A 142,087-nucleotide genomic window follows, 5' to 3' on the forward strand; every position below is an offset into this window, starting at 1 on the left:
ACTACCTGTTTTATAAATTGGCTTGATAACTGCTCTTTTCAGGCCGGATGGAAACATGCCTTGGCGTAAGCAAAGGTTAAAAAAGAAGACAAGCTGCCTTAATATTGCACGGAATGTCGATTTAAAAATACGAGCATTGATACCATCAATTCCATCGCCAACATTATTTGTGTTAGTAATAATGTTTTCCAGTTCAATCTCGTTTATGTCTTCAAAGTGTGAAAACGTATTTCCTATTTCATTAGGAATGTTAGCAATGGGGTCAATGTCGCTTGGGGGTATGTTATCTTTAAGTTTTATACCGACGTTAGCAAAATATGTGTTGAAAGATTCGGCAATGTTCTCAGCACCAGTCACCACATCCTCATTAGTTTTAAAAGTATGCGGAAGCCTGTGCTGTGGTACATTTCCTTTAGTCATTTCATTTAAAATTTGCCATGTTTCTCTCGGACCAGAATCTTTCAGAGCATTCTGGTAATACGTTTTCTTAGCGTTCCGAAGAACCTGTGTGAAAACATGAAAGTACTCATTCGCAAAATTACACGTCTTTCCTAAACCCAAATTGATAGCTACTTATAATTTCGTTACTATCGAAATAGTACTCTAATCTATTATATATTATTTTTTCTAGTATTTTAGACAAAAAAGGCAAGATACTGATAGGTCGGTAGTTTGAGAACCTGTCTTTACTACCTGTTTTATAAATTGGCTTGATAACTGCTCTTTTCAGGCCGGATGGAAACATGCCTTGGCGTAAGCAAAGGTTAAAAAAGAAGACAAGCTGCCTTAATATTGCACGGAATGTCGATTTAAAAATACGAGCATTGATACCATCAATTCCATCGCCAACATTATTTGTGTTAGTAATAATGTTTTCCAGTTCAATCTCGTTTATGTCTTCAAAGTGTGAAAACGTATTTCCTATTTCATTAGGAATGTTAGCAATGGGGTCAATGTCGCTTGGGGGTATGTTATCTTTAAGTTTTATACCGACGTTAGCAAAATATGTGTTGAAAGATTCGGCAATGTTCTCAGCACCAGTCACCACATCCTCATTAGTTTTAAAAGTATGCGGAAGCCTGTGCTGTGGTACATTTCCTTTAGTCATTTCATTTAAAATTTGCCATGTTTCTCTCGGACCAGAATCTTTCAGAGCATTCTGGTAATACGTTTTCTTAGCGTTCCGAAGAACCTGTGTGAAAACATGAAAGTACTCATTCGCAAAATTACACCCGTGACTCCTCTGTATACCCCTAAGATCATCTAAGGTCACGAAAATTCCCAGTACCTAGTTTTTCGATAATTTGTGATAGACATGGGTCACGGAATTTTCAGGGTACCTAAATGTATAATTCATCAACTCGAGGGTACTGAAAGTTTTGTGGCGATCTACCGCTTTTTGCGCGAGTTATTCGCGAAAACCGTTCGACCTTCTCCCCTCCCCCCTTTAACCCGCGCCCCACTGGGGTCTGCGTATAACACGCCCTACTGGGGGGGGGGGGCTATTCATAGCCCCCCCCCTCCTAACTCCGAAACTACTGGGCCGATCGTCAAAATTCAAACGGCGTCTGATAGCCCCGGAAAAACTGTCGAGCGAAACCTAATTTTATTGACCTCGAGGTCACTGATGACGTCACAGGTCAGGTCAAAGTAAAAATTATTAGCATTTTGGCTTCTTCACGTTTTGGGCTCTGGCCGCCGTCTTACAAGTCAGATCAGGCTCATTTTTGGTTCACACACTCGTGAACAGATGCTCTAGATACTCTGAGGGTACCAAACTTGTAATTTGATTTTCAGGTCAAGGTCAGGTCATCACAGGTCACGAAAATATTATATCATCCGTCGGTGACGTGACACATGTTTTATGGTCCATTTAGGCCAAACATTTCGAATTTGATGTCGTCTGTGTCATGCGAGGTCATTTTGAGTCAAATTTAGCTTAGGTCAGGTCACTTTCAGGTCAAAAAAGGTCAAATTTTGAAGTTAATGTATTTCAACAAAAAAGGTGTCTATTCGATGCAGTTTGAGCTCAGGAACACGATGGTGCTATTTATATTGGCGTACGATGTCAAATTCGTGCTGAAAAATTGATTTGAAAAATTAATAATTGTTAATTTTTTGCAATAATGTGTATAACTTGGCCATTTTTGAAGATATTTAGCTAAAACTTGCTAGAGGTAGTCATAATAATGCGTTCTATCACATATATTCCGGTTTTTTCGAAAAGTCAAAAACTTTTTGAAAAAAATGTAAAAATATAAATTTTAAATTTAATTATTTAAAATTTTCGAAATTTTCAAAATTTTGAAAATCCGAGATAGCAGTTTGATAGCGCAGTCTATTCTGAGTCCTCTCATGCAAAGAAATTGGATCTAGCTTAAAAACTGAGCTCTTGGGAGCGATTGCCGTGGTTCAATGTTTTGCGTCGAAATCGGCCGAACATGACGTCACTCTGACGTCATTTCCGGCCGACCTATGATAGGTACGAAGTTCAAATTTTGACACAATGTGTCAAATTGATGCAGCCGAAGGTACTGAAAGTTTGGCGTCGATACGTCAAGGGGTTTGGAAGTTATTGCAGAAAAACGGGAGGGGGGGCTATAAATAGCCCCCCCCCCCAGTGGGGCGCGGGTTAAGCGCGAGGGTTAAAAGGAAATAGGAATATCCAATGCGCTTTCCCCCGCGCTGTACCTAGCTTTATTCGTTCTCGAATTATGCACAGATTCGTCTAAAATTGTCGAAATAGGTCAAATTAGACTTTTGATGACGTTTTGTGACCTGACCTTTGACCTGAACTAAAAAATGACCAAGTACCTACTTTCCAAAAAAAAAATCTAACGGCATAGAAAAAAACGCTCTTTCGAACGCCGCTTGCCGCGTGCCGTTAAGTGGCACGCGAGCCGAGTAAGACGGGGGGGGGGGGAGGAGTCTGTTCGATCCGCCCCCCATCCCACCCGCCCGGCGAAGGTCGCACCCAGCACCCCGATAGCTGCGGGGTCCCCAGACCAGCTGAGCCCTATCGTGACAGCGAACCGGCGGACAATACCCGGGCGTGACGCAACAATTTCTAGAAAGGAGTAACGCCTGCCGGCGCCGTGATTCCCGCCACTCAACATGTATGTGACGAGGTGGCCGAGTGGTTAAGGCGTTGGACTGCTAATCCAATGGGGTCTCCCCGCGTGAGTTCGAATCTCATCCTCGTCGACCATTTTGATATTGCCCCACTTGCGGAGGTTCACAAAGTCCGACCAGGATGGTGCGTTGATAGGCCCATTTGAGAAGGGAGGGGAAACAAACTGACCGTGCCTGCCGCAAGTCGCTACGTGGCGAGGACCCGAATTAGAAGGGGATATTGTTCAACCCCAGCCCCCCCCCCCCCTCGCAAGGTGAGGAAATTCGGGAGCCCAGCGGGGCGCGGGTAAATGTAGAAATAGAGTGGGTAAATAACACGAGGTTGTTGCCCTTTAAAAGCGTAGAGGAGCATATTACTTCGTTTTACGCACATTTTATACATCCACTCAAATATCAGGAGTTATAAAGAAGTTCTAACCTGACTGAGCACCCTGCCAAGTGCCAACAAACTTTCAGGACAATTTACGAAGTCTTACGAAGGGCACCTCTGTCACCCACACTGTCCACAGACCACATTCACAGTTGGCCACTCAGATAGGGGTCTGGAAGCAGTAAAAAACAGAAGAAGTAAAAAATAAGATATCTGTGGCAACATTGTCAATGGGCTGGGTGTGGGTACCAGGAGTGCACTCAGCCCATTGACAATGTTGACTACTCTATCACTAAATGAAGTTATCAGCTAAGCATCACTTCCCATGCTGGAGATAAGCAAAAAGCATTATTTACTTCTCCAAATGAACCTGAAGGTGACAAGTGGCAATTGTGTCTTGCCTTATCTAGGAGAAGAGTGTACCTCAAACAGTGTAACAGGATTGCTTATGAGCCATGGTGTTGAGTGGATAATTCTAACATCAAACACTAGAATATTACCTAATCAAGCATGAAAAATGCATTTCTTAACATAAGATTAAGCTTAACTCATATTTTCATTCATTCATGTCAGAAGCAAGCAGCAGACCTAAAGGATTTCCTGAACAATTAGTTTGAACTCTAACTTCGCGAAAATTAACTTTCATTCCATAGGTAACAATACTTGGAAAATAAGTTTAAATGAATAAATACATGCATTTCTTAAATACATCTTAAGATATTTTAGCTCTACTTCCGGTAATTAGTAGTTTAGCAATAATAAATGATATTCTTCTAGTTTTATGAGTGGGAAATTATGGTAAAGTAGAGAAGAAAATGAGTGGAATAATTAAATATCCACAGCTGGATTTCATTCTTGATCCAAACATTTGACTGCCAGCACAATGCACATGAATGCAGTGCCAGGCTTGTCCCCAGCTCTGCACTTTAGCCTAGACTGCAGATCATGACACTTTTGACAAGATTTTGTCAGTGCAGAGCCCAGAGGCACTCAGCACGCAGCAGCTGTGCTGATGTCCTATACTGAAACTGTCGTCTCATGGTGTAGATTTTGAGTGGAGCAGTGCAGCCCCCAACAAGGATGAAGGAGCCATTGTGCACCACTGTGCAAGGGCAGCATTGATGAGGAAAATGATATATGAAAGACACAATGGGGTCAGCCAGGGAGCATTCATCTCTTTTGCCATGAGTACTCCAAATACATACATTTTGCAGACATAGGTGGAAGATTATGCCGAGCTGGGGATGCCCACTCATCCAATTCCAAGCCAGCTTGGCTTTATAGCCATAACAGATGGACATCAAAGTCACCACTGGGATTTGCTGAGCAAGGGCAGTTCATTGTTGGGCACCCCCAGCTCAGCAAAAGCTACCAAATATGTTTGCAGATTTTACCACAAGGTCTTGTTCAATGCATATTGCTGCAACTGTGTTGATATTGAATCCAGTTAGTGGGTGGAATTTGAAAACAGGGCACCTCGGGTGATTTGCTCAAGGCTCTTGAAATTCGCTTACACAAATCATGTGACAATTAGCCTGTGGAAGGCAGCAAAAGGGGGATTTTCTTGGCAGTCACATGACTAAATATACCCTCTGTTGCCCTGTTTTCACATTCCACTCAGTAGGTGCGGTCTGGAGCAGATGCATCGCCCAAATTGGTGTAGCTTGTTTATTCTGTTGCAATGTTAGTCTGGCATTCAGCTACATATTATCAAAGCATCTGGTGGTGCAGGTAAAGAGCAGGCAACAACTTTACCTTCCGTTAAAAACGAGTTATGAGTAGTTAAGCTATATCAAAAAAAAATCAATTTAACAACTTGAGTTTACCACCATCCATCATCAGTCGCTGGACCAGACATTTGCCAACACCTACCTGGCAGAAGTTGCAAAAGCAGCAGACTCCCTCCTTGGTTAGCTAGTTTCCTAGAATAGTAAGGTGTCCGTTTATGAATATCGCTAATGAAACCAAGACAAAAATGGACAATATAAGGCCAAATTACTCCCATAAGTCAAAATCACGCCGGCCTGCAGAGGCAGCGCTTCACACCAAGGTGGTTCTGTTCGAGATCCGTATCAGCATACATCGTACGCAGAACTCATGCAGGATAATTTTGCTTATTAGTATTTCCTGTGAACTGTGTGGATCAAATTGGAAGGTTTTTGTAAAGTCTAGTAACATACGAACATAAATCATATAATTATCCAATATTACTCCCTTTGACAAAAATATTACGTTCGGCCGGCTTGCATTCGGCAAGCATGGTTTGTTCTGTTGTCAAAGTAATAGAACAAATTTGGTGTAGTCACATGTGCGGCGAAAGTGGTGTGGGATTGCATGTCCGTCAAACTAGTAGCATCTATAGGATTCAAATTTAGGTAGGATAACGCAGGCACCCAAATTTTAACACGTTTTCATAACTTGGCTAATCTTGCAATGATATCACTTTGCAGTGTGATACCTATGAGTTTTACGGTCCGATAGCTTCGCTATCATAACCCTCGCCGGCACAGGGGGGTTGATACACCCGATACACCCCCTAAGGTTTTTACTTTTTCGCGAATAACTCGTGTAAAAAGCGGCTGATCGCGACGAAACTTTCAGCAACCTCGTATTGATTAATGTTACACCCGTTACACCTATACCCTCAAAATTCTATGGCCCTGACCAAAATGACCTTTGACAATTGACCTGTGACCTATACTTTCCGAGATCATGTTTGGCCGGAATCGCGATTCGGTGTAGGTATGTCGGCTCGCATTAGTCGCGCGTTTGCAAGCTTCGTGGTTTCAAACGTTCAAACATGTATTTATATATGTTACAGGGAGTTTGAGAAATCCGTGAGTTTGCAAACTCCCTAGGGAGTTTGCAAACTCCCTGACCCATCAGTGAGTTTGCAAACTCACTAGGGAGTTTACAAATTCACTAGGGAGTTTGCAAACTCACTGACCGGTTAGGGAGTTTGAGAAATTCCAGAGCGATGGGGCTAAATAAAATCAAGTGTGTAAGATGAGGGTGGCATACGTGCCGTCCGTGATGTTAACCCGCGCACTGACGGGGGTCTGCGCCAACTTCGCACCGACGGGGGGGGGGGGGGGCGGATGACCGTCCCCCCCCCCTGAGATCTCGAGAACGAAGCAAGATAGCGACAAGCGGTAAACGGCATCGGATACGCACGGACAAGGTCTACAATTTTTACTCAGGTCATTTTCAGGTCAGGTCAAAGATGACGTCACAGGGGTCGAAAAAGTCAAAATGGCGGCGCTAGATATGAAGAGAGTTTTTCTCGAATAGCTTTCGAATTAGTCAAGATAGGAACAAACTAAGGGCATCATCGTAATCCTCTCGTCAATCCGCATCGAATGATATATATGTTGACCTCGAAAGGTCAAGTTCAAAGGTTGACCTCAGGTCACGTGACCTAGAGGTCATCATGTATATCATTCGATGCGTCTTGACGAGCTGAACACAATGAGACCATCCGCGCGGCTGTATCTTGTTCCTGTACGGAGTTATTGGCAAAAAACCTTTGGTGACCTTTGATGACGTCACAGGACCTTACAGCTGCTCAACAGCAAAACAGACCTCAAGGTAGTGAAGGTTGATCGTATATGAAGTCATGTATGGTATATGAGGCCATTCCGACCCGTTTTAGTGGTAAAAACAGGGAGTTGATTTTTCCCCCATTGACTTATAATGGGGAGGTCGCGAAATTGACCTGACCTTAGGTCACCGATATCAAAATTCCGAGATAAGCAAATTATAGCTACTAACAATCTAATAACATCCTGCGACTTTCAAAGGCCTCCGACATCTACTGTAGCTCTGGCACGGTGACAAAGTTGCAAAAAAGTGACTTGAGGTTGGGTCATTCAAAGTGACCTGGTGACCTGACCTTAAAAGTTAGGAGGTTCAAACTTGCACGCACACCATGTGTAAAATTGATGAGAGAATAGTACCAAATTTCGTAGCGCCGCCGGTTTTCCCGCTATCCGCGAAAAACCTCACCCCCCCCCCCCCCGTCGGTGCGCGGGTTAAAACAAAGGCGACTACTGTTAACGCCAGACCCCTTGAGACCCTAATTTTTCGCGATTACTTTTAACCCGCGAGTTGCTGGGGGGGGGGCGTTAAACGCCCCCACTTTTTTCGCCGGGCCATAGCATAAAAACGGCGCGCCGCAGGCGCGCCAAATTTTGGGTACCTGTAGGGAGTCGATTGAAGTGTATTGTGACAAAGTTTCAAAAAAATCGGTCGGAAAATTTTTGAGATATCGAGGTTTTAGTGACGTCATGATTTCTGAGTTTTCGACCAAAAACGGCATATGTTCAAAAAATCATATAAAATCACAGAGTAGACATACAGACATGCCGTAAACGCCATTAGACTGCCAATACCATGATCAATCAAATGGTTATCTTCGATTATTGATTATCGTTCCGCATTTTCCATAATCTTGAACTGAATCTTGGCAATTTTTCGTGACTACTTCATGACCATGTTACATGAATTTCTTAAATTGAACTTTTTGAGCCAAACACGTACACATATGATAAAATGAATGTCACCATCGTGTTCTACGCCCCAAATTACCCGTTAAACATGTGTCACAGGCTGCGAATATCAGTTTTGATTTTCGGGGATATGTGCCTACCCGGTTGACCTGACCTTGACCCTGACCTATGCTTGACTGACCCCTACATGGAGCTGACACTCTCGTAGGCCTTATAAGATGGATTGTGCACCGTTTTGACAGAGTTTATGGCGAGAGGCGCCCATTGCGAAGTCCTGAAGTCCATGCTACTGAAAGCCCGATTTCAGGTGTTTGACCTGACCTTGACCCGACCTGTGACCTCAAAATTCAACTTTAAAGTACTCATCTGAAGCGTCTCGTCGCGCTCTTTCGTTTGCCGCCTCGTGCGTTTCGCTGCGCCTATTGGTTCTCGAGTTATCGGCTGGGGGCGTTTAACGCCCCCCCCCCCCCCAGCAAACGGTGGGTGGCGAAATACCCCAGCAACTGCCGGGTTAAATGCGTGAAGGAATTTCAACCAAGCTCAGGACATGGCCGTTTCAAGACAGGCCGAAACTTTTACAATTTAGATATTTTATCGCCATTTCAATATTTCAGGCACTTGTCATTGACTCGTAATGTTAAATTTCGAGCAAGATTTTCATCCGGTGTGTAGAGGCTATCACCAGTCAGTCTGTGATACGTTATGACGTCACAGCTAAGCCCCGCCTCTGTGGTCTTGGCCTGCGGCGGTTTCGGGCCGGCGCGCGGTCACTCTCGCTGTGGCGGGGAGCGGGGACGGGCGGCGGTCGAGCGGTACCGAAAGCCGGCGGAGTTGTGCGTAGCGTCTTGGCTGACAGTGCCCAGAGAGCGACATGATGACTAAGGAGTCATAAATGCTCAATGCGCATTGCTTCTACAATGCTGATATGTTCGCTGATATTTTTTTTTTTTTTATAAGCTGCAAATGACGGGCAGATGGCATATAACTGACATAAGGTTAGGAAATATTCACCTGTATTTAAAGCCTATGGCGTTGCAGATAATGCGATAATGGGATGTCGGATGTCACCAAGTAGCTGCCGATTTGTACATCGCTATGCAACCATCGAACAACGCAATAATAAGTTAATTGCCTGAGCTTCACATCATACGGCTCGCTCGTATTTCAAACAGATACCCTACATCGAAAATCGTATTTGTTAGGAATCGTTAACGTTTGTTCGAAGCACGACTGAGTAGTAGGTTGAGGAGTGATGGTCCTCTTGGTCCTATATACAAGAGTCAACAAGAGCCTAACATTTACTTGACCGTCTGCTGCAATTGACTCATAGCACGTGAAGCGTCAGCGAAATTCATAGTCCTTCACAGATGGCAGGGGTGTCGTTTGTATGTACAGAGGTCGCTGATGGGCACGAGTCAATGCCGCAGTTGTAGGCGGAGCCTAATGTCATATGACGTAGAAAGCCTCTATCCAGGATGGAAAAACAGTTAACATTACGAGTCAATGACAAGTGCCTGAAATATTGAAATGGCGATAAAATATCTAAATTGTAAAAGTTTCGGCCTGTCTTGAAACGGCCATGTCCTGAGCTTGGTTGAAATTCCTTCACGCATTTAAAAGTAATCGCGAAAAATTAGGGTCTCAAGGGGTCTGGCGTTAACAGTAGTGGTACGGCCTACATAACCGTCGCACGCTGACAAAAAGCTTACAGATCGTTAATTGTTTTACCGAAGAAAAAAAAACTACTCGCGGCTATGTAAAGGGGAGGTTCGGAGCAACGTGCTCCTCCGTTTCGTCGTTTCCATCCTCAGGAATCGGGCTACCTACTGAAATCCTTCTCCATCACGCCGAACCCCCCACTCCGGGCTGGACGGACAGGCACCTTTATCTCATGCGTGGGAGCGGCACCGCTGCTCCCGAGGGAGCGCACCCCGTAGCCGGGTGCAGAGAGTGCTTGGGGGGCTGGTCGGTCTGTCCATTCGGACGGGCTCAGCCCCGGCGACTCTGTAGGGTGTCTGCCCAGACCAATGTCTCCCCCTAATTCCTATCATTCGTCCGGCTCTGAAATGGTCTTGTCAGACCGAAAGGGCCTAACCCAACAAAACAAAAACAAACAAGCAGCGTGCGCCATTCGCAGCTGGGCTGGCTGCCAGCAGCGCCGGCTCTGGATGACATGTCTCAGTGAGCCGTTTCTACTTAGATATATTGAGCCTGACTCTGGAATAGCCACACTTGAGTGGAACGGATCATAGGCGTAGGAACAGGGGGGGGGGGCCAGGTGGGCAAGTGCCCACCCACTTTTCGAGGTGGGGGGGCCAACCATGTGTTTTGGCCCACCCACTTTTTACTCGAGGCCCCTCGTCTCGATTTGAGAGGACGTCGTCACCTTCCAGAATAAACAAACTCGGTAAAAATAAGTTCCACGAATCCCCACGCACGGACTCCAAGGGGCCGTGATGGATCCAAGGAGGCCCTCTGTTCATACTTGTCAGTCGAAGCCCCTGAGACTGATGGCCTGAGAGGCCCTAGTGGATCTGAGGAGGCCCCAATATCCACACTGGTCTGGGGAGGCCCCTGACACTGGCGGTCTGGGAGGCCCCTCCATCCACACTAGTCAGAATAGGCCCCTGACACTGGCGGTCTAGCCGAGGCCCCCTACCCTCACTAGTCAGAGGAGGCCCCTCTATCCTCAATAGTCAGAAGAGGCCACTGAGACTGATGGTCTGGGAGGCCTATCCATCTACACTGTAGTCAGAGGAGGCCCCTGAGACTGATACCTGAGAGGCCCTTATAATCACACCAGGCAGAAGAGGCCCATGAGACTGATGGACTGAGAGGCCCTTCTATTCATACTGGCCACAGGAGACCCCCAAAACTTTCGGTCTGGGAGGTCTCTCAATCCGGCACCAGTCAGAAGAGTCCCCTGAGACTGACGGCCTGGGAGGTCCTTATATTCACACTAGGAATAGGAGGCCCCTGAGACTGATGGTATGAGAGGCCCTCATATTCACACCAGTCAGAAGAGGCCCCCGAGGCTGATGGCTGTGAGGCCCTTCTGTTCATATAACTGGCCACTGGAGGCCCCTGAAACCGGTGGTCTGGGAGGGCCCTCTCTCTATCCACACTAGTCAGAAGAGGCCCCTGAGACCGATGGTCTGAGAGGCTCATTTATTCATACTGGCCACAAGAGGCCCCTGAGACTGATAGTCAGAGAGGTCCACTCCTAATGAATCTGAGGGGGCCCTCTATCCACATTTACACTTCTCTAGGGAGGCCCCCGAGACTGATGGTCTGAGAGGCCCTTTTATTTATACTTTCCACAGGAGCCCCCTGAGATTAATGGTCTGAGAGGCTCTTCTATTTATACTAACCAGAGGAGGTCCTAGGATTGATGGCCTAAAAGGCCCTTCTATTTATACTAGCCAGAGGAGGCCCATGAGACTGATGGTCTGAGAGGCCCTTTTATTCAAACTAGGCAGATGAGGCCCCTGAGAATGATAGTCCGAAGAGCCATGCGGCGGCAACTGGCCGTGGCCATATTTCGGCTCGGTAGGGCCCCACAGAGCTCATGAGAGCACCTCAAGGGCTCCTAAGTAGACACGCTTATCCTCATAAGGGTGCCACGCCGGCTTCTGAAGGCTCCTTGTAGCCATCTTTACGGCCTCTAACGGCTCCAACCGCCTGTGATGGCTCCACACCAGTGTTTATGAGCGCCACACAGCGGCGCCTTTGAGGGCCATACTATGTAGTGTCTCTTAGCGCCCTATATCGGTGGCTCTGGGGCCCCCACACCGGCGCCTCTGTGGGCCACCACACCTGTGCATCTCAAGGCTCTATAGGTATGTACTAGGGTGACCCGCGTGCTCCGCAACGCGAAAAGGGATATTTTCGATCGGCGGGTGTTCGGTTGTTCTTGTGTCGGTTGGGTTATCTATCCATTTCGGTCGATTGCTTTTTGACGGCTAAACGTTTTGGTTTGTGGAAGAAATATCCACCGCATCGAGGTGCCCGTGTCTGATAAGCATGCTTTCCACTTCAGAATCTGTCAAATGTGCTTTATAATTTAGGCGCGTAGTTTTATGACAAATTAAAGGCGTAGATAATTTTCACTAAAAATCGTTTTGCAGGTTAGAAACATTTATATTTTTAAGAATACTGTTGCTTGTCATGCAAACGTGATGATTGGATCTTAGAGAGAATTGAATGCTCTTTCCAATGATAGCATTTTCAATTGTCAAACGTATCAGGTTAAGCAGCAAAATCCGTGTAATTATTTAGTGGCACATTTTGGACAAATACCATTTAATTCAGCGATTTTTCCACATTGTTTTTGATCAATTAGCTTTTCACAATTTTTCCATGAGAGACGGTACATTTTTATTGCTAATAGGCGCTGTTTCAACTCATTCCGTCTGACGATCACCTGAAATTAATATAAATTCCAAAATCCGTCCAAAACGTCCATTTTTCAAATAAAAGTGCCCTCTCCGGTGCACGTGGCGCGTGCTATCCTCTGCATTGCACACCATTCAATAGCCCGTTCAATTCTGTACACGATGCTGTTTTCCCCGTGCCGGTCGGACCCCTGGTCACCAAGATATTGCACGGGGACCGGACCTGTGTCGGCCAAAATTTGCCGTTTTCGCCCGATTTCGCACGCCGATTTATACATGTAAAGTCTATGACGCGAATTTGCACTTTTTGGGCACGCGCCACGCGCTCCCTATCAATCCGATCGAGCTGAGACCCCTCAAAGGCACGTCGCGCATCCTTGATCTATAAGTTGTGCAAATTTCACCGGGCTAGGTGCAACGGTCTGGCCTGTAGTCCACGCAAAGCACCACCAAGTCGGGACCTCGGTAACGGACAGACGCACCCTCCTCAAATAGTAATATAGATAGTCCACAGCAGAAGTAATGTGCGGTTTCAGTCATGGGTATGTTCTGCTTCTGAAGCTTAGGAACGATTAGCCAGACTACAATGAAACTTTGAATGTAGCTTATATGTATCGTCACCCTTGCAGCTGCAATTTTAGCTATTGACATCTTCTTTTCGATCACTCCGCATTAAACAATCGCCGGTCAAAGCCAATCGTTGAGATTGGTGAAACCCTACATTACTTTATCGGTGGGCTGTACATCTGAAGGACCCACACAGACACCTCTGAGGGCCCCACACCAGTATCTCGGAGCTCTGAAGGCCCCACACCGGTGACTTTGAGGACTCACTGGCTCCTGAGAGCACCATGTTGATGTCTAACGGCTCCACAAGGCCACTGAAGGCACCACACAAGCTCTCACTGAGCTTAAATGTCCATGCACCAGCCTCTGAGGGATTTAAGCCAGCGCATTCATAGCTCCACACCAGCAATTGTAAGGATCTGAGGGTTCCACACCGGTGTCTCTAAGGGCCACATACCGGCACCTCTGAGGGCCCCATACCGGCGTCTCCGAGGGTCCACATCTGGCGGGCACCCATCAGCGACTGAAAGTCCCATACTGTCAGCTCCGAGAGCCCCATCTGCGTCTGGGAGCACCATGCCGTCTCTAAGAACCACAGCGGCTCCTCCGTACGAAAGATGGGCGTCTGCATGTCAAAGGGGAGCGGTGCTGAGACAGTAGGGCACCTACGTGCAATAGAGGGGCGCCTATGAAACCCATAGGGGCGCCTCAATGCGAAAGAGGGGCGCCTCTGAGGCCTACATATATGGGCGTCCACATGCAATAGAGGTCTGCAAATTGCAATTGATCAATGCCATGGGGGTGCATTCATAAGAAACAGGGGCGCCGGCATGGCAAAGAGAGGCGCCTTCAAGTGTCCATAAAAGAGAGACGCCTATGATAAGCGCACATTGTATGCGACAACTGTGGCATACAATGTGGCAATTGACTGTGGGACATATAGGGATGTCTCTGATGACTATACATAGGGCGCTTATATGCCAAAGAGGGCGCCTATGAACCTAATGGGGGCACCTGGGAAACGAGGAAGACATTTGTGTAAGGGTTTTCAGAGGTCATGCGCCGTTTGCGGCAAATGGATTCTAATAAAAATCGGAGGGGGAATAAGTTTAAAAATGGTGCGGACTTTTCGCACTGTTTGCTTAAGCGGTTACGCCCCTAGGTACATCTGCCCGATCTCAGAAGCTAGATTTGGAGGTCATACTTGAAAGCAGCCAGCAGGACGAGGCAAAAGTTGGAGGCCCCTGAAAATACGAGGCCCCTGGAAAAGGAGGCCCCTTGACAGCACCCACTTTTCATGACGTTCCTACGCCCGTGGAACGGATCTAATTGGGACGTGAACTAAATAAATGTATGACTAAATAAAGCGGCGGTACATGCATGGATGGATCACTGAGCACTTTAAAATAAAAAAGCATTTATGGTGTGCATATGATCTATAAACTTTTTGTCAGCATGCGAGGCCCTTCAACTAGCCGCCTTTGTTTTAACATCACGGACGGCACGTATGCCACCCACATGCTGCACACTTGGTTTTATTTGGCCCAATCGCTCTGGAATTTCTCAAACTCCCTGACCGGTCAGTGAGTTTGCAAACTCCCTAATGAATTTGTAAACTCCCTAGTGAGTTTGCAAACTCACTGATGGGTCAGGGAGTTTGCAAACTCCCTAGGGAGTTTGGAGTTTGCAAACTCACGGATTTCTCAAACTCCCTGTAACATATACACTGTGCAAACATGTGATTTGATGTTGCTCCCATGCATAAAGGTGGATGTTAAAGTCACTTGAAGGTCAGGTCAGGTCATTGACCTTTGGTGATCTCGGTTCACTTATTCGAGTTTTACATGTTTCCAGGCTAGTTTTGGGAGCTGAACTCGAATTTAGCAGCCATTTGAACATTTACGAAGTAGTTTTGGTACCATCGTAACATGTTACGAAGCTGTCAGAGATAGTTGACACTTGAGATGTCAATCGGATACCAACTTCTTGGTATACCGATACCAAACCGATACCAACTTGGTATTTGGTATTTCAATCCTAGTGTACCTAATCGGTATTTTGTTGGTATCACGAGCCCTCATTAATGTATAAGAGGCTAAAAAAAAATTGGTAAAAAGTTGTTATTTTCATTATGATTCCAAGTTGGTTTGGTTTCGGTATTTCCACACGGTTTTGGTTGGTATTTGGTTTGGTATCGGTATTCCGATTTCCCGTAATTGACATCACTAGTTGACACGTACTACGAATACCCGTCACGACCCCTACTGGTTGACCTGACCTGACCTGACCCGACCTGAGCTAAATGTTTAAAGACATCGTCATCATCTGTGATCAAAACTAGCTCGATATTCGCGATCATCACCCCGAAAACCCCATTGCAGCCACGCTTTACGACTTTCTAGTAGGTCCAGCTTGTCCCGACTTTTGGGTCATTCACCTGACCTGGAAGGTCAATCGATGACCTAGGACCTAAAATTGGGTATCATCGGCTTCCTCTCGTGACGAGCAATACCGCTCGTTTTTTTTCGCGAAGCTCTAGCTCGATCAGGGGTCAAACGCGGTCGTACCCCCTTGTGCCGCCGAAGGACGCAAAATTGCCTCTGCCGGCGAGGGATATTCAGAAGCCCGACGGCCGATATGACGCCGATAGGAGTTAGGACCGAGCGCAGCAAAGGACGCTATGGACCATAACAAGGACCTCTTATAGGATCCTTTAGGGCCGTTCAAAACTCGGCTCGACAAATGATATGTGACGTCGCAGGTATTCCCATTATTTTAATTTATCTCTTATGCAGCTCTTGAAAGGTGAAAAGTGAGAACGCTCCGAGACTTAAAAGTTAAATGGCTAAAATCAAGGTTCTGACAGCTATCGACTGACTATAATGAGTAATGACCATATGACTAACCATAAGCAATCGCTCTCAGGCCAGCACAGTGCCGGCCGCAGCCCAAAATGACGCAGAGACGCTCCCCGCCCCGGAAGGGGCTGGGAGTGTCTTACGACTTACGACTTACGAGCGTCCTACGGCTACGAGTATTTCATATAACAAATGATTACATGACCTGTTATAATTTTGTGTGTCACATGTTAACCATAAATAACAACTCTATGTATAACAATTCCCAAACCGCCTCCAATCAAACCGGTGTCAAGCGTTTATAAACACCGCCTACCGGGAGAATAATGCGACTCCACCCGAGCTTATATGACCATTGTCCATTATTGCCTGGCAGAGACGAGGGAATCAGGAAAGCTGCATGGGCTCGAGATCCCCAACTTGGAACCAATCATTTGCCACCAACCTAACGGCAAATTAATTGCAATTTGACTTCAAAAGGTTAGTCTAAAATCTAACTTAGGACGAGTTTATAAAGTGCCCTCATTATACCACATAATATTGAATATTTTTCCGGGATACATAATGCATTTTAACCTCAGTTACGCGTCCGAATCTTAGAGGCAAAAATAGAGGCCTGCAAAATGTCAGGCTGCCTCTTCCTCCATCAGACTTTTTATTGGAGGTGAGCGGAAACATGAATTTGCAACAAGGTTGCCGTTTTCTAAACTGCAAACATCTTCTACCTAAATTTCATAGATGCTTTGTCCCTTCCGAATCCGGAGTCTCATCAAACCCTGATCACCTGGCATGTCTACCTCGTAATTAAATCGGCTAAAATGGCCCGCCATTATGTTGCAATTCCGTGCTGCGGCTGACGGTGAGCTCCCAGTCCCGGATGACGGAGAATGTGCGGCTGGGTCACGTTCGGTGACCGCGGCACGCCACTGCACCCGGGCGGCGCTGTTCCGTGCCGCCGGTCACGACCTGCGGCCGCGGCGCAGCGATAGTGCACGGCGCTGTGGAGCCTTCGACTGAGAGTCGAGCCGAGTCGCATCTGCCCGACTTTTGAATTCCGTGTCGATGCATGAGTTGTTTTATAATTGCATGTCATTTGTGGGCTCGTGTCACGCAAGAAAAATGTGTTAGTTATGTTACAATTGTTGAGTGAATGATTTGGAAAACAGAGAAAACAATAAATATAGTTCTTCTTCTCGGGATATGTGTCCTCGTAGTGTGTCTACTCTCGTTAGTAACAGCAATCAGTTGGAGAAGACGGAACATAATTTTACTCTGGACATGGGCTTGGAGGTACAGAACAGGAAGCATAATCATTCACCAGGTTCTGAGATATTTCAAAGAATGCACGGCAATTTTGGACTATTTTGATGAAGGCTTTCTCCCGGAACCGACGTAAAACAAGGCTCAGCACATCATATTGATCGGTCGCAAGCTTATTCTATTCCTTGAAATTTTTGCACATATGTGCTAGGTTTGCGTTAATTTTCGCCGGTGCCTTATGAAGCAGGCTGCTCAATGCCTTTTATGTGATCTGTGCACCTCAGCTATCCTCTCCCGTGTATATTTGACCTCCACTCGGCAACCCGAACACGACAGCCCGTTTTAACTGTGCCTGCCTTTAATAGTGCAGTCACGAAGCAAGCACCTTTCTATAAGCCAGACGCTAATCACCGTGGCCAGACAGAGCACGTCTTGGCCCGCTCTGGCCGCGGTGTGACACTCCCTCTCTGCATAATCCCCTACATATCATCAGATGTCGTGACACGTAAGATAGTCAAATGGACCGCGTCCCGGCATCCGGGTAACAATCATCTTAAATAGCTGATCAGCACGATTAATGGCAACGAGCTCTGACCGCGGTCCAGTAAAGATCTCATGAGTGGCACGAGGATTAGCCGCGGCAGCCCGTGAGATATCAGATGGTCGGCAGATCCAGATCATTGCTCGCCAAAGGGAGCGTCAGCGAGGTGAAGACGTCAGTGGTCGCCTTTTTGTACACAGGCTCGCACGGCCCGGATTGAAAGGAAGGCGCCGCTCTCAAAGCCTGAGTGACACCGGCTTAGAGTGGCACTGGCCGCCCGCCAGCGAGCCAGCACGTTCAAGGTCGGCAGACGAGCCCGCGCCGACACGCTAATGGCATTACAGCTGTTGGTTGGCCCGAGCGACGGGGCCAAAACTGCTCACCCAGAGATTCGCGAATCTCTGGGCGCTGTGGGCGCGCCCGCGCGGTGGTTCGCAAAGTGGTCCGATCTTGCACGTCCAAGCAATATAGACGAAATTGTCAGTTAGCTACGTCTGAAAGCCTATAGCCCAAAATTTCGGGTAATAGGCACGCACGTTTGCTTGCGTTCACGTAAAAATCTGTCCGCGGATTCAATAAACAATATTTCTTAACGCATAAACTTTTCAAATCATTCCTAAATAAAACTTAGGTACTTATTTTCGATAATCATATTTTTATTTTCAATAGAAAATGGAAAGCGAGAACACAAATAAAATCGTAAGCGTCGCCAAAATTCAACATTACAGAACGTCATTCATTTTGCAATTTTAAATCGTTTAGATACCAGTAAAACGCCTTTTGGGCGAAGAACGAGCGAGCGAGATAGTGCGCCCTGCACGTGCGGAAGGGCGAGAGGGTGCTTCCAACGGGCTTGCGCAAAGCACCCTTCTAACCGGTCGCTAGCGGTGTGCCAAATTTGAACGCAATCGGCCCAGCCGTTCCTGAGATCTGGAAGCGGCATTCTGCACGTGCGCACGTGCAAACGGGGTCCAAAATGACTTTTGCACGGCACCCTACTAACTGGTCCCCAACCTTGTACCAAATTTGAGCGCAATCGGCCCAGCCGTTCTCGAGATCTGGAAACGCCCCCTGCACGTGCGCACGTGCAGTAGCACCTTAACCGCAACACATGGGAATGCATTGTCTGGTGGGTGCCTACCTGTATGCCAAGTTTCAGCGAAATCGCCCCAGTAATTACCGAGTTATCAAAATGGGAACAAATTTGACACCTCTTATTGTTGTATTTTGCACGTGCACTGGGGGTGACGTGACCCACATGCATCGAGAGTATCCTATTTTTGGTAGAAGGGATGCTGCTACCCTACAAAAATTACCGCAAGCCAATCGCCCAAGCGGCTGCTGAGATATGAGCCTCTCAAAATCACTACTTTTGCAAAACAGCGAGAACACCCTTGACTTTTCACGTGGCACGTGCCACGACGGTAACTGAGATGTATCAAAAGCAGTCAATTACGAGGTATAAGGGATGGGGCTACCCAACAAAAAAGACCGCAGGCCAATCGGTCCAGCGGTTGCTGAGATATAAGCCTCTCAAAAGCGTTACAGGCCGGGCCGGGCCGCTCATACTGAGATTTTTCCGTTATATTGAAAAGACTCACTTCGCTCGCTGCGCTCGCTCGCTCGTAAAAATTTAAACCAGTAAAACGCCTTTTGGGCGAAGAACGAGCGAGCGAGATAGTGAGCCCTGCACGTGCGGAAGGGCGAGAGGGTACGTCCAACGGGCTTGTGCAAAGCACCCTTCTAACCGGTCGCTAGCGGTGTGCCAAATTTGAACGCAATCGGCCCAGCCGTTCCTGAGATCTGGAAGCGGCATTCTGCACGTGCGCACGTGCAAACGGGGTCCAAAATGACTTTTGCACGGCACCCTACTAACCGGTCCCCAACCGTGTACCAAATTTGAGCGCAATCGGCCCAGCCGTTCTCGAGATCTGGAAACGCCCCCTGCACGTGCGCACGTGCAGTAGCACCCTAACCGCAACACATGGGAATGCATTGCCTGGTGGGTGCCTACCTGTATGCCAAGTTTCACCGAAATCGCCCCAGTAATTACCGAGTTATTAAAATGGGAACAAATTTGGCACCTCTTATTGTTGTATTTTGCACGTGCAGTGGGGGTCACTCACATAGATGAAGAGTATCCGACCTTTGGTAGAAAGGATGCAGCTACCCTATAAAAATGACCGCAAGACAATCGCTCTAGCCGCTGCTGAGATATGGGCCTCTCAAAATCATTACTTTTGCAAAACTGCTTGAACACCCTTGACTTTTCACGTGGCACGTGCCACGACGGTCACTGAGATGTATCAAAAGTAGTCAATTACGGGGTAGAAGGGATGGGGCTACCCAGCAAAAAAGATCGCAGGCCAATCGGTCCAGCGGTTGCTGAGATATAAGCCTCTCAAAAGCGTTACAGACCGGGCCGGGCCGGGCCGCTCATACTGAGATTTTTCCGTTATATTGAAAAGACTTCGCTTCGCTCGCTGCGCTCGCTCGCTCGTAATCAAAGTAGTGGAGAAGCTGGCCGTGGTTCGGGTGCCAGGGTTAGTTGCGGCCGACAACACGAACCCACCATTCGACCATTCGATCGGAGTTCTATAGCCTTGATTCGATCACTGCTGGTTCACTGCTCCTGAACACCACCGGAAAATAAAACTCCATTTCAGAATCAACTGATAAATTGTTATGAAAGCCGTAATCAAAGGTGAGAGTAAAAAAGATACAAATGCGTTCGCTCTCCGTGCCCCTGATAACATTTCATAATAATTATTCGTTTCTAAGTTGTATGAGCTGCCTTTTATTGACGGGACCAAATATGTAGGCTTGGTTCAATCCACAAATATCTTCTCACACATTAGCTGTGCAGTTGCACGTCTTCCCAGCACACTGGCTGACGCTGTTTCAATCGGTAGAGTAGAATACATCCATTTGCGCCTGCATTAATTCAATCGAGGGGCGCCGCGTGCGTCACTGGCTTCCTGCGATGGTGACGGTGCCGAGGTGTCGCGGTGGCGCCCAGGGCGCCGGGCACAGGTGCGCCCGGAGCCCCGCCCGACTGCGGTCAGCCGAGCGTGACGCGCGCGTCCCCAGATCGGCACCAGATCGACCGACCAGACCCAGCCCCGGTCCGCTGCAGACGCTGCACTGCCTCACGTGTCTGACTGATGGGTTCGCAAAAGAATGTCGTATGTACAATGAACCGCTCAATAACTGATTCATTTTCATCTTATTCATAGCCTGTGGGGAAGGCCTACCGTTTGACGCTAGTCCAGTTTATCTCTCCATAGAGGGCGCTCAGCTGATGTCAGCGGAACATGTTTGTTCTAAATCCGAGCCAGTGTCTCACAGTTTGTAAGTAGCTAACCTTTTCGAACGTAGAACAATGGATGGTGATCGTTCGTAATGTGTTTCCCTCATTGGAAAAGGTTCCGAGGCAGGTGTAATGTACCGAGGTGCCAATTGAAGTCCCTGCTTATCCCAAGACTGAGCCTATTGTTGAGCAACACAACAAATCGGATAGGCAGACAGAGCTCAGCACTCGATGACGAGTCTGTAAGCGGAGGAGCTGACCGGACGGCCGCGGTGGGGCTCTCGGCGGACTGCAGGTGACATCAGAGCTAGTGCCGCGCCCGAGCAGCTCTGTTCGCCGGCTCTCAGGATCAGTTCCGGCGGGTATGCAGATGGGCGGCGGGCGCGGCGGAACACCTCAGCGTGCAGACAGCGTGGAACCGAGCGGTGACGGCGCGGTGGGGACCGACCACCGGCCGACACCAGCCCGGGGCGCCGCGGCTGCAGCGGCTGCCACCAGACCGGCCATACAGCCGGACTGGTCTCAACCAGCTCCGACACAGCCGGGTCATCAGTACGGCCAGTTCACAGCCCGTCAATACAGCCAGACGGGTCTCACAGTCAGATCTCACAACCAGTCCACACAGCCATGTCCAATGTCCATACAGTCCATGCAGCCCCTCGTCCACACAAACCGCCCGCTCAGCCCGTCCACACAAACCGCTCACACAGCTTACAGCCCGTCACAGCCAGTCTTCACAGCCAGTCCTCACAGTCCACCAGTCCACAGCCAATCCACGCAGCCCGTCCACACAGTCCGCCTACACGGTCCGGACTGCCGGACACCGCCGCCCGCTGTCCAGCTAAAGTGTCGTATGTAAGTCGCAAAACGTCAACTTGAAGTGATCACTGCAATCGGCACTTAGTGACAGGTTGAACTGTCAAGTGCTTTTCAGCATTAGTTCATTTATTCAAACATTCATTCATTCATTCATTCAGTCAGTCGGCAGATGAAGTGCATTATCATGCCATTCATTCATTCATTGAATCATTCATTCATTGGTCACCCAGCAGTAAGCGTGCATTCACCCACACCAGGGGGAAAAGCACGGCGTTCTTGGTCATCCTTCAGCTTTTTGCGTGGGTAAAGAAAGCCGCAGCGCGCAGCTCCGCGAAAACTGATGTATATCAATTATAATTTATACAACATGATAATTGATGCAATGAAATACCTACAATGATATATACAATTATCATGCCTAAATTTCGCATCATATGTAAAATTCTTGACCCCAGATCAACTAAGGCCAGGCCACTAGGTCAAGTTAAGTAGCCATGAATAAACCAGTATAACGCCTTTTGGGGCGACTAACGGAGCGAGCGACAGGGTGGGCCTTGCACGTGCGAGATTGCGAGGGGTACCCCCAACTGACTTGTGCACGGCACCCTACTAACCGGTCTCTAGCGATGTGCCAAATTTCAGCACAATCGGCCCAGTCGTTCTCGAGATCTGGAAGCGGCACCCTGCACGTGCGCACGTGCAGAGTGGGTCCCAACTGACTTGTGCACGGCACCCTACTAACCGGTCCCTAACTGTGTACCAAATTTGAGCGCAATCGGTCGAGCCGTTCTCGAGATCTGGAAACGACCCCTGCACGTGCGCACGTGCAGCAGCGCCCCAATTCTGGCACATGGATATGCAGTGCCTAGTGGGTGCCTACCTACATGCCAACTTTCAGCGCAATCGGCCAAGTAGTTACCGAGATATTGCAACAATTACAAAACGGACATCTCTTCGTTTTGCACGTGGCACGTGCATAAGGGGTCACCCACATGCATCAGGAATAGTCCAATACTTGGTAGAAGGAATGAAGCTACCCTACAAAAATTACCGCGTGTAAATCGGTCAAGTGGTTGCTGAGATATAAGCCTCGCAAAAGCGTGACCACGGCCGGCCGGCCGGCCGGCCGGCCGCTCATACTCAGAAATTTCCGTTAATCTAAGGAAAGACTACGCTCGCTTCGCTCGCTCCGTAAAAAGCCTTGTGATCACGTTATTCCTACAAGTTATCTTCAAGAACGTTGAAACTTGATGAAATGCATCAGGATACCTATCAATAACAATACCTAACTTATAAATCTCGAATTTTTCATATCTGTGACGTGCGCGATCAGGTTTTCATTCATTCGACTTTCTACGTTCATTCATTCATTCATTCATTCATTCATTCATTCATACATACATTTTTATCCATTCCTCCATCCATCCGTCCTTTTTCAGCGTGTCATCCACCAACATTCAGTTAGAGAAAAAACAAGCAATTGCTTCATTCACGCTGAAGAGTCTAGATGCAAAATCGGCGATCACAATTCAGACAAAGCCAAACTAAGTCGGTAGATGAAGTGCTCCGATTGATTTTGAAAAGTCCTGCAGCAGTAGGACGTTCGTCATTGTAAAAAGCAACCTAAAATAAAACTAAGCTTTTCATAAGTAGTTGATAAAAAATAACTTTTCCGAGTCTTTTAATACAATGCTGGATCGAATAATTTAAGAACATTCATAATTTGATTATAATAATACCTTGTTGAATATATTCAACCTCATACGATCATAATTGACATATGTAGGTATAGACACTCAAGGGGATTGGACTTTGCTCATCTATTCTTCTTTCGATGCAGCCTCCGGGATACTGATGTCTCTTTACTTTTCTTTTTTATTCTAATTATCATGCATAGCAAGAACCTGACAAGTTAACGCCATTTGCAAAAACAAGCAGCCTATGCGGAAATGGCACGACGATAAAAGTCAATTGGACTCTAAGCTCTAGCCGAACAGACATAGTTCGTGCAACTAAACGGAAGCTGCACCCCTCTTTTTGCCCTCTCGGGCAGATGTCGTTATCTTTTTAACAATAATCATTATTTGTTCACGCACTCTGCAATCACCAAGTGGTAGGCTCGAAAGCCGAACGGCTATGGGGTCAGCGGAGGAACATAATGTCCGCGACCGTTCAGCGCCAATCCCTGGTAACCGGCAGAAGAAAATGGTGACTGGCTCACTGAGCAGCTCTAAGCCTGATTGAGAGGGCCGATATGGGAGAGTCCCCCGGGTCTGATAAGCAGGCGAGCGTGTTCTGTTTGCGGCATCAGCTGGCAATCTGCCGCCTTCCCTTGTAGCACCTTCGCCGACTGGACATGGTATGGTGGAACTTCACCGCGGCCCTGGTATCTGAACTCAGCTCGATACGAGAGAAGGACTACGCTGAAACACTCGGACCAAGTTTCCGAGTAAAGTGCAGCATACAAAACGCCGCGGTGTGTTGAGAGTTACTGCATTTCAATTCTCCACTTCAGCTGTGTGTATTTAGGCAATCTATGTTTGATGGACATTGAAGTAACATTTGTAGGATAATCCCTTCCTAAAAGCAAGCTCAATACACTCGACAGTAATTCACATCTGAAGTCAGGCTCCACCTCACAGGAAATGTCAATTGATCACGGGTATCGTGTTGCACTTACCGGAGCATTGGGCGATTTGTGCGCGATGATGTCGCCGCGTGATAATGGCGTCATAAATCGGCGGCTCGGTCGGCGGCCGCTGGCTGTGCGCCAGGCCGGCCAGGTGTGGCCGCACCAGCGACACGGGACAGCACCCAGCCGCTGAACGGTGCCAGCGTCACCGACAGACGAGCAGAGAATACCAAATCACCTCCGCACCACTGCTGATGCAAAAATCGACACCGGTTTCCGGCGCGGCAAATTGAACGGCGCGTAGAGCGGAGCAGATCAGAGAGAGAGAGAGAGAGAGAGAGAGAGAGAGAGAGAGAGAGAGAGAGAGAGAGAGAGAGAGAGAGAGAGAGAGAGAGAGAGAGAGACTCCGGGCAGAGCGGGACAGATGAGAGAGTGACTCCGGGCAGAGCGGAGCAGATCAGAGAGAGTGACTCCGCCGTGAGTGAGGCATATCAGAGAGAGCTTTCGGGCGGAGGGGAGTAAATCAGACGGAGCCTGCGCGTGGTGACGGCAGTGCAATGACCGGCCGAAAGGACGGTCCAATGCAATTATGCAGTCCAGGTAAAGGTGACAGAACGCTCGTGTGTCATGATGGGCCGCTTATGTAATTCAAATTTACCGTGAAGTTTTATTTACACATGCCTTTAGTATGCTAGCGTGACTGCTGACTAACTTGTGAATTGTGCTTAGATTATATAATGGCGTCCTTGAGGAAATTTTTGTGTTTGAATTGGATTAGTGGTTTGTGTGAATAATATTTACAAATAAATGTGACACTACTCCCTTTGTGCATCTGCTGATAAGAGAGCTATCCCAACGTCATTTCAATGCTGTCATTGCTTGCGACTCTGATGAGGCATATATGAGATTAGTTGTTATTGTTCGACGCCGTGCAGTCTGGGAAAATGTGCTTTGTCCCAAAAACTCTGGCGCTAATTCCAGGAAGTCCAAACGTCCACACTGCACAGGAAGGAAAAGGCCAGGGCACCAATCATCCGATGCGTGGTTTCCAGATCACTCCCGCTGCGTCAGCCGTGGTCTGACGGGGCTCGGGTGATGTGAGCTCACCGTCATTTTGTGTAATGTTAACTATGGCACCTGGTCATAAACGCACGATGATGCTACCAGAGTTGTGTGTCATAGACCGTATAGTTACGTTTGTGTCTCCATTGATAGACGCCCTACCCTAGTGAGCTTACACATGCTGCTGAGGCTGTGCTGTGACCCGTGCATAGGTATTCGGTTGGTTGTATTGGACAAGAGATCTGAGTGGCTTACTCGATCGTCGCTGTACTTTGGTTATTTGGTCCATTGTTTAATATCCTTATTAGCAAATCAGATTGATATGCAATATCTGCAATATGATATGCAAGACAGGTTTATGATATGCTACGTATTCATTACACTAAACGAATTAATCCTTGCTTTTTTCGCTGTCGATGCATTAGCGAACAGGCATAGTAAACGGCATGGAAATATCTCGCCTGGGAGCGGGCTAAATGAGAGTCAGCTGACGTGACGGTAGAGAGAGTTTCCGCGTAATCACCGCCGACTTCAGCGTAGTAGCCGCGGGCCTCTGTAGATGAGCCCACGCTCCCGTCAAGGAGGGACTGAATGCGGTCAAAGTTCATGTTGCAAATGCTTACGGTGTACATATTTATCGGATTGGATAATATTTGTTCAGAACTACAAAGAATCAGGCTTCATTATTTGCGTAAATAAAAAATGTATTGTGGTGGACTTAAAATATTATGGTTGCTGCCAGCCCATAGTCTATAAAATGCCGTAACGACTTCGGGTTTGGTGACGTCAATGTGTGAACAGCGCACGTTTTTTTAGGAACCTTCTTGATTAAATGTCATAATCAAAAGCAGAGTCCCGTCTAAAATCAAATGTATCCCTACCTACTTTTTGCTTTTCAATTTGAAAACTAAACACGTAGCAAGCACCTCCAGCCGTTTCCGACGCTTTATATGATTGAGTCGGTGCTGGGTAAGGTTTGTATCCCCAGCAGCAGCAGCAGCAGCAGCAGCAGCAGCAGCAGCGGTGGTGGAAAGTGACCAAACAAACTGCAGGATTATGGTAATGGCCGTGCAAAGCATCGGCATGGATGATATATTATTATCTCCTCCATGGCATCGGGTTGCAGACATTAGGCAGAATAGCCCAATGCACATGTTTTACAAGCTTTCAAGCAATATTTCCACAAAGTGATTGATAGTAACATCAGACACCTCCACGCCGACATCCCCATTGATGGCTCTAAATGTCAATCATCATCGGAAGCCATTCATTTGTAGAGGATGACTGACGTGCGGCGTGCTTAGTAACGGCGGTAAAACGTCTATATGATGGACAGTATAACGTCATTGAAGTTTTATTAACACAATGCAACATGGTTACCTATGGTGACCATGAAGGCATTATATTAGAAACATTATCATATTAGTTCCTATTAGAAAGATAGAAAGAACTGTTCTTCAAACATAGATATTTCTGTTCAAATACTAGTGATAGCCTTAAAAAGTGTTTTTTTTCTGGTTCAAAAAAAGGTCAATCTTCATTTACATGCATCAAAACATACCATGTTGTGCTATACATGGACAAATAATCATGGTAGCAAACGGTAATTATGATATTATACCCATTATCATTTTGGGCACTATTTTTAGTAAAGAGGTGCTCCGTAATGGTATAGTGAAATTCTTCGGCTCTAGTATGAGAACGGCTTAAGTAGAGGAAGTGGCACTCGAGCACTACCAAAAACAAAATTTTATTTTTAAGGATACAAATGCTGCAATAAAAATATTCAAGACGTGATAGTGAAATGTGATTGTCATTTCTGCCGGTCTTCCATAACTGTGTGATAGTTGTCGTCTCTGTCGGTCTCTGTGTGATAGTGGTCGTCTCTGTCGGTCTCTGTGTGATAGTGGTCTTCCTGTCGGTCTCACATGTATGTATGTGTGATAGTGGTCTTTTACCGTAGACGGACAATTAACGGTGCCCTCTGTCCATTAACGAACTTGATAGAAAGATAAAACTGAGTCGGTGATAGCGGTACATCTCATCGTACACGATCTGCATTGCGGCAACTCTTACCGGCTTAAAAAGATGTCCGGAAGTAATACGATCTCACGTGTTCAGCTACATCATGAAATGATTTGTGGTGGTTGGAATTGCGTCCGAATGAAATGCGGTTATGTTGTTCAGCATCATGCGGACGCATGGAATGAAAAATTATCTAGAATGCAACCATTTAGCCAGGGAAATTGTCTCTTGATGGTTCGATTTCTTGAGAATTTCTTTTTCAATGTTTGTAGTGTACAAATAGCTCATCATAGTAAACGGAAACAATTAATAGAATAACATCAACATTCAAATGGGATGTTACTTAAAAATGAACGATTATGTAACTCATTATGACGGTTATATTATATAATTGTCATTTGTCATGCTACTGACATCACACAAATATATAAGTACCTAAACCTCAGCAACCGTTTGACCATGCGCCTAAGAAGTTATAAGTTGATGCAAGAGCAAGGACGATTTTACATGTTAAGTATTACAAGCTAGGATTTTGTAATAGCAAAACGTATTGCCACAACATACTACGCGCCTTTTTTGCATGAAAGCTCATCTTCGGATGTCATGAGCATCCAGCCTAAAGCCACTGCAAGCCTGGCGCCATGTTCCGGTTAGAGTGTTATGAATAAGGTTGCTCTCAGTCGGCCTGTCGACCTGCCGGGTCGGCGGGTGGCCGGCCGCCGGCGCTGGAGCCGGCCTGTGCTCTGGGCTGAGGGCGAGGGGGAGGGATGTCGCCTCAGCCGCCGCGCCGCCGCCGCCGCCGCCGCTATAAAAGCGTTGCCGGTCGGCGCGGCCGGTCTCAGAGACGGGCAGGCACCTCTCCGGGAGCGGGCACGGCAGCGGGGCGCCACGGGACTCGGGCCACGCCGTGAGTCGCACGAGCAGCATATCAGAGACCACCGAGACCTACACGGACCAGCGGCGGCGCGTAGATACGGAGCGGTGAACACAACGCAACAAAGGTAGGCGAATCAATCGGATGGAGTGCATATAACTTGTAATTGCGGGTCAAATTTGCTAACGAATTAGTCATGTTCAATTGGTCATTCATGTGGTTTACAGTATTCAGTAGCATATGTTGTAGTCCAGTGGTCATGCGCTAACTTATCTCTTATCATAATCCAAGACCCGATGAAAGAGTGCTAACTGAACGACATTTTTAATGATGAAGCTTGCTGCAATACGTCTGAACTTTGAAATGCCTGGCATGCCGATGTTATATCAATGTGCCTACCGATTTTTGATTTATTCTTCACGCTGAAACGCTCATGCTGAAACGCATTTTAAGAAATGGTGAAAATTAGCCATATATCTAGTTAATTAACGAAAATCTTGGCATTAATATTGTGGTTAAATGTGTACTTTACGCAACGTAAATGTATATTTAGACGGAAACGTTTGTAGCGATGCGTTACAAATGCCTTTAGTCGTACTTGGTAACGTACTGATAAGGGATAAAAATATGGTAGGGTGCCTAGCCTATATTTACTTTGGCAGCCGTGATTGACACTTGCATGCTTTACACTATCACGTTAACGAGCAGCGAAGAAGCGATGATTAAATCGATTGATTTGCCAGCTTAATTAGCTGAACACATTTTATGTCATAATGGGGGAAAGGTCGGGGGTGAGTCATTGGATCTTCCCTTAGCACCAACATGCGTTTTCCGACTCCTTAGTGTCGTGTTGAGTGACGTGCCTCAGGAAAAGGTCATGCGCCACCAGACGCCGATCGTAATCCGAACGTTAGGGAAGTCGCGCCGGTCTGAAAACCCGACTACTGCAGCTCGCATTATACCGGGAAAACAGGTGTGAAAACCTGCGAAGCCTGATCACTACCTGTGTGACTAATAATTAAGCGATGAATTATCAAATTGATACCTATAAAAATTGTGTAAATTTAAGGGCTCTGTCAAATTGAACGTAACTTTTTATAAGGGCGTAATTGCATTCCGTTCCTATAAGCGATGCGCATGAATTAGTTAAATTTACCTAGCCTTCTTGCAAGAAATACGCTTGTCCAGAGCAAAGTTCATCAAACGTCCGAATGGTTCACCCAATGTTGTTGTTCGGATATTAAACAAGATAAGATTGTTTTGCGTAAATATTCTAGTTAATTCTTCGTATTTCTACAAATTATCGCACGATGAATAGGATGACCGCATGGTATGCATCTATGTGTGGCATACATGTTCCCACATGTTGGTTATCAAATGACGACAGGTCAACTTATGCTTCTCTTTTGGCTTGGCACTATGTATTCTGAAATACTTCATTTATGCTCGATACTAGTCTATAAATTACATCTGTCTGATTTTGGTATGTTCAAAGCGGTTCAACAGCTATAACGGTAGGTACTAACGCTCCCCCGCCACACCTTCTAAAGCCGCTAAGTACGGCTCTAAGACCGCAGGATGACACCTCCATGACAGCTCCCACGCTAATCCCGATCGGACGCTGTCCGTGACCCCACGACATCAGGCGTGACATCTTCAGCTGATCCGCCGCGGCTTAGGCGGACCTGAATTGGGGCCACCAACAGATCGTGCAGGTCAAAGAGCTACGGCTTACGACACCGCTAAGCCATGATTTCTTATCTCCGGGGTCATTCGCAGCAGCCATGATCTAAAAAACAAACTCACTAAATCTTCACTAAAACAAAAACGCACTAAAATCTGCGCAAAACAGCCAAGAACACTTGATTCTGTCGTAGGATCAGATTCTTTCGTTATTTCGGATTATTTCGGATTCTTTCGTTTTAGAAGCCCTTGGAAGAAGAACAACAAACACTTTTACAAATGAATGGCGTGGAAATATCTGAAGACATTTGTAGGGGAGAGTGGGGCAAAGCGGCCACCCGGGGCAAAGCGGCCATCCATCGTTTTAGCCCTCCACAGCTGGCGTCAGTTCCAATTTATGATTTCCAATTATACTTCTCTTTGCGGTCGTTCGAATGAGCCAAACCGGGGTTTCAGGCCCATCGCCATTGTTCTGTGAAACACGGAAAAGCATTTCTTGCCAGGTTACCAATTATGTCTACAATTTTTAAATGTTATTTTATTCCATAACCGTTTGGAATTTTTATAAGCGTTTTTGTCCATGCATTGCGTGGTTATCGTAAATGCCTTCTACCAATTTTAATACTTTTTACCCCACTAATAGCTGAGCTGGAATATTTTTGTCTCGGACGGTATGCGCGGGGCAAAGCGGCCGGGGCAAAGTGGCCAGCCCCCAATTGGCCATAAGTTGTTTCCATCTGGGTAAAAACATTATTTATATTCAAATGTGTCGTCATGCATTCATCTTGGCCACTTTTCGGTTACATGAGTTACCAAATTATGCAATTAAATGTTTTTCCAAGAAAATTCTTTCTTTGTTTAGCAATAGGTGGGAAGATAACAAAGTTAACATCCATCTTCCCTTAAACCTTGTCACCATCAAATACCCTAGTCGTGCATGAGGCAACTATTCTGTTTCTCATATCGGGACTTGAGAAGTCGCCAGTGGCCGCTTTGCCTCAGGGATGGGGCAAAGTGGCCAATATGCTATAGGTTTAAAGTTTTGTCAATATCTCCCATATGTGAACGCCTTTGGAAATGAAACGCAGTTGGAATAAAAGACAATTTAATAGGGATCACATTGGTATAGAAAGAATCTTTCCAAGTTTAAAAATCAAGCGTCGGCATCGTTAGAAACGTTAGGGTGGCCGCTTTGCCCCACTCTCCCCTATTTTGTATTCATAGCTGTGGAAAGACTCATGTCTCGCAAAATGAAGGGAAAAGGCGAGGAACTGAATTGGCCCATCCGTGTCAATGGATTTGTACCTACTACTCACGAAATGGAAAGCCTAAACCGTTGCTCCATGTAACTACCCATCTTTTTCGTGTTCTCCCCGATTATCCTAAAACCTTTACGTGAAGGAAAGGATGTTCGTTACCTGGTGGTCCGCTGCGCTAAAAACGCTCCTCGGTACCAGGAGGTATCGAGCGGTGCCGTCTCCATGAAAAAGGGCCCGGGAAGGAAAGGCCGGCGGTGCGGCGGCGGCGGCGGCGCTCCTTCCGATCGCCGGTGCCGAGGCAGACTCTCTCCCGGCGCCGCAGTGGCTGGCCGTGCAGACTGGGCTGAGCTGCCCGCGAGGCCCTAATGAGCCACCTGGTGACCGCTGCACGCCCGGTGACGTCACCGGTCACCGGCGGCGTCCCTGTTGCCATGGAGACGGCGGTGTCCGGACATGTCACCGTGCCGACGGACCGGTCAGAGTCGCCGACTGCCCCGGCGGCTTATCGCAAACGGGGACCGGCCCGGCGCCATTCAAAGGCGACGGGCGCATGTGTTGCCAATGGCTGCATATTAGATCGGTATGCGCGACAATGTCGGCACCCAGCAGCTCATGTTCGTCTGTCTGTCTGGAGCAGACCGCTTGACCCATCCCGACCCCGGTCCCTTCGCGGCGCTTAGATACAGACACTGCTGGCTCAACGGCGCTGTGCCTTTCATTCATGAGCGCACGTATACATCTGTTTAGATGTGTGTCTTGCGCGCTGATATTTGAGTGCGTGCGTTTGCCCGTGCGTCCAAGTTTTTTCAGTTATTGGCGTACGCACGAAAGGTTTGTTCGCGCATTTATTATGGCAATAGCGCGTTAGTGATAACAGCTGGCAGGTATGACAGCGGGAGCGCAAGATTGACAACAGGTCAGTGACAGCGTCTGAGACAGCAGACTATGACAGCCACGCCGGGCAGATCGGCCCGTTTGGCGGTGACATGCGCGCCGGCTGAGTGGCCCGACAAACTGGGCGGTCGCCGGCGTCTCCATATTGAAGGTGACCACCGACCCAGACGGGTCGCGGCGCATACGCTTATCGGTCAGCGACTGCAGCGGCCGCATTAGCAAGCTGCTCTCGACTGGAGATTAATAGCGCGACTTCTTTGGGAGAGACTGCTTTCACGAAGCGAGCTTGTTCCCGTTGAACCAGAGGGCGCAGACGAGAAGCCAGACGGGTCCGCCGCGCCCATGGTAACAACAACGAGAGGCAGAAGGGCCTCAGCGCGAGGACATAGAGATGACCCAGCGCTAGTGACTGTAACATAGGGAAAAGAGATGATTTAGCGCTGGTGACTGCAGGGTGACATAGAGATGACCCATGCGCTGATGACTGTAACATAGGGAATAGAGATGACCTGGCACTGGTGACTGTGACATAGGGATGACCCAGCGCTGGTGACTGCGTACCCAGCTGCACCTGCGGTGGTTCAGCAGCAGTGCTGACTGCAGGAGGGCCCAGAGAGCGCAGACTCAGCTGCACCTGTGACGGTCCCGAGTCCCGACTCTAAGATTCATATTCAGCTGCACGGCACCTGTGGCCTGATAGCAGAGAGACGTGGTGTTGGCAGACCAGCTGTCCAGCACTGCATCCGGCGCTCGCGGGAGGCGTGATGAGCTCTCCATTTCCATAGCCCGCGGCGACCACAGCGAATCGTGCGGTTAGCGCACTGCGAATCGTGCAGTTAGCGTGCCTCTCAGAACGGCACGCGGCTAACGCGGGGTCCGGGAAGTGCGCCCCGTCCATTCACCAGGAACTATTATCGTCTACCGCAGCTCCGAGCGTAGAGGTACTGTCCTGACGCTCCCCTTTTTATGACCTGGAACGCCCCATGCAGGCCTGAAAACGAATTCATGGGAAATATCGCCATGAGTTAATTATTTCGTGGTGTTTCATTGTGAGGAACGCATTTATGGGCAATTATCTCCGACTGTTATAACGTTCATAGTAGCTCTCAATATTCTGGAGATCAATTGGCCGAACATCATGCTGCTTCCATGAAGTTCGAAAATATTTCGGCCAAAGCTTGAATGGTCACATTCAAATGCTTATTACTAAAGATAAATAAGTACCAATATTTTTCTTAGATGTGGGCACATAGGATTACGTGAGCTATTGAAACCACAAATTGTGCTCACCTGAATCAAGCTGTTTCGTTTAAAGTTGTTTCGTTCATATACAAGACAATATTAAGTGATTTTCATTGCTTAAAATGTCATGCTATTTAAAAAATCGTATCATTAGGCCCGGTTCGTCCGGTCTATAAGCCTGTTAAAATGTCGCCAGTGCCAGTTGAAGTTTGATCCCATTTGATATACGGATTGGTGCCACGGCACATTCCTGTGGTAAGGGGCGCATTATGACTGAGGAAAGATGACTTTCATGGCAAGCATTAAGGTCAAAGGCAAGGACAATGACTTACCCTGGCACGAAAGCAACAATACGCCGCAGCACTAATGATAACACACTGGGTGATGGCATCTGGTGCAATGTTTTAACCAGCAAGGAGGGGCACGTGTCTCGTGTTTAGGGAGTCAGTTTTAGCACGCGAGATATGTGGAAAACGGAAACCCCATACATTTGTGTAACAGTTATTGCAATAGGAAGGCCGCAATTATTTCAGCTGGTGCTGGTCTCAGACGACTGAAGTCTGTTTCGTGCTCTATTGTGTGACGACTGACGGTCGTTCTGTTCTGTTTCAGATGCTGATGACCTGTCTGCTGGTGGCGGCCGGTCTGGCGGCGACCGTCGAGGCGCAGTTCCAGTACTGCCGGTTCACACCCAAACACACTCTCTGCCAGCACCGGGTGAGCTGACGTGACGTCTCCCTCTCCTCCCCTCCCCGCTCGGCTCCCGTTGACGAGACGTGGCCACCGCCAAAACACCCCTCCCCTCCCCGCTGCCTGCCACTGGTGTGACGTGATCGTCGTCCGAACACCCGCGTGGCCGGCATCCGAACACACCCGACCCGTCAGCTCCCGGCAGCGTGAGGCGGCCGCCACCGTGCTCTTCACACTCCCATCGCCATCAACCAGCTGACGTAACGTCCCTTCGCGCTAAGATACACTCTCTGCCGGCGACGGATGACGTGATGTAGTCGTGATCAGCAGCGTAAGAGCCATCGTCATGGCTCAGCGGTATAGGTCCGGGGCGGGGAGAGGGGGAGAGGGGTCGCCGGACTTCGGCCTGTTCCCGAGCGACGGACAGATGGGCCCCTCTGAACCATCGGTGTCCAAGACAATAGCGGGCTGAGCAGCACGACGCACTCTCGGTGGTTGAGATATCCGCGGAATATCCGTGATTGAGTAGCTGATATGCGGGAGCTTACTTCCTTGGAAACAGCGCGGCTCTGGGGAGCTCGGCGCCCATTTCCATTCGTCGAGCACGGTGTGGGCGGCGACGGGCGGTCAGCGCGCGTCCGGCGCGGCGGGGGCGGCGACGGTGACCACGCCGGTCGCGGTGGTCCTCCGACAGCCGCCGCCACAGACGGACCGCTCCGCCGGCCGCTCATCTGAAAGGCAAATGTGCGCCGGCCAGTACGTGTTAATTCGGGGCGCGGCGGCGGCGGCGGTGGTGCGCGCGCGCAGCCCGCGGGCCGGTTCTCGCCGGCAGCGCGCGATGGATCACAGTCGGAAGCGGCAGAGGCAGTGACGTCGGCCGGCGGGAGCCGCACCTGGACATCCTCCCCCCGTCACCCCCGCTGCGCCGCCGGCCGGCCATCTCACGCTGCGACAACACCACTTTCTCCGATCTTATCCACCGGCCGGGCTCTGTGGTCCGCGCCGCCATAATACGCTAATTTATCGGCCATATATGACCTGGTTCTCGTCGAACGCATGCGAAATGGATTACCTGCGCCATGCACGAGTCGGCTTAGACGCAGTTCACGAGCGAAACGCACGCAGCGGACCGGCGCTCGATGGCGGAGCGGGATGGGACGACCTCACATCTGTGCATGATCGCTGCACGGTGGCGCCCACTTGACGTCAGGAACCTGCATCGCCAAAACGACTGAACCTTGTTTCCAGGTTTGTTGACAAGTAGCAACATACGCCAAGATGCAGGCACATCAGCGATGCATCAATCCAGCATTCATTGACGCGACCGGTCCGGGGCTGGACGCGAACAGGTGCCATCAGTCAGTCTATACATGAGCGCTTTATCGGCCGGCCGGGCCCGGTTTCCGTTTGACCGCGGCTGCCGGCGGTGTGGCCGCCCTTATCTGCAGCGTCTCGGCGGGACGGGCCGCGCCGGCAGCACCTGCGCTCATCGCCGCACCTGTCTCCGACAGTCTCACCGTCCGCACCTGGGCCGTGATGAATGCTGCTCTTCGGCGAGCTCGCTGACCCGCGTCCCAGATCGGTGACATCTCGGCTGGCGGCGGCGTCTTCCGGCGGCCGGTCGGCCCGAGTTCACCTTCACAACCAGCTCACCAAACGGCCCACCGCCGCAGCTCAATCCATCGACGGCTCAACTTTCGCACGCTGGTGGTCTGACGGGCATGTGTGACTGATGATTTCTACTTGTCCATTCCCGAAAAAACTCCCAGACAGTTTCCCGCGACGGCCGGCAAACGATAACAACAAATCTCTCCGAGCATCACCGTTATGGCTCTAGCGGACGGAGATTGGCTCATGAATAACCCATCGGGCGTCGTTGCACGTCGCCCGCCGAGCCCGCGGGTCTGCCGAGGGCCGGGCGGTGGGCAGACGGTCCTCGGTCCGACCAGACCGGACGGACCGGCGCGTGCCGTCAGCGGACTGATGGCCCATCTCGGTCGGTTGGTGGTCCGTCTGTCTGAAGGACGACGGACGGCGGTCGGACCACCCCGCCGGACGCCGGGGGTCCGTCTGCCCGACCGGCGCGGACGGAAGCCGCTCCCACTGAAGCTGCTAACATGGCGCGGCCGGACGGCCAGCCGGGATGGGCGCCGGCGCCGGCCGTTTTTTTGTGGACCCTCCCCGGGATGGGTGTGTGTAGCTGGGCGGAAGCGGCGGAACTGGGCAGTGCCAAGGCTGTCCTCTCCTTTCCCCGTCGAAGGACCGTAGTGCCTTTGACCCAGACCGGCTGCCCTTCCGGAAACACCCCATCCATCCACCCGAGTCCACTCTACACATCCAGACGGAGAGTGGACCGCTCAGATACCATCGGCGGCCCTCTTCCTGCTTCGGAGCGGGCCGTGGGACCTCGGTCTCCAGCCACCTGTTCCCCGTTTTATTGCGCTTGGTTATGAGATTAACAAAATGCCACCAGACTTGTCAATTAAAGTACTTATCGATACTAACGAACAATCTAATCGGCTTTGGTGCCGCAGTCGACAGACCATGAGTCATGCGACCCGTTTTCCGTTTTCTGCTTCAGTGCTACTTCTTTTATTATTGTTATTGTTGATGCTACTGCTGCTGCTGTTGTCGTTGCTGTTGCATGATAACCACTAATATGGACAAAACGTCCACACTTTCTCGCGGAAATTACGCCCGAGTGTGCCATTCTGTGGTGGGACGGCCGCTTTCCTGCGGCGGGCTGCCACCCGAACCAACACACGCAATGGCAATACATATAACATCACTGTCATGCATGTTTCATGGTGTGCTCCGAGCGGCCGGGCAGGATTTCCCGCGATGAGCCGCCTGTTATTGAAGGGAAAACAGCCGGGGCGGTCACGACAAACGGTGGCGCCGGTGACACCACCCACCACCGCCCGGCCCGGGTGGGCGTCAGTGCCCTGGGTCAGTGGCTCCATTGTGGGCGTCCACGCCCCCATTCAGAGGTGACCCAGTCCGTCTGTGGCCGATACCTGTCTGCTCTGCACCCTGTGGCTTATGTTTTTGTCTGTCGGCAATGTGCACTGTGCAATATGTGGCTAATATTGTCTCTAGATGCCTCCCCTCGCCGTCAGCCGACTGACCTGCGTCCCTCTCCTTCCCCTCAGGGACCCGGTCCACGCTGTGACCAGATGCAGGCGCGGGGTGTCACCGCCCGAGAGGCCAAATACATCGTGGCCGAGCACAACGAACTGCGTGACAAGGTGGCCAGCGGGCGCGAGACGCGCGGCAGCATCTACAGCCAGCCACAGGCGGCCAACATGAGACAGCTGGTAAGAGTGCGCAGTGGGGTGGCGGACCGGCGGGCACTGCAGTGCGTGGGCGCTATCTCACTTGTAAACAGAGAATTAGAAGCGCATATAGTGGGGGTGGCGGTGAGAGTGCGCAGTGGTTACGGCAGAACGGTGGGGAATACAGTGCGTAGTGGGCGCTAACACGTGTAAACAGGGGATGTCACTTATATAAGCGCACATAGTATAGGTAGAGTCAACAAATGACGTCAGAGAATTGACGTATTGAATGCATTAGATATGTGGTGGCGCAATAAGATCAGTTCTGAGAGACTGTAATGCGCACAGTGGAAAATAACACCACAAGGCAGGGAGACTGTGTCGCCTTCAGTGAGCGGTATCGATAATTCCAGAACCTAGAAGAGACTGTAACGCAAAGCAATGACACTGGCAGATCAGGGAGGCCCTCAGTTGGCGGTCAGCAAGCTTGGAGACTGCAGTGCACTCACTAGACAATAGCACCAACACATGGAGACTGCAACAGACCCAGTAGGCAATATCACCACGATATCACGGAGACTGCAACAGCTTCACTAGGCTGTAGCACCAGACAATATTGAGACTGCAACGCGTTCAGTAGGCAGTAGCACCAATAGAACCGGAGACCGCAGTAGCCTCAGTGGATTGTAACACCAGCTAGCACGGAGACTGCAACGCACTTAGTAGGCGATAATACTAACAACCACGGAGACTGCAGTGCAGAGCACTCACTAAGCAGTAACACCAAATAGAGTGGAGACTGCAACGCGCTCATAAGGCGGTAGCACCAACAGCCACGGAGACTGCAATCACTCATTAGGCAGTAACACCAAGAGCCAAAGGAGAGCGTAGTTTCTCTAAGGCTGCCTAATAGACCTCTCAGTTGTGTTTGGACGAGACTATGAACAGGTGGTCTGGGTTGTTGACCTGTGTCGACAATGCCGCTGACGTGTGTGTCCTCCCTTCCCCTCAGGAGTGGGACGAGGAGTTGGCGAAGGTGGCGCAGCGGCACGCCGAGCAGTGCGTCTTCAAGCACGACTGCCGCGACTGCAAGCGAGTCGGTGAGTGTGGCACATCCGCCCGAACCGCCCCGCCACGCGGATGTGGCCGGTCGGTCGGCTCATTCAGAGCCGGTGGATCCGTCTGAGACGCCGGCCGGCCGGTCGGGATCATCAGGGATTCCGTCCGGCGGCACGCGGGCTATGTTTGGCCCTGGCCGCGGTCGTCGCTCGGCCGGCAGACGGTATGTGCGGCCGCGCGCGCTCCGATGCCGGGCGATAGGCGGCTGCACGGCCCTGGACGGACGCGCTCCATTTGTAGAGGACGGCCCAGTCTGCCCCGCGGGGTGGACGGGGCCGCCGCCGCTCCTCTGGGGCGCTCTCTCTGCTAAGCTGCTCGCCACAGGGCAGCTGATCGGACCGCTCTGATACCAGGGAGCGCCGGCTTTGTTTTGAGAATTTAGAGACGTTAAAAATGTCCAGCCCAAGCTCCCATAAAGATAAGCACGGCAAATATTCCATAAATACATTCGCCCAGACTAAGGAACGTCGCCAGTATGAGATCGCAGCTGTGTACGATGCGGTAGCTTGTTGTCAGGGCCGGGATTAACAGTCATTTCCGCATGGTTCACAGCGCGGTTCAAGGTGGGCCAGAACCTCTACAGTTCGTCGAGCACGCGTCTGGACAACTTTTCCGAGTGGCGGCGCGCCATCTACGCTTGGTACGACGAGGTGGCCCTCTTCAATCCGGAGCACATCGAACCCTTCGTGTGAGTACATAGACAACCAGCGTACCTTCGTCATACCAGCGCACATAGCATCACGTACCAACCGCGGAACATAATCCCCATGATACGCACTTTACAGGGTGTCTCAAAAGTTCGTTCACAGGTACCAGCCATGCTTTTTTGTCAATAATTCTGAATCAACAAGAAATTAACAGTCGAAATTTTGCATGGGCATTGGTGACAACCTTCCTCAAGCAGTCTCATTGTTTTCAAGTGCATTCGACCCTTCATGAACTCACAAAAAGGGTTCACCTCTGACCATGGGTCAGGCACGAAAATGTAGGTTGCAAAGTCGGGTATGTTGTGAAACTCTCTGTTTCAGGAGTAATGGGAATGGTTAAGTCGGAAATGACACATGGCTAAGTGTCGGCGAGGATGAGTGCAACATGATGATCATCTCATAAAAACGGTGGCTAAAATTTTTGAAGGACGAAACCATGCGAGACTAACGGCGTTTTGAACGACCCTCGCACGACAGCAGACTCGTGTTCCGGAAAGCAGCTGAAAATGCGGGCATAACTATTGAAAACTGGCAAGACGGTCACAGACAGAGGTTACCCATTTTCAAAAAGTGCAGGTAATCGTAAAATAAAGACAAATTATAATTTAAAATTGTTTATTATATCTATAACGCTAATTTTTGGGGACAATAACACAAAAATCGTCAATGCCAAGGACACCTGACCCTCCAAAAGTGTCAGTTATTGTAAAATTTTATCTAACAAAGTTTCAAGAGGCAGATCTGCAGCGAATAATTTTCTTTTAAACACAAAATCCCGATAAAACCACACGATGGACTGGTTTGGGCCGTTTACAAAGCAGAACATCTCCCGAGGAAAACACTCCGCAACCGAGCGAAGGTCTTGGCATGGGGAATGACGAGCGCTTGGAATTTGCAAAATTTGCACAATGTGTCTGAGAAACAGACGTCCGACACATTCTGCTACCATATGATGCGAAAAATTTACTCCTGGCACTTCCCGTTTGTTCAGGACTGGGGTCGTTTTGAAAAGGAAAATGGCGCTTGGGATGTCGGCGCCAGTCATTCATGAAGGAGTTAGCGCCAGAGAATGCCTACAAAATACTCAAGAATGGTGTCGATGCAAGCTGTCGGCTTTCAGGGAAAATCAGATGTTGCCGGGGAGCTAGTCAAAACTAAATCCGACGCAGAAACTGCAGGGGATTCCCCTGCAAGAGCTTGAAAGCTGGTAACCTTTTATCAGCCTCCGGCAGCTGACGGAGCAACAAAAATCGGTATGAGCAAATATTTTTGGAGATACAGCAAAGGGGTTGGTTTCCAACCTTCTTAATCAGTTGTCAAAGCATGCATATTTGTCTGGTGTACACACAGACACCAAAACCTTATACTTTTGGCCGGTTCTTATATGCTTTATTGGCATGGGAAATGTGTGAACGAACTTTTGAGACACCCTGTAGACAGACATTGACTAGAGGAATGTGAGACAAGTTTCTTCTTCCTTATACGTAGCCGACACCAGGTTTAAATAATATTATTTGTGATCAGTTTGCATTCAAGGCTTTGTGCTGCCTAGTTCGCTCGCTCTCTGGTTAAGTTTGTACCTACTACCCAGTCCTTTTACTGACGTAACGTGTTTCTGTCTGTTTAGGTTCTCCTCTCCACTGGGCCACTACACGCAGCTGGCGTGGGCCACCTCCAGCAGGATCGGCTGCGGCTACGCCCTGTACAAGGAGGGCCCCTGGTGGACCAAGTTGTACGTGTGCAACTACGGCTCGGCGGGCAACTTCCAGCGGGGACAGATGTACGAGCGGGGCACGCCGTGCAGCCAGTGCCCCAGCGGCACCTCCTGCTCCAGACAGTACCCGGCTCTCTGCAGTGAGTACCTGACCAGTCGGCAGCGGCTGGCTGCGCGAGGAAACAACGGTCATTAATTACTGATCGTCTCTTTGTTGTCGATTTATCCGAGAAAGTTTCTCTTGGTGCATGTTTGATGTTTAGTTTGATTTGAAGCACAGAAGCATCGGAAGTACCTACTGACGATCGTAAGGCAAACGCCAGCTTCAGTTCTTCGGTCCATTAGCTGCGAACGAACTGTAGTTGCCACTGGCCAGTCACCTGATGCGAGCGTTCTTTACCGCCGTGTCCATCACCGTAAGGTCGTCGCTCCATTCTGACTCCCTCCCTCCGCACGGCAGGTGACGGCAGCGGCGGGTCGCCGATCGTCTCCACCAAGCAGCCGGCGCTCCCGGCCACACCGGCCGTCGACCTGTCTTCTCTGCCCAACGCCGACGGTCGCAGCCTCTTCAGCTGCGACCTGGACCACGAGGGGTGCCGGGTCAAATTCATCGGCACCACCTGGAAGGTCATCAACACAGACTCGGCACAAGGTGCGTACGGGTCGCGAGGCGAGGTGAAGATAATAAGGGCTTGCTCAATGATTCAATCTTTGAAACGTTGAAACGTTTGTTTTACATCCTTGGTCTGAATCTGCTGTGTAGCTGCGTTCACCGCTGCCGCCGCCGCTGACCGGTCGCTCCGTGTCGTCTCCCTCAGGTCGGATCCTGGGAACGGCCGTCACCTCGGGCCGCACCACCGAGTTGACGTTCCAGAGCCTGGTGCTGCCGCCGCGCGAGGGCTCGCTCTGCCTGCACTACTCGTTCCTCAAGTACGAGCTGCGCGGCAGCGCCGCCGTAGAGCTGGTGTTCACACTCGAGCCGATGGTGAAGTCCGGCCACCGGCCCATCGAGCACGTGGAGCGGTCGCACGCGCGCGGCGCCATGACGCGGCGCTCTGTGCAGCTGGACCACGTCACTGAGCCGTTCCGACTGCGGGTGTCGGCCTCGGTGCCGGCCTGGGCGTTCGGCCAGGCCACGGTCGTGGCCGTGGACGACGTGCGCCTGGTGGCCGGTCCGTGCTGATCGCCGCACCACCGCGCCGCTCATCGACAAAAGACACACCGTCCCCGGGCCGCCGCCGCGACCGGCCTCCTCAGGAAACCGCGCCTTGTTGGGTTTGATGTTGACGCGCCTTGTTATGCTGCCGAGTGGTTTTACGTGTAGTTACGGCAATGTGTACAGAGCTGCTCGTATTTGACGTCATTTACCCCCTCTCATGTTGGTCGTTGTACATATTTTTACCATGTCCATTAAAATGTACATAGGCAGGGTATAAAAGGGCCCGAAATACGGATTAATGGGTACATAAGGTTTTCTGCATCGAGGGCAGCGAATTTCTTCCAAGCAACACAACACAGTGTGTGTTATCTGCTCAGCTTGCCAAGCGATCCGCTGTCCCAAATATGTAAATAACTGCAGATCTCAGGTCCAAGGCGCTGGCGCTGGCCCTAATATCGAACTGTGTGCCGAAATCAGCTCCGGCCGCATCTTGCTGGTATTGTAAGCGGTCTCTCCTGTTTTGAAACAGAATGTTTATGAACTAGAGACCGAATGCGACGTCAACTCGATGCCGTGCCTCCTGGTACACACGCGTTCGCGATCCCTGATTTTCGGGGCCATTCTGCGTCTCTGTTGGATGCTGCACCTACCGGCAATTCGTCGCTTCCCTGAGCCCATTATCAACTGTATTGTTGGCCCAGTGCATATGTATTCACTATTTAACCGGTTTGCTGTTCGATGTGAGGATGTGCGGGTGTTCAGTTTTTGATGAACCACCCCGGCCGTCTGGTGTCGCCGTGTGCCGAGCCCTTCCCAGGTGCCCCTGTCCGGAGACCCGTCCCTGTTTCCGTCCCGTCTCCACGGTGTTTTGGAGGGAGAGAGCCCCAGCCGAGTGTCGGCCGCTCAGTGCAGGCGCAGGCCGCCTGCCGCGTCTCTGGGGCAGGACCCCCAGCGACGTCATGTTATTGCAATACAATCGTATCGATATACGCAGTGTCTGAATCGACCAGTGTCGGCGGAAAGTGCGACGGATTGGCGCGTCAAGGATCGCTGACACAAGTGCAGAAGGACACAAACTGATACACTGATCACCCGCTTCCCAGGATTAGTAACCCCTGCCCACTGCACTGTCCAGGCGAGACAATGCAAATTCACTATCAGACAGCTTTCTCAGTACAGATTCTTCCACAAAGAAAGTGTATGGTGCGACAATGTATATTCTTAGTCAAATGACTTCCCATACGGTAAAATCCGACACAAAGCAATAACGTAGTACACATTGAACCAATTGCAAATTGACTACATAATATAACACACAAGTCCCAAAAAGGTACCCAAGAGCCAAAGGAAAGCTCTAGAAGATACCACATATTAGAAACAGGCAAACGTCTACAAATAACTACGGACTCTTTAAAACACACCGACTCAACGGGACCACTTTGAGTTGCCTCTGTTCAACAACACTGACCGCCCCACAGCCTTCGAGGCCTAACGCTGCCCTCTATGCGGACCTCCAGACCTCCCTGGCAAGGAAATGGGAGCAGCCGAGGGCCACCACGGCTCACCCAAACGAGCGGGATAGCTGCTCTACCGGCAGGGTCGCCACACCGCGGGACAGTGCCCAACGGAGGCGTCTTACCCACAGGGCAGGCAGACGGCACATCTCACGACAGGGCACCATACCGACATACCGGCAGGGCAGACCCGCCATACCGGCAGAGGTGTCATACCACGGAGGGTAGCACACCCACAGCTCAGACCGGCAGCACACCCGCACTACCCGTAAAGACGCCCCACAGCTGAGTATACCTGACAAACAGGAGTAGGTGCGACTCCCGGTCCTTAGCACCGCCGTCCTTCCAGGGGAGGGGCGAAGTTACTGTTCGTAGCGACATTCGTGCGGACGTCAGTCAGGCATATCAGTCATGGAGAGGTTTAAACTGGATGGGAAGGACACAAATCGGCAAGGAAATGGCAGTTCTGGCGGTGGCTTGGTTTGGTGGAAAGGCCCATGTCCGGTGGGAAGGTAAGGTTGTGTAGTGATTCCGATCTGGTGCTGTCCGCCTGTCCGGTGGTGTTCTGTCGGATGAAGACATCTGAACCACCCTGACCGTCCCGTCCGCTATATGTTTCGGTCCTGTGTGGCGGTGTACTGTCCTTATTTTCTTCTGTCGGCTATAAAGGGTCGGGTCTGGCGGTCTGCCCTGTCCTGTCGATGTCGGCTATGGAGGATCCTGTACTGTCCTGTTGTGACAGCTGGAGAGGGTGCGGTCTAGCGGCCTATCCTGTCCCGTCTTGTCGAGTATCGGCTATCGAGGGTCGGTCCGGTGGTCTGTCCTGTCCTGTCCTGTCGGCTGTGGAGGGTCCGGAAGTGTCTTGTCCTGTTGGCTATGGAGGGTTCGGTCCGGCGGCGTCTGGACGGCTGCGCCTCCCCACTCGCGGCGCCTGTTCACAGCTCAGCCGTGGATGGCCTGCAGCCCGCTAATGAGCCGGCCCGTACTGTACGCACTGGCCAGTGGCACGTGCAGCAGCTCGCAGATCTCCAGAAAGCGCGGCTCTGGAACACAGAGCACGGCGTTAGTGTAGCTACCCGAGCAGGCACATAGAAACTGGCGTGTCGTTCAACCACCGTTACTGTGTGTGATGAGGCAGAGTTAATAACCGGCAGTCGGTGTGATAAGCACGTATTTAAGTACCATTACTCGGAGTAATGAAACCGAGTTTGAATTATCATTACTCGTAATGCCGTGTACAGTGTGTTACCAACCGTTGTTGGGTGTGATGAAGCCGTGCCGTATGAGGAAGTCGAGGGTGACCGGCGCGCTGGTCGTCTTGAACTCGGGGCTACAGACGAGCTCCATTAGCTCCTGGGGGCGGTCAGGTCGGGTCAGGAGGCGCGCAGGGGCACACTGTCTGACCAGCTCCACTGTGTATCTGACTGTTCACAGCGCCGCCATTGATAGAGGCGCAGCGTCGGCCAGTCCCGGTAGCGCCCCCTACCTCACTGACGGACTCAGAGGAAGGTAGAGTTCCGTTCCCTGGGCAGTAAAAAGGCAGGCCAGCTACTGGTAAAGCTGCCGTTACAGAGCAGAACCGAGGTGGGAGGCGCTCCCCGGCTGACTTCTACTGACCCGGCTGTGGTATGGTTCACAATAGTAACAATTTTACCGAGGTGTCAAATAGAGTATCAAAAGTATGCCAACTAGAACTGTAGAGTACTAACATGTGGGGCGATTTTGAAGGTTCAGAATATCTTAACTCAAAATGGGCTCGATTAATTTAATGATCATCAACTTTTCCATACAAATCAAATGAGCATTCTTAAATGAGTTTATCTGATAAAAACATACAAAACTTAGATTGATCTTGCCAGCCCAATGAAACAATAGGTACTGAATGCCAAATGAAAAGGTATCGGATAGATAGAGGACCAGTGTTTTACAGTAGTGTTCCGTTCCCCTATTTTGACGTTTCGGATACGCATATTAAGATTAATATTGACGGATTGATATTTCCAAACAAAGCATAGATATTTCACATACAAGTTCCTCCCAATGCTTAAACTAAAAATGATTCGTAGTTAATATCGATAGGAAAACGAAACAAAGCCACAATTTTCGAAAAGAAAGAAAATGGTTCAAAACCTTAGGTGTAACCAGCATAAACTCCTCCGCCTCCCCGTCTTGATTTCTCGGCTGGAAATCGGGTGCAAGCTGGATATCGAAGCAGAAGGCATGGTTGGCGAATGTGGCGCTCCCTTTACCGTAGACGAACCTGCCGGCGCACACGGGGCCGTCCGTCCCCGGCGTGATAAGCCGCACCGGCTGACCGGTCACCGGTCACCGCCCACCACACTGACCAATCACCAGTAAACCTACACACGGGGCCGTCCGTCCCCGGCGTGATAGGCACCAACGGCTGGCAGGATACCACTAGCACTACCACCAGTCACTGGGCGCCGCGGCGACATGAACCGTGCCGGTGGCACCCACAACCCGTCAATTTTAGTATCAGGGCGCACAGGGCAGCGGGCTGCACCCAACTAGGAGTATATAGGCACTAAGAAAGGACCGTCTCCGGTAGGAGGTTAGTGAGCCACACTCAGGGCAGCTTACGCCTACACTCGCACGGCGGCCCGTCACCGCAAAGGCTTATCGACGTGACCAGATATTGTGGACCAGGAAAGACAGGCGCAGGAAGAATCAGCTACCATCGCGACGCATGGATGACCGAGTACATGGATGAAGCAGTGCTTGAAATCGATGTTAGAAATAAATACGCATTCAAAATATCGTGAATTCCATCAAAACACAAGCATAGGGAAGTCAGAGTTCAAATGCCACCCAAAGCCCACAAATCTTCAGTCGATTTGCTATTTCAACTATTTTATACCTCTGGAAAATGCAAAAATGGGCAAAAATGGACTTACGCTGGAACCTATTATCTTAAGAGCCACTATTTGGGATATTTGTTATCAAAACAAAACCTTTTTTAGATTAGTTCTCGAAGAGCTTTTGATTCGTTTCGTGTTCAAAACTGTGCAGGTCTACTCGAATTAGAATGATCCACCGCTTAGTTATTTACTGTTTTAATTCAGACCAGCTTGCATGCATCATGTCTGCACGCGTCTCTGCCAGTGTTGTTAGTGTGATGTCTTCCGGTAGCAGCGTACTATGTTTCAATGTCGACTGTTAATACGAGATCTACGGGTGCGCGTTTGGTATGTCGGTGTCGGTAAGAGGTCCCGGGTCTGCTTGAGGCGGAGCCCACTGACTTGGACGATCAAACATGTCCTGCCAACTGACCTCCAGGTCAGTTGGGAGGTCATGTCAGTCCTGCCCCAGGGGGCAGGCGGACGTACTCGGTCGCTGTCTGAACTGGAAGGGGGAGGGGGCGGGACCACCCGGCCTTACTGAACTGGACGGGCATCAAAAGATACTCGGCCCCGACTGACCTGGGGGGCGGGGCCACCTGACTGACTGACCTGTGGCGGGGTCACCCACCTCACTGACCTGGACGGGCAGGAGGCGGTACTGGGGCACTGACCTACCCCCCCCCCCCCAGACTGATCTGGGGCGGGCGGGTCACCCCACCCACTGACCTGGACAAGTAGCAGGCGGTACTGGGCCACTGATTGACCTGGGGGCCAGGCAGGGTCACCGGTCGGTGACCTGGGGAGGGGTCACCCACCCCTGACTGACCTGGACGGGCATCAGGCGGTACTGGGCCCTGACTGACCTGGGGAGGGGTCACTGGACCCCGACTGACCTGGGGAGGGGGTCACTGGACCCCGACTGACCTGGGGAGGGGTCACCCACCCACTGACTGACCTGGACGGGCATCAGGCGGTACTCATCCACCTCGCCGTCCTGCGGTTGCGGTGTGAAGTCGGCCGGCAGCTCGAGGTCGTACACAAACTCCGTGTTGGCGAACAGGCCCCGCTCGCTCCGGTAGCAGATTCTGGCGCACAGCGGCCACACAGGCGCGTCGGTGTTGGTCCGACCGCCCGGCCGCCGTGCGGGGCAGGGGGACATACGGGTGGAGGTCGCAGAGCCACAGGACAGGGTGGAGGGACAAAGAGGGAGAGAAGGAAACACGGGCAGCAGCGGGTCCAATAAAGCCGGACACATGGATCGACGGACACTGAGAAAATACCGCGCCCATAAAGAAGAAGACAGACTACAGAGCACCCAAAACACGGCTGACTACAGAGCACCCGAAACACCGACAGAGAAGACGAAGAGAGGATTTTAAAGTAGAGTGAAGTTAAGCGTACCCACATAATGACAGAAACGGAGACAAACATACAAATAGTACACGCTATTGTAATGATGAGACAAAAAAAAAACGTACCAAGTCAATGTAGTACCGTTCAGCGCACGGAACACACCTTAATTCGTGACTACGATAGAACCCGCCCAATCAGTTGCAATAAAGAAATCATGTAGACACTTTTGTCGACCCCTCGACCGGCCCCATGCTATCGTGGACGAGACGGGAAGGACCAGCCCCAGTACCAGGCTGCAATGTCAGAGTAAAAGGCCGCGTTTTTTGCTGAATCATATATTAAACTTAAGTTAACCTAGACTTATGGATCAAATGTTTCACATCTTAATGGTGGGTTGAGTTGAGATAAACTACAACGTTATCAGCAAAAAGTTGATAACAGTGCCAAGGCCACGCGTTCTTATTCTCAGAACAAGGAACCGTTTTGCGTTACGATAACAAGCTTTCGGCGGCGTGTGACCGGCCAGGACCGGACTGAACCGGTATCAGTACCGTTTCCTGGGCCCGATTACACGCCGGCGGCTGAGGACCGGAGCGGTCGGCCCGGGGCGGCGGCCGGCCGGGGCGGTACCCACGAGACGGCCAGGGGGGGGGGGGGGCGGGGGCCGACGGGCGGAGGCCGGCCGGGGCGGTACCCAAGACACGGCCACAGAGCGGGGGCGGCGTGAGGAGGCTGGACGCAGGGGCGGGGGTAGCGGCGGCGGGCGGTACTCACGAGACGGCGCCGGCCGACCGGATACCGGGCAGCAGGTGCTCGGGGATGCCGGCCTCCTCCCAGGCCTCCTTCTGCACGGCCTCCAGTAGGCCGAGCCCGGACGTCAGGCCGCCTGAGACCTGTTCAAAGAGAACGAAATTAGGTCTCGATCTGTGCTGTGGTAACGCCAAGGGGAAAAAGGCGGCAAGTAGTCAAGGGTCATGGGAAGGAAGAAAACATACCGACATGCACTCAAAACTACGTGAAAGACCATGATGACTTAAACAACAACAAACAAACAAAAAAAAAAAAAAACAGGGAAACCCAGTGGGTGCCTCTATTTGGCAAACATGAAGTCCAATAAAATATTACTCGATTCAGCTTGGACGTCGAAAAACGAGCTAAAAAAACTGGAGATAAACGTAAAACACATGACCAAGACTCCGGGCCGCCGTCGAACTCCGGGAAGTTACTCGCCATGTTGTCCAGTTTGCCGGGCCAGGTGGGCTTCTCCAGCGAGCGGCGCTGGATCCAGACGCAGAAGCCCCGCTCCGGGTGGTGGGTGTAGCCGTTCAGGTCGACCCCGTACTGCCGGATCCCAAACACACCTGCGGCGGCGGGGCACACGCGTGTGATCCAGCGAACTTAACCCACCGAGCGAGAGTACCAAACTGCTACCACGGAAACTAGACGCTGTTCGGTCGCCGTTTTTATCAGCAGGCTGCCAGCTTGCTGGCGTTTTTCGGTTTCCCATTGGTCGATGTCACGCGGTGTATGTGTTTCACGGATGCGAGATCAAGAAACGCTAGTAATTAACTTCCAAATTATATGGGAGAACCAGCAGCATGGTGATACAAAACCGAAACCGAGCAGCGCTCTGGACAATCCAACGAGCAGTTGACATGGACTGAATGAGAATCACACTCACATGTAGCCGACCGTTCCATCTTTAGTAGGGGAGCGCTGGAGAAGGACGCCCGCACATCATAACACTGCGAACAGCGGATAATGATGGGGTGTCACGATTGGAACACGCCGAGCATAGTACAATGCGAACAACGGACAACGGCATATCACAATCACAACACGTAAGCATATGAATCAACGCATTAACAGCGGACGACTGAGTGCTACAATCGTACCACACAGGTACATGATAACACTGCGATCCGATTCATACCAAATATTACGACATAAAAGGGACATAAGTGGGAAGGGGACAGACTAGCTTTATCAGCCCGTGTGCGGATGTGGTCGTACCTCGTTCCTCCAGCCGCGCAGGGCCACCAGGTTTTCCTGCGTCCTCCAGCGCTGCAGAAGCTCGGCCATGGCCGCCGAGCGCGCCTCGGGCGTCTCCAGCGCAGGGTCCAGCGTCACGGCGCCCTCAGTCACGTGGAACATGGAGGCGGCCCGCACCAGCGGCAACAGCTCGGCACGCACCAGGCCCACTGTGTGGCCGGCCACTACCAGCGGCAGCGCGCCGGACAGCAGGCCGTTCTCTGCACCAGAGCACAGTGTCAGAGCAAGGGGGAAGGGAAAAATCTGCAGTGAATAGTCAACTCTTGACACGTGGCTTGGAAACAATACGGCAATTTAGTATTATTGAGCTGAAAATAGCACTATTCAGGAGCATTAAGTACGGTAAAACTTGAGGCATCATGCATGTTCCTACCAACAGCCCAGGGCTTAGCTAAAGCATTGTTTGCTGCCCAACACATCTTTCTTGTGATTCATATCAAACAAAAATAAATAAATTTATTTAGCAAGAATTGTATATTACAATACTTAGCAATATATTATAAAATATTAGTTAATTGATAAGCACGCATCAGATACTGACCTTCAAAAAGAACAGCATTGAACTTCCGAGCCAGAGCAATAAATCTGCTCTTTTCCATTTTCACTGAAGGCTCCCTTGGTGGGTAGATTATTAACCAGACTAATTTGGTTGTGTCCTCTAGATGGCCTAGTGTTTTGGCAATGGATGATCAGCGCCTAGCCCTAGAGTTACCTAGAAGAAACAGTCCAAATATTCACACTTTTCAGGCAAGTCAAACACTGCTAGTCACTTCCAACTTGAACTCAGTTGAATAATGAATTTGACGTCTGCTCGCCAGGATGCTTTCTCACAAAGTGTTTCAGCCCTGTATCAGTATCACTACTTATCGGGCACGGCTGGGCACGGCAACTCTCACAACACAAACTGAAACGGATCCAAAACTGCAACACTCCGGGCCTTGCTCCGGGCCAAAAGCTCTGGGCTGAGTTTGGCAGGCCTCCGTAAGATACTGCAGTGACATCTATTGATAAACTACACAACTAAGGGCAAAGTCCGATCGAATTGTTGAAAATTGATAAAAAGAGTGAAATTCGATGAGAAGAACAATATCGGGGAAAAATTAAAACCAACTGTGACTTCAATTTGGCATCATAGGCATGAGAAAATCAGCGTATTTTACCAGACTGGAACGAAAATCCACCAGGGGCCTGACAATCAACCTCTATACGCCGAGGGCACCGGTGGACCGGAATGCGCCGGTTCTGAGCTGGTTCGGGGCGGAGGAGAGGGGAGGTCCAAGGGAGGTCACTGTGGGAGAGTGGAGCGCTGCGCCATCTGGGTAACATTCGGTACCGCCATCTGTGGAGACTGGACTCGGAGAGCATTGACATCTGCGGTGTCTGCTTGTGCTCAACACATGTTCATATCAATCTCAGACGGAGCTGCAGAGTGCAGCATATTCCACCCCGTCCACTTTCCGTCAGTGACGTAGGTACCACCCAAAACGATAGGATAGGGCACTGGTATTTCACACCGGGATCTGAGGCCTATTTCATTCAAGGCCGTACATTTTTTCAAAACTTGTATCCACAAGTGTTTGAGATAGTATAATTCGTGAATATTTTTGCAAACGTAAAAATAATTCAACGAAACTTAACTCAAGGCACCAACCAATATGTGGCCCCGCCTTACCACCAACCACCAATACCAATACGTGCCGTGTCAGCTCCACCAAAAGCTCCACCGCCTCCACCTTCGATAAAAAATACACGGTGACAAAAAATATAGATGACCTTGAAAAATGTTGGTAAACAAACTAGGTTAGTAATCAAGAACAATGGTATATTACGATGCTGCATTTTATCTAAATTTGTCAAATTGCAACTATGAACAAACAAAATAATTTTGATAACCGTATATACACAAAAAATACCTCGCAACGTTTTGTATTTGGAAAAATTGTTAATACACACTGTGGGAAAATTAGAAACCAAAACAATAAACATCAGAAGTATTTAATGCATTTATGGCGCGCGAATGACAAAACATGACGATTGATTTTCTGCCAAGCAGCCACAGGGGAGCACTGCCGCTTCAATCCTATTGGCCGTGGTGTCTAACGGTGGCGGCCATATTGCGCAGACCAAGAACCGGCCGCCGCCTGTGTTGAGGAATAGGGAATTCGGGACCTCGATTTACGTTTGCGGCCGCCGCATCCGTTACGTTCAAGTTACGTAGATACGGAACCCGGCATCTTACGCAGAATTGAGTGGGGAACACGATCGTATCTTCAGAATTCCTTAAATTCACTCGCCGGACCTATATTTGCCCCGGCCGAGGGGGTTGATTGAACCCACCTCGCTAATGCGCCGCTAAGTTAACTAGAATTAAGCGGTAAAGTGGTCGTATGCGGCAAAGTATAATGCAGAGTGACTGGTAGGAACCCGCTGTAAAGGTCTCAGGTCAACCGGTGACCTCTGAGGTCAGGTCAAGTGATCTAAGGCAAGGGTTCGGTTTTTGGTAAATAACTTCGCCAAAAATGGCCGTAGAGCCGCGATTTTGGCATCATCGTGTTCAGCTAGCTCAGGCACATCGAATGATATACTTTTTGTTCGGGTCAGGTCAACTTAGGGTGTTGACCTCAGGTCAAGGTCAGGTCAGCACCCCCAGGTCACGAAGCTGGTCGAAAGAGGTCATGTCGCATATCATTCGATTCGGCAGGTCTTCCTGAGTCCATTGGTGGCTTTCCCGACTCGCTAGCTCAATTTGATCGGGAGTTATTGAAGAAAAATTGTGACCCTTGTGACGTCACAAATGACGTCACGCAAGGGCAACAATGTAAATATGAAGCATAGAACCTTGCAAGGAGTGCATGAAATCATGATTCTATATGCTTGAGATAGTTTCAGATCATTCTCGGCGCCAAAATAGCAATTTTCATATTTCCCCATTGACTTATAAGGGTTTAACGTATTAGTTCCTTAGGGTAACTGTGGGGAAAACGCACCCCTGGGTTAAACGCCTCCCCTAAAAAAATCGTAGATCTTATCGGCGGATAGGTGTTTTATCCTGTCTTTCAGAACAGTCAGCTGCTTGTTTACGTAGTTCTCTATTTCCGGTTCTGCGTCTTGGGGAGCAGCGTGGGTAGGTGCTGATGTTGGTTTTGGGTGTTGTTTTTGTTGTTTTTACAGAAGATTCCTAAGCTTTTAATGCCCTCTTTATTTCACAAAACTTGCTATTGTGCACATCACTCAAAACTGCGTTTTATTGTCATTCTGTTGAATTTATTATGCTGTGGCGTTAGTGGCGCGTTTTTTGTCAATATTTTGTTGACCGGAAATGGAGTGGATGGGGAAAGACGCCTACTCGATGCATGGGGCAAGACGCCCCCAGTTTTCTGAAAGGGGGGCGTTTTGCACGGTGGTGAGAGTGCAGGGTAGCGCCCTGTAGGTCGGGGTCGAAAAGGCCTCTCCCTGTCCTTTTTTGCTGATACATCCTAAACGACTGCAGATATCGTCACCAAACTTTCAGGACTCCTCCGGGCATCCATTTTACACATTGCAACAACATTTTATTCCAAAGGCTATGATAGGTTGACCACAAATGACGTCAGAATGACGTCAAGTTCTGCCATGTTCATCATTTTCTCTGTTGATGGATGGCGTGGGGGCGCTTTGCACATGGGTGTGGGCGTATTACCCAGGGTGTGGGGCAAAACGCCCTTTTGTAAGGGTATGCGGAAACCTTTTTTGGGGGTTAAATACCACACGCAAGTGTCTTTTCTTGGTCTCAAAGCGTAGTAAAAAGAATGAGCTACATGATGGTGCCCAAAGGTTTGAGTAATCTGGGTTGGGTTGAGTGTCAGAAGGTTTCGCGCTTACTGGGGGCGTTTTTGACCTATTCACCCTATATCTGAGGATTTTTTAGGATTTCATCTTGTTCTCCACTCAATTCTGCGTAAGATGCTGGGTTCCGTGTCCACATAGCTTGAACGTAACGGATGCAGCGACAGTGGCGGCGGAAGCAGGGGGGCAAGGGGGGCAGATGCACCCTAAAGCTATGGAAAGGGGCGCCTCGAAAATCTGTAGAGGAGGCAGGAAGTTAAGAGGTGCGGCAGCCATAAGGTTGAGCAGTGCGACACCGCAACTGATAAAGGCACTTGTGACACGAAGAGGGTAGCAATGACGTGGGAAAAGTATCTTTTGATATGCTGAAGAGTGGAGGGCATCCTTATCTGAAACAAAGGCAGATGCTGCCGACCCTGTCGAATATAATCTTGCCAGGCGATAAAGGCTAGGAGGGCGCAGCCACTCGAGAAGCGCGCCATGCGGAAGAGGGGCCGCCTGTGTGTGGGACGAAAAAGAAACATTTATGGAGACGTCTTTGAAGGCGATAGCCTCTGAACGCCAACACGAACATATGAGGGCTTATAGCGTTGCAGGCTCCATGCGACAAGCGCCTGATGGCCGATATATGCGAGAGGAAATTAGTTTGTGTAACATTTATCGGGGGCGGTTTGCCGTTTACAACATAGGGTAACTGTGGGGAAAACACACCTCAGGGTTAAACGCCTCCCCTAAAAAATCGTATTTCTTATCGACGGATAGGTGTTTTATCCTGTCTTTCAGAACAGTTCAGAACAAAAGTGGAATGTAGGTACCTAACTATTTCTCGTTACATAAAAACTGTAATTCTGAACGTGTTAACAGGTACAACACATTGTCAAACGTCTCTTCACTGTTTGTGTTACTACAACCGTGTATATGGTAAGGGGCGCCCAGCGGGAAGGGGCGCTTCAATATCGTTTGCACCCCTATCCTAGAATACCTTCCGCCGCCACTGTGCAGCGACCGCAAACGTAAATCGAGGTCCCGAATTCCCTATTCCCCAACACAGGCGGCGGCCGCTTTCTGGTCTGCGCAACATGGCGGCACCGTTGGACACCATCTGGCGGCCGATGCGCATTCCACATTATAGAGTTCAGTGCAAGCAGCACAAAAACGAGAATAAATTGCGTGTCAGAGTCACTCAGCATAGGTAGCGTAATTTATCGATATTGATGTAATTGACTGTATTGCATTATTGCACAAAAAGTTACCATATTTTGGAAACCAGGACCACTGAAGTTCTGAAATTTTCTATATACCGTGGACCACTGGAATTATAGGTTTGTACTTCGGAGTTGTCTGCCTTCTGGTCTCTGTGAAAAAGAATGTTTGCAGTTTCAACATTTCTTAGCAAACTTTCTCTTCATCATCAATATCAATATCATCATTCAAATCAAATTTCAATTATTCATCATCAAATAAATCAATAACCTTAAGATTGGGTTTGTTTTTTTTAGGATTCGGTGTCGGGATTCCGTGGCGATCGGACGTGCGCATCGAGCTCCTCCCTGCCTCCCAGCCCACCAGCTGATAGGCTCCAGGCTCCGACGTGATTGGTTAAGGCCAAATTCCTTTCCTTTCTCCAACATTCTTTTGGGAGAATCGTGCAAGTTTACCATAAAATCTCTCGCCTCGACGTCTGAAGATTAACTCCGACAAGAAAATCGAGTGAAAATTTCGAAACATGCCCCTGGATCGGTCGCCTCCGCTTTCCCGCCGAAACCAAAGGACACGCCAGCTCAGGCTACACTAGCGACGTTTTTTCGGTTTCTGCGGGATTTCGGTTTCCGCGTTTTTTCGGTTTCTGCGTTTTTTTCGGTTTCTGCGTTTTTTCGTTCCAATCGGAGCGGCCTCTGCGAATGCGTGCTATGCAGCAGCCGCATTTGTGTACGTCGTATTGTCTGATCTGTTGAAGTTGAGCCGCAGTAAATGGATCGTCAAACATTATTAAGAGTTTTATTTTTGCGCCGTGAACGCGAGAGACAGCGACGAAGCCTGTGGGTTCGCCCGGTGCTGTTGCGCCGAGAAGAGTGCGGCGAGTTCCACACGCTAGTACAGGAACTGCGCCAGAATGATCCTGAGGGCCATCGGCGCTACTTCAGGATGAGCGTCAATGAATTTGACGAGGTGCTCGGCAAGATCGAGCCCGTCATCACGAAGGAGATCACGCACCTGAGGAAGCCGATCTCGGCAGCAGAGCGCCTGGCGGCAACGCTGCGGTAAGACCTGAAGCCTCTTCATACTTTCAATGCGCGTATAATTCTCAATGAAACACATAAGCTTGCATAACCAGAAAAGGTGCCTCAATTTCCAATCGACTAATTACGAATATGACATAGGCGCAATGACGTAACAAAGGACTGACATTTTTTAATTACTACATATGTGTACACCTTTTGCAGTTACCTGGCGTCAGGTGGGACTATGAAGTCTGTGGCAGAATCTTACCGCATAGGCTTCGCCACGATCCGCCTGATCGTCCCTGAGACATGCCGCGCCATCTGGGAGGAGCTCGGACCAGGGCTGATGGGGCTACCGTCGCCCGAGCAGTGGCGCCAGCACGCCCTGGATTACGAGGAGGAGTGGCAGTTTCCCAACTGCTGTGGGGCGGTTGATGGAAAGCATATCATGGTCGACAAGCCTGCCAACAGTGGCTCAATGAACTTTAACTATAAAGGGTTCTTCAGCATCGTGCTGATGGCTGTGGTGGACGCGAAGTGTCGCTTTCGCTACATCAGCGTGGGCAGCCACGGTCAGGAGAGTGACGGGGGAGTGTGGGGAGGAAGCGACCTGGGTCGGCTGCTGGAGGACCAAGACAACGGCGGGCCGCCTGTTCTGCCAGGCCCAGAGCCGCTCCCTGGCTCCGCAGTGACCGTGCCTCACGTGTTCGTGGCAGATGAGGCTTTTCCGCTGCGGCAACATATGATGAGGCCATTTCCTGGGTCGCGCCTGACGAACGACCAACGACGTGTCTTTAACTACAGACTCAGCCGCGCCCGTCGGACCTCCGAGAACGCGTTCGGGATCCTCGCACAACGGTGGCGGGTGTTCCGGGGTCCGATCGGGTGTGACGTGGAGGCCGTTAAACTCATCGTCCTGGCAACCTGCGTCCTGCATAACTTCCTGAGAGAGAAGGACATCGAGACCAGACGTGGAGGGCCAGCGGCCTACGGCTACGTCACGCCTGAAGAGCGACGAGACATCCCCGGTCTCCGTGACCTACGTGACGCAGGCGCGTCTCACAATCACCCTCAGCAGGCGGCCCAAGTACGAGAGAAGTACGTCGAGTACTTCAGCGGCGTCGGCAGTGTCCCCTGGCAGCTGAACAGCATTCGCCGCTAGTGAAGAACTGTGGGTGTATCATGTGTGCGTGTACGCCGTGTGTGTGTAACCACTGCCGCTGTGACTCCCATGGCGAGAGCGCATAAGAAGCGGTATGATGTTGGATGTGCCGTTCTTGTAAAAGTGATGATTTGAATTTTGAACTATTCAGTGCCTGGTCGAAACGGATTGACTGTTTCACGCCGTTTACTTGACGATTCAAGCATCGATTCAATGTGTCGTGAAGTTTGAAATATAAGCTGACGATGGTTACGATTGAATGTGTATATCGTAAAGATGATGTCACTGTTACCGGCAATTGCTCTCAAAAACAATCAACAAGCACGGCAAAGCCATGTATTGAATGAATGTCAGCAACAAACTACTGTTGGCTGTTGCTAACCAAAACGAACAACTTATATCACAGGGACAGACGACTTAACGAAAGCTGTCTGTCCTTGTGGGCTGTGGCTATCAACGCAACGACAAAACAAACGTTGTCAACTCCAAATTGAACAATAACAGCCATAGGTAAATATCGCAGAAAAGGCAGTCTGTCCTTCATCCCTGCGGATATAAACGCCAGGACAATACATAACAAACGTCGTCAGCTACAAAATAAATATCCATAGAGATACATACGGCAAAACAGGTTGTCTGCACACGTAGGCATCAACGTCAAGGCACCAGTTAGTTAAACAAAAAAAAAAAATCAACCACAGCCACACATACAAACACGTCGCAGTCTCAGTGACTTATGGGTGTCCTTCAGTCCTCGTATTCATCAAGGATCTGCTGGAACGCACGTTTGATCAGTTTTTTGGTGGCCTCACTCCTGTGCTGCAGCTCAGCATACACATTCATACAGAATGTGTAGTCCCTGTCAGATTGTTGTCTCCTGCTCCTATCTAGCTCCTCCAAGATAGCATAGTCTATGTCTGTTGTTTTGCGCTTGCTTCGTGTGCCCGATGTGGTGCGCGGTGTACCTTGTGTATCCGATGTACCTTGTGTGTCCTGGCCACGCGGTGTGTGTGTGTCGTCAGCGGACGGTGTATCTTGTGTGCCAGGTGTGTGTTGTGTGCTCGGAGCGCGTGTTGTGTGTTGAGTCTGGTGGGCGCGCTGCGTGTTTTGTGTCGGTGCGTTTTGTGCGCCCAGAGCGTGCGTTGTGTCGTGCACGAGCCGTGTGCCTTGTGTGCCCGGTGTGTGTTGTGTGCCCAGAGCGCGCGTTGTGTGCTGAGTGTGGTGAGCGCGCGATGTGTTTTGTGCCGGTGCGTTTCGTGTGCTCAGAGCGCGCGGTGTGTTTTCAGTGTAGTCAGCGCGCGATGTGTTTTGTGTTGTATCATGTGAGTGCGGTGTGTCGTCTGTGTTCTCCTCAGTCACTTCAATTTCATATTGGGTATCTTCAAGATACAGGATGTGAGGGTGAGTGTTGGTCTCAGCCCCAGGATCACCTCCAGGATCATCTCCGCCTCCATGTGAATCCAGCCGGAAGGTCATGGATGAGGTTGTACTGAAAAGGAAAAAATATGGAAATAAGGAAAGGTTTGGGACGTTGAATGTGGAATGGAGAAAACCGCGCCGGACCGGCGGGGGTGGGGTTCTGAAAATCACCCAGTCTCGGCTCCTGGACCAACGTAGCGACAAACGGCGGGGCCATTTTTCAGATATCTGCGAAAAACCACTCGGGGGTGTCCACTGTCCACCCCCCCCCCCCCACCCCCACCCTCTCCCCAGTCTGGAGCGGGTTAAATCAATATGGGGCAATTCCTTAACTCTGATGATTAAGTTTGGATAGAAACACACTAACGTTTCGGCAGATAAGGGAAAGGAACTGATGTGAAATATGCATTGGGTACAAAATGAGAGAACATGGCTTCAGTACATATTTCAGGCAGGCGAGCTGATGAAGTCATGGAGGAAATCATGGTTGCATTTCAGAACAAGGAACATAAGTAATCGAGTGATAAGAAATATAAAATAAACACTATGGGAGGTCATGGTAACAAAAGGTACATCCAAGTTACTATGCATGGAACTATTACCTTGAATATTTCAGCAGGACAATGACAAACTGTCAATTCTGACCTGTGTGACAATATAGAATGATGGACAAAGTCAAAGGATGGCTGGATGGAGGACAAAGTAGGTATGGATATTGCACATCTGTTTAATACTCACGGCCCACGCTGGGTGCTGGGGTCCAGAAATCTGAGCATATTCCCATAGGGTCCTAGGTGCTGATGGCCACCTGCAGGTGCTGCTGATCCACTGGGCAGAGTCTTCCTTTTTCTGGCCAGATAGTAGTCCCGCAAAGACTTCCACCTCTCTTTGGCAGCTTGCACTGATGATGGAAGGAGAGTATTGTTACCATTTCATTTCATCCAACAGAACAAAATGTCACCAATAGAACTAAATTGGTGTGCACTGTGCAGAATATAAAAACGGCTTAATTTTGGCGCAAACAGGCATCAAACTGTCGGCTAAAACAACAGAGAAATTTCGGCGCAAAACCAACTGCGCAGAATTTCAGTTTTCAGCGGATGAGGGTCTAACAGGCGTCAGGCATAGTGCATTGATGCTTTCCAGTCTGGATCGATATCAATGTATAATATATTGCAAAATAAAACACACTGATTGTGCCAAACCAATCAATAAAGGCATCTCTATGTATCTTGATCTTCTAAATTCAATCTAAATACCCTTTCTTCTTCGTGACTATGATGTTTAGACCATTTAAGTTCAATAGTGTACTTGAAAAAGCCCATTTCAAGGCATGTAACCACCAATTATTGCAAGCTCAAGTGATATCAACTGAAAACCTCAGCTGCGTAGGTAGCCAGCAGTCAGCACTCACCATCACATCTGCACTCAGCTGCCACTCTTTGCCAATCAAGATCTTTTACAGTCTTTTTCTTTGCATAGTCCTTCGACTTTTTGTCCCACAAACCTGGGTACTTCCTGACTGCTTCAATTATTGATTCGTTGAAGTCCATTTCTGCAACAAAGAAATGCCAGTGATCTGGAGGTTGTCAAACATTCAGTACCTAATAACAACAATTATTTTAGTGATTTTCTCCTTCTGCACCATTTATTAACTTTAATTCTTAAAATGGAAAAAAACACATCCTTCCAAGGTTGACGAATAAGACCACACATTTATAATTGTTACTATTTACACAAAACATTTATATCTTAACACCCAGCCACATGTTGTCAGGCATAGGCGGCGGAACGGGGAGGGCACCATGCCCCCCTTTGATTCTGGCATTTTAACATTAGCCCTATGGGCATTGCATGGAAAGAATGGGACCAAAAGTCAGCAGTGCCCCCCCCCCCTTAATTGAAGGTGTTCCGCCGCTACTGTTGTCAGGCTAGGTTATGTTACGTTGGTAAAATTAGGTCAGGTTAGCTTAGGTTTTGTTATTTCTGCTCATGATGTAGCTAATTTTTTAGCTTTACATGATCATGTGAACAATGTTCTAGATTGATAGTTGGTTTGTGACAATATGGTGTTGTCTTCATTCAGTATGGAGCCCAAGGTGCAATTTCGGGAGACTTCACAAAGGGCGATTTCACATTCTTTTCATGTGCTTAGTTAATGCGTGCAAAAATAATACAAATCAAAGCTTGAGCTTCATATTTCTCCTTGAATTTTCCACACCATCAGTGCAACTGAAATGCTGGAGCCACCAAACTACCCAATTAATTTAATTATAACAATTCAATTCATGTGAAACACATTAGTAGGGTGAGGTTACAGATTGATTTTCATTTGATTATAACAACATTCAAATTACCTCCACTCATTTCTCCATCTTCATCTCTCATTGCACGTTCCATACTGATGCGTAGGTAGGTGAATATCCAGAACAACTTAACACAGAAAATACGACTATAATCTACACAAATCGGATGAAAACTGACACCTACTCAACCTTCTGTCACTTCAAAAAAGGCAGAAGTAAACAAAACAAAAGAATGCCGCTGTGCGCCATAAAATGTCGCGTGGAACGATATCCCGCAGAAATCGAAAAAAAGTTCACGGCTCTGAACTTTTTTTCGGTTCCGACTCGTCGGTTTTTGCGGGTTTTCGTTCCACGGGACGCCAGACTGGCAGTGTAGCTTGCGCAATGCTTTCGCTATGAGGCGAACTTTACGACGCGAACCGAAATCCCGCAGAAACCGAAAAAACGTCGAAATTCATGCTAGTGTAGCTTAGGCTAAGAGCTGGACTTTTTGATGACGTCTTCGGGTGACGTCATGTCCTGTGTGACGTTTCGTGAGCAGGTAAGGAAAAGTCACCACCGCTGGCGAACATTGGTGCGGTAAATGGCAAACACAAATGCTGCGCAGAAAAGACAAATGTGTATCTTAACAACATTCGTTCGGACGACAATAAGTTCTTCATGCGATTGTTAGTTATCTGTCGTGCTATTTTAGTATGATTGTTATTAGCAGTTGATTTGTGAAATGTATTATCAAAATCAATGTTTATTGAACGCAGATTCAGTTTATTTTCAGATGTACCTACCTTACACTTCACTCATCTCAAGCTGTTCAAACACCCTTGACAAAGTCGATTAAGATGAAACGTTGGGTATAATTTATACTGTGTTTTCTCTGCATTATTAACATATTCATCATATATACAATATAAGGGCCACATGCTTTTTACAGGGAGACATGTCAGACAGCCCAGTAGGATGAGGCTTCATCAAGCGTCATTTTTAGCAAAGCTTTTCTTGCTTAAAATCCAGTCTGCAAAACAAGGCAGGGCTTACACTTTGGCTTACACTTGACTCCCAGCTGTTGTGTCTTTGCTATGCGATGTTAAACATATAAAACATCTTACTATTCATGTATGCGCCATGACTCGTAATCTTTTCACAGCCAAGACGCTCCTAAGGTACATGGAATGTGGGGAGGGCAGCAGCATCAGTGCAGCACCGATGGTCGGATGCGACGGCTGCGATAAATGGTACCACTTCCATTGTGCGGGACTGACTAAGGAGCCAGGTAAGGGCAAATGTTTTCTGTCAGTATTTTTGTATATATATTTTTATTTTTATTCAGTATTTTTGTTGCAGCTATAGTGGTCAATGAAATATTTTCCACACTGTTCAACCAAACATGTATTTCAAACAATCTGCTTCCCAACCAAGGGCGTCGCAACAGGGGGGGGGGGACGGAGGGGATCTCGTCCCCTCCACTTTTTAAAATTTTAACATTACGCCTATGGCGTTGCATGGAAAGAATCGACTTAAAATGGTCCTCGTCCCCTCCAAAATGGTCAATGTCCCCTCCAGTCGTCGCACCGTGGCGTCGCCCCTGTTCCCAACGACACAAATTTAGTCAAACAATGTGCCAATATGGAATTTTCAGGTTCAGTTGAATGAAATAGGAGCAATGATAATTGTAGATTACGTATACCTGCAAGAGAGGAAAACAGAATACATTGTATTGCTTGTCCTTCACCGATGCTGTTATTTTTCCATTTCTAGAAACACCGACATGGCGATGCAGGTTGTACTGCCTGGTGAGGCCGCGGTCTCCGGAATCGCCTGCAGACGAAGTCACCTGGCGTCCATCTGCACATCACTTGCAGCAGTGAGGCCTGCTGACAGCGTCTGGCAGTGTCGGCAACGTGCCAGACAGCTATCTGGAGTCCTGCTCACCGGAGGTCGCCGACAGGAGGGGCGACGCATCGTCTCCGAGGTCGCCTCAGCAGCAGTGAGACCTCACTGGCCGTCTTCTTAGGCTTCAACTAGATTGCGAACAACCTATGCTGAGACAACGCCCATGACGTGTGATCCGGTACCGCTACCGCACTGCGTGCCTGTGCCCGCCGTGAGCCGCTAGTGCATGGGTTCGACCATGAGAATATGTGTTTATGTTGCTTTTACTATTGTTTGTACGTTGAAGTGACGAATTGTTTATTTTTCGCAAGCTTCCGCTGTCCTGTTGCCTGCAGCTCCATGCAACGCCAGCTGTACTGTTGTTTTAATGTTGTCTCTCCGCTCAGCTGTACTGTTGCCTCTCCGCTCATAACAACCTATGCTGAGACAACGCCCATGACGTGTGATCCGGTACCGCTACCGCACTGCGTGCCTGTGCCCGCCGTGAGCCGCTAGTGCATGGGTTCGACCATGAGAATATGTGTTTATGTTGCTTTTACTATTGTTTATACGTTGAAGTGACGAATTGTTTATTTTTCGCAAGCCTCCGCTGTCCGGTTGCCTGCAGCTCCATGCAACGCCAGCTGTACTGTTGTTTTAATGTTGTCTCTCCGCTCAGCTGTACTGTTGCCTCTCCGCTCATAACAACCTATGCTGAGACGACGCCCATGACGTGTGATCCGGTACCGCTACCGCACTGCGTGCTTGTGCCCGCCGTGAGCCGCTAGTGCATGGGTTCGACCATGAGAATATGTGTTTATGTTGCTTTTTATACTATTGTTTATACGTTGAAGTGACGAATTGTTTATTTTTCGCAAGCCTCCGCTGTCCGGTTGCCTGCAGCTCCATGCAACGCCAGCTGTACTGTTGTTTTAATGTTGTCTCTCCGCTCAGCTGTACTGTTGCCTCTCCGCTCATATATGACACCCTCTATATGAATGGCACTACTGATTGTCACACCCACTGTCCGTATTGTCCGTAGTGGTGTCTACGCCCATGTTAATACAGCGTGCAGAATCCAGATTCTATTGAGGAGAGTTGAGCCAAGTCACCATAGGCTCGGGAAGAGAGCAACGTGGAGGCCCACTGCCCCTTCCCCGGCCCCCACTGGGGGCGCCAGCCACTCCAACTTTTGACTGGATGTCAAGAGCGTCGCCACGAGGGGAACGAGTCGCCGGCCAGCCAAGGTAGCCAACGGCGTGTGAAGGTCGCCTGACCTCGAGGAAACTGAGATGGCACCAACGGAGGTTTTGTTAAGTAGGCGACCAAAATTCGAGCGGCAGCAACCTGGGCACCTTCACAGATAGCAGTGCCGCGTATCAGGGCGCCTTCGACGTTGAGCTGGGCGCCGATCATCAGGACGCCGGGGAAATATGACCCAATATCCCCCGTAAATATGTGCCTCGGAACTGGAAGGGAGACCCAACCATAAAACTGAAAGCTCGCCGTATTTTATCCACTATTTTTCGAGCAGGTCCATAGATTTCCGTCCTCAAAAGTGCGGGGATATTCACCAGTGTTTGAGTTGGATGGGACTATAGTGGCGTTTACACCGACAGGAGATTCCCATTGCCGGCTGTGGGAAACTACGGTCGGTGTAAACGCCATTCATATTTCCTGCGTCACCCCTGTGGGGACGCCCTTACTCCATGGTGCCGAGCTTATCAATTTGGATATCAATGGAATCAAAATCTCTTATCGATCGATGAAGAACTAAATTACCCCGACCCGGAGAGCGTCTTTGGAATCAAAGCAGTAGCACATGACGCAAGACTTCAGGCAAATAAATCCTTCTTGTCTGAAATAAAACATTTGTGTATTGATAAGCACGTTTTATAAGCAATGGTAGCAAGATTCTCCATGTATTTGGTCACAGTGATAATTTAGTAGTAGATACTCACCGTCGCATTTCGGTTTTTTAATTTAAAATTTATATTGTCAGAGCTAGCAACATGTCTTTTCACTCAACAATAATTACAAAAGTGAGAAAGAAATGATAAATTGCTTAAATTTTGGTGAAACTAAAAATTAATTCAGCACATATTTTGTTTTACAGCGTTGAAGTCCAGCTCCAAAGGACAGCTGACGATCGTAGCCGAGCAGGCTGTTTGGTACTTCTTCACTACTTCTTTAGAAGTACCCGTTAGTACCGATCATTTCTCACATAATAAGCTATTGGAACAAAAATATCCATGTTCTTCTAATTATTCTCATATCACACTTTAAATAAATACTTTTGAAATGCATTTGCTAATTAATTTCACAAAAACGGCTTGAAATTTTACAATGTCAAAATACTTGTTCCAATTTCCACCATGAAACCACCACTATATTACTTGCTTACAGAACCGTGCGCACAGTGCGCGCAGTTTTATCGTGACGTCAGAGGGTGCTTCCTCAGTGGCGCCCCCTGGCGGGGAACGCGTGCAAAAAGTCCAGCTCTTAGGCATGTCCAAACCAAACGGCGGCGCCAGCTGATCGCGGCGTCGGAAAACCAACGGCCAACGACAATGTCGGCGGCGATCGTGGGGACCGTGGCGATCGTGGCGGTCGCAAAGAAAACAGCGGGGGCATCGGCGAGGCTGACGACGTTGACGACGAGATAAGTGCCAGTGGAACTGGAATCTTCGACACAGGTATGGATAAGTCTTCTACCAAACAAAATCAGGTTGGTAAACTTGACCAAAGTGTGTACAGAGCGTTTGGGCAGGAATCCGTGGGCTCACTCTCCCGCTCCTCGAGCGATACAAGCAGCGCCGAGGCGATCTGCCCGGGGGGACCCGGTAAGGCATGTGGTAACCCAGTGAAAGATGGGGAACCCGGAATTTGTTGTGACAGATGCCATGGGTGGTTTCATCCGGGCTGCCAAGGGACACCCAAAGCAGCAGTTAGAGCACTGGATAGATTCCAGAGTCTCGCATGGCTGTGCGTGAAGTGCAAATCGGACCTCAAAAGCAAAAAAGGGAAGGATCCCTCGTCATCGGAATCCATAGATAAAAGGCTTCAACAACTAGAGCAGGCAGTGAAGAAAAATGCTGAGCTCTTGGCCGATTCAGTCAAGACCCAAAAGCAAATGGTTCAAGACCACGCATCCCTCATAGAGAAATCAGTGAAATCCCTTGAGACGCAGACTTCAAAACAATCACAGATGCTTGAACTAACTGCTCAGCAACACAAGGCATCATATGCTGAGGCAGTAAAGAGCACATGCTCGGAGGTCGCTCATGTCGTAAAAACCCAGCTTGCTCAGCTACCTAAACCAAACCAAAACGAACAGAGAACCACTACCTCTACCACTGCTGAGCTGTCTAGAGTTCTTGACAACCACCTGGACAAGGAAAGGAGGAAGGCCAACATTGTCATCCATAATCTACCCGAACAAGGAGAGGGCACTCTGCACGAGAGATCAACAAGTGACCAGTCTGCAGTCACAACCATGATCAGGGAGGTGATGAAAATAAACGTCACAGCATCAAAGTCATTCCGAGTTGGAAAGGCCATTCCTGGGAAACCAAGACTACTTATTGTCACCCTGGACAACCCAGCTTGTAGGCAGGACGTGCTGAAGGGTGCTCCCCAACTGCGCCACTCTGCACAGCACAGCAACATTTACATCACACCTGACCTGACCCAACAGGAACGAGAGGCAAACAGAAAGCTGAGGGAAGAGCTGGCATCCAGGCGGAGATCCGGTGAGGACAACCTGAGAATCAAGGGGGGAAAGATAATCTGCCTCAATCGGGAAACAAGTAACGATGCTTCCAGCACAAGCAGGAACCCTGGTGGCACCACTGTGCCTTCTCAAACTCGCCAGGCTGGAAACACCGCCCCTGACGCGCCTGTACCTGCCCAGAAAACCGCTGTGCCTCCAGCTGTTGGCATGGCATCTACCAGCGACGAGGGTGGTGGCACAGTGCAGAGACCTGGTGCAGCGGACGGCAATGGTGGCACACCTTTGCAAATCCCAGCACCTAGCTCAGAAGCCCAGCCAGCAAATGGTTTGTGACTAAACCATCCAACCCCTCGTGACACGAAGAATCTCACAGTTTTATACACTAATGCTGACCAGTTTATTAACAAACGAGATGAACTGTGCCTGCTGATTTGCGGTGATGAGCCTGACGTTATCCTCATCTCTGAGGCAATTCCCAAAGCCCAGAGAAACCCCATTGCCCCTGCACTATTAAATATCCCAGGTTATGAAATGCATCCCAGTTTTGATCTATCCACCCCAAACCTAGGCCAGAGTGGAACTAGAGGCGTATGCATTTACACGGCAACAAACCTGAAGGTAACAGAGGTTCATCTAGAAAAATCATCTGTGGAGAACACCTGGGTAAGATTGTGCCTCGCAGGAAGTGATAGCCTTCTGGTGGGCTGTGTCTACCGTAGCCCCTCTGGTGCAATGCAGGAAAGCACAAAGCAACTCGGAGAACTCTTCCAGAAGGCCTGCTCACTGCATGCTTCACACCTGATCATTGTTGGCGATTTCAACTTCCCCCACATTGACTGGGAGTCTGAAACATCATCTGCACCTGCATCTCATTGCTCACACCTGTTCTTAGATATGGTACATGACGGTCTTCTCTCTCAGCACGTCAAGCGCCCGACTCGATACCGATCGGGCGAGACACCGTCAGTGCTGGACCTGATCTTTACCAACGAGGAGGGTATGGTGAAAGACATACAGTACCAATCTCCACTAGGAAACAGTGACCATGTGGTCATTCGGTTTACTCTCTCCTGCTACACTGAAGTTGCCGCCTCACTCCCCGAGTATCACACCATAACTGACTATGAACACCTTTCCACCGCCCTTGGTGAACAAAACTGGTCCGATATGCACAGCATGAACCTGGATGAGGCATACCAGACGTTCAAAGCGCGGCTCTCGGAGGCCCTGACCGAAAGCTCCAGGAAGAGGAGATCGCGTCACAAGAAAAACATCTACATGAACCGCAGAGCCATGCAACTGAGGAAGAAAAAGAAGACGCTCTGGACTACATACCGATACACGCTTGACCCCATCGACTACGCCAGGTTCACACGCTGCAAAAATGAACTCAGGAAGCTCACCAGAACCCTACGCAAGGAATACGAGTCAAAGCTGGCTGACAATCTGAAACAGAACCCAAAGGCCTTTTGGAGGTACGCCAACACGAGGCTTCGCACCAGGAGCAGAGTTGACAACCTGCTAAACGAACGGGGAGATCTGACATCATGTGACCAAGACAAGGCTGACACGCTGGGCAAGTACTTCAGCAGCATCTTTACCCATGAGGATACTGAAGCACCAGATATGGACCTTGATTGGCAGGGCCCCTTCCTCGATGATGTTGAAGTATCTCCTCAGAAGGTGGAAGGAAAGCTGCTGTCCCTCAAGACTACCAGCGCACCGGGGCCTGACGCGATACGCCCCCGAACCCTTCGCGAGTCAGCACTGGCTCTCTCCTCCCCTCTGAGCATACTGTTCCGCAAGTCTTTGGACTCTGGGTCACTTCCCTCGGACTGGAAGACAGGCGAGATCACCCCGATCTTCAAGAAGGGAGACCGCCAACGCCCCTCGAGCTATCGTCCAATCACTCTGACTGCCATCCCTGTCAAAGTCCTTGAATCAATTGTCCGAGATGCTCTCCTCCAACATTTCCGCGAGAACGGTCTGCTCACCAGCGCCCAGCACGGCTTCCTCCCAAAGAGGTCGTGTACGACACAACTGATGGAAGCAATCGAGGACTGGAGCGCCGCCATCGAAAACGGAGACAACATCGACATCATCTACCTGGACTTCGCCAAGGCGTTCGACTCTGTGCCGCACCAACGTTTGATCCGCAAGCTGTTTGCATACGGCGTCCGGGGCCCGCTGCTCAACTGGATCGCAGCCTTTCTGATCGATCGCCGACAGAGGGTTGTGGTCCATGGATGCAAGTCCTCGTGGGCCCCTGTGACCAGTGGCATTCCACAGGGATCGGTTCTCGGACCTGTACTGTTCACGATATTTGTCAACGATCTTCCCTCGGAGGTCACTGGTTCAGTCAAACTGTTCGCCGACGACACGAAACTATACCGCCGCGTCCTGGGTAGCAGCAATGACCTCCAGACTGACATCGATGCGCTCGTCCGCTGGTCTGAGAAGTGGCTGCTCCCTTTCAATGCCCAAAAGTGCAAGGCGATGCACCTCGGCCACCGAAACCCGGAGCATGCGTACTATTTGAACGGAATCCTGATCCAAAACGCTGAAGAGGAGAAAGACCTCGGCATCGAAATCGACAACCAACTCAGTTTTCACAAGCAGACCGCGTCAGCCGTCGCTAAAGCCTCACAGATTCTGGCCGTCGTGAGACGCTCATTCGCCAACATTGACGAACACACGCTGCCGCTTCTCTACAAGACCATGGTTCGGCCCCTCCTAGAATATGGGAACACAATCTGGGGACCTTTTGGGAAAGAGGACCAGAAGAGGCTTGAACGCGTGCAACGTCGTGCAACAAGAATGGTCGCACAAATCAAGCACCTCCCGTACCCCGAAAGACTCCGTCGACTGGGACTACCATCACTCTACTACCGGCGGCGCAGAGGCGACATGGTGACCCTATATCAGCTGCTGCACGGAGGGCTGGCCATATCGCCAGAAAACTTCTTGACCCGGAGCAACTCAGCTCGAACCAGGGGCCACGAGTGGAAGCTCGAGAAACCGAGGGCCACCAAACTCGTGCGCAGAAACGCGTTCAGCTTCAGGGTCATCAACGACTGGAACTCTTTACCAAGTGCAGTGGTCATGGCACAGTCCGTCAACCAGTTCAAGGCCCAGCTGGACAAGCACTGGGGTGGCATCATGTACGACACCCCCTATCCCTGAGAGCCTAGCCTGTATCCCGACATGAGCTCGATGAGAGCGGGATCCCCAGGCCAAGTGGCCTTTTCAATCCCGATCACCACGAAGGTAAGGTAAGGTAAGGTAAGGTTTTCACCTAACCTATGGTGTTCAGTGCTCTTGCGAGGAACATATTGTATTTTCGCCCACAGGGCATCATCAGACAAGCAATTGGCACAATTGGCAATCTGTGCCAACTGCTTGTCTGATGATGCCCTGTGGGCGAAAATTCACCTAAAAACATCATTTTTGACATTTAAACTTTCTATATTCGAGGAAAAGGTCATTCATTTTGAGTTATTCACCTAACCTAGCATGAACAACCCCTTTTTGTCACCTGCTGGGTCTGGGATGGAGCTAACCTAGCGTTACTTAACCTAACGTTCAGCTGCCACGGGTCCAGTTGTCCACTACACTGGTTCACTTGTCCAGTGGCTCAGTTCTCCACTGGTTCAGCTGTCACTGGCTCAGTTGTCACTGGTTTAGCATTACTGGGTCAGTAAAGTTCTCAGTGTACCAAAATATAAGCTTGTCTTATATACTAAATATTAGATCGTCTATCTTGGCTCAATTCGCTCTAGTCTAGCGTCTGTCGTGCAACGTTGAACGAGCGCTGACTGACACTGCGCGTCCTTATTTCGGCAGTACGGCAGCATATCATTAAAAGAGGCGATGTCTATGTACCCATCGGAACCTAGCGTTTCAACTTCAAATGGAAAAATGGAAGAAGTAGTGGGAAGTGCATCATCTGCCTTGCTCGGTAAAAGTCGTCCATCGAAAGCTCCCGAACTGAACCTGGTGGAGCGACGGAATTGGATGATACACATTCATTTCATCAGAAAAGAGTTCGACACTTGCAAGGCGTTGCTAAAAGAACAGCTGCAAGAAACGAACGACATGTGCGAATATGCTTGCTATATCCAGGGTCTGATCCTGCGCTCCGAGGGTAGCATTCAGCACTCGTTCGAGATGTTCCAGCGCTGCCGCGAGCTGAACCCGCAGAACGTGGACAATTTGCGACAGATGGCCCGGTCTCTGTTCCTGCTCGGCCGGTTCGACATGGCGGTGGCCGCCTACACACAGGCCGAAAAGGAAGCCAGCAGCACCCCCGACTGGGAGATATTCTACAGCAAAGGGCTGTGCTACAAGCACCTGAAGCAGCTGGCCGCCGCCCGCGAGGCGCTGCGCCGCTCGCTGCAGCTGCACCAACACGAGCGCACCTACGACCAGCTGGGGCAGGTGGCGCTACTGCAGGGCGACCTGCAGGAGGCCATCGCCACCTACCAGCAGGCCACCGAGCAGTTTCCCGAGTCGGCCGAGCTGCTCACCTCCCTGGGGCTTCTGTACATGCGCGCCGGCCAGCACCAGCAGGCGTTCGAGCAGCTCGGCTCGGCGCTGGCCCACCAGGCCGACAGCACGGCAGCCATCCTGGCCGCCGGCAGCATGATGCAGGGCCATGGCGAGTTTGACGTGGCTCTGAGCAAGTACCGCGTGGCGGCCCGGGCGTCGGCAGAGTCGCCGCCGCTCTGGAACAACATCGGCATGTGCTTCTTCGGCAAAAAGAAGTACGTGGCCACCATCAGCTGTCTGAAGCGCGCCAACTACCTGTCTCCGTTCGACTGGAAGGTGCTCTACAACCTGAGTCTGGTCCACCTCACCATGCAGCAGTACGCCTCGGCGTTCCAGTTCGCCTCGGCGGCGGTCAACCTGCGTCCGGACCACGGCCCCATTTACCTGCTGCTGGCCGTGGCGCTGACGCACCTGGACGACCCCGAGAGCGCCGAGCAGGCGTACGGCGCCGCGCTGGCCGCCCAGCCGACCGAGCCGGCCGTGCCGCTCAACCTGGCCGTGCTGCTGCACGCGCTGGGCCGCCACGCCGAGAGCCGCAGCCAGCTGGCCGAGTACGAGCGGCGCGCGGCCGGCGCGCAGCCGCCGCCGGAGCTGGCCGAGACGGCGGCCCGGCTGGCCGGCCTGCTCAGCGGCGCCTCCACCTCCGGTCTGCCGTCCATCAGCGGCGCCTCCACCTCCGGCCTGCCGTCCATCAGCGGCGCCTCCACCTCCGGCCTGCCGTCCATCAGCGGCGCCTCCACCTCCGGCCTGCCGTCCATCAGCGGCGCCTCCACCTCCGGCCTGCCGTCCATCAGCGGTGCCGCACAGCGACCGCACTGACGGGCGGGCGGCTCCGCCCTGCACGGCTCCGGCTCTGCTGGTCAAGGCCGCCGCCGGCGCTCGACGCCGCTCCGGCCCGCGTCTGGTTACACCTAGTCACACTCGCACGGGGCATTTCACAATGAGGCCGACCCTCGTCTTGTCATATCTAGTCACAGTCGTACTAGTCACTACACTATGATCATCACTGTTGATTTTTAAATGTCTTAAAGACCATATTCATTCGCATGCTGGCTTTCTTCATTTTGATGCACATTCAATCGTATTTTCATTTGCGATTTAGAAATGGTATTTTGCTCGTTTAGTACAGACGTGTAAGGGCCACACCACATGTGATCGTTGTTTTCGCTGTAATCGCTATAATCGTTGTTTGTTTACATAAGGTCGAGTGAAAAACAATATGCCGAAAAAATGAAACACGAACCTAATCTGGCATTATAGCATTTGGTATCATGTTTAATTAGGCATGTGAGAATTGGCTCATTTTACAAACCCGTAACGCAGACACCAGGGGCCTCGCACCCGATCTCTAACGCCGGTGGACCGGAATGCGCCGGTTCTGAGCTGGTTCAGGGCGGAGGAGGGGAGGTCCAAGGGAGGTCACTGTGGGCGAGTGGAGCGCTGCGTCGTCTGGGTGTCGCTATCTGCCTAGAGCATGGAGATATGCGGTGTCTGCTCAATGCTTATTCCATTCCGTCCAAGGCCGTCGGCGGTATACCGTTTGAGGCGTCATGTTTTGTTTGATGAATAAATGCACAAACAATTTGTCAATTTTTAGGTATTACATTTTCCAACCGTTTCCTGTTCATACCTTGTATCAAAACCTGAATCATTGCACTGCTTTGCACCGGTTTTTATAGTCCTGACGTCTGGAGACGTGTAACCAACAACGCTACTGCAATACTGCAATGCATTTTTTCTTTTGTTTTGTGTCAAACGCGACAGGGGAAGTTATTCATCAGTTTCCCAGCGGTGACGGAGTTGCGACGGGCACAGGGCCGTCGATTATTCACCTGTCAGAAGACGCGACTAACCGAGCTCCCTGGTCAATACTTCTCACCCGGTCCAATCCTGTTCAGTCCCGACAATTCAAAGCCACGCGTCTGTCAGTGGTCAATAAGTTTATTTTGTCTAGCTACCATTGTTTAGCTCATTGCAAAGGCATAGTCGTCTGATCACATTGCACACTCTCACCATTGCACACACAGTTAAGCGTCACAAGAGTGACTGGCTGTCGAAGCGCGCCCACCCCTCCCCCGCGACCCGTCTCAGGACGCCGCCACCCCTCCCCCAGGAACGAGTGGACGGCCACCGATCACAGATTAAACACCGGGACAGCTGCTCAGCGCCGCAGAGGACCCATACACCCGTCCGCATCGGCCTAAAACGGGGTGAAAAATATAAAAACATAACGGTATAACCCTACACATCAGACAGCACCGTGCATCTGCATATTGTGACCGAGCATAGGGGTCATCTCACCGACTCCCGGCCAGTCGCGCGATCCATCGGGAATGTTTAACTGGAAATGGCCGGTTACGCGGTGCCTGCGGGGCACCAGGAATGCGTTAAAATCAGTTTGATGTCAGCCGTGGGACCGCTGACAAGGAACCGTTACTAGGGTAGCTCAGGCATCCACTGCAAGATTACGAGCCATCAGCCATAAGGACACAACGCTGGTTTGGGGCGGACGGTCAAAGCCCAGTCAGGATTGATTACAGACCCACGCCTGGGGCCCAAAGTCTGTTACCCTGGGAGTGTTACAAGTTGGCTCTGAGTATCCCTTTCAGTTACAGGAACCACCTGGTTCTCTTCCCTGGTTACGGAACTACCTTGTTCCTTCCCCTGGTTACCGGAACCACCGCTGACAGCCAGCACTGGTTACCAGCCCGCGGCTGCTCCTTGCATAGGGCACCGCAAGGAAGAACACAGCGGCGCGCAACATTAAAGCCAACATATTCTCAATGGCGGGTCGCCGTGTTAAAGCTGCTGCCGATAGCCCGCGGCGGGCGCCCGGTGAGGGTAAAGCAGGCTCCCAGCGCCGGCCCAGCCGCTCTGCGCCGGCTTACACCGACCCCGACGGTCAGACGAGACCTGCCCCGAGCGGAGCGGAGACCGGTGGAGTCTGGTAGAACTGGTAGAAACCGCCCCGAGTAGCGGCCGCACTACTTGGGCGGCGATTCCGTGTCCCGGGGCGACTCTCCGGGCGAGTCGACTCCGCGGGGCGAGTCTCCGGGCGAGGTGGCGCCCTGGGCGCGCGCGATGTACATGCGCAGTAGTTTCATTTTGGTGGCGTTGAGCGCGGTGAGGTGGGGCTCGACGGCGTCACCGCCGCACACAGTGTGCGCCGTGACGATACAAAACACTGCCGCCTTTCGCACCGACGACTCGCGGTTATCGTATGCCTGCCAGACAGACGGGTGTCACGTTAAATATATAATATAAGACAGAGAGGGGCGTAAAGTCATGGGACTAGTCACACGGATGGACGATACTTTACGGAGCCCGACACGGAGCTCACGGGACCGGGTAAAGGGGACCGTTACGTGACGGAGCCGGATGAAGGACGCAGTCGCGTGAGAGAGACGCATCACTACAAGTGCAAACTGCAGAGAGTAGCCAACAAAGTGCGCGCACAACAACGGCCAGGGACACGCAAAGGCAAGGCCAAGTGTGACGGTCACAGGAAAAGATATGTTTAGCCTGCAAAGGGGCGGCGAAGCCTAGAAAGCAGTCTCAAAAGGATCATGTGACACAGTGACACAATCTGAACAGAGTTGTCACATACCACTCTTGTTGCAGCTGACGTAAAGCGGCTGGGGTTATCGGGGTTATCGGGACGTTACTGGTCAAATATATCCTGTATTCATCGTTTGCTTGCAGGGCATATGCAGCCATGTCTTCCCCTACTTCACCGTAAATACCGCCTGGCTCTGTACGCAGTTAGGGGCGCGGGATGGTGCTGGGCGGCTGCGGTAAGGCGGATGGCCGCAGTAGGGGGAGGAGGGGAGGGGGCTGGGAGGCCGGGCTCACCTTCAGCAGCAGCGGCATCAGCTCCGGCAGCCAGCCGAGCACGGCGGCCGACTCCCGCTGCTCCATCAGCCGCGTCAGAGTGTTGATCGCCGCCCGGTTCAGTGGAAACTGACCGGCCTGCACGAGCGGTCCTAGCGCGCGCAGCGCCGCGTCCGCCGGCAGCCGCGCGGCCAGCGCTCCGGCGCACTGTTCGGCGGCGCGGGCCACCTCGCGCTCGGCCGGCTCGGCCTGCGCCTCGAGCACGCGTCGGAACAGTAGCTCGCTGAAGGGCAGCAGCAGGCCGGCTATGGAGTCGCGGCGCAGCATGGCCGTGAGCGCGGCGAGGACGGGCTCGCGCGCCGCACCGCCCGACTGCAGACTGTCCAGGAGCAAGTGGAGCACGGCGCTGCAGGACAGGGAGACGCGGGAGGTCAGTGATCACCGCCGTCACGCAGACACAGAACAGACGACTTTCAGTTCGCTCGCAAATAATGCTCCTATTCTGTGAAGTCGTTTAAGACACTATCCTACAAGAGTCCCCCCCCCCCCAAGAATAGCACAATGACGAAAAAGGCCCGTCTCCTGCTCCCAAAAGACCTGCAGACCGGTGTCTGACGTGAGCCGTGTCAAATTACCACGCGTGTCTGCCTATCACCCGCGTCACTATATCGGCCCGGGTGACCCCACCCGCGCCCCCGGTGTGCCCACCCACCTGTAGTGGTCGCGCCAGAGCTGCTCCGAGCCGGTCCCCGCCAGCCTGGCCAGCGAGTGCAGCGCAGACTGCCACTGTTCGGCCGGCTCCAGGTGGAGGGCGGCCAGCGCGGCGGCCAACTGCTGCTGCTCGTCGCTGTCGGAGGGTGCCTCCGGAGTGGAGGCGGCCGGAGGGTCCGGGCTGCGGGCGGGGTACAGGAGGTCAGACAGGAGATCACATTGCCACTACGCCTCCGGGCTGGAGACGAGACCGGCTGTTAGTAAAATATCGCCTGTAGCTAGGTAGGAGACCGGCACTAATGGCAAAACTACCAGCTATGTGTAATAAGCATCCTCCGTTCTTTATGAAAAAAACGTTTAAGCGGTGTTAGACGTTTTATCTTTTTAAAGGTAGTGTGCCACCTTCAAATGATTTCCCATTTTATTTTTCCTAGGATAAGAAGCTTCTGTTTTTACCTAATATCGCAAAAAAAATCAAAAATGGGCCTAAAATAGTGCTTTTTTCGCCTAAAAGTCTATCGGTTTTTCGATATGTATAACAACTGTAGTGGGCTGAGCTGCAAACAGGCGTCGGCAACAATCACGAATGCGGCGCACATGTGACAATAAGCAAAGGTCATTATAGAGTTACGACGTACGGGAATGAGTTATCAGCTGTCTAATCGTAGACAACACAATGTCGAATTTAAACTGTAAGCCTGTATTGGTATTGTTTCTTTAACCCGCGCCCTGCTGGGGGTCCTGGATTTCCACGCCCTGCTGGGGGGGGGGTGTTTGAACACCCCCCCCCCCTTGTAACTCGGCTCCTGGGCCACGTAGCGATACGCGGAAGGCGGCGTTCGAAAGAGCGTAAAAAATAATGACGAAATCACTTCGGTCAATTTTTTGGTCAGGTCAAAGGTCAGGTCACCAGAGGTCATTGAAGGCAAAATTTCGCCGATTTCCAGGTCGAATGTCGAAAATTTCCAAGAAGCCAACGCATAACTCGGGAACCAATAGAGCTACAGCGCCGCGGAAAAGCGCATTCGATAGCCCTATTAACGCCCTTTCTGAGTAATTCTCTCAGATTTGACCTAACGTCAACGGTTTTGCCTGCAGGGGGCAAAAACTGCAAAAATAGCCGATTTTTTTGAAAACAGTTTTTCTGCAATAACTTTTGGCCCAAGCCTTGTACGAGCTTACTTTTACCGGCATCGTGTTCCTCTCGTCAAGACGCATCGAATGAACTATAACTTGACCTTGAAAGGTCAACTTGAAAATTTGACCTCAGGTCAAGGTCATGACCTGACCGGAAAGGGTCATGTTGCATATCAGTCGATCCGTATCGTCGAGCTGAACACATCTAAGGTGTTTTCATCGCTCTAGCATGCCTCTATCAAAAGTTATTTGCGAAAAACTGTTAGATACCATTCGTGACCTAAGATGACCTCAGGGCATAAACAAGGGTCACGGACACCATTTTTAAGTTCAGTGTGTCTAAACCACTTGTAATTCGGTGTTTGGGAGTGTTTATAATGTCTTTCATCCAAAAGAGGCGCATTTCAATTTTCTCCCATTGACTTATAATGGGGAGGTCGCAAAATTGACCTGACCTTAGGTCATCGATATCAAAATTCTGAGATATACATTTTGTACATGCTATTGCTCTTAGCAATCGCTGAAAGTTTCAAAGCGATCGGTCACTCGGTGTAGCTATGACAGACATTGAAAGTTTTTATGAGGTGAGGTCACTTCAAGTGACCTGGTGACCTGACCTTGAACGACCTTGGTCTGAAATTTTCACAACATGTGTAGAATTGATGTATGATAAGGTGTACCAAAAACGGCGGCGCTCCGCGCCGCCGTTTTTGAGATATTCGCGAAAAACCACAAGGGGGGGTGTTCAAACACCCCCCCCCCCCAGCAGGGCGCGGGTTAATTTGGCTGTCGAATATTAATTTATGGTTTGAAATATTATTTTATGTAAAATAATTGATATGAAACAGCCGTCTCTAAAGTTATGACCCCATCTCACCACATGAAAGTGGCAGAAATGACAATGATCAGCTGACGCATTTTTCTTGGCTGAAGTCAGAGCGCGCGGCCCGACGCACCACCACCGCACCACAAAGTATGAGCAGAAGCCGCGCCCAAAGCCAGGGCCCCGGTAACGTGAAGTAGCCGAGTCGGGGCAGCGTGCGCTGACCCAAGCCGGGGCCGCGGCTTTGGGCGCGGTCTACCGCATCCCCGCGGGCAGCCCCGGGCTATCACATGACACCGGGAGGACGCGCGGCCCGGCTTGGGTCAGCGCACGCTGCCCCGACTCGGCTACCTCACGTTACCGGGGCCCTGGCTTTGGGCGCGGTCTACCGGCCCACCTAACAGGCGTGTTCGAAACCGCAGGAGATGATGATGAACGGGTTTATCGAAACTTGATTGGATGAGCCTATCGGTAATAGCGATTTCAGTGTGTGCATTTATTGTTCATAGTGGTGTGAAATGTGGTTGGGGTACGACCGACAACCCGTCGGGGCGAATTTCGCACTGGGGTACTCAAAATTTGAAGAATTTTAGACGTTTCCATGAGTTTTGAAGGTATGGATAAGTTCTAAAAATCCGGTTCTCCTTATCTGGGCCATTAACTCCATACGGTCCAGGAAAGCTGGCACACTACCTTTAAGCGGTGAGTCACATTTTAAAAACGTTTAAGCTCTCCCGTTTCGGCGACTGGACCTCAGCTCATGAGTGGCGACCGAGCTCGGTAGCTCTTTCCCGTTGGCCCTGTACCCCGCCGCGGCCCCCCGCCCCATTTCGCGATACAGCTACCCCGAACCCTTTCTTTTCCGCTGTCCACTGACCTGCCACCGTCGCCGTCTCGGCCGGGACGAGTCCGCAGCTGGGCCGCCGACTGGTCCACGCTGGCGCGACGGCGCAGGTGCTGCTGAATAATGTCCGTGGCCGCGTCCTGCCGGAGGGCAGCCAGGAGGTCAGAGGTCCGACGGCGGGTCAGAGGTCAGACGGGTGGAGCAGAGATCAGATGGTGGGCGGGTCAGACGGCAGATGACAGAGGTTTCTGCGGACTTTTCGCAGTCTTGCGACTGAATGACCTACACAATATCAAAACGCTTCGCTAGTTTATAACTTCCAGAACAAGGTGTCTCGTCCCATTTGCCGATGCAGCCATTCACTTTCCTTCCCAACTGACCGACAGCACACGCCCGAAGAGCTCAGCCTGTGACGCACCTGGCACGATTTGGGCACCTGCTGGAGGACACGGGTAAACTCTGCCGTGTTCAGCTCGAACAGCGCCACGATAACGGCACGCGCGGCGCTCCTCGTCTCCACCGACTTCTGGTCAGACGCCCAGCTGAGAACCTGAGGACGGGAGAGCTCGGTTCAGACGGAGAACGGCAGACGGAAAGCGTACGGCTCACGGCACGCGACGGAGAATAGCGGCACAACACAATAGACTGAGGTAAGACAGCATAGAGACGAGCGAGATACTGTTCAAAAAGCCAAGTCGAAATCCGCGAGCAAATGACACAGAGCTTTATTTAGTTGGAAACTGGAGCAGATTTAGTTGGAAACTGGCACGTAACTTGGCACGACGAACGTGTCAGTACAGCATAGTTTGACGATGCTGTTTAGGAAGCAGTAAGTTACTCAGCTATTTCCAGTGTTGAACATCTATAAGCATGTAACATGCACATAAGTAATAACCATTGTAACCGGGAACTTGGTTGGAACAATTCTAAGAATTTTAATCTCGCGGCACCCAGCGCCGATGCCGCTGTGTTCGCCGCGCCGGTCTAAGTAACTACCTTGGTGACGGCGACCGGCAGGTCGGCCTCAGCCCTGGTCTTCCCTACCTTGGTGACGGCGGCCGGCAGGTCGGCCTCAGCCCTGGTCTTCCCTACCTTGGTGACGGCGGCCGGCAGGTCGGCGTCGGCCCCGGTCAGCTCGGCTGCGTCCATACTGTCGAGCAGGGCGCGAAGGTAGCGCAGCGCGGCCGCCTTGGCGCGTCCGTTGGGCGTCTGGTACTGGTCCAATAGGAAGTGGCACACACACTGCAGCTGCTGGCTGGCTGGGAACGACGACCTGACAAAACGCAGCGGACACGGGTGAGGGCAGTTGTTCAGTACAGCGGACCCGGAGACTGTAAAGGTAACTGTTCAACATAACGGATACGAGTGAGGATAGCTGTTCAGCACAGCGAACCCACGGAGGATAGTCTCTTTGACGCGAATGGACAGCGCTGTTGATAGGATGATAGAGAACGGCCTCGACATCGAAGTACCCTCCACACATCCTGACCCAAACGTCTCAAGGCGACCTACTTTTCACATATTCTCAAAACTGGAAAGTGTGTTCATTTTTTTGTGGAGGGGTACAGGCAAACAGCAATGTGGTGTCTGACATGACCACGCCCAGTGTGTGCCTCACTGACCTGACCACTTCCCACTATAACTCACCTAACCACACTGAGTGTGTGCTCCAGTTTCTGAACCACGGATCCGAGCACGTCGGCACCAAGTTTGGTGAGTAGTCGCGCCACCAGCACGCGGAGCCAGTCACCCAGGTCGTCGTGGTGTTGGATCACCAGCTCCTGGACCGTCTCCAGAAACACGCCAAACACCTGTACGAGCGGGGATGATTAGGTGTAAACAGCAGGCTGGGACAGCGGAAAGGCAATGATAATTAACGAACAGAACAAGCATCAGGGTGTCATTTCAAGGTGATATGCACATAGACGAGCCTAGCTATTAGGCAGCCGAGTTAGAATGAAAAAGAAAAATGTAAACGCCCGTCGGCATTTTTCTTACCTTGGTGTGCGGGTCCATGAACATTTTGGTGAAGAGCTCGGTGACTCGGCTGAGCTCGGAAGCGGCTAGCATTCTGTTGGAGCGGAGCACGGCCTGCAGGGCGAGCAGACCCTCGCGGCGCTCCGACCACTGCGTGGAGGCCGCCTGCTCGATCACATCACCCACCGGCTGCCGGCAGACGACGACAGATGGGTTACTGACACTGCCCGGGAGGACGCGGCAGTAACTGAAGTCAATGTTGTGAGATATCAGCCACAAGGGAGCTGCTCCTAACTTAGGTATGGGAAGCCACAGTAACGCCTCATCGCAGGGAAGAGAAAGAGATGGACAATAGCCAAACTGAGCCAGCCTGTGCGACAAGAGCAATGCATAAATTGAAAGGTAACAGCGATTAAGTACCACAACTGAAAAAATCATATTACGCTTGCGCGTAGTATCGCTGACTGCAGTTGCTCAGTGCGCGTTGCGCATAGGTTGCAGTGATGACACGTACCCGGTCTCCGACCTCGGGCAGGCTGCTGGGGAGTGAGCCGAGCGACTGAGGGCCGCTGTTCCAGCCACCCGCCTGTCAATACACAGACAGAGGAGCAGTGTTAGCGGACACACTCACACCCCAGTCGTAATCGACTTATATCCGCACACGGTTTTGTTTTTGTCAAACTGGCCTCAAGTCCATTAAGCCCATCCACCCTTAAACAGAGAACATATGAGGCTTAAAGTCCTGTAGGGATACAAGCATTTCGATGGAATCCATTCTATTTAACTGAGCACGGCAATAAAACGCCTCATTCATTGAGAAAGCTGGCACTATCATAGCGATTTACGCAATTCAAGTAAGATTACGTCATTACAGCATTTTTTACGAGGCAGAGATGACGATAAATATTTCCTTCAGCGTCTTTTCCAACAAAGCACCGTTCCTGACCACAGTGTGGGTGTGACTCACGTCTCTGCGCGGGGTGGGCTCCAGAGACGAGCGGCCGGAGCTGAGACTGCCCGCCTCTGACGGGGAGCCCTCTGAGAACATATCGGGTACTGGCGAGCGCCACCGGGCCACCGACGCCTGTGTGGAACCAAGCGGCAGGGTCAGATAAGGGTAGACAGATTCTGACAGCGTACAGACAGGGTAAGGTAGGGTACGGACAGGGTAGATATGGTGCGAAGTACGGAGAGGTTACGGAGTATGAACCGTCAGATAGTGGGCGGACAGCTGGGGATGGTACCGAGCCGTCCAAGATAAATCTACTAACAGGAACATGTCACTGGCTCTTGGCCCCACACCATCAAAGCATCTGCACATTAGACGCGGGTGGACCCTCCCGAGAGCCACAGTTGAGCCCCTGTCCAGCCAGTCTCGCTGTCAAGCATATACGAGTGTATATACGCAGACATTACCGGAGTGAGCCGTCCACTCACCGGTGTGTCTGAAGGGGCGCTCTCAGAGGCCCTCCTCTGCCGCAGAAGGTCGGCGGCCGCCGCCGGACGGGATAGGCCAGTCACACCGGGCCTGAGGTCAGACGGGGTCAGCAGGTCATCCATAGAGGTCATCGGGTCACATACAGAGGTCAGAAGGTCACGTGCAGAGGTCACCATATGTTATCCACAGAGGTCAGCAGGGTGTGTTGCATAGAGCACAGTTGTTCATGTACAGAAATCAGGGGGTTGCGTTTTCATGGACATCCGCCCCATAAACTCGAGAGCGGCACATATCTCCCGGTACTAACCCACGGAGACAAGACTTCGCCAGTGGAGGAAATCTCGTCTGCACTAACCTCCTGATCCCTGTGGCTCCCGCCGGCGTCTGCCGGTGCGGAGACGTCTCGCGGGACGGACCCGTGGAGCGCGGAATGCCCGAGCGGCGCCGGCGTCTGCCCAGCGTCTGGGACTCGGACGGAGAGCCGCGCCCGGTCAGACCGAGACGAGACGGCGAGCTGCTCCGACTGCCGGCTGGAGACGGGGAACGGGTCAGTGGGGAGACGGAGAGTGTCTCTAAACCAGCGCCCGGTCAGACCGAGCCGCGACGGCGAGCTGCTTCGGCTGCCAGCTGAAGACAACGGCGGGAGGGACGGGTCAACGGGGAAATGCTCTATCCCTACATTAGTGGAGGGTCAGGAGAGCTGGGGGAGGGGGGGGTCAGGTCAGGTCAATGGGAAGACAGTCAATCCCGATAGCAGCGGAGGGTCAGGAGAGCTGGGGGGGGGGGGGTCAGGTCAGGTCAATGGGAAGACAGTCAATCCCGATAGCAGCGGAGGGTCAGGAGAGCTGGGGGGGGGGGGGGGGGGTCAGGTCACGAAATCTTGTTAATTTATAGCAAGCAACTTCTCATGATGAATAGCATGAAAAGACACTAACACTACAGGCACTCAGGCAGCAAGCTAGCTTATAGCAGGGAAAATACGGCACATGCAAACTAAGCGAACTAGGGGCTCAGCCTGTATCACTGATCATGCTGCCGGAACTGAAGTGGTACTGTTAACGACCATCGTTGAAAATTATCGCCGCCAAGTTGATTGTGACCATTCCCAGTGTTATCCATGCGACAAATACCACTACTAAGTACTAGTCTGAGTGTAGGTAACCAACACCGATTATTGAGCTTGGTGTGACCGCTATCTGTGTTGAAATCACTTGTAGTGCTGAGCTGCGTGTAACTAGTGTTGAGTTGACTCTGGCCAGTACTGAGCTGAGTGTATCCAGCACAGTACTGGGTAAGTATTGGTTCAGTATCGTGCCCTCGATTCCGCACTGGGGGAGATATACGCCCCCTGATGCGATGTCAGTCACTCACGCTGACTCTGCGTCACGGAACGGGTGCGCTGTGGGCCGACGGACGAGGGCGGCGGCCGCGCGCGGCCCGGACCCGGCGTGCTCGATACTGCGGGAACAGGCACGGCGGCGTCACGGCGGGCCGCCACGGTACGAGCGACAGACGGCGGCGCAGCCAGGCAGCTCCGTGAGCCGGCGTCATAGCACACGGACGGGTAGATAGCGAGCGAACTACTCGGCTAGCGGCAGGGACAGGCGGCGGTAGGTAGGTGGGATGCTGGGGTAGCGGGATGCAGACAAGCATTCTCTGCTAAGACAGCATAAGGCATAAGGCATACGCACTACGTAGCATCATTGAAAAGGCAAAATGCAGCCTAAAATTCATCCAGTAAATGAACGGCATACACGTATCATATAGATGACACTGTGGCAGTAATTACTACGATGCAAAAATGATACTAAAGGCACGGAATATATAGTCTACGACATGGAATGGACAGGAGCTTCGATTAGCATTGCCACGTGTGTAACCAAAAATCAAGGATTTTGCCGGATGAATATCCGGAGATCCGGAGGATGCGGATGAATTTCTTTCCACGTGGGTTTACATTTTCATATATTTTCTTAACATTTCATAGGTACATTTTTTTAACAATCGTCGAATGATTCGTCTTCAAGGGCCAAGTTGTGACTGTGACTTTGAAATGGTAACCGTATATTTTATTGGAAACTTTTAGCACACATTGTTACGGGAGCATTTATACATATTCATTGCATTAGAGTTTTAACATTGGTCTAAACTTAAATGAAATTCGTCTAAAATTTGATGAAGATGAGGAAGTGCGAGCACTCGCGCTCTACTTCCAGGGTCCCAGGACTATATATGGCCTTGGTCCCAGGGCGTATCGGTTCCTACAAAAACGGTACGTCCTTCCCCATCCTCGAACTCTGCGGAGGAAGATGGAAAAAAATACAGATGCGACCTAGCTTTCATGACGCTATCTTGGCTCTCATAAAAGAGAAGTTCGCCGGAGCAAGTGCCAAGGACAAGCTGTGCATCATTTCGTTCGACGAAATGCAGCTGAAACCAAGGTTGGCCTACCAGCGGGGTGATGACGTCATCGAGGGCTTCACTGATCATGGCTCTCTCTCTCTCTCTGCCGCGTCAATGCCTGCGCCGACCACGCCTTGGTCATGATGGTGCGGGGCGTCAGTGTCACCAAACGCTGGAAACAGCCCATCGGTTTCTTTCTGAGTTCCGGAACGACCAAGGCCGTTGTGCAGCAGCAGCTGTTAACACAGTGTGTCCAACGTGTAACAACAACAGCGGGATTCACTGTGCTAGCTACAACTTGTGACATGTCAAAGAACAACCAGGCGACCTACAGACTGCTCGGAGCTGCGGAAACCGGCTTGTTCACCGTGGACGGGCACGAGGTTGCTGCTCTGTATGACGTGCCTCACATCTTCAAATGCATACGAAATGCATTAATGAAATACGATATTGAAGTAGACGGTGAAGTAGCCTCTTGGAGTCATTTGGAAACACTCTACGCACTGGAATGCGCTTCTTTCCCACGGGCTGCTCCAAAACTAAGCCAGAAACACATCAGGCCAAACAGCTTTGAAAAATGAAAGTCAGCTATGCCCTACAGGTGATGGGCCGGACAGTAGCAGCAGCAAGCACATTGCATGCGACCCACGGCAAGCTCCCGCGCACTGCACTCCCGACTGCTACTCTCCTGCTGCGCCTAACGACCTGCTCGATGTGCTAAACTCTTCCGCCCGGTTCGACCCCTGCTCAAAGCGACGCGCGATATCCAGCCTCCATCCAGCAACGGCGGGAGAACACATGCAGTTTCTTCAGGAGAGCGACGCCTGGCTGCAGCGGTGGACGGTCGGTGGCGGCGCCAGCATCGACTCCATTCGAGGACTGCGACAAACGATAAAAGGCGTGGTGAAAATCTGGGACTTGTGTCAGGCTGCTGGGTGCACGTTCCTGTGCACTCGCCGCTTAAACCAAGATCCAAGCTACTGAAAATGAAAGAGTTTATCTCGGCAAAAATATATATTAGGCACATACACGGTGCCTGTGTACCTACTTATAATGAAGAAACATTATGACAACGTTTGAAACGTTTAACACAACCCCTCCTCTAAATGCATTTATGAAACGTGAGTGGGCCAATAAAGGCAACTAGTTTTAACTGTAACAAAAAAGCACTTCTGGGCACGTAAATGGGGTAAATGTGGTAAAATGTGGTAAAATTCGCCACCCCATATCGCCTCTACCGGAAACCCGTTTTAACCCCCGAAGGACATTCCCCCGAAGGAGCAGGATCGTTCATGTTTATCAAAACAGCCGGCAACTTTCTATCGCAGCGAAAGGTTGGCTAGGACGGGAGTCATTGCTTTCACTGACTATGACAAACCTACTCGAACGGATTTTCACCTAGGAAGTTACCAAACGAATGTTGAAAAATACATCAGCACCATGAAAAAACCTTACCCACCATCCTCAGCAACGCCGTCTCCCGCCGGCGTCCACCGGAAAAGGGCGGCAAACGAGCGATGTTTGAATTGTCAGAAGTGATTCCAGACAGCAATACCTGATTAGAATAAAATGCACCTTCTCATATTGCCCCGGTACCCCGTTATGCTCCACCTTCCCCTATTAGTTATAGGTCTGGCAACTATACTTTCATCCTCGTAAAGGAAGTAACCACAGCGAATCCGCACGACTAAATCATCAGGTCGCCAAAAACTCGGCGGTTACAGGAAATCTCGATCTTGTCCATTCCATGTTGTAGACTATATATTCCGTGCTAAAGGGTTATAGGGGAAATATTTAGATGAGGGTCCCCGTAGCGGCAGTGGATTGCTGGGTAGCTCATTCCTAGAGTAGCTGCGGGACACCGTCATGCATTCTGCAGAGATACAAAATGTCTTGGACCAGGCCTACTACTCACAGGAGCGACGGCCATTTCCGTCTGTTGGTTGTCAGCGGCGGTGGGGAAAGACCAGACCGGACTATCACTCACGAATCGGGACACGAGTAGATATACAGACAGACCATCACTGAACGAAACACGTCCCGATGCAGACTAGATACACACAAACACAGAGACGGTTACAATAATTTAACCGAAACAGGAACAGAGACGGTAACAAAAGGTTAGACGGTCACAACTCACAATCCCTTGAGCGAAAACCACATCGGTGCTTAAAATTGACGTTAGACATAGGACCTCCGCAATACGCTGCTGGTTACTGTGGGTCTGTAGCTGGTCTATGGTTCTTGGCCTACATATAACCGGGCCGTGTGGACAGTCATGAGAAGTCCGCGATTAATGACGGGTCTGTCGACTGGGGAGGGCCTGTGGCCTGTGGTCAATAGCCGGTCTAAGGTCTGTGATTGGGTCTGTAGCCGGTCTGTGGTCTGTGAATGACTCTGTAGCCGGTCTGCGATCCTCCAGGGGCCGGGTACTCACGCAGACTGCCGGGTCCGGCGGCGGCGCGCGCGCGCTGGGCGGCCGCGTACTGGGCGCGCACACTGGCCCGCTGTGCCGCCTGCAGGTCGATGGCAGATGTAGAGCGGAACGCCGGCGGCGCCGGAGACTTCCCTGAGAACGAACAGAGAGACGTTTATATGAGACGAACGCAAAGATAAGTCCGTACTCGTATCAGAACATCAGCACAGACGACAGATCCATCGATATGCGCAGGGGGAGGATGTCCCAGGTCCCCCACTGCCCATTTGGCCGCTGTCCACCGGCGCGGGGGGTGATGGGGCGGCTGCGACAGTCCGCTCCTCTCCCGTCCCTCTACACTCACCCCTATCCACCGGCGCGGGGCTCGGCTGCGGCAGCCCGCTCCTCCGGGTGGAGCCCGTTCGACTGAGTCCCACGGCCGACGGCAGGCTCTCCTGACTGGTGGAGCGAGAGCGGCGGCCCGGCGCTGGTGACAGACGAAACGCACGGAGCTTCAGATACAGAGCATATACAGCCAGCAAACAGCTTTAGTTCATACTAAGCGACAACCCAGGTCCCGGATACAGATAGGACACAGCCTAGACAACACAACTCAGATCAAACTAGTCGCGCCAAATCGTCACAATATATTGTGTATCGCACGAACCTTTGAAAGACGAATCTGGCCATTCCAAGACGAATCGAACAGAAGAAAAAAGATTTTATTAATGCAAAGAGGGAAATACAATATAGCAGTAATCAATCTTTATGCATTAAGAACTTAATGACGAACAGAACACAACCTAAGCGTGAATATAGAGAAAGCAGGCTAAACAAAAAGAAGTAAAATCTTGCAAACAGCGCGCAGAATACCACGCCACGAATTGCATACAGGTGAACCAAGTCAGTCGCACACAGCTAATCAATAGCGCCGCGCGAACAATACAGACAGCACTGCTGTCCGCTACCGAGCGTGACCGGCCCACCCTGTGACACAGTACGCACTGTTGAGCGAGCCGGCGCTACCGGACTGGGAGCGGGCGCCGGCCAGCAGCCGCTTATGCTGCGGGTCCAGTGAGTTGAGCAGCGAGTCAGCCTGCTGCCGGAAGTGGTCGGCAAACCCCCAGTACGCCCTGTCGGAGAGGCACCGCGCACGGTCAGACTGACCCAGGGGTGCCTAAATAGCGCTTAAACAGAAACAATTGGCATAGTTCTCGAAAAACGCAGAGAGAACACACCGGCTCGAGTTCTGACCGTCACACTCCAGCAAATATTTGACTTTTGCAGCAAGGGGACAAAAGTAGTCCTGGTGACGCTCGACTTTTACATTAAGAATATATATGTTACAGGGAGTTTGAGAAATCCGTGAGTTTGCAAACTCCCTAGTGAGTTTGCAAACTCCCTGACTCATCAGTGAGTTAGCAAACTCACTAGGGAGTTTACAAATTCACTAGGGAGTTTGCAAACTCACTGACCGGTCAGGGAGTTTGAGAAATTGCAGAGTGATTGGGCCAAATAAAAACAAGTGTGCAGCATGTGGGTGGCATACGTGCCGTCCGTGATGTTAAAACAAAGGAGGCTAGTTCTAAGGCCTCGCACGCTGACAAAAAGCTTATACGAGCTCGTAAAGCTCGTAAAGCTCGTAGATCATATGCACACCATAAATACCTTTTTATTTTAAACTGCTCAGTGATTTACCCATGCATGTTCCGCCGCTTTATTTAGTTATACATTTATTTAGTTCACGTCCCAATTAGACCCGTTCCACTCAAGTGTGGCTATTTCAGAGTCAGGCTAAATATATCAAAGTAGAAAGAGCGCACTGTTGGTCACTTATGCTAAAGTACAGGCACACGCATCAATTCACGCCCATTCCCACTCCGCCATAGACGTGTCATCGAGAGCCGGCGCTGCTGGCAGCCAGCCCAGCTGCGACTGGCGCACGCTGCTTGTTTGTTTTTGTTTTGTTGGGTTAGGCCCTTTCGGTCTGACAAGACCATTTCAGAGTCGGACGAATGATAGGAATTATAGGGGGGACATTGGTCTGGGCAGACACCCTATATGCAGAGTCGCCGGGGCTGAGCCCGTACGAATGGACAGACCGACCAGCCCCCCAAGCACTCTCTGCACCCGGCTACGGGGTGCGCTCCCTCGGGAGCAGCGGTGCCGCTCCAAGGGAGCAGCCCGCATGAGATAAAGGTGCCTGTCCAGCCCGGAGTGGGGGTTTCGGCGTGGACGAGAGGGATTTCAGTATCCTGATTCCTGAGGATGGAAACGACGGAACGGAGGAGCACGTTGCTCCGAACCTCCCCTTTACATAGCCGCGAGTAGCATTTTTTTTCGGTAAAACAATGAAGGATCTGTAAGCTTTTTGCCAGCGTGCGACGGTTATATAGGCCGTACCACTATACTCTGTTCCGTTTCAAGTTTGCAGCCGAAGTGCCCTGCTGAAGGCAGTGCGTGATTTCTGTAGATACATCTCTTGCATTTTGAGACGCAAATTCTTGAGCGGAGGAGCGATCTGCCGAAGAAACTCCGACTGCAAGCTTGATATGGAACAGACTATAGTCGCTTTTGTTTTAACATCACGGACGGCACGTATGCCACCCTCATCTTACACATTTGATTTTATTTGGCCCAATCGCTCTGGAATTCTCAAACTCCCTGACCGGTCAGTGAGTTTGCAAACTCCCTAGTGAATTTGCAAACTCCCTAGTGAGTTTGCAAAGTCACTGATGGGTCAGGGAGTTTGCAAACTCACTAGGGAGTTTGCAAACTCACGGATTTCTCAAACTCCCTGTAACATATAGATAAAATCGAGCTTATTTGTAGCATGACCTCTAGGTCGGCCGTCTGATCAATATATGTAAAGTATATGCAGGCGGCAGGACCCGTCATAATTCAACACATGCGAGCCTTGATTTATTCGTGCCAATTCTTACCACATCAGACCAGCATATCCAATGACCCACCACTAGCACACCAGACCCTCTCCTGACTCCTACTCCCACATATCCCCGCTGTACCCGACCCTCACCCTGCCGTACCTGCGACTAGTGGCTCGCACCTCGCTGTCCGCGTCAGCCACACCGCGGCGTATCGCCTCCTGAATGGCCGCCACGTGTCGCTCGAGGGCCGGCGTCGGCCATGTGGTGATCATCTGCTCGAGGAACTCGCAGCAGGCGCGCCGGATCTCTCTGGACTTGCTGCTCAGCTGGCTGGTGATGATGGGGATCAGCCGGGCGTGCTGCGTGTGCTGGATGATGAACCGGATGGCCACCACGCCTGACGTCGACATCACCTGTCAGAGAAAGGTGAAGAGTTTAGAGGGACTGACGGGAAAACGTGAGACATGTAAGAGATAGACGGATACACGGGGAGGATAAGAGAGACATTGGGGAGACAACGGAGACAGTAGAGATACAGAGACAGTGAGGGGACAGACGGAGACATGGTAGGGTTTGCCAGAAACACGGGAAGGTAGACGAAGACCCTGGGGAGCCGGAGATGTTGGGGATGTGCTGAAGGAGACGCTAACTGAAACAGGAGATTGCTGAGGTGACGGGGATGGTGAGGCAGAAACTGGCAGGAGGTGGGAAGGGAAAGAACAGTAGTGAAAGGGCGTTTGAGCAGCGTCATTTACACAGTGCAAACCATGATAGCTAAAGCTAACATTAAGTTATCTAAAACAAGCACCGTTCCATGTTTCAGTATGACAAAGCACTCCATTGAGGGTTAAAGCAAATTAGCTTTGCACAACGGATGTCAACTCTATATCTCAGAGTTGGTAGTTTGAACAGCGTCACCGGCCGCCGGGACGGGGCAGCTAGCGGCCGCCCGGTGGCTCGAGCTCAGGTAGTACCTTGGCACTGTTGGGTATCAGTTCGATGAGAACCGGCAGCAGCGAGTGACACAGGTGGTCCACGCGCGAGCCCAGCTGCTGCGACAGGTAGGCGATCGTGATGCAGCCCTCGCGCACCACCTGAGACCTGCGGCAGAACGTCAGGTCAGGTCAGCTCAGGTTAGGTCAAGTAAACCATCTCCCACCGCGCCGGCCGGGACCTGTAGAGCGGCACAGTTATTCAACATGTTCTTATACACATAGCAGATACACCAGAAACTGAGAAGTACACAGAAGATCTGAAGATCGCTGCATGATCGTTGCATGATCGTTGCATCGACGTTGCAGCAGCCTGACATCGCTCGCTGACTGACAGGTGACAATATTCAGCAGCAGCAAGGAACTTGGCCGGCATGTGTTGGCTCAGCTAAGATCTTGGACCATGAGCCAGTCTTAGTCTTAGGTCTCGGTAAGCCAGTTTTTTTTTTTTTTTTTGCTCACAAGAGGTCCTGAACAATGAGCCAGTGTCCGCTCACCCCAGGTCCCGGTCGCTGAGCCAGTATTAGCTCACCTGAGGTCCTGGACGGTGAGCCAGTGTTAGCTCAGCTGAGGTCCTGGATGGTGAGCTAATTGTTAGCTCACCTGAGCTATGGTTAGCTCACCTGAGGTCCTGGACGGAGAGCTGCAGCGCCGGCTCCATGAGTCGCAGGTGCCGGTACAGCTCGTCAAAGTCGGCTCCGCCGGCCACCAGCACGCCTCTCAGCTTCCTCAGCTGCGGGCGAGGGGATGGCACCGTCACTGGTTACAGAGGTTAGTGGTTAGCCCGTCAACACGGGACGTCATTTACTGTCAGTGCCACCAGCACACCTCTCAGCTCTCTCAGCTGCGGCAAAGGGGACGGCACGGTCAGTGATGCTGCTATCAGAGGTCACCGTTGACAAAGTCAGTGCCGTAACCACGGGCGACCACCTGCGCTGCACTGTATAGGTATGACACATACATGACAGTGACACCGATTATCCTCACCACCGACTACTAGGATGAATAAAGAGAACACCTTGGAAAATTGTGGGTCAGTCACGGCACCGAGAGATAGTGCTAGGGGATGAGATATATCATATAAGCGTCAGCAGCGGCTATATTCAAATACTTCTTGGAATCCGTGGCCATCTGTACATACGGTGCAAACCATCGGAGACCACAAAATACCAGCGGAAAGGACAGTGGGCCGCTACTGACACTGACAATCAGCAGAACTAGACACCGCCGACTGGACAGCGTCCGCGGCTCGCCGACCGTTTGTTTGTTTGTTTATTGGGGGTTAGGGGCGCGCCGACTGCGAGGTCATTTTGCGCCCATAACAGAGATTTTAAATACGTCTGTAATTACTTACTTATTTTCGTGTTATGCTTAAGAAAGGAAAGTCAAGGGGAAGTTGGCTGCACGGATAAAGGAAAATATGCTACCGTTATGGATCCAGCGCGAGTTATCTGAGAGAAGATCTAAGAGAGTCACGCTCGCCGACCGTCCCAGGTGACCGCCGTTCGCTCACCGCCTCAGTGCGCGAGTCCCAGTCGGCCGACGGCTGGCTCAGCGTCTCCCGCAGGCGCGTCATCGTGTCCTCGAGCTCCTTGGGAGAGAAGATCTGTAGCCGTGGCACCTGCTCGAACGACGCGATGAACGTGGCCTCGTCGATGGCGCCGGCGCCTGCCAGTCATGGACGGGTCGGGTCAGGTCAGAGCTCAGGGTCGGGGTCGGGTCAGCTCCGATCGCAGGGTCAGAGGTAAGAGTTCAGGCCTCAGGGTCAGGGTCAGGTAATATCGGATGGTCAGGGTCAGGATAGGTCAGGCGGTTCTGCGACACCTGAGCGAGCGTCATTTCAGCGAACGACATTTGAGCGAAGCCTTTTCAGCGATTATCAATTTAAGCGATTGACTATTTCAGCGATTGCCAAGTCGGCGAATTCAATCACAGCGATTATCAACTTAAGCGAGGACCAGAATCAGCGAAACCAGATTGAGCGAATATATGGAGGTCAATGGGGGACCAATTGAGCGAACACAGTTACAGTGAAACCGAACGCGACGGAAGTCAATCATTTGCTACTTTTCGGGAAGTCTTGCCCTTGGAATACCCGCTTGGTATGTGTCATGCTTCAAGCTGTGCGCGGCAAATTAAAAATTTGCTTTTTAAGCTTGGAAACCACAAAAATATTTGGCCTCATTCTGCAGCCTTGATCTGGAAATGTGGAACGTGAGAGATAGGACGATGGAAGGAATGCCAAGGACCAATTATAAACTCGAGGGATGGCACAGGGGGATCCAGTCTATGTTTCAGGGACCTCACCCAAATATCTGAAAATTCGTAAGTTGCTTAGGGCAAGAACAAATTTGGGGACATGGGGAACTGATCCAAACTCAAGCGGGGGAATTTCGCGAAAAACAGCACAAGCAATATGAATCTGGTCATCATTATTGATTGGCAAACAGCAGGGGGGGGGGGGGTGAAATCGAACCGCTGAAATTTTTGAGAAATGTGGCATTAAATTTGGAGCTTAATGTCTGAACTTTGCACGTGACATCCGCCATCCAGTTCCGGATAACCATGAAAAGTTCCGGAAACATTCGTTGTACGTACGCTCGCAAAAGAAAAAAGAAAAAATACACCGTTACGGGACGATGAAGTGCTTCGCTGAAATGACAGTCGCTCAAACTGTAGTCGACGAAATAGATGTCGCTGAAACATAGCTTTCGCTTAAATTGACAATCGCTATATTTGATAATCGCTCAATTTGATATTCGCTAAGTTGCCAGTCGCTGAAAATGGTTCGCTCAAATGACGTTCGCTCAAATGACACTCGCTAAAGTCGCTCGCCGAGGTCAGGCATGGAGAACGGGGACGGACCAGGTCAGATCTGAGGTCAGGGTTGGGTCCGGTCAGATCTGAAGATGAGAGACCGGATCAGATCATGCCTGAACAGCAGAGACTAATGAAATAGCAAATATAGCACGGGAAATACCAGTTCATAGTTTAAAGGCTATGAATTGTAAAATATCAATTTTCATCTCCATTCTTACATCATGCCTATAGCGACCGTTTACAAAGACAAAAATCTTCACAGCGATCCTAGTACCAAATAAAATAAGCCTTGTGCAGCGTTCAGTTGGCGTAATTCACGGAGCCCCGGCAAGACCACTTCAGAAGGCTCAAGACCATGACGTTTTTGGTGACATCACTAAAACCCAGTTTGCTTAAACAACAGTCCAAGACCATACGTAAGCCACCACCAGCTCGCACGATCCGTGCCTCGCTAGGTTTGGGTGTGGTCGGTGTCAATGACACTGACAGATCGCACCTTTCACGGATGGGGCGCGGCCGGTGCGACCCCGCCCCTCCCCATCGACCGCAGTCCGTCCGTCCGTCGGGCCCTCCCTCACTGACCGGGGAGGGGGAGGGGGAGGTGACTCACCCGGTCCGCAAGGCCCCAGTAACTACCGACGGACTTCAACAAACTGCTCAGAGGTCAATGCACATATAATTTTGGCAGGGTATGACCACCTGAATTATCAGTGGAGAGTGGATCAGTAGATTTATGCAGCCATCGACAACTTACTACAGTCACAGACTGTCCCACCACCTCTTTCACTGCAGCCCTTTCAGGAAGTGCCGCGTTAAGCGGAAAAATCGATAGTCCACCGAATTGTTAGGCTTGACACATGCAGTGTCGCATATGCAGATCAGCGAATAACATTGACCGTTTTTCTGTAACTGATTACCATATCCGTAACTGGCCCCACCTGACCTGAAACACGACACTGGCATCGTCACGTCCAGCTCTGTTGCTACCAACACGTCAGACGCATATGCAGTTTGACCCACCCTGCGTTAAAGGCGGCTAAATCCTTATTTCCTCGCTGGGTTCGCGTGATAAAAAAGCAGATGTCATAAGCTGCCGGAAGGCCTTGCAGAATGCACATTGCACACCCCTTCCTGTGAAAAATTTTGCATATGCCTAGTTATTCAAAATAACCGCGTTCTTATCCCGGCTTAGCCATCCTGATATGAAGTAGCAGTGACGAAATAAACCACCACTTTTACTTTATCATTTTTTCGGTGTCACTTTGTTCATATATGACGATGGCTCAAATTGTTTTTAGCGGACCGCTGCCATGAGGTAAGTTTCTTTTCCCACGTAAGAGTGACACACGTTATCGTTGGAGGGCAAGATTATACGACATTTTACTATACAAAAGCGGCATAACAGCTTTTAAAACTGAAGTTTATCGGGGGCAGGTATAGGAGTGATGCGGAGTTTCGGGATCGGAAAGGCGGAAAAGGGGACATGGATGGGGATAGACGGAGAATGGGATGGAGACGGGAAAGTGGACGGAGACAGAGTCAGAGACGGGGATGGGGACGGAGACAGAGACGGAGGCAGACAGATACAAATACAGAAACAGAGACAGAGACAGATACAGAGACGGACCCAGAAATAACGGATGGGAAACAGACAGACAGAGACGGAGACAGAGATCGGGGACAGTGACAGTGTCAGTATCGGTCCCAACCCACCTCCGGAGTGCACCGCGCCGTTGCTCGTCTTCTGCGTCAGAGAGCGCCGCACGGTCGGTATCCCAGTGGACCGCGCCGCCGAGGTGGCCGAGACCTGGAACGGAACGAAACGAGGCGTCAGCACGGCAGAGCCCCGTACTTCCGTGAACGGCAAACTGACTGGTTTGACTGGCACTAATTTTCGGGATATCCGAGCCTTGGCTAATTCTTATCATTCAGGTTTTCAGTCGGTACTACTTTTGAAGTTACCATTCACCTAACACCTAGTTGAAGCTAACACACAGACACAACACAACAGCTTGCGCCGCAACATGCTAGGTCAACGCCTATCAGCTCTATTGATTAGATACTCAAAGTGTGAAGCCCATCAATACAATCAGCATGGTTACAAAAGCCATGGTAATCAGGCCTAAGCCCGTTATCGAAATGCCTTTCCCCCGGACACAGCACACACTGTGCGGAGGACAGAGGCACAGGGAGCACCCTCAGCAGCCCACAGTGGGCTCGGTTCAAGGTCGGTCTCTGGCGGATGACATCCAGCCCCGGGCGGCAGAGCGGCTCTGGCGGCCACCAACAAACAGACGGAAGCCGCCGGCTGACCGGGTTTGATTGACGCCGACCGACCGCCGCGAACTGGACTGGAGTCGGGCGCTGCAGTCTTACTGCGCTCCATACCCGACAGGCTGGCGGGTCTGGACGCATACAGACGTGGGGCGGCACATTCAACATCGATAACGAATCCCTACAGCCTCGGTCGTCCCATCATTAGGAATTAGTCACTATGGTTCCATCAATCGTAGAGGCTTCGTCATCAGTCAATACGGTCTCACCATTAGTCATGATGTTCTAATCACAATGATTGCACCGCTAACGTGAACTCGCCACACGCCTGTGGCACTGTCTCTCCGTTCCTCGTCTGGCCAATATTTCAGGAGTGTCCGTTCACCCGGAGCGATGGAGCGCTCTGACTGCTGGCGGCCACAGTCTGGCCCTGGGACCGGTGCGGCGCCCATGACCGGCGCGGAGGCGGGACACGCCCCGAACGGCGGCGGTTAGAACGAAGCAGCGCGGAGCGCCCAGAGACCGCAGCTATAACACTACAAAAGATACTTCACCGGGTAGGCATTCGAGTAACTCAGAATCACTGTTGATGCAAGAGGGAGGGAGATAGGAGGGAAGGAAGGAGCATATCCTGATTCCTGCATGTAGGCCCGCTATCTCTAGCTGGGGCGGTGCACTGTGCAGTGTGCAGTGTGCACCGACTGGTCAGTGAAACAGAGAACTGTGTGCCCGATATAATACAGAGTGCGATATAATACAATATAATATAATATAATATAATATAGAAATAGATGGCCCCGTGCATCCTGGGACGATGGGAAAGTTGCTCCCAGGTCCAAGAGGACAAAGGAACGCACACGCTATGTGATGAGACCCGTGCAGTAGGTATGGGACATTGGCCCTCAAACACAGAGAGAACAGAGAACTTGTGTCATGACAGCTGCCCGCTGGTAGTCTTGCGCGCCGCGCCGTGTGCCGTATGGGACAGCGACCCGCTAGCTGTACGGAGCGCCGCCCACCGATCCGTGCCGGGTCGGCGGCGGCCTTGTCCCGACCTCCGGGCCGTCCGTTCCGTCCCAGCTCCGCTAACCGTGACCGTGACGGCCGACCGTAGAACACAGAGAGCGGTACCGGCCGACGGTACAGCACAGACAGCGGTACCGGCCGACGGTACAACACAGAGAGAGCGGTACCGGCCGTCGGTACAGCACACAGAGAGCGGTACCGGCCGACGGTACAACACAGAGAGCGGTACCGGCCGACGGTACAACACAGAGAGCGGTACCGGCCGACGGTACAACACAGAGAGCGGTACCGGCCGACGGTACAGCACAGAGAGAGCGGTACCGGCCGACGGTACAGCACAGAGAGAGCGGTACCGGCCGACGGTACAACACACAGAGAGCGGTACCGGCCGACGGTATAACCCAGAGAGCGGTACCGGCCGACGGTACAACACACAGAGAGCGGTACCGGCCAGTTCGACGTCCGCCGTGTGTCAACAGACACCGGTCGGCGGGGTGGGCGGACACCAGCTGCCGCCGCACCGTGACAAAGCAGCTTCGATGGAAATCGTGACAGTGCTTAGAGACCCCAGAATTCCTTCACGGATTCTCCAAGATCCCCAAGTTCCCTCCAAGGATTCTCTCAATATCGTTCTGTCTGTGCAATCCATTCACCCTCTCCCTCAAACAAGACGAAAAACTCAATGAAAGACTTCTGAAGGTTCTTTGTGTTGAAGTCAAAATCCAGTCGTTCAAAACTGCGTTTTCACACATCAGTGATTTCCGCTCACCGCAAAATTAGGGAGCAGTTGCTGCTTTTACGACTTATTAGTATTTCTACAATCAAAACTCCAAGTGGACACCGAGCCAAATGCCATCAATGGCAAACAATGCCCAGGTTAGTACAAAAAGTCAGCCAAGAAGGCCAATAGTTTATCAAGTGAGCCGATGAAAGGGGATAATCTCAAGCACAGCGCCGACTGTACTCGGGTTATCTGTACCCTGGCTCGGAGAGACAACAGGGAATGATGATAAAATCGATAACACAGGAGTGTTTGGCCGCAGTAAACAAGATAAGATAACCAGTTACATCCATATTCAGTTCGCCAGACAGCTAAAGGGGTTGCAAAGTGGTGCTTCGAGTGTATGTAAACGGACGACGATATCGGTTATGTAGTGAGTACAGAGTAGTGCAGTGCAGCGACTAGACTAAGACTGCTAATCGTGGTCAATGCAATTTGAAAAAGAGAACACCTTCTCCTAGGACTTGTGGAAATGCGAAAGCACGACGACAATGTTAGATCTAGTGACTTGCAAGAAAATTAGGAAATTCGGTGGTCAGTAGCAGGAAGCATCTACCGCTCAATTTTAGTTTTCACACGAGTGCTCGGAGAGAGGCTGGTCAGTGGTCACTTTGTCCCTGAATTCAATAATGCCCGCGGACGGCCAGGGCCACGGGTGTTCTCATATTTCCACTTAAAGGAGAAGAGAGCTCTCCAAGTCCAGTTAGGTGGTTCACTTACCGCCACTCTGTCCACCTCATCGGTCGATTCTTTCCGGACACCTGCGGGCAGGGAAGGACACCGTCACACACCGAACACCTATCTACGGGTACATATAACAGAGACCGGACACCTGCGGGCAGGGACGGACACCGTCACACACCGGACACCTATCTACGGGTACATATTACAGAGACCGGACACCTGCGGGCAGGGACGGACACCGTCACACACGGAACACCTAGCTACGGGTACGGATAACAGAGACCGGACACCTGCGGGCAGGGACGGACACCGTCACACACGGAACACCTATCTACGGGTACGGATAACAGAGACCGGACACCTGCGGGCAGGGACGGACACCGTCACACACGGAACACCTATCTACGGGTATATACAGATAACACAGACCTGTCACACTGCGCAGATTGTGGTGATGGATAACGGATCGATAACAAAAGTCTACTGTCATGTATAAACTAGGTCATCAACAAAGCATACTTCTCACAGAGCCCACCGAGCTATGAAGCGCTGAGCTCACTACGGAGAGCTCTCTAAACGCTGAACCATCCGCTAAACATAACTCACTGTGTTGGATCATTCCCAATCTCTCAGCGTTGATTACGAAGGACGATATGGGCTTGGGTGCATCGCGGCGACACAGGTCATTTGGTACACTACCAGGTCCAAGAAGGTGCCTTACTGCCTACAGAGCTACACCATTTCTGCAACCGTTAGTCGCCCCTTTGTCAAGGCGTGTGGTATGTTTTGCTGGCTGGCTCAACGTTGCGCGCATTAACGAGGGCGACACTCGCTGCTGCTGGGTTCGTTTGGCTATTCTTTGGTATATGTTCCAGCATTTGCTTTTGGACCACCCCTGGTTTATTTTGTTTTGTACATTGTTTGTGCTGGCAAAATAAACAATGAAAGAGTGTGCGAGCGAACCAGCGATTGGACTGATGAATGAATGAATGAATGAATGAATGAGTGAATAAATGAATGATTGAATGAATGAATGAATGAATGAATGAATGAATGAATGAATGAATGAATGAATGAATGAATGAATGAATGCATGAATGCATGCATGAAGCACGCGGGCAACAGTGATTGTTCAGGAATGTAGCACGGTTCCCGAAGTTTGGGCAACCACAAAACACCAAATGCCATGCTTATTACACTGGGACTTGAGAACAATTGAAGTGAAGTATACTATAATTGATTATAATTTGCTTGTTTTGTTTTGTTGGGTTAGGCCCTTTCGGTCCAATTAGACCATTTTAGAGCCGGGAGGATGATAGGATGTAGGGGGAGACATTGGTCTGGGCAGGCACCCTAGTGAGTAACCGGTGCTGAGCCCATCCCGAAGGACAGGCCACCCAGCCCCAAGGTACTCACTGCACCCGGCTACGGGGTGCGCTCCCTCGGGAGCAGCGGTGCCGCTCCAAGGGAGCAGCCCGCATGAGATGAAGTTGCCTGTCCAGCCCGGAGGGCGGTTGCGGCGTGGAGGAGAAGGATTTCCGTATCCTGAGGATAGAAGCATGGGACGGTGATTATAATTTGATCATGTATCTAGCCTAAGGTATGTAAGTACAATGTTCGGTTGTGGTGTCGCTCTATGGCCGCGGGTGGTTCCGGACGATCGGGCGCAGAGCACTTTGGCAAGTACGCCTAGCATGACAGCCGTCACCTATCACATATGACGTCACCCGGAGCAGCTCTGACAGGGCTGTCAACCCTGACCCGTGTGACAGAGCGGCGGGTCCGGCAGCCCCGATCAGGGACACGTGTCGCCTCGGCCCGGCCCGGCGGCCGTCCCTGCTCCACCGTACCGGAATCGGACGGAGGAGGTGGTCTCTGACCTGACCTGCCTGACCTTAGCGTCTCCCATTTCCCTGACCCGACCCGCAGCTCCCCTGTCTGACCTAACCCAGCCCCCAGTCTTCCATCTGACCTGACCCACGCCTCTCCCATCCCAAACCGCGCTCCCTGTTCAGGCTCGCCGGCGGACACAGGGCGGATGGCTCTGCCCAGCGTGGTCGATACGGCCCAGCTCAAGATCAGCTGACGACTCAGACGCCAGCTGACGGCTCGAGAGCCAGCCGACTCCTCAAGAACCACTCGCTTAAAGGCTTTAGGAAGTGCAGAGTTCAAATATTCAGGGCCCGACGAGGACGCGGTATCGGCCGATCATATCAATATGCTGCTCTTATCGTTAAAAAAAATCCCTCCTTCAAAATGTTAAAGTGACTTCTGTTCTGCTTAGAGCTTTGAAGGCGGCCTCTGGCCAATCTCAGCAATGCAGATGTGCACTGTGCGGCGGCTCTGGACGAAACCAAAGGTCCCGTTTCGGTGCAGAGCCAGTCGAGATGGAAGCGACCGCCATCGATTGTTTATACCTAATATCTGCCCTACTAAGGGATATAGGACATGTCGGAGATGGCTCTCCTTGGTCCATCGCTTCCACAGAGTTTCGTCATGTCTAGCGTCGTCAGGTCAGCTAATGTGACACAGTGCATTGAAAAAGTTCGATTTAGTTATCAATCGTTTGACACGTAGCTGCATTCAACAACACCGTTGTGGTTCCTGAATTCTAAAAAATAATAATGAATGTATAAGCTACTAAAATGACCAAATAAAAGTAGCAATCTTTTCAGCAGAAAAAAAAACATGACAGTGTTCGTATCGGCTCAGGGATGTGCACCACCTCAGTCCGTGTGCGGTCAGCCGGCGATGTCCTCTGTCCTCTGGGGGCTGACCCGGAGCGGACAGACCAGACCAGATCAGACGGCCGGCCGGAGGGAGGGACAGAAATGTAAACAAACACCCAGCTGACCGCTGTCTGCACCGGACGGCACTGAGCGGGGTCGACTGGGGCTGTGCCTGCACCACGGACGGCCGCGGCCGGCAGACAGGCCGAAGGCAGCAAAGGGCCGAGCGCTGGAGGGAGAAATTCAGGGGGAGGTAATGCCCTGGTTATCCACTATCCAGCTCGGCGTGGTATTCGGTAAACTCGAAGGGACAATGAGAAACTGGGAACTTGGGAAGGTGTGTCGCTGACGCTTCTGAAGGGAAACAAATATTAGAAAAAAAAAAACTTCTGGTAAGCAGAGACCGCTTTATACTCCAGCTCAGGATATGGTCAGTGGTCCTCGTCGCTACGCTATCTACTCGTAGTCCGGCAGCTTAGCGGAGCAGGGAACTGGATATAAGGCCTGTTTGCCTCGGATGTAAGTGACGTTTTTATTATTTGGAATCGTATCGGCCTGATGTCAACATAGGATAGGATAGCTCGCCGATAGGATTAACGACCAGCGACATGTGAGCGGTCTCCTTGATCTGAGCGATATTTCAGCACGGCCCTTTGTGGTTAGCGATGGTCCTGCCCAGTGCCCAGAGTATACCAAAAGACGTTCTGCTGTGCTGATTGGTAGCCTTCCTGCCGTGCTGGTTAGCAGGCTTTCGCCGACCATTAGTGCCCAGCACCATTAGAGTTCGGTGCTCCGCCCCGGAAAGCGGCCTTTCTGGGCTCTTCCGGTCTGAGTGCTTGCAGACAGTCTGTCCCTTGTAGAATCTGCCTCAACTGCCATGGTGTTACGTCTATTGTCTATATGCACTGCTTTGTGTGCTCTGGGGAGGTAGGTGGTCTGAACCCAGAGTGACCCGTGAAGTGCGGTGACACTTGGTGTTCACCGTATCTGCTGAAGTGTGCGCCTTCCTTAGTTTCTCGACGGGACTCTGTTTGCAAAAGTCTGTTGTACTAACGCCTCGTCTCAAGTATTCTGAAGAATGATGTGCCATTCTGACACACGGCGAACAGAAAGACAAGTCACGCCACCGTGCGCTGCAGTGTATATAAATGAGACGCTCGTCTTTTCGGTCCCAAGAGACGTGAGGTGTCACTGACAAAGTTCACAAGAGTGACATTGCTGCAATGGTAAGGTGTGTCACTGACACATGGCAAAGTGTATCAGTGACACATGGTTAGGTGTGTGACTGACACATGGTTAGGTATGTGACACCGAGACACCGGTAGGATGCGTCGCTGACACAGTCGCTAGGCGTGTCATTTTGTGCCCCCACCACCAAGTACCGACGTCCGACAGTAATGAATATTGAACACCATTCTCTCTCTAAGCCACCGCGCCCTGGCACACCCACCACACCTACGGCTTCTGTACATATGTGAGAGCACAGGGAACTGCGTCTGAGACGCGGTCTGTTCGCCTCCTATCAGCCTGACCTTGGCCGTGCAGTGGCGGCGGACAGCCAGTGCACGCAGAGTACATACTGTTGGGTCCAAGGACGGTGACAGGACTGTGTGTATACGGGCCAGGGACCATGGCCAGGACTGCGAGCATAACTGTGTGCATACCGCCCAGGAGCAAAAGTCAGGGATAACGGCCATAAACGTACGGCTTAGACCACCAGTCAGCATTACATACTCGTATGTGCGGACCGGGGAAAGACGATGACCAAAATTGTAAAATAAATGGCCATGGAAAGATCCAAAACATAACCCCCTACATCCGGCATCCTCAGACTGACAGCCGTAACAACCAGTCACTTGAAACTTTACCTGTCATTCCCGTGTTTTCTCATAGCCCAGCCAGCACGGGACACGCTCTCGCCATGCTCCTCGTAGTAACCTCACTTACTTCCTCCCCCGCCGGCGGCCGCCTGGCGTCCTCGGCGTCCTCCCGGCTCGTTCAGCAGCCGGTCAAAGATGAGGATCCACTCCTGGTCCTCGTCCCAGAGCGCGCTGGGGCCGCGGTGCTCCCGCGCGGCGCTGCTCGCCCGCCGGGGCACGGCGGAGGGTTTGGAGGCCGGGTCGGAGGACTCCGCCGCCTCCTCCGGGGCCGGCTCGTCCATGACGACACCCTCGTCGCCGTTGGCGGCCTCCGGGTCCGGCTGGCCGGGCATGTCGGGCCGCTCCGCTCCGGCGGCCGGCGACACACCTTGGTATTGATCGGCGGCGGACTGCGGATGCTGCGGGTGGCGCGCGGAGGACTGCGGACTGCGGACTGGAGGCCGCTCGGCAGTCCGTCTCAGACGGGAGAGCGGTCCGTCCCGGCTGGAAGTGACCTGCCGTCAGTCGGTCACGGCCGGTCGATACCGCTCACAGACACTGACCACTGGCCACCGACCGCCGCGGCTCGGAGCGGAGACGAGTGGCGGCTCTCACACGGCGCCGATCCGCCGGAGAACACGGCAGCACGTCCACCTAACGGCAGCGGCAGCCGCCCGGCGCGCCGGCCCGTCACGTATCGAGCGCGGCGCTCCCACGGCACCTCCCGCTCAGCTGACGGTCCACAGCCGACTGACCGGCCGACGACCGACGACGGCCGACAGCAGCGTCACACCCAGCGGCCCGCCCCTCAGCGTGACGTCACACCGGCCGCCCACAGTAGCGTCACGCCGTCACACGGACCGCCAGCCGCGCTCTGTGACAGTGACCACGGCCCGTGGTCGATGCCACTTGCAAGTTTCGCGGAAACTAGAGTTCGAGCTCGAAGTTCGAGCAGCAGCTTGGTGCGGGGCCTGGTGAACTTTGTATGTTGGACGGGTATGGCGTCAGCCTGTGTTGGAGGTCCGTAGGACGGGTGTTGGACTCATTGGACTCAGTATGTTGCTTATTGATGCAAGATGTGTTGGTGTTGGTCCCGTTCCTGGACCTGAGTTGGGGGGCCCACTGGCTCTGAGTGTGTGACGGGTTTGACACTCTCTAAAGTCTACAGGGTGTCTCAAAAGTTCGTTCACAGGTACCAGCCATGTTTTTTTGTCAATAATTCTGAATCAACAAGAAATTAACAGTCGAAATTTTGCATGGGCATTGGTGACAACCTTCCTCAAGCAGTCTCATTGTTTTCAAGTGCATTCGACCCTTCATGAGCTCACAAAAAGGGTTCACCTCTGACCATGGGTCAGGCACGAAAATGTAGGTTGCAAAGTCGGGTATGTTGTGAAACTCTCTGTTTCAGGAGTAATGGGAATGGTTAAGTCGGAAATGACACATGGTTAAGTGTCGGCGAGGATGAGTGCAACATGATGATCATCTCATAAAAACGGTGGCTAAAATTTTTGAAGGACGAAACCATGCGAGACTAACGGCGTTTTGAACGACCCTCGCACGACAGCAGACTCGTGTTCCGGAAAGCAGCTGAAAATGCGGTCATAACTATTGAAAACTGGCAAGAAGGTCACAGACAGAGGTTACCCATTTTCAAAAAGTGCAGGTCATCGTAAAATAAAGACAAATTATAATTTAAAATTGTTTATAATATCTATAACGCTAATTTTTGGGGACAATAACACAAAAATCGTCAATGCCAAGGACACCTGACCCTCCAAAAGTGTCAGTTATTGTAAAATTTTATGTAACGAAGTTTCAAGAGGCAGATCTGCAGCGAATAATTTTCTTTTAAACACAAAATCCCGATAAAACCACACGATGGACAGGTTTGGGCCGTTTACAAAGCAGAACATCTCCCGAGGAAAACATTCCGCAACCGAGCGAAGGTCTTGGCAAGGGGAATGACGAGCGCTTGGAATTTGCAAAATTTGCACAATGTGTCTGAGAAACAGACGTCCGACACATTCTGCTACCATATGATGCGAAAAATTTACTCCTGGCACTTCCCGTTTGTTCAGGACTGGGGTCGTTTTGAAAAGGAAAATGGCGCTTGGGATGTCGGCGCCAGTCATTCATGAAGGAGTTAGCGCCAGAGAATGCCTACAAAATACTCAAGAATGGTGTCGATGCAAGCCGTCGGCTTTCAGGGAAAATCAGATGTTGCCGGGGAGCTAGTCAAAACTAAATCCGACGCAGAAACTGCAGGGGATTCCCCTGCAAGAGCTTGAAAGCTGGTAACCTTTTATCAGCCTCCGGCAGCTGACGGAGCAACAAAAATCGGTATGGGCAAATATTTTTGGAGATGCAGCAAAGGGGTTGGTTTCCAACCTTCTTAATCAGTTGTCAAAGCATGCATATTTTTCTAGTGTACACACAGACACCAAAACCTTATACTTTTGGCTGGTTCTTATATGCTTTATTGGCATGGGAAATGTGTGAACGAACTTTTGAGACACCCTGTACTATCGACAGAGTACCGGGATGGCTGTTTCGCGTACAGTTTCCTACTGAGGGACTTGGCTCTAATCACTTCCGGAAGTCATACAGTCAAATCAGTAGCAAGTGATCCTCGCAAAGAAATGGCCCAAGTGGAGCAGACTGACTTCCGCTTACGTTAGCTGGCCAAACCCGAGAGTCCTTATATAAAAGATGAGGTCAGCAGCCGCTCATACAAGCCAGATGCCCATCTGAACGGCATGGCCATCTTGCCACCGATTATAATACATAGAAGGAACACGGTTATGTTTCAGATTACTGGCAGAACGAGGACATTGGGATGATTGTGAATTATCAGAGTATATTAGCGGGTCGCTATTCTGGTTGTAAAGACATCGTAACCCGTCACTAACACATCGGAAAGTTACATCTTTCCTGGACATGAAGGAAGAAATTATGGCGTTTTAGCGCAAAAAAAAACGAAAGCTTACGGAGTAAAAATATACGGCGTCTTTGATTAGAGGATGTGCATGGTGTAATGTTCTTGAAACTGGTCACCCCTTTAGAAAAAAAAATGTATCGGATAAGGATGAGAAGGTGCAAAAGTGACATTGCGGGAAAAGGATTTGCGGCATGGCAACGTTTGAGTCGATTCCTATGCTTCCACAATTGTTAATCTTGTATGAATATTTTCAAAATACTTCCACAATCCGAAAAGTAAAATGGGTGGTTACAGATCTCAGTAAGCAGAGCTTGTTCTGCGGAATCATGGACTTATCATTGAATCCGACCACTTCGCCTGCGCCCCCATTCGGTATGCGTTTAGACCAAAAGTTATCATATCCCATAAGCTGTTAACATATCGCGAAAGTTGCCTAACACGACACATAGCAGTGAATAGCGATACGGTCCTCTTAGAGTCTAATGAAACCCTCTTTCGCCAGGTGCCAAAATAAGGATGACGAACGAGCGAGTGTTATAGTGAGACCTGCACGGGTTCATGCGCATTGCACACTATGCATAGTGAGACCCCCGAATTGAAATATGCGGGACAACCAAATAACCGGTCAATAATGGGCTGACAGCTTTGAAGTCATTCAGTCCAGCCATTTTTCTCTTTTCTAGATGCATAAATGGCCTTTGTACGTGCGCATGTCCAGCATCCTCCCAACTGTGACGCACGTATGCACGGGAGAAGCTACAGGCATTAGTTACCGTGCAGGCATTCACAGGCAAAGCTTTAGGCAATTGAGGGTATTATAGCAGTTGCATACGCAGCAGTGACACTGCGCTGAGGACAAACAGAAGCGGTGTGGAACAGCAGTCCCAAAAGCAGCTCAGACTCCGGCTAGATATCACCTACTTTGACACTTTGACTGTAGTCCTAACCTAACCAGGTACCGGCCGCCAACACAACATACAGCGGCCATGATAGTCAGGAACCAGGCCCACTTCAAATGAAGCAGTTTCATAATGCATGAAAGGACGCAGCTCTGGGAATACGACCATCAGATAGCATATCCAGGATTAAATAAGATTCTGTTACCATGCGAGCGTCAAGGAGCGTGCTGTAAAACGGCACAGCTACCGACACCTATCGGTCAGCAGGTGAAGTCAGTGTGGTGATGTAGATGGCGGTACGTCCCGAACACTCAAGACCATATGCGTCACAACTACATTTCAACATGCCCCTTGTTCGCACTCGCTCGCACTGAGTTGCAGCCAAGTATCTCTCCGTTCCGTCATTTCCATCCTCAGGACAGTCCAATCCTTTTCTTCCACGCCTCAACCCTGTTCCGGGCTGGACGGAAAACTTTATCCCATGCGGCATGCGGGAAGCTCCTCTAGGATCAGACCCTTAGCCGGGTGCAGTGTCAGGGGGCTGGGTGGCCTTCCCACTCGGGATGGGCTAAGCCCCGACGGGTCACTAGGGTGGCCGCCTAGACCAATGTCTCCCCCTAATTCGTATCATCCTTCTGGCTCTGCTATGGTCTCGTCAGACCGAAAGAGCCTAACCCAACAAGACAAAACCAAGCCCCGCCTTCCGGTTGCAATATTGCCTTACTAAGCTTGTTTTCGAATCCCCGACGCGTTCAAATCTACCGGCAACCGGTTCCAGGCGAGGAACGGGGGCTATCAGTCCCTGGCCACCATTCCCAGCAGAGGCTGACCTACCTGGTGTGACGGCACCTCGGGACGTCGGCGGTCCGGCCCCGGAATCGCGCACCGCGTCAAACGCCGCCATCAGAGCCGGCAGTCTGCGGAAAGATCAGCGAGATCAGAGGGAGGACAGGGGTCAGAGAGGACAGGGGTCAGAGAGGGCACAGGGGTCAGAGAGGGCACAGGGGTCAGAGAGGGCACAGGGGTCAGAGAGGGCACAGGGTCAGAGAGGGTCCGGTTCAAGGGTCTGACTGGTCACAGGGGTCAGCCGGAGGTGATTTTAACCCGCGCACCGACGGGGGTCTGCGCCAACTTAGTACCGACGGGGGGGGCGGATGACCGCCCCCCCCCCCCTGAGATCTCGAGAACGAAGCAAGATAGCGACAAGCGGTAAACGGCATCGGATACGCACGGTCAAGATCTACAATTTTTACTAAGGTCATTTTCAGGTCAGGTCAAAGATGACGTCACAGGGGTCGAAAAAGTCAAAATGGCGGCGCTAAATATGGAGAGTTTTTCTCGAATAACTTTCGAATTAGTCAAGATAGGAACAAACTAAGGGCATCATCGTGATCCTCTTGTCAATCCGCATCGAATGATATATATGTTGACCTCGAAAGGTCAAGGTCAAAGGTTGACCTCAGGTCACGTGACCTCGAGGTCATCATGTATATCATTCGATGCGTCTTGACGAGCTGAACACAATGAGACCATCCACGCGTCTGTATCTTGTTCCTGTACGGAGTTATTGGCCAAAAACCTTTGGTGACCTTTGATGACGTCACATGACCTCACAGCTGCCCAACAGCAAAACAGACCTCAAGGTAGTGAAGGTTGATCGTGTATGAAGTCATGTATGGTATATGGGGCCATTCCGACCCGTTTTAGTGGTAAAAACAGGGAGTTGATTTTTCCCCCATTGACTTATAATGGGGAGGTCGCGAAATTGACCTGACCTTAGGTCACCGATATCAAAATTCCGAGATATACAAATTGTAGCTACTAACGACCTAATAACATCCTGCGACTTTCAAAGGCCTCCGACATCTACTGTAGCTCTGGCACGGTGACAAAGTTGCAAAAAAGTGACTTGAGGTTGGGTCATTCAAAGTGACCTGGTGACCTGACCTTGAAAGGTAGGAGGTTCAAACTTGCACACCATGTGTAAAATTGATAAGGGAATAGTCATACCAAATTTCGCGGCGCCGGTTTTCCCGCTATTCGCGAAAAACCTCAGGGGGGGGGGGCGGATATCCGCCCCCCCCCCCGTCGGTGCGCGGGTTAAAGTCAGGCAATTAGTTTGCGGGGTGAAGCAGCTCCCGGGTCCACGTGGTTGAGTTGGAGAGGAGCTCAGGGGTCAGACGCGTCACATACTGTGCAACGGGGTCGCGCATATTACTAGCAGAACTCGACGGCAATACTACGCGCCAGCATATCACTCGCCAACGACCAGATCACGTAGGAGAGATGAGTCGTCGCTGGTGACATTCCCAGTACCGATACATGAAAAATGCATCGAAGGTATTGCATCAAAGTGCTTTCTGAAAGGCTCACTCTCCACTTTTATTTGTGTCACGGATTTCAATTTCATATCTGGCAAGATGCTCCTGATAACTGATACGATGTCTAATTTAATCAAGGTTTCACTGTGACACTTCTTTGAAGCATCACCAGCTTCTCCTCCTAGCTATGGCCAACGGCAAAAAAAAAAGAAGGGCACTCTTATAACGAATACAGCATACTCGCATGTATGCGTCATTTCTCACCAAGCAAAAAAAAAAACGGATACACGACACAAGCTCTACAAAATTCCTACCATAAACTGCATGGGGTAAAATACACACATTGCAGCTACACAGCGGCCGATGAGACTATTACAACCCCATTAAATAGCATTATTCACAACTAGGGGTGGAAATAAGTACGTGATTCATGTTAACGACTTCACCATTGCAGCATGAGTCCAGGTTAAACAAGCGAGGAGAACAGGAAGATGCTCCTGTCGACTGACAAGCATGACGTTGTGTTCTGGTGACCCCGTCGTTTGAAACTTCACTACTTGACACAAATGAGACAGACTCTCCGAAGCCGCATCAAGCACCGCCTCGCAGCCCGGCAGACGGCCTAACAGGCGCACAGGAGGCGGTGGGAGCTCAGCGTGTATCGATAGCGGCTATTTATTTGTCAGAGGACCGACACGTTATCACATTATCGCACTGTTGGTTCAGCAGAGCCGCGAGTCCACACCAGCCGTAACTCTCAAAACCGCCACGTGGCGTGCCCCGAATGGACTTGTTCTGCTGAGCGAGCAGGTGCCACGTAAGTGCATCCGTTCACACATATTGACAAACGACAGTCGTAGGGCAAATCAAACTCCACTCCACTTAGATGGCAACATGTAACGATAAAAAAAAACATTTATATAGATATGTTGGCTCATAGATACATATGAGCAGCCCTGCCTGATCCCCAGAAACATTATGTAGCACACCCTGTTCAGCCCCCTGTAATACGTGGCATGCCTCGGCCGATGATCTACCGCAGTCCGCGCAGTCCCCGTTCCTCCCATCCCCAGCTCATCGCCTTGCCCTCGGCTCTTCTCCGTTCCTTGTCCCCTCCCACCGTTTCCCCTTCTCCCCGTCCCCAACGTTTCCCCACCCCCAGCTCTCACCTGGCCGATGGCACGCTATGTTTCCGCTGCAGATCGTGTCTCAGTCGCTCGCCCACGTGTTTGTACAGCGTCACCAGCGTGCTGAAGGCGGCGTCTCGGACGGCCGGGGTCGGGTCGCCGAGCAGACCCACCACTGGCGCCACCAGGGGCGTCAGGTGGATCGAGCCGGCGCCGTGACTGCAGGCCGGGAGGGGAATCAAAACACATACAAACAAACACAAACAAACAATGCCACCAGAGGCGTCAGGTGGATCGAGCCGGCGTGCAGGCCGGGAGGAGACGACTCAACATACATACAAACAAACACAAACAAACAATGCCACCAGAGGCGTCAGGTGGATCGAGCCGGCGCCGTGACTGTCGATAGAGAACAGACGGCTAAAGACACATGCAACCCAATAATCAAACAAACAAACAAACAAACAAACAGACAAATAAACAAACAAAAAACTAACAAACCAACCAACAAACCAGCAAACAAACATATAAACAAACAAACAAACAAACAAACAAACAAACACAACACAACGCCAGTGGCAAAAGGTGAATCAAACCGATGCCGTGACTGTCGAAACAGCGGGAACCGCTCAACAAACAAACAAAACAAACAACCAAACACAAATAAACAACAAACAAACACAAACACAAACATCAGCACCAGTGGCGTTAAGTGGAACGAGCCGGCGCAGCTACCGTAGACAGGGTACGGACGGCAGTGGGAGTCGGCCATTACCGGCGGAAGGAGCCGCGGTGGAAAACTATTAAACACGCACACAAAGCCACACCATGGGGGCCAGCAGTGAGGCTCTCCAGTCTCCAACATACCACGGAACAAGATGTTAGCCGTATAAAACCGATCGCCAGCACTAAAAGCGTCATATTTTCTGTGTAAGGCCCTGTGTACGTGAGGGATGCGTGCGTGCGTGCGTGCATGCGTGCGTGCGTGTGGGCGTACGCTGGCGAGCTATACATACGTGTTGGTAGGATGTATCGACCATCGCTGCGTCCCCATGTCTGGCCCGCTGCGTGCACCTGTGTGGAGTCGCGGCGGCGGCGTCTGGTGTGCTGTGTATGCGGTCTGTCTGTGTGTAAGGTATGGGGCGGCGGCAGTAGGAGACACAAACACTTGTGGCGACTGAAACAGACCCACTCCAACTCGACCGGCAGTTCAAGTCGGCCGGGGTAGAACTGTTGGGACACTTTGGCCATACTCGCTCGTACCATTTAAACAGCCGGCAGACAGGGACATAAGCCGCGCAAAATGTACGAACCACACATCTCACAGACACATAACAGGCAAGCATGCTGACGGAAATCCTGGTAGATAGACGACAAAACGAACAACACGCGAGTCCCGGATGGAGCTGATGGAAGTCCTAACCACAGACCGCGTCTGGGACAGCCACCGGACAGCCGAGAGGCCGCCGGGTAGACGCTGAAACAGGCCGGGAACATTACACAGTTCCGTCCAACTCACACAGTGACGGCCTCCTGGAGAAGCAGCAGCATCTCCTCTCGCACCTTGGCGCTCTTGTGCGCCAGTGCCGGCGCCAGTCGGTCAAACAGCTGGCGCGGCGTCAGGCAGCCCGCCATCAGCCGAGCCAGCAGCTGGCGACCCTTCTCACGGACCGTGTCCCGGGGGTCTCCTGCGCACACAGCACGGTTAACGTACGGTTAGATGGGGGCAAAACAACGTCAGACACGGTAAGATCGAATATAGAAGTTAGACGGCCACAAGACACCGTGGCGTCAGACCGGACATAAATGGTCATACGGTACAGAGCACGGTCAAACGGAAATATAACACGGTTAGATGGAATTTCATGCCATTTATTTCCGTAGCCCCTCATTTTAAAAGGTGATTAAAACGTAACCACAAAATTAAGAGCTTTGACTATGCTAATTATAGCCATGAAAAACGCACACAGGTGTGAAATAACATTATCCAATTGACATTATCTACAGCTATCTAAATATTAGATCTGTAGCTATCTAAATATTAGAAGCATGCAGCTTGTTTTAACCATGGGTGGTGACTGCAGTGCACACTTCTCCAAGGGCTGACGCTGTTCGAAAAACTTCCAACAGTTTAGCACGGTAGGCTCCGATACGAATTCACCCGAATACGGCCATCAGCCGCGGTCCCACCCCAGCCATCCCCATTTGGAGCTGTTTCCGCCGTGCACGCGACCGGTGAGTCCTGGGCGCGCTGTGGGCGGCCGGCCGCGCTCACCGCCCCCGCCCCCGCCCGGCGCGTGAGAGAGGGACGTCTGCGCCGCGCGGGACCCACCGAGTCTGTCCACGGCGTGTGGCAGCACGTCCTTGAGGTAGGGTCGGAAGCCGGACCTCATCCGCTCGGCCAGCAGAGTCAGGATCGTCAGTCCGTTCTGCGCCACCTGCAGCGAGGGGATGGACGCGGGGTTAGGGTGACATAATGCACAGTGAACAATGCGGCCCACCGGTGCACAGCGGTCCAACTGGTATTTAGCGCTCACAGGGGTCTGAACCTATAACCAACACACTATACAAACAGTACAGAAATACCTGTCCCTTATAGAAGGTAGCAGAGGATAGGGAAAAAAGAATCACGGTTATGGCAGAGCATTAAAAAAAAATCACAACCTGCACAAGGCCAGCCATTTTCATAAGAATATCACTAAAATATCTGAAACGATTACGTCATTCTCGCAGCTGGTAATGTCAGAAAAGAGGGTGGGGTGGGCTCTCCCTTCCGTCATAGCCCAGGGGTGAAGGAGCCGAGGAGGACCAGGAACCCTATTGTAATTGGGTAGTACGGTGACCCGTTGGAGGGCAGATAAAAATGTCCTTCGCATACAATGGCATACGGTATCATGCATTACCAATTATTATGCATGATGCACTCTCCCCTGACAACAGTCATTCCTTTCGAGTTACACGACAGACAGCGAGCATTAGCAGCTATCCGGCGGCCGGCCTGCCCCGGCAGGCTGACGTCAGGGGTCATTCTGTGCACCAATCACGTCATCAGACAATCGCCCGATGACGTCACCCCAGGTGCGGCTGCTGTGGAGTGAGGACATCCTGCCGGACAGAGAGCTCGGCAGTAGCAGCGGAATGCGAGTGGGAGGCCGCCGCCCCCCACCCCCCGCGCTAGCCTGTCTCCGAGACCCTCGGACCTGCCACCGACCTGCATCGGCAGCATATCTCCAGAAACCGCTGAACCCGCCTCCGATCGGCGACCAGCCGCTCAGTTCAGCTCTGCCCGTGGGCGGTGCAACCGCGGCCAGTGGTGAACCGGTCTGCCGGCCGGCCGGCCGGTCGGTCCGGCCCAAAACCGCCAATCGGGCCGGGGATGAGGCGCGCTCGCCGCCCCCGCCGGCCGCGCGGCCGTCGGTCACGCTGTCGGCGGCTACCGGTTAGGTGGTAGGGCGCGGTCCGGACCGGGGAGCCTCGCCGTGCAGTGGAGGCCCGAGTCACCGGGAGCCGTCACTCAGTCATCCGTGGGAGGCCGATAACAGACAACACCGACAGAGTCGATACCAAACTACACCGGTAGAGTCGATACCAAAGTACACCGGTAGAGCCGATAATAGACAACACCGACAGAAAGAACCGATAACAGACAACACCGACAGAAGCGATACCAGACAACAGAACCGTAACAGACAACGACAGAATCGTAACAGACGACAGAACCGATACCAGAGAACACCGACAGAACCGATACCAGGGAGCATCATACAACCGATACCAGAGAAAGAACACAGACAGGACCGAAACCAGACAACACCGAAAGTTCCGATGACAATTACCGACAGTCCCGATAACAGAAATACATCGACAGAACCGATATTGATGACTAGAATAAAAATTTTAAACGACGCCTTCAGGCATTTATGAAACATCCAATCCTTTGAGGTGCGGGACATCAGAGGACGACATTATTCGTTGAAGCCCCAAATGAGGCTAGCAAGGCCGCAGCAGATATCGACACGAGAAATCGATTGACACGGTGCCAGAGCCAAGACGATGCCATGAGGTAGGTAGGCATGTCGTGCCCCGTCCTTCATGTGTGACATGATGCAGGCAGGCCAAGTCGAGCTGTATTATGTCCCCTGGCCAAGTCATTAACAGTTGACCGATTGCTAGTTTTTTTTACATGATTCTAGAATGCACACTGAGCTTGAATCTGCATTCAACAGATTTAACAAAATGTGACTCAAAGAGGAATTTGATTTTTTACAGACATCATCATTGATGACATGCCTGGTGTTTGAAGAATGCTTCAACAGCAAAGACTATTCCATTCATCCCTTTTCCTTTGTATAACATCTGTTGGAGGGTTTGTCACTTTATGAAAATGACTGTGGTTCTTTAAATCTAGCACAGTGTGGAAGCAGTCATCATTAATGGATGTTAACCCTCCATCACTGACTCTGACCTAACAATACAACATGACATAAAGAGGAGTTATAGCCTATAGGTTCTCTTGTATAGCCTGAAATTGCCTGAACTGACATTCTAACTAACTCACTATCCATAGATCCAGCCTGACTTACATTCAATGAACCTGGCATTCTGTCACTCACTTCACACTACACAAATAACTTTTCTGCATACCCAATGTTGGCAACATAGGAACAACTGCCAAAATGCACACATTACAGATGCATATAATTATGTCCATTGGCTATTGTATTGTACTCACCCTGAAGTTGCTTTGTGCGGTCCAAGGTATTATCCTATCAATGAAGAGTCCAATGTCTTCACATTCAATATCAGAGGTAGACTCCAGGTGCTTAACAACATCTGCACTCACTGAGAGCTTTTTCATTATGTCAGATGTTGTCAAGAGTGGAAGAAATGAGTCCATTTGAGACATCTTGATAGAGCTGTCAGAAGTCACCAGATAATTTTTTGACTAAGCTGAAGTCTGAAATACAAGGAGCATGGGCAATAGTAAACAAGAATGTTGCCGCTGTTCTATTGTATTTGCAATAATCAAATACATGTTGACACATGCTTAGCTAGCATATTAGCACCTAGTTAGGTACCTACCCAATTGATAGGCTGCCAGGGGCTCTGGCACCTGCCACATTTCACAGACAATCTAAAAATATATGGCATGAGGAAGTTGAACAATTCTTCTAATAAATTATCAAATATTAAGGTGTCACAGTTAAGCATAGCTACCATGCTAAATGTAATGCCATGGACAGATTGACTCAAGGTCATCCAAAACTAGACAGACAATGGACATATATATACCTACACAGTATCAATTGCCTAGATTTTTCCCAGAAGAAGAATGAGTACCGTAAGGTGGGGCTATTTGAGACAGTGGGGCTATTTGAGACAGTATTTAAAATTGCTATAAAATAAAAACCACTTAAAATTTATGGTTAATTATTTGCTCAGGCGATTTACTGCTCGATTCCACACCTCTCTGAGCAAAAATATCACACAAAAATCAAACGATCTTCATTTTATAGCAATTTTAAATACTGTCTCAAATAGCCCCACTTTACGGTAATGAATAATTGGGCAACATGATATTTTTTTTAGCCTATATTTGAGTTACTTGAAGCAAACAATAATTTGAAAAACGGTCTTTAAAAATCTAGTATTTCGTTTAGGAAAAGACGGGTGATGCTTACCTCTCAGTAGGCGGAACTATGGTCATGAGTACCCAAATATAGGAACGTTCCCATTTTTGGGAACGGAGTTCCCAAATATGGGAACGGGCGTTCCCATTTATGAGAACGGAAGGCAATTTTTCGGCCGTTCTCCCACTAAAACTCAAAAGTGCATCACGTCTCAAAAAAGTGCACGCTGATTTAAGTATCTACTAAATCTCCATAAAGTTATCTTTAATCTGACCGTGGAACAAGGAAATTGACCGTGGAATGATATTTTTAATGATTTTTTGAAAATGACAGAATGGTGGAAATATGGGTTATACGACATTTAACATGCAATTTTAAGGAAAATGAAGCATTTTTAGTTTGAGGTAAAGTATAATAATTTTCGCCTGGTTATGAACTTTCATACTATCGACACCAGATGCTGACAAATGCAAGCGAAGACGCGGACGGTCCCGAGGTAATATTGTTGACTTTTGTGTCGGGGCGGACGACCGCGTGGAACGTGAGTGAATTTACCGAGCTACTGTTGTAAACTCAGTTTAAGCGGTTGAAAATTATCCAGCTGTATTTTATCATCCCGGAAAGACATATTTTATTTGGATGCTAGCTGTTTAGAGTTGTTTTATAAGGAGCGTCATGAGCGTGGTTTTTGTCTTCCGTGTTTCTAAGCGTGATCGTTTTGGGGGAATTTCTCTTATATAGCTCGCTCTGTGTGGCTTATTTATAATTTTTATGCTGATTTCGATAATTCCTCGTGCCCATCCTACCAGGCCTTTTGCCACTTACACTCATCAAGAAAGGAAAAAACTAGATTTTCATTGGGACTAGGTGTTTTGAGGGTGTAACATATTCAGCGTTCCCATTTTTGGATACTTCCTTGTACTCGTCAACTATCGGTGATAAACAGACAGGTGCTTGACATGTCTCCACACTCAGCGCGGACGGTGGATATAGGTATGGAAGACCTTGTTGAACATCGCTGAGCGTTGTGAATTATGTAATCCTGCAGAGGGGGGCGTGCCCTCTGCGAGATCGACGGGAATAAAAGCGCAGAAGACCGGGCGAAACATGCGACGGTCTTGCCGGAAAGGTCATCTGATGATTGTTGCGTTAACAATAATTTGCGGCGTTGGACGTGATGCTTGTTAATGAAAAGAGCCCCTGAAAGGCGTCGGTGAAATCGTTCCCAATTTTGGGTACGCCGTTCCCATAATAAGGAACGCTTGCAGCGCCAGTGTACGAGAGCGTTCCCAAATTTGGGCTCGCGGCCCGGATGATGGACTGCTTTAGAAATAGGGGAACGATTTGAAACTACGATGGGCCTTACAATATCAAACTCTTTCCCAACAATATTGAGACAAATATCAGGCGGTTCACGATCGTTTTATATTTTTTGGACGTCATTTAACGGTTCTTTTTCTTGTTTTAAATAATGCCTACATGGCGTTCCCATATTTGGGTTTATCGTTCCCAAACATGGGAACGAAAATGCGTTCCCGAAAATGGGTACGCTTGACCATAGTTCCGCCTACTGCTCTTCCCTGTCGCCTCCGCCTATGCCTACTCCATCACAGATCACTCCTGCTCCAGCTCGTGCAAGGAAGAATAGAATTATGACATCTTCTTCGTTAAAGACATCATCAGATTTTTCATTAAAATTACGAGCCGTCAAAAAAAAAATCACGGCAGACACCCACCCGAAGACAGACTATGAGAGCAACTGGCGGGCGCACTTTCTCCCTCTGTTTTGTTTTGTTTGTGAAATTCCTTTTGTAGCAGCTGCGCCATAATCGACTAAAAACACTCGTTTATTTTGCTGTTATTTTTGCTTTGCTAAAAATCATGCAAATGTTCTCAGTTCACTTCACTGCTGTTATGCTATGCTCTGCATGCTCTGCGTCTGCACAAAATATTTAATTCATATCCAAACACTGATAAATGAATCCAAAAAGCAGTGAAGGGCGCCATAGGTCCAGGAGGGTCAGGAGCATGCCTAAAAAAGAGACAAAAAATCGCAAACTGAACAAAACTTTCGCTACTTTCCAAAACAGAAAGTTAGTCGGATTTTGATGCCGAGTGATATCAATTACAGAAAATCAGGATACCGATGCCAAACCAAATTGAAATACCAACCAAAAACATGGCAAATACCGAAACCGCTCTAGGCAGATACCTACAGATACAGATAGTTTATTCGGATCCTCCATAAGATGGATTTTCTGGTACCCACGTCAGTTACATAATATGCAAAAGTACACCACAATGCTGCAATAAAACAGTTAAAATAGATCATACCTATAGGCAGACGACATATTGGTTTTGCCCAGCCAGCAATTTGGTTTGGCTCAAGGCGTTTGGCTCAAGTCCGTTTTTACCCCGGCAACTCCGACATGCCAGATTTGGGCCAGTGTAAACAGAACGCCGTCGGAACAGGGGTTGGGGTCGATATGGCTCTATCCCACCCAGCAATTTAGTTCGGCTCAAGTCCGTTTTGCCCGGCCGGCAACTCCGGCATGCTACATTTGGGCTCGCGTAAACGGAACGACGTCAGAACTAGGGGGTTGGGTCGATATGGCTTTATTCCGGCTAGTCAGTCTTTGCCGTAGCTCTCCGGAGTTGGTATGGTTTCGGACCGCCAAGTCAGGCACAAGTCCGCCGCCAAGTCCAGTGGCGGATCCAGGGGGGGGCAATTGCCCCCCTAAACGGCAAAATTTTAACATTACGCCTATGGACGAGGCATGGAAAGAATCGATAAATTGTTATGGTTCGCACCCCCCCCCCCCCAAAAAAAAAACACTGAGCTGAATCCGCCTCTGGCCAAGCCCTCAAAGACCTTTGACCTGACCTTTGACGTCATTGGTGCACCTAGTCAGTCAATGAAATTGGGTTACATGGTAGTTTCCCGGTGGGGCTATGAAAACCGGTCGGTACCTTTCCGAGATCTTTTAGGGGGGCAGAGCGAAAGGGTGGCAGGGCCCGGGTCCGGGACTCCGGGACTATCCGGAATGCGAGGAGCGGCTTACAGCCACTTTGATCAGTTTTAGGTGAGGTCAAACCTTGGGTCACCAAAAGTCATCGAAGGTCAAAGCTGCTCGATTTCAACATGTTAACCCGCGCCGGGCCGGTGCTCTGAGATTTCGCGCCGGGCCGGGGGGGTGTCTGAACACCACCCCCCTTCTAACTCGGCTCCTGGGCCACGTAGCGACACGCGGTAAGCGGCAATCGAAAGAACGTCCAAAATAAGGACGAAAACACTTCAGTCAATTTTTGGGTCAGGTCAAAGGTCAGGTCACCAGAGGTCACCAAAGGTCAAATGTTCACTATTTCAACATTTTGGAAACTGCCAACGGCTATCTCGGGAACCAATAGAGCTACAGCGCCGCAGAAAAGCGCATTCGATAGCCCTTTTACAGACCTTTCTGAGCAATGTTCTCAGATTTGACCTCAGGTCATTGGTTTAGCCTCCAGAGTCCAGAGGGCAAAAACTCCAAAAATAGCCGTTTTTACGAAAGACGTTTTTTCGGCAATAACTTTTGACTCAAAAGAGCCATGACATTACTTTTGTCACCATCGTGTTCCTCTCGTCGAGACGCGTCGAATGAACTATAATTTGACCTTGAAAGGTCAACTTGGAAATTTGACCTCAGGTCAAGGTAATGACCTGACCGGAAAAGGTCATGTTGCATATCAGTCGATCCGCAACGTCGAGCCGAACACATCTAAGGCGTTTTCAGTGCTCTAGCACGTCTCTATCAGAAGTTATTAGCGAAAAACTGTTAGATTCTGTTCGTGACCTGAAATGACCTCGGGGACATAACGAGGGGTCACAGTTGCCATTGTCCGGTTCAGTGTGTCCATTTTACCTACATCTCGATGTTTGAGAGTGTTTAGAATAGCGTTCGTGCAAAACAGACGCTTTTCAATTTTCTCCCATTGACTTACTTATAATGGAGAGGTCGCAAAATTGACCTGACCTTAGGTCACCGATATCAAAATTACGAGTTATACATTTTATAGATAATGTTGTTCTAATCAATCGCTGAAAGTTTCAAGGCAATCGATCAATCGGTGTAGCTATGACGAGCATTCTTATTTTTTCTGAGGTGAGGTCACTTGGCGTGACCTGTGACCTGACCTAAGGTGACATGGGTCTGAAATTTTCACATGTGCGGAAAAGATGCACGAACAGGCGTGACAAAAAACAGCGGCGCTCCGCGCCGCCGTTTTTTGAGATATCTGCGAAAAACCGCAGGGGGGGGGTGTTCAAACACCCCCCGGCCCGGCGCGGGTTAATTGCTTAGACTAGGTAAAATGGGCTCGTACCTCTTTGAGCTGAAACATGAAGTTGATAAAGCAATTCACAATTTTCCCGATGTCCCAATATACCCTGGGGAAAGCAGTGTACGAGTAAGACGGCCAGGGAAGGTATTGGGATCAGAGTTGCCTTTCACACCGTACGCCTCCATTGAAGCGTGGTGAATTTGCGTTCAGCCAATGAGTCGCTATTTCGATTTATTCAAAAACATCCATTTCTTTGAAAACAATTGTAGTGTATTGTGTAAGCTTTCGTGTGCAGCTCCCTGGAGTTAAGAAATCGCAGTTCCCTGTGACTTGTTCATATGCCACTAGTGTTCATTCACCGTTGCTTTGCTCTGCCCTTATTAAATTCTCTCGGAGAGAAATGGCGCTGAACTTCTGGCTTATGGTAGACGGCCATCGGCACTTTTCCCCGCAACTCGTTGTCCAGACGTAAATATGCGACGGCCAAGGATTGTCTAGGTATTGTCTAACCAGTATAACGCCTTTTGGGGCGACTAACGGAGCGAGCGAGAGGGTGGGCCTTGCACGTGCGAAATTGCGAGGGGGTACCTCCCCTAGGAAAAAAACCATCAGGATTTTTCTGATGGTCTGATGGTGCATGGAAATTGGCCCACTGGTCTGATGGTCTGATGGTCTGATGGTTTCTGATGGTTTCTGATGGTTCAGGGGTCTGGTGGTTTGTGATGGTCTGATGGTTTGTGATGGTCTGATGGTTTGTGATGGTCTGATGGTTTCTGATGGTCTGACGGTTCTGAAACAGTCGCGCCATCAATTGATGGCGCGACTGTTTCAGGAATTCTGATAGTCACTGTGCTCCTTGGCGGTGTTCTGTGGTTCCTGTTGATCCTGGAGGCGCTCCCTTTCAATCACTTTCTGAGCCCGTGGTGATCCTGGTGATAAAAGGTACGGTTATGAACACCAATATATTTATACCACCACCACAAATGGCACAAAATACCTAATTTATCCCCCCAAAATTTTACCGATTTCGTTTTATTTTGCCTCAGCTCCTAATTTCAGGATCAGCCCCTTGTATCTCTCCGCAGACGATGTCGGAATCTCATCACGGAAACCTGAAACCTCTCCAGAGGACCTTCACGGGCAGACTTGCAGGGACCGCGGATTCAAATTCTCGTAGGGTGTGCAAGATGTGGCGATTGGGCCCCCATCTCACGCCGGGCCCCTTCCAAAAAGCTAGCGCCGCCACTGCTTCGGAATAAGCCGGTTTTAGGAAGCGGGGCGGGAAAACCTTCAAAATTGACGGTCGTAAGATGACTGAGCGAGCATCTTACGGTCAGGAGATGCATTAGCAGAGTAAATGCACATGCATGCATGCAACGTGATCCAAATCGATCTCCGATTTTCCCAAACAGGCCCCTAAAGGCTTACAGTGACCTTCAAGGGCCCCTACGGGCCTCAGAGAGCCCTTTTGCATAGTTGATGTTGGCACACTTCTTTTTATCATGGATTACATGAATTAGTTTAAAAATAAAACACGGCCGGCGGGATGTTTGGGCCCATCGATTTGGCCCCTATGACCTATGGGGGTCTGGCCTCCGGCCCCCTTAGCTTCCCGATTGCTCTACGGCCCACACGCTGGCTTTGGGGCCCATAAAGGCCGCACGCCAGCTCCTGAGACCCAACGCCGGCAATTCTAAGGGTCACCGGCGCACCGCACACGGTCTTTGAAGGTCCCATAACTGCCTCTGGAATAACTCATGTACATAGAAATATGGATGCCCACGCCGCTTCTTGGGCCCCCACACCGGGCTCTTTGACACCGTTCGCCGGCTCCATGGGGTACCAACTACTACCAAGCAAGCTCGCCTGGAGGTCCCCCACCGTCTCTTGGCGCCCGAGTAGCCTCGACGCCTGAATAGGGCCCCGAAACATCGACCTTGGCCAAAAAGCGTTCGTGTAGGCCCTCAGAAACTGGTGTGAGCCCTGAGATTACTGTGTGGTCTACTCAGGCACTTCTGTCGGGTCATCATGCATCGATTTGGGTCCGAGCTAGTGAGGGTTATCAGAAGCATCCTTTAGCCCTGCGACTTCAGAGGTTGGTGTGAGATCCTAAAAAAGAAAGTGAGGGCACTCCGAGGCTTGCAAAGGGCTTTTCCTCGGAGGTCAGCCTTGGCCGAACGGCGTTCCTCAAACTGGTGTAGGGCGCTGAGATTACTGAATGGGACTCTCGAGTATTGGCATGGGGCCCTCAACTATCAGTACGGAGCCCTCAGGAGCCGGTAAGGGCTCCTCTGCGGCATGCATAAGCCATCCGATCTCAGAGGCCGGTGTGAGATCCTAAACAAGAGCTGAGTGCACTTAAAAACCTGCGTAGGGCCCTCAGAGATCAGCTTTGACCAGACGGTGGTCGTGGACGCCCTTAGAAACTGACGTAGCGGCCGCCTCAGTCGGTCGGCCCTCTCACATCAGCCTGGGGATCTCAGGAATCGGCCTGGGGCCCTCAAGAGCCGGTTAGGGTCCTCGGAAAGTGGCATTATACCCTGGGATAGCTGTGTAAGGCCCTCGGGTAACGGCTTGGGGCCCTCGGACATCGGCCTGCGCCCCCGGGCATTGGCCAGAGGTCCTTGGATATCGGTCTGGGCCCCTCAAGAGCCGGTGAGGGCCTTCAGAAACTGGTATGGGGCCCTGAGATAACTCTGTGGGCTTTCAGGTGCTGATGCAGGACCCTTAGGCATCGGCCCCAAGAGGGGTTAAGGAGGGCAGTGGGCAGGGGCCCTCAAGAGCCGGTTAGGGCCCTCAGAAACTGGCGTGGATCCCTGAGCTAGCCATGTAGGTACTCAGACACCGGCGTGGGACCTTTAGACATCGACTTGGGGCCCTCGGGCATCGGCCTGGGCCCTCAAGAGCCGGTGGGAGCGCTATAAATGGCGTGGGTGGGGTTCTGAGATAACCCCTGAGATAACACTAGAACCTGTTCACGCCTTCAGGCACCGGTGCGGGACCATCAGGCTCGCGCTGGGGCCCTCGAGAATCGGCTTGGGACACTCAAGCGGCAGGACCGCATGGGCCCCCACAACGAACTGTGGGTGTGCAAAAATAGGTGTTTGCACACCCTCAGGATTTTCAGGGTGTGCAATTGCACACCCTGCCCCCCGGAATCCGCGGTCCCTGCAGACTTGGGTCGAAATCTTGCACATTTTTGGGGAAAAAGTCCTTGATGTCACTGCTATGCACCACACGTTTCACACCATCCTTCAGGAAATGTACATAGGCGTACAGATCTCAACCGCAATGAAGCGCCAACAGGGCCTTGGCGCCAACAACAACGCAGCGTTTCACGCAGCGCCGTCATTTTTTAAATATGTTTGTTTTCATCGCTTTTTAAAAGAACAAATATCCCAATAATTTTTACAAGTATCACTTCTTAATGATTTAAGAATATTATTGTCTATCAGAGAAAGCTTCTAACCGATTTTGGCAATTAAATAACTTCATTGGTCATGAAAGTACGAGAAATTATGCATGAGAAAGGCAAGTTATATTTCCTATTCCCTTCTTTTTAAAACAAAATAAATTTTTATTAATTATAAGTCATTATTTTAGTGTGCCGTTTTTCAACGTAATGCATTTAGAATAAATTTATTTCTGAGAACTGGCAACGCTGTTCGCTAGAGGAATTTCCGGTAGCTGTTTAAAGTGTTTGTTGGGGACCACAAGAAATAATTGAAAGAAATTTGGCTATTTAGAGCTCAGCACTCGCGATGACGGCCCCGAAGCGCTACAAGGCTTTCTGATGAAATCTTTTTCTGATATAAGGCCTAAACTGTTGAACCATCAAACCATCAGACTTTCCGTCAGAAACCACCAGACCATCAGCGCATGCATCTTCTGATGGTCTGATGGTCAGCAGGGTGACCATCAGACCATTAGGCTACACCATTAGAAACCATCAGACCATCACAAAAAACCATCAGACCATCACACAACACCATCAGACCATTACACAGAACCATCAGACCATCACACAGAACCATCAGACCATCACACAGAACCATCAGACCATCACACAGAACCATCAGACCAGGGGCGTCGCCACGGATTTTTGAGTGGGGGGGTCGGGTTTCTAGTCTTCACCCGATGGGTAGGGGTGTTTTTTTTTTGCCACACTTCCCAGTTTTGTGCGTGCGTATGTGTGTGTGTGCGTGTGTACTGCATGTAACAAATCGGCGCGCAGCGCCGCGAAATTTGGTATAACCTATTAGGTAGGTATACCTACCTACATCACTTGCGTAAAAATTATCACTGGTCACTTAAGGTCAGGTCGCCATGTCAAGTTCAGTTATACGGTATACCTCTATCAAACTTTCCCCTCTCGCCATTCTTGTAGCTTTTCTCCCATAACTTCGAAATTCGGTAGGTACACTGTATACCTAATGTATGGGGTTATACGTGTCAGCAATTCATTATTCTGAGGATTTACATCTATGATCTGGAGGCAGGTCAAATACGTGACCTCATCATTAGAAAATAATGAGAAATTAGAAAAAGCACGAATGCCTCCTGCTTTGAAAAAGTTCGTCAGAAACGTAAAATATCTTTGGAGCCATGACAAATCAGCTCATCATTGCCAGGGACAGGGTGCAACTTATGGCGAGTGATGACTCGAAAGGTCATTAGTGGAAATGTCCATCGATGGCCACCAGCATTTTTTCTACAACTTTTGACGAAGACGCGGTAGAGCCAGGTAGAGCGATGACAGCACCTGGAAGGTGTTCAATGTTCAGCTCAACAACACGGATCCATTCATATGCAGCAGGAGGTCCTTTTTCGATCAGGACATAACGTTGACCTGAGGTCGTTTTAACGTTAAATCTGAATGGTCAAATTTTAACTCATGTGACGCGTCTCAAACATAGGCGGCGGAACGGGGGGGGCACCGGGGCACCGTGCCCCCCCTTGAATTCTGCAAGGGGGGCACCAATAGCAAGGTGCCCCCCTTAAATTTGATGTATTAGTACCAGGGGCGGATTCGGGAAAACTCCAAGGGGAGGATCATGAATCGAAGTGGTGCCCCTACCTATACCCAAATTTAAAACCTCAACGGATTTCGGCCACTTAATTTTGGTGGTGCCCTATTTTCAGTTTTTTATTTTCTTTATTTTTGGTTAGTCATGTGATGACTGGTGCCCCTGCTAGGTCGCTGGTGCCCCTGGAAAGACTGGTACCTACCTACCTACCCTGCCCCCTGAAAAGCCTACGGTGGGCCCTGACATGACTTAGGTGCCCATGGGCCCTGACAGGCCTGTGGTGTCCTTGCTAGGTCTGTGGTGCCCCTGGCGGGCCCGTGGTGCCCCTGTTAGAACGCAGGTGCCCTTGACAGATTTGTGGTGCCCCTGACAATCCTAAAGGGCCAACGACAGGCTTGTGGTGCCTTTGACAGGCCCATGGTGCCCTTGCAAGGCCGGTGGTTCCCCTGTATAGCCGATAGTGCCCCTGGCAGGCCTCTGGTGCCCCTAGCAGGTCTGTGGTGCCCCTGGAAGACCTGTAGTGCTTTTGCTAGGCCGATGGTGCTCCTGACAGGCCTGTGGTGCCACTGACAGGCCCGTGGTGCCCCTGCTAGGCCTGTGGTACCCCTGGCGGGCCTGTGGTGCCCCTGTCGGCTGTCAGGCCTGTGGTGCTCCTGGCAGGCATGTGGTGACCCCAGGCCCAAAGTCATGACCCATGTGACCTCCCCCTGGGATTCGCCACTGATTAGTACTGCGATGGCTTCTTGGGAATTTGATACATGTAGGATAAATGGAATTTATCAAACGACAATAAGGAAGAGACAAACACATAGGTACTTGAGGATCAGCTTAAAGTTAACCAAACATACGGGCAGGGCAGGGGTGTAATTTTCCTAAAATGATTGTGGGTGCCCAGCTGTAGGGGCGCCCGGCCGTTTTGGGGCGCGATGGATATTCTTTATGTGGGAGCCTAAACTAACACCGAATTTGATAACATTGCTAGCCGAAGGGCGCTTCAAGTGACGTGTCTGACTAAGCAAATACACGCTTAAAAGTGGAAACTGAATGGAAGGACGTAAAAAAGATGTAGAGAGGCGCCATCCAGTAGGAGGGGCACCAAATATGGAGGTGCCAGACGAGGGCGCCGTGAGACGATGAAAAGGGCGCCATTCTCTTAGGAGGGCGCCGAGTGATTGAAAACGCTATGTGGTCCAGGGGCGCTAAGAGGCCAGAAGGGCGCCGCACAGTCAGTAGTGCTACGTTGGTGGGGACGTGGGGGCGCCAGGTGGTTACGAGGGCGCCTTGAGATCATGAGAAGGGCGCCATTCTCGTAAAAGGGCGTCAAGTGATTAAAAACGCTATATTATCCATGAACGCGAGACGGTCAGGAGGACGCCGTTAGAGCATGCGAAGGGCACCGTGCTCTCGAAAGGACGCTTGCAGCCTTGTAAAAGACTTGTGGGTGCATTTTCATCATTGTGGGGGCATAATTCAGGATTGTGGGTGCATATGCCCCCACAAAGAGATGTTCATTTTCGTTTAGTAAAAAATAAAAAAAAAATCGTCGTGTCAGGGCTGTGACGAAAAATAAGTGGCCTAAATCCGATGAGAAAACAGGATTTGGGGGTACCCTAGGTTTGGCTCCTTGAGCCATGGTGCCCCCCCTTGTCTCAAATCGTTCCGCCGCCTATGGTCTCAAAGAGATAAACACGGTGGTGACAAGACAACGTCAACATATGTAACTACCATACAAATTCACGGAATCTAAAGTTATTGCAAAGCAAATGTTTCGGCAGAATCTGTCCAGTTAGTTGTTTGCCTTCTATGGGCAAAACATAGACCTGAGATGAAATCTGACGCGAAGCTAGCGAAAGAGCGTTGAAAGAGCTATCGAATATGTTTTCTGCTTCACTGTAGCCCTTCTATTGGTGGGTTCCCAGTCGCTAACGTATAACGTATACTAAAGTACCGCTGAGGTATGCTTTCGACCCCTGATCGATCTAGAGGTTTGCGGAAAAAAGAGCATGCTGCCCGTGACGAGAGAAAGCCGATGATACCCATTTACAAGGTTTCGGATCATCTCAGGAATCAGGTCATCGCCAATAAGTAGGGAAACTCGGGACCTGCTAGAACTTTGCAAATGTCAGTTGTGAAGGTTTTTCGAGGTTCTGCTTACGAATGTTATCTTAGTTTTGAGCGAAGATGATGACTCCATGCATTTGGGGTAGATCAGGTCAGGTCAGATCGACCAGTACCTAATAGTGGATGACCACCACCGATTGCTTCCTAACATGTTATACATATGTATAAGCAACACAACTACTTCTTAAATGTTCAGATGGGCGCTAAGTTCAAAATCAGCTCCAAAAACTTTCCTATACCTAAATTAAAAGCATGTTATGAAAAAGTGAACCAAGGTCATCTTTATTTGAATCAGGGATATCAATTTATTTTTAAGTAGGTGATTAACTCGAGCGCACCGGAAGTTTCGTTGCAATCGGCTCCTTTTTGCGCGACTTCTTTGCGAAAGCCCGAGACGGTTCCATCTGACTCCCTTTCCCCTACATGTGCACTGCACAGCTAGTTGTGACGGTAACCATGGGGCTGAGGCTAGTATGTACCATGGGGCTGTAGTTTTGTAGTTAGGTACTGATCCGACGAATCGACCGCGACCATTTTTTTAAACGATCAGATGAACGCTCGGGGCAGTTTTGGCGCGTCCAATCTTTTGAGGGATAAAAAGGTACTATAGAATGGTGGCTACTTAAAAATATTGTTGTGCTGGTGTTCCCCGCCCACAGCTAATTGAACTTTAGGTAATTGGCTAACTGGCTTTAGGGAGCTCTTGAAGCGATTCTGAGTCTGATGTATTTGTTGGTGTTGCTGACGCCTGCTTCACTGACATAAAAGCTAAAAAAGCATACTCAGCATCGCAAAAAGTGGGGGGGTCGACACCCCCAGTTTTCAAGAGTGGGGGGGTCACGACCCCCCCGACCCCCCCGTCGGCGACGCCCCTGCATCAGACCATCACACAAGACCATCAGAAACCATCAGACCACCAAGCAAGACCATCAGAAACCATCAGACCATCAGCTAGAACCATCAGAAACCATCAGACCATCAGCCAAATCCATCAGAAACCATCAGACCATCAGAAAAATCCTGATGGTTTTTTTCCTAGGGTCCAACTGACTTGTGCACGGCACCCTACTAACCGGTCTCTAGCAATCTGCCAAATTTGGGCACAATCGGCCCAGCCGTTCTCGAGATCTGGAAGCGGCGCCCTGCACGTGCGCACGTGCAAAATGGGTCCCAACTGACTTGTGCACGGCACCCTACTAACCGCCGTCCCTAACTATGTACCAAATTTGAGCGCAATCGGTCGAGCCGTTCTCGAGATCTGGAAACGACCCCTGCACGTGCGCACGCGCAGCAGCACCCCAACTCTGGCACATGGATATGCAGTGCCTAGTGGGTGCCTACCTACCTACATGCCAACTTTCAGCGCAATCGACCAAGTAGTTACCGAGATATTGCAACAATTACAAAACTGACACCTCTTCGTTTTGCACGTGGCACGTGCATAAGGGGTCACCCACATGCATCGGGAATAGTCCAATACTTGGTAGAAGAAATGAAGCTACCCTACAAAATTACTGCGTGTAAATCGGTCAATTGGTTGCTGAGATATAAGCCTCGCAAAAGCGTCCGCACGGCCGCTCATACTCAGAAATTTCCGTTAATCTAAGGAAAGACTCCGCTCGCTTCGCTCGCTCCGTAATGAATGGGCCTTTCACGGGTAAAATTTAAATATTGAATAAGTATTCTTGAGTGAGGATATAGGTAGGTATGTTCAATTTGAATGGTCACGAACACACTACGAATATTTGGTCTGTACTGTATAACAGTTTATTATAAATGTTTAAAGGGAGATAATGAGCTTTCTTTTTTCTTAAATAAAAATTACTCGACATCTATACTATTTCTACTGTAGTTTCTATAAAATATGAAAATTTCCTAGCACATTTTCGTATGTGAAAAAGGTTTTTATTTTTGCAAAAAAAAGAAGCAGTACCTACCTCCAGTACCTACTTGTAACACCCACCGAAATGGGACGCCAGTCACGTGACATTTTCTTTCAATTGGCACCCCATGCGAAACTTTTCCCAACCCCGTGTATAGCGCTCGGACGAAAAGGAATAACCTTGGTGCCGGCGGTGCCGGCGCCGTGGAGACATTTAGTATTTTGTATTGTATTGTACACTGATACTGATACTGATACTGATGCTGACGCCCTTATTTATAACACAATTGTGTCCTTGCTTTTATTAACAAAAATGCTGGCGCGAGTTTGAATAGTGCAATTCAAATTATCATTGGGATGATTTAGTAGCCAAACACGTTTTTTGCCATTTCTTCAACAAATATCAGTCATAAAAATGACACTGATTCACTGCTCAGTTGTCTTTTGGATCTAAGTAGCATCAGTAAACAAGACTAGTTTATTGTTCTCCAAAAGCTGAAGCAGTTCAAAATGACTTTGATGCTTACCGATCTATTAGATGATACAAGCATTATAAAATTCACTAAATGCCCTGGCACCGAGTTTCTCAGATGTCCATACTATTTCATATGTAAAAAATGGCTCACATTGTAGACGTGGCTTTATTGTGATGCATTGCTGCTGATTGGGAGTAAGTAAGTACGTACCTTATACCTTGTACTATTGGTCTCAAGATAAGGGCCCAGTCGACCTGCAGTTTTGATGTGGTGAATAGGTACCCTTGCCCTCGCCACAGCTCGGGCTGAGTGTACCCCTCCTTCCACTCAGTGGCCCAGCGCCACCCCCACTCGAGTTGTGGCAAAGGCGAGGTTATTCACCACATCCATACTTAGGTCGCCTGGGCCCTTATCTTGAGACCAATAGTACCTCGTAGGATACGAGTTGCGATGTCTTCTTCACCTGTCTTGCTTGCTCTTTGATTGAATTTCTCTATCTTCTAGATCATCTGTGATACTGCTGATGCAATAAAATCCCAGTAATGTTGCTCAACAAGATAATGAATGTAGGGATGTATGCACTCTGTTTGCTGTTTTGGTACAAATGCCTCTCTGGTCAATAAAAGCAGGTGTTTTCTTTGCAGTTTGTTAATTTATTGTGCAAGGCAATTTTACTTCCAAATGCCAAAGCTTTTTTACAATGGTACTCAATCCAACACTATTTTCCGAAGGCCATGTTACTGAATACTGACTAACCTAAATACTTGACTAGTAAGGCTCAAAACAATATTTAATGCATTATCTATGCAAACCAGACTCCACCAAGTTACAACCAAAGTGGGGCATCTTACCATACCTGTAATGTAAAATGTCCCTTATCAGTTGAAAGTGTACTTAGATATGTCAGGATGACAACTTGTGGTGTTAAGTTCAATAAGGTTCAGTCAGTCTCCATCTCCAACGTACTACTTCCGAAAAAAAACAAAAAGCGAGTACCTGTGCCATTTATTGATTACTGGGCTGCAGATGTACAGTGCGCAGACGAACGTTGAAAACGGCGAGCCGTCGCGCTTGGGGAACGAAGCCAGCGGCCACGTATTATGCTAAGTACTTTCCAACTACCTCACTCAAGTTATTTGGTTAGGTCATAATGATAAAACGCAATTCATATCAGAGCAAACTCCAGGCGTAGTTTATATAGCTGTTAAGCATAACTCGTTTTGACACCCTTTAATAGTACAGCATGTGGTTTGGCACGTTAACACCACAAAGTCATCAACAAAGCAAACCAGACTTGGCAGACTGGAGAACAAATTAGGCTCAACGAGGATTCGCCTCGTGACCGATTACAGAAATAATCATTGAAAGAAACCTGGCTATCAAAGCGATATCGTGTGGAAACGTTGGAGTCGGCCCGCCCGGAATCTCGGCTCCCCGCCGAGGACGCAGGGCGACTCCCGGCAGCTCTTGTACCAACGCCAAGCGAGGTCGGAGCCAGTCGCGAAGTGGGCGCGCCGTCGGACAAGATGAGGGCCCGCGCGCACCGTTTGGACGACGGCCGATAACCTGCCACAGGGGGAGGGGGGGGTCGTACATGTATGTTAGTGAGTGGTGAAGAAAAGAGCAGAAATGAATAACGTGTACTCTTAACAATTGATCACAAATGTAGTCACTATGATGAGCCATCAAGAGCCATACGAAAGCGTCACGCCGACGTTCACATTCCGGAAATGAGTATACGCAAAGCGAAATACATTTGCAACTATACATGCGTTATACACGTCATATAAAAAGTAACATTATCAGCTCCAGATCGACTCACCCCCGTCATCTCGCAGCTTGGCATCTGCGACACCAGCTCCGGGTGGGCTGCAGTACGGCCAGGTACAGCGGCGTGCGACCGTCACGGCAGGGCGGCCGCCAGCTCCGGGTGGGCTGCAGTACGGCCAGGTACAGCGGCGTGCGACCGTCACGGCAGGGCGGCCGCCAGCCCTGCAGTACGGCCAGGTACAGCGGCGTGCGACCGTCACGGCAGGGCGGCCGCCAGCTCCGGGTGGGCTGCAGTACGGCCAGGTACAGCGGCGTGCGACCGTCACGGCAGGGCGGCCGCCAGCCCTGCAGTACGGCCAGGTACAGCGGCGTGCGACCGTCACGGCAGGGCGGCCGCCAGCTCCGGGTGGGCTACAGTACGGCCAGGTACAGCGGCGTGCGACCGTCACGGCAGGGCGGCCGCCAGCCCTGCAGTACGGCCAGGTACAGCGGCGTGCGACCGTCACGGCAGGGCGGCCGCCAGCTCCGGGTGGGCTGCAGTACGGCCAGGTACAGCGGCGTGCGACCGTCACGGCAGGGCGGCCGCCAGCTCCGGGTGGGCGTGCGCCGTGGAACGTCGTAGGCCGTTCTGCAGGACAAAACGATCGACTGTCAGCTGTGAAGGCTAATGAGCCGAGAATGGAAGGCATGTGAGGCAACTATTCGTTAAATGTTGACACCAAACATGACAAAACAGCGCAAAGGGCCGTTCCCAGCCGTAGTATAGCTGTTAAGCATCACTTGTTTTTGATTTGACACTCAAGTTGAATATCTAATGCAGCATGTGGTTTGGCACATTAACATCACAAAGTCATCAATAAAGGAAACCAGACTTAACAGACTGGAGAACAAATTAGGCTCAACGAGGATTCGCCTCGTGACCGATTACAGAAATAATCATTAAAAAGACAGCAAACGATACGGTTAAAACTCTATGCATCGGTCTCGTCCCAACTCGATTATCAGTAATCGGACCGACCACAAGCAATAGGTACGCAATAAAGACGTTCTGAATCACATGGAAAATAGCAGGTTTCTATACAAGCTGTTCCCTTCACAAATCCAAACCAGACCTGGCTATCAAAGCGATATCGTGTGGAAACGTTGGAGTCGGCCCGCCCGGAATCTCGGCTCCCCGCCGAGGACGCAGGGCGACTCCCGGCAGCTCTTGTACCAACGCCAAGCGAGGTCGGAGCCAGTCGCGAAGTGGGCGCGCCGCCGGACAAGATGAGGGCCCGCGCGCACCGTTTGGACGACGGCCGATAACCTGCCACAGGGGGAGGGGGGGGGGTCGTACATGTATGATAGTGAGTGGTGAAGAAAAGAGCAGAAATGAATAACGTGTACCGTGTCCGTAAGGTGGGGCTATTTGAGACAGTGGGGCTATTTGAGACAGTATCTAAAATTGTTATAAAATAAAAACCGTTTGAGATATATGCTTAATTTTTGCTCAGGCGATTCACTGCTCGATTCCACACCTTCCTGAGCAAAAACATCACATAAAAATCAAACGATCTTCATTTTATCGCGATTTTAAATACTGTCTCAAATAGCCTCACTGTCTCAAATAGCCCCACTTTACGGTACTCTTAACAATTGATCACAAATGTAGTCACTATGATGAGCCATCAAGAGCCATACGAAAGCGTCACGCCGACGATCACATTCCGGAAATGAGTATACGCAAAGCGAAATACATTTGCAACTACACATGCGTCATACACGTCATTAATAAAAAGTAACATTATCAGCTCCTGATCGACTCACCCCCCGTCATCTCGCAGCTTGGCATCTGTGACACCAGCTCCGGGTGGGCTGCAGTACGGCCAGGTACAGCGGCGTGCGACCGTCACGGCAGGGCGGCCGCCAGCTCCGGGCCGCCAGCCAAGCTCCATCTCCTGGTTCCGGCATTCTAAAAAAACAAAACAACAAAACTACATGAACTGACCAAGCTTGCAAATGAGGACAATGCCTATTTGTAGCTTTGCAATATAGCCAAAACAAAACAACAAGCATTGCATTAATGGCAGTTGGCACCACTACATAATACTTAGTAGCAACATAATGAGTATTGTGATACATCTGAGATCTGATGAAATGATTGAAGTCATGAATTTCCATTTCAGACTGACCAAGGATCATCTAAACTTGATGCAATTTCGAAAATGACAAACGTATGACAATATGTGCATGAACATGAGAGGAATTTAATCATTTGAAGCTCATTTAATGTTAAGCTGTTTGGATTAAATTATTAGCATTCAATTTGACCTTCACCTTAGCATTACCATTATTGAATTATTCTAGTTTACAAGTGATAAGTATGAGGCTAGTTACAACAACAAGATTACCTTCTCTTGAAGTCATTCCAAGCAAATAGGGTTGGACCAGCTTCTTTCTTGCCATTCCTAAAATGACAAGAGCACACTCTTGAATGCTCATTGGGCTTTGCATCTTGTCTCCTGTGAAAAAGCAAAACAATAAAGTTGGTTCTATTAGCAGAAAATGAATCAGACAGCATGGCCCTGCTTCACGGCAAGCCGTAGTTACCTACTCACCGCAGCTGGGCATTGGTGCTCATTTTCAAAAGAATTTAGAAATATCAGTGAAATATCTTAACAATTTTGCCAGCATTTCCATTTGGACAGAATTTTGTCAGCATTTCCATTTGCACCTGAATGTGGGTAGCAGCGTGCAGTGAAACAGGGCCCTGCTCAGCAATGCTAAGCAAGCAGACTTCCTACATCAACCAATCTACAAATACACACCAGCAAGCACCAAGCAAAATCAGCAATTTTTACAACCAAATGTACCTATCTAGAAATTTGGGTAGGTACAAGTGGAGCAGACGTCACACGAAGGTTTTCCAGCTAAGGAGAGGCGCTATACCCGGAGATGCTTCTTTCTAACCTAAACGCCGGTGGTGTTGGCGCCTTCACCCACTGTTCTGGAGGCACCACCGAGATCCGAACTCAGGATCTCCTGTTTACCGGAAAACAAACATAACCTAACCTGGCCTAACCTACAAACCTACAGCGCCTATCTTTGATTGGAAGGCCTTTGCGTGACGTCTGCTCTACTAATGCCAAAATTTGTACTTTTGGTATGATTAACTGCAACAAAAGGTGCTTACTCCCTTGCTGATCCTGCTGAGCCTCCCATACAGTCATACTGATACATTGTTTGCAATTGTACCATTTGAGAAACAAAGAAATGTGCCGACTGAAAACTATGGATACAAAGAATTGCAGGGACAAACATTTTCCCGACAAGTAATTGCGCAATGAAGAAATAGGTACCTAAGGTACTTAAAAAGATTTGTCCTGAAATCACCTAGAAGTTACCCAAGCAGGTACTTAGCAAAATGGTGTGAGCCTGTGAGGGTTGCATATCTAAAAAGTCATAAAAGCAGCAATATCACGATAATAAACAAAAGGAGATATCACAATGTCGCATGACGAACCTCATCAGTGTAGTCCATTTCTTCAACTCCCCCTCGTCCCGGGGCAATCGGAAGAAGGAGCACTTGGACTGGGAACTGGCGCTGGAATGACTGCATTGAGGCACAAAACAAAAAGGCATATTTGCTCCTTAGATGTAAGACTGACTCATCTCCGAGATTATTCGCCCCAACAGCACTCAAACTCGATGAAAAAAAGCGGGAAAAGCCAAAAGGGCGACTCAATGCACATTTCTGATTATCTGTTCAAAGTGCACTTTCATAAAGATACGGAATGCGCTGATTGGCTTTAACGTGATGCGCTAACGGTCGTCAAGTTAGATGTAAGTGAATCCTAATCTATAATCTAAGATTCGGAATCAGGAGAGCCCCTCCGATTTGGACCCAACTTGGTCAGTGGATAGTACGTAACGTCCTGATTACGATGCACCCAAAATCTAAGCTCGGCCCACCATATTTACGAAGTTACGGATGTTTTAATTTCAAGGTCATTCGGGAGAGCCCCTACGATTTCCGTCAAAATTTGTATACGGACACTCTAGATGCTCCTCATTACGAATATCACAAAAGTTAAGCTCGGCCCGCCATATTTACGAAGTTACGGAGGTTTGAATTTCAAGGTCATTTGGGTGAGCCCCTGCGATTTCCGTCAACATTGGTATACGGACATATTACATCCTCCTCATTACAAATATCATAAAAGTTAAGCTCGGCCCGCCATATTTTTCAAGTTACGGAGTCGCGAAGTTACGGAATTTCAAGGTCATTCGGAGAGCCCCTCCGATTTTCGTCAAAATTTGTATGCGGACACATTACATGCTCCTCATTACGAATATCGTAAAAGCTAAGCTCGGCCCGCACTATTTCAAAAGTTACTGACGTTTGAAACTCACTGAAATTCAAACATGTCTAACTTTTGAAATAGTGCGGGCCGAGCTTAGCTTTTACGATATTCGTACTGAGGAGCATGTAATGTGTCCGCATACAAATTTTGACGAAAATCGGAGGGGCTCTCCGAATGACCTTGAAATTCCGTAACTTTGTGACTCCGTAACTTGAAAAATATGGCGGGCCGAGCTTAACTTTTATGATATTTGTAACGAGGAGGATGTAATATGTCCGTATACCAATTTTGACGGAAATCGCAGGGGCTCACTCAAATGACCTTGAAATTCAAACCTCCGTAACTTCGTAAATATGGCGGGCCGAGCTTAAATTTTGTGATATTCGTAATGAGGAGCATCTAGAGTGTCCGTACACAAATTTTGACGGAAATCGCAGGGGCTCTCCCGAATGACCTTGAAATTCAAACATCCGTAACTTCGTAAATATGGCGGGCCGAGCTTAGATTTTGGGTGCATCGTAATCAGGACGTTACGTACTATCCACTGACCAAGTTTGGTCCAAATCGTAGGGGCTCACCTGATTCCGAATCTTAGATTATAGATTAGGATTCACTTACATCTAACTTGACGACCGTATGCGCTAACGTCACTCAACGTGAAAAAGCAGCCGTAAGCGGTTTTTCGAATATATATCGAATAAATGTATTGTTTGCGCAGTATTTGTAACAACAAAAACTGAGGCTCCTTCTCGCCCTTGGAATGTGCCATCGTTCGAGTGGTGCATCAAAAATTATTTTTGTTTTTATGGAATGAATACGTAGTTCAGAGGCCAGTTTTACCAAAAAATATCAGCCGGCCGCCGAAATAAAATATCCAGCCGAAAAAATAGACGCCACACAGCCACGAGTTTCACCAACAAAAAATTCCAGCCGACTTCGGACGAAAATTATTTGTCGCCGGTAGTCAGCTGATATTCTGTTACGATATCAAATTACGATATGTCAAGGAGATTAAGAAATCATTTAAAGCATGTTTTCAATCAAATTGAAGCGTGATTTCTAATGCAAATGCTATATACATTTCGAAATATTATAGTCGTAAATTATTACATTATTTTCAAGAGTAATAACAACAAAGTAGAGCATTATAAGCTTTCATATCTATATTAACATTCTGGTGCCCAGCAAAAGCCAATACAATACACAACTACCAAATTGTAAACGTAGGCACGTCATTCATAAAGGTGACGTAAGGAAGCTTGCATTTAAGGGAAATTTAAGATGAATCTTTTTTCCTGTCAGCCTATTATATTAATTTTTACAATACCTTCAACTTGTTATGTACCTTTTTGTCTGTTTTTAGTCTCACCTTATAGAAAATCATCGTGCAGACCGAGAACGCAATGTGTGGACCTCCAGCTATGAGGTGGGGACTAGATGAGACCCACTCCAGTGGCAGCGGAACACCTTCAATTAAGGGGGCACTGCCGACTTTTGGTCCCATTCTTTCCATGCAACGCCCATAGGGCTAATATTAAAATGTCAAAATCAAAGGGGGGCACGGTGCCCCGGTGCCCTACCCGTTCCGCCGCCTATGAGTCCCGCTCCCGACAGATCCGGGAGCCGCACCTCTTTCCTAGCTTTCAAAAGAGCGGCAAATAGGCGGTCAGCATTGCTCCCAGAGACGCCACCTGAAGCTGGACGGACGACGGACAGTTCCGCTGCCGAGCGATTGAAGTTAAACTGCGGTGCTACGAGGCGGCTTCGCGTGCACTGCATTAGCACCTTCTAGCGGGAGTAAGAGGGCTAACGAACTCGCCAAGGCCTATATATGTAAAGCATTGTGCAAAGGCGAGTGTCTTACCTTAGGAAAATACCTACCCAGATTAACTGCTGCACCGCGGTCATTGCAGGGCTGAGGGTACGTCGTTCGCTCCGCTTCGGCGAGGTGGAGGTCAGACTGCCCGGCTAGGTGGTTTTAGCCGATATGCAGGCCCCGTTTGCCGGGCCCGGTCGAGCAGAAGGAACGCCACACAGCAAAGAATATTTGCTCCAGGCCCGCTACACTGGTCCGGCTCGTAAGTCGTAACAAATTAACAATACCTGCGCTAGCGTCGTCGACCGTCGTTCGACTGCGCCCAGTACCGCTCAGTGGAGAGTCCTGCCGAACTCCTCTGCGTGTGCCCAGATCATTCGTTGCGCGCGGACACAATCGTCCGACGGAGACCGCTGTGCATTATGATCGGGTGGTCACCACCTTGGTCGCCGGCTTTCACACCCAGCCGAGCCGTCTGGCTACGCCCCAAATGATCGTCTAAGCCTTTCGATTGGTTTGTAACTCGGGTCTAATATCGAAATGTTTGGGAGTTAGGACATGTTAAATCCGTGTTCATGAACAAACATACATTATGCAACTAAAACGCTTTACTTACTTTAACTTTTCTAGGCTGATGACAAGGCATACATCTATTTCATTGCAATATTTCTAAAATGTAAATAAATCATGAGCAATGAGCATAAAAAACAACAGCGATCCACTAGAAGCTAGTGTGGAAATCCACTGACGTAGGTCGCCTCGTACTGGCGCAGCTCGTAGCTCGTCCAGCAGCGCCAGCGTCTCCCGCACCCGGCCGCCCGCCTGCACCATCAGCCGCTGGAAATTGCTGCGCTGCCGCTCCAACATTAGCTTGACCGCCTGGCCGGCCCGGCGGATGCGCGCCGTCCGACGCACGCAGTGTACGTCTTCAACAGCGCCGGGATGTCGTACGACACGACCGCGTCCACGGCGTCCACGTCAATACCGCGCGCTATAGCCTCGAGCACACCAGCGCGGCCATCTCAGCTAGCGCGCGCCGGCACGCCGGCACTACCCCACAGAACTCAGTCACGCGCGCGCCCAGCACAGACAGCGGTAGCTCCAGCTGGTGCGCCACCTCGTTCCAGTTGACCAACACGAGCGAGCGTCGCCAGTCGGGCTGTCGGAGCAAATGGTGCATCAGCAGCGGCTTCAGCGGCTGCGGCGCCACCACGTTGAACGACTCGCTCAGCTCGGCCGGCGTGGTGAACCTGCCGACGAACTGACCGGGCAGTGCGACGGCGGCGGCCGCCGTGCCGACCACCAGCAGTCGCGGCTGGAACAGCGACATTCGCTCCAGCTTCTCCGGCCTCCGGGTTCTGTGACAGGGTGGCCAAGAATGGCAGCTTCTGAAGCGGCAGGTGAGGCGCGCAGACGGCGGCGGCCGTCAGCCGGCCGGCGATGCAGGGCGGCGGGCCGTGACCGCCGCCACCCGCTCCACCGCTTTCAGCCAGCCCGTCTCGGCCATCTCGATCACCCGGTCGGCTTCGTCGATCACCAGGTAGCGCAGGTGCGGTAGCGAGAAGCCCTCGGCGCTGGTTATGTGATCCATCAGCCAGCCGGGAGTGCTCACCACGATCAGCCAGGGAGGCCGGACCGCGCGGCCCCACCGCCACCAGTTGGCGCCCCCTCGTGCCACTGTGTCTCCACCCAGCAGCTGGACGCAGAGCGGCGTGTCGGCGTCGTACTGGCGGAACACGGCGGGCACCGAGCGGCCGGCCGGCGCCGAGACTCAGAGGTCGGCCGGTGGCAGTGGCGACTCTGCGGCCGCCAGCAGCTCGGGCAGCACGGTCACCTGCACCAGGAACACCTGTTCGATGCCCTCGGCGGCCAGCCGGGCGCGCAGCTCGGGGCAGAGCGCCGGCAGATTGGCCGGCGCCGGCCGCCGGTCGCCAATCGGCTGCAGGTGCGCCAGCCAGTCGGGCAGCGCACGCGGTGCACGGTCTGTCGGCTCGAGCGCTCCACCTCGTCCAGCACGGTGAAGTCGTCAGCGGCGGCGTCTCCGTCCGACTCGGAGGTGTCCTCACTGTCGTTATTGGGCGACGGCGGCTGCCGCTGTGCGCTCAGTCAGGTCGGCCATCACAGCAACACTCGCCGATGATTGGCGTCATCGAAACCGTCGGACGATGGTGGATTCATCACCGTTTTTGCAGCAGAGACTGGAAAAACCTCAGCAATAAACAAGGAAAACCTTACAACATGCCACAGCCTGCAATTGTGCATATTGTTATTATATTTCTCACATGACAGAAAATATTGGCTGCTTTATTCTAGGAACTGGCATGAAAAACATAAGCTAAAATCATGCTAAGTGAATTATTATTGTATTTCAACATGAGACTGGGAAAAAAAATCCTTGTCACTGTCAACATGACCAGTGTAACGGATGGGCTGCATGAACATTTCGGCGCATGATCTGAAAACTCTGTGAGCAGAAATTTCAGCGCTGAGGTGAACAAATAACATTTCGGCCACAATTTGCCTGGTGCCTCCACAATTTTGTAAAACTAACTCACAATACTTACAGCCAGTTTTAACATGATCCCTGCATGACTCATGCATGCAAGATACACATGCATTCAATATCAGCACAGTGCACACACAACAGTTATGGATTCATTTACATTTTACAACATTACTATTATTTTCTTTTCCTTCAATATTGGCAGCATGACTTGCTGAGCTCAGTGGCACAATCTTATGACAGCAAGTTTGTTCGGGTTCGCAACCATGCAAACTTTGCACGTTTGGCTTCAAAAACAAGCCTTTATACATTTCTTTCATGCTATTCAATTTCTTTTTTAAATTTACTGTCATTGATCTTGAAAATCTTGCCATTTTGGTCTTAGCCATGTCAATTGCACCTTCCCTATTCCGCACAGCTCAAGTAAGTTCCACCCAAAAGTAGTAGTGGTATCAGTAGTTGACGCCTTGCATTGTCAAATGTAGCTGAATATGTGAAAACAGTGACATATTTATTTAAAATCTTGAGTCCAATGAGCCTACCCTCTCTGCCTCTCCTTCCATCATTTGTTCAAGCACCTTCAATTTTCGAAAATGATCTTCCATCATTATTTTCCACTTCCGTGCAACTCGCACAAGCAATGAACTTGTAAGCTGACCACTAGTTAATAATGTGCTATCATCTTGCTGTTGGGTGCTTGTAGCAAAAAGATAATATAAACGAAAAAAACTAACACCACAACACCAAACACCAGTCTTGTTGGTTCCTTTTGGTCCTGCCTGGTGACAAAGGCTCTTTCTTTACGCAATATCATCAGTATTCCTCTTCTAATCTTGAAGCCCAGATGCTTTACAAATTGGCCATGAATGATACTAAATTATTATATCAACTGGGAAGCGCAAATCACGGTAATTAGTAACAAATGAGGCCAATTGTTCCGACACGACATCAAAAAAATAGACGGGGCCCCCCCGTCTATTTTTTGGGCTGTCTTTCTACAAATAATGGCGCAAAATAACACTCCATTAATGCCGCATTTGCCGTTGGTGAAACTCATTGGCTATTTTTCTGGCTGATATTTTTTCACGCCGGCGGATATTTTTTCGCCTGGTTGGTGAAACTCGTCGGCTGGTTTTTGACAGAAAAATTGCGCCGGGCTGCTATTTTTCTGTTGGTAAAACTGGCCTCTGTTCATCCTTCTATGAGATAGGGAAGAAAATTAGATGTCCCCGGCAGTAAAATGAAGATTTTTGGCACCTTGCAACACCCTGACAAAAGTCCATAGGATTTACATAATGTTTTAGAAGAAGAAAAAATCGTTGAACCCCACCGCCATTTTCTGGTCACGTGATGTCACCCACCTGTTCTCTATAAAAAGGGATGGTAATTTTCTCAGCACTAAAAACCGGTCATTTTGTGGTATTTTCGGCAAAACTAGGCATTTCCAGTTAATTTGAGGTATAACAGGGTCATTTAGCACCTAACCAGCTATAACACCTATTTAAGGGACTTTAGCACTACTTTCAGTCTAATTCGCAGTACTTTTAGTTTGAATGGCACCTAATCGTAGTCATTTCGCACTATTTTTGGTAGATGTTTAGGCATCCCTACTAAATCTAGAAGGATTTTAGTATATTATGGAGAAATAAACTACAATACTAGTCTGTACTAGTTACATATTGTTTGTTGCCAGGTCGATTAGCGTCTGTTTCGGCGCATGCGTTTTGAGAGGACCGATAGGACGCAAGGCGCGCTTCTTGGACGGATTTGGCAAGGAATTTGGATAGATTGATTTACGTACAGCCTCAGCGTGTGCCGATCATCCTGCCTTTTCTTGTCCAAGAGTGAACTGAGCGAGGTTCTTAGCATGGAGATTGGAGAGTGATGACGATTTCCGAGAGGATGTTGGGTCCCACCGTCCGCCCACGGCCCAAGCGTAGGTACTGGTCCGCCAGTTGCTGTCTTTATTCTGTCAGGTTATCTAACGGCGCTATATGGGCATGTACGTAGATTGTAGGTACAGCATTGCAGTAGCAAATGCTTATAATGTGCGGTGGCATTTTCCCATGCTTAGTAGGAAGCGCTCGACGTCCCTTCCGTACGTGTCGTGGAAGGGACGTGTCTGTCATTGACGCACATCAACTAGATGGATCTTGATTGTAGCATTTCGCAGCAGCGTTTTATCGTTCAGCGGTCTAACGCCTAGCCAGCTCTCATTTCGAGGGGTGGTACTTTGCTGAGGAGCATGAGTGGTCACGCTGCATCGTGAGCCAGATGAAGCCGGTGGGCAGACCGTGTACCGTACATTTGCGTACAGTAC

General features: G+C 50.3%; 7 protein-coding genes and 1 non-coding gene across 21 annotated transcripts in view; 4 read left to right on the forward strand and 4 right to left on the reverse strand.

The window, feature by feature from the left end:
* Positions 1-5,759, reverse strand: part of LOC122379511 (kelch domain-containing protein 4-like) — a 16,478-nt gene extending 10,719 nt beyond the window's left edge. Inside the window, exon 1 of one of the 2 annotated variants that reach the window (XM_043361779.1) lies at positions 5,735-5,759. The gene's annotated coding sequence lies outside the window, so the exon portion shown is untranslated. Of the gene's footprint in view, positions 1-5,374; positions 5,555-5,734 lie in introns of those variants that run through there. The other variant, XM_043361778.1, reaches the window with a different exon arrangement.
* Trnas-gcu lies at positions 3,123-3,204 on the forward strand. Its single transcript has one exon. It is a non-coding gene; the product is annotated as a tRNA-Ser (tRNA).
* Positions 5,760-28,305: 22,546 nt separating the features above from the next.
* Positions 28,306-43,083, forward strand: LOC122379512 (venom allergen 3 homolog). Its single transcript, XM_043361780.1, has 8 exons — positions 28,306-28,479; positions 34,043-34,147; positions 37,273-37,437; positions 38,408-38,495; positions 39,067-39,202; positions 40,849-41,075; positions 41,396-41,587; positions 41,754-43,083. Exons 2-8 carry the CDS (start codon positions 34,043-34,045, stop codon positions 42,116-42,118), a joined length of 1,278 nt encoding a protein of 425 aa, XP_043217715.1. The 5' UTR covers positions 28,306-28,479; the 3' UTR covers positions 42,119-43,083.
* A 210-nt stretch (positions 43,084-43,293) lies between these two features.
* Positions 43,294-61,149, reverse strand: LOC122379514 (nudix hydrolase 24, chloroplastic-like). 5 transcript variants are annotated; one of them, XM_043361786.1, is made up of 11 exons: positions 60,860-61,149; positions 59,917-60,057; positions 59,241-59,403; positions 50,416-50,586; positions 49,836-50,074; positions 49,504-49,567; positions 49,053-49,183; positions 48,597-48,715; positions 45,739-45,868; positions 44,862-44,961; positions 43,294-44,651 (listed from the first exon to the last, which is right to left on the reverse strand). In XM_043361786.1, exons 4-11 carry the CDS (start codon positions 50,471-50,473, stop codon positions 44,551-44,553), a joined length of 942 nt encoding a protein of 313 aa, XP_043217721.1. In that variant the 5' UTR covers positions 50,474-50,586; positions 59,241-59,403; positions 59,917-60,057; positions 60,860-61,149; the 3' UTR covers positions 43,294-44,550. The 5 variants fall into 5 exon arrangements, 4 of the variants coding, with proteins under 4 accessions (XP_043217721.1, XP_043217720.1, XP_043217722.1 ...); XM_043361785.1 differs by lacking the exon at positions 45,739-45,868 and adding an exon at positions 47,425-47,554; XR_006256190.1 differs by lacking the exon at positions 43,294-44,651 and adding an exon at positions 47,425-47,554.
* LOC122379513 (Bardet-Biedl syndrome 4 protein-like) lies at positions 54,834-72,540 on the forward strand. Of its 3 annotated transcripts, none has more exons than XM_043361782.1 (2): positions 54,834-55,021; positions 70,254-72,540. In XM_043361782.1, exon 2 carries the CDS (start codon positions 70,281-70,283, stop codon positions 71,775-71,777), a length of 1,497 nt encoding a protein of 498 aa, XP_043217717.1. In that variant the 5' UTR covers positions 54,834-55,021; positions 70,254-70,280; the 3' UTR covers positions 71,778-72,540. The 3 variants fall into 3 exon arrangements, with proteins under 3 accessions (XP_043217717.1, XP_043217718.1, XP_043217716.1); XM_043361783.1 differs by lacking the exon at positions 54,834-55,021 and adding an exon at positions 65,266-65,373; XM_043361781.1 differs by lacking the exon at positions 54,834-55,021 and adding an exon at positions 65,372-65,405.
* On the forward strand, positions 55,845-57,083 carry LOC122379502 (protein ANTAGONIST OF LIKE HETEROCHROMATIN PROTEIN 1-like). Its single transcript, XM_043361768.1, has 2 exons — positions 55,845-55,960; positions 56,144-57,083. Exons 1-2 carry the CDS (start codon positions 55,845-55,847, stop codon positions 57,081-57,083), a joined length of 1,056 nt encoding a protein of 351 aa, XP_043217703.1.
* A 339-nt stretch (positions 72,541-72,879) lies between the features above and the next one.
* On the reverse strand, positions 72,880-117,262 carry LOC122379515 (CLIP-associating protein 1-like). 3 transcript variants are annotated; one of them, XM_043361788.1, is made up of 29 exons: positions 117,081-117,262; positions 115,346-115,349; positions 114,612-114,836; positions 112,212-112,317; positions 111,399-111,567; positions 109,922-110,098; positions 107,266-107,348; positions 98,040-98,080; positions 94,952-95,045; positions 91,932-92,086; positions 91,042-91,151; positions 90,401-90,527; positions 89,586-89,839; positions 87,544-87,671; positions 86,903-87,025; positions 86,560-86,691; positions 83,091-83,177; positions 82,075-82,249; positions 81,719-81,809; positions 81,249-81,365; positions 80,796-80,867; positions 80,303-80,470; positions 79,952-80,115; positions 79,397-79,577; positions 78,723-78,854; positions 78,338-78,444; positions 75,502-75,681; positions 74,811-75,195; positions 72,880-74,182 (listed from the first exon to the last, which is right to left on the reverse strand). In XM_043361788.1, the coding sequence occupies exons 3-29, from the start codon at positions 114,783-114,785 to the stop codon at positions 73,943-73,945; spliced, it is 3,972 nt and encodes a 1,323-aa protein (XP_043217723.1). In that variant the 5' UTR covers positions 114,786-114,836; positions 115,346-115,349; positions 117,081-117,262; the 3' UTR covers positions 72,880-73,942. The 3 variants fall into 3 exon arrangements, with proteins under 3 accessions (XP_043217723.1, XP_043217724.1, XP_043217725.1); XM_043361789.1 differs by lacking the exon at positions 83,091-83,177; XM_043361790.1 differs by lacking the exons at positions 107,266-107,348; positions 109,922-110,098; positions 111,399-111,567; ... (2 more) ...; positions 115,346-115,349; positions 117,081-117,262 and adding an exon at positions 102,680-103,328.
* A 13,063-nt stretch (positions 117,263-130,325) lies between these two features.
* Positions 130,326-134,808, reverse strand: LOC122379516. Of its 5 annotated transcripts, XR_006256192.1 has the most exons (6): positions 134,608-134,808; positions 133,496-133,606; positions 132,912-133,056; positions 132,218-132,411; positions 131,158-131,733; positions 130,326-130,901 (listed from the first exon to the last, which is right to left on the reverse strand). XR_006256192.1 is itself a non-coding variant. In XM_043361791.1 (5 exons), exons 2-5 carry the CDS (start codon positions 133,596-133,598, stop codon positions 130,594-130,596), a joined length of 1,056 nt encoding a protein of 351 aa, XP_043217726.1. In that variant the 5' UTR covers positions 133,599-133,606; positions 134,608-134,724; the 3' UTR covers positions 130,326-130,593. The 5 variants fall into 5 exon arrangements, 2 of the variants coding, with proteins under 2 accessions (XP_043217726.1, XP_043217727.1); XR_006256193.1 differs by lacking the exon at positions 132,912-133,056 and having other exon boundaries at positions 134,753-134,772; XR_006256191.1 differs by lacking the exon at positions 132,912-133,056 and having other exon boundaries at positions 134,608-134,659.
* Between the last annotated feature and the right edge of the window lie 7,279 nt (positions 134,809-142,087).

The sequence above is a fragment of the Amphibalanus amphitrite genome, unplaced genomic scaffold, assembly GCF_019059575.1.
Source record: "Amphibalanus amphitrite isolate SeventyFive unplaced genomic scaffold, NRLGWU_Aamphi_draft 000079F_arrow, whole genome shotgun sequence".
NCBI classification, from domain to species: domain Eukaryota; kingdom Metazoa; phylum Arthropoda; class Thecostraca; order Balanomorpha; family Balanidae; genus Amphibalanus; species Amphibalanus amphitrite.

Bases quoted from the DNA above. Each gene is read 5' to 3' on its own strand.
- LOC122379512 (XM_043361780.1), top strand. From the start codon at position 34,043: ATGCTGATGACCTGTCTGCTGGTGGCGGCCGGTCTGGCGGCGACCGTC. The intron at 37,438-38,407 runs GTAAGAGTGCGC...CCTTCCCCTCAG, and splicing joins CGGCCAACATGAGACAGCTG to GAGTGGGACGAGGAGTTGGC. The intron at 38,496-39,066 runs GTGAGTGTGGCA...CATGGTTCACAG, and splicing joins CCGCGACTGCAAGCGAGTCG to CGCGGTTCAAGGTGGGCCAG.
- LOC122379502 (XM_043361768.1), top strand. From the start codon at position 55,845: ATGAGCGTCAATGAATTTGACGAGGTGCTCGGCAAGATCGAGCCCGTC. The intron at 55,961-56,143 runs GTAAGACCTGAA...CACCTTTTGCAG, and splicing joins CGCCTGGCGGCAACGCTGCG to TTACCTGGCGTCAGGTGGGA.
- LOC122379514 (XM_043361784.1), bottom strand. From the start codon at position 60,902: ATGGAACGTGCAATGAGAGATGAAGATGGAGAAATGAGTGGAG. The intron at 59,404-59,916 runs GTGAGTGCTGAC...TTCCATCATCAG, and splicing joins AGCTGAGTGCAGATGTGATG to TGCAAGCTGCCAAAGAGAGG. The intron at 58,573-59,240 runs GTGAGTATTAAA...TTTCCTTTTCAG, and splicing joins CCCAGCACCCAGCGTGGGCC to TACAACCTCATCCATGACCT.
- LOC122379513 (XM_043361781.1), top strand. From the start codon at position 65,376: ATGGATAAGTCTTCTACCAAACAAAATCAG. The intron at 65,406-70,253 runs GTTGGTAAACTT...TTATTTCGGCAG, and splicing joins CTTCTACCAAACAAAATCAG to TACGGCAGCATATCATTAAA.
- LOC122379515 (XM_043361788.1), bottom strand. From the start codon at position 114,785: ATGTCTCAAATGGACTCATTTCTTCCACTCTTGACAACATCTGACATA. The intron at 81,810-82,074 runs GTTAGTGCAGAC...GTCTGACCTCAG, and splicing joins GGAGCCACAGGGATCAGGAG to GCCCGGTGTGACTGGCCTAT. The intron at 80,116-80,302 runs GTAAGAAAAATG...CCGCTCGTACAG, and splicing joins TCATGGACCCGCACACCAAG to GTGTTTGGCGTGTTTCTGGA.
- LOC122379516 (XM_043361791.1), bottom strand. From the start codon at position 133,598: ATGCAAAGCCCAATGAGCATTCAAGAGTGTGCTCTTGTCATTTTAGGA. The intron at 133,057-133,495 runs GTAATCTTGTTG...TTGTTTTTTTAG, and splicing joins TGGAATGACTTCAAGAGAAG to AATGCCGGAACCAGGAGATG. The intron at 131,692-132,945 runs GTGTCACAGATG...CACCCGGAGCTG, and splicing joins CTGCAGCCCACCCGGAGCTG to GCGGCCGCCCTGCCGTGACG.